Below are 144,179 nucleotides of genomic sequence, written 5' to 3'. Positions count from 1 at the left end.
GTGTCTTTGTCAGTCTATATTTATGTTCATGATTCCCATGTCTTCTCTCTTTCAAATCTTTTTCCTTCTTCCTGATCTATGCTACAAATTAATGTTTACCATCATTTAAATTCATTCTTTAAATATAAATTCCGAGCTTTACACTTTTAGAAATTAACATAGCACATATTTACACAAATTTTTAAATATATAAACACAAAGATAACTACATATTTATAATTTGTAATAGTTTAATAATAAAAATTCTAAATATCTGTCAATAGAAAAGTGGGGTAGATAAGATTATTCTGTATATACAAATCTTTTTAGTCATTAAAAAGAATAAAATAAATCTGAGGTTGAACACTGTCCATGATGTTTAAGCAAAACTAAAAATAAAACAAAAATACAAGTAACATAACAAACATTAATAATATTAATGTATATTTGCTTCAAAAAGAAATTGCATGTATATGTGCCATATTTGTGAGCAGGTATAAAATCTATAAAAATCCTTGGGAGAGTCAGGTTAGATTGTTAAAATGCTTCCTTAAAGGTTTGGATAGGAATGATGCTCTTCATTTCTCAAAGGAGTGTATGTGTGTGTGTGTGTGTGTGTGTGTGTGTGTGTGTGTGTGTTTGTGTGTTTGTGCATGCACACACACACACACACACAAACAGAGAGAGAGAGAGAGAGAGAGAGAGAGAGAGAGAGAGAGAGAGGAAGGAAGGAAGGAAGGAACAGGAAAGACCTTATAATAGTGAAAACAAATCTTTAATTGCCGTGAAGGCAAATTTATCCTCCCTTTCATCCATTGACATTGAGAAATTTCACAGAAACAAAATCTCATTTATTTACAAAGTACAAACCACCAGTTTCTAAACTTGGGTCATTCACAACAAAAATATCAGATGAAGCCAAATACCTTGACTTTGTCCAGGCTACTATATAGTACTTGTGCAATAAAAATGCACGCACCTACTAAGTTGCAGTAACACAGATTCTTCTACGATGTTTCACTATACACTAGAAATGCTCTTCCATAAAGAATTCTCTGCCTTTTGTACACTCCTCATCCAATCAAAAATCCTTTCCACCTGATTACAGTTAGTTCCAATAATATGATTTATTCTTCTTTATTCTTGTTTTGCATATTTTGAGGGTGTTATTTTCACACTTAACTAGTCTTCCAAGTGCCTTTTTTTTAATAGAGATTGAACTCAGGGATGCTTATCCACTGAGCCATATCCCCAGTCCCCCCCCCCCCTTTTTAATTTTATTTAGAGAAGAGTCTCACTGAATTGCTTAGTTCCTTGCAAAGTTCCTGAGGCTGCCTTGTAATCCTCCTGCCTCAGCCTCCTGAGCCACTGGAATTACAGGCATGCACTGGCTTGTTGTCTTCTTCTTTTAATTGTAAATTCTTTCAGTTTATCTTAAGATCTGGTTTCTTAATGTGTCGATGAAATTACTGTATTTACATACAATATTATCATTTACTTTGAAATCTTCTTTCAGTAGTTCATAAGTTCTAGGGCATGGGCCTTGTTCAATAGATACTAATAGCACTGTAGTGTCTGATGCTGTTTTGTGTACTCAATGGTAGCAGCAATATCTAAATTTGACAATAATATAATAAATGTAGATTTTTTTTGTACTAGGGATTGAACCCAGGGGCACTTAAACGCTGAGCCACATCCCCAACCCTTTTTTAAAAGTATTTTATTTATTCTCACTGTATTGCTTAGGGCCTCACTAAGTTGCTGGGAGGCTGGCTTTGAACTCACAATCAATCTTCCTGCCTCAGCCTCCAGAGACACTGGAATTAGAGGTGTGTGCTACCATGACCAGCTAGAAATATTTTTTTTTATCACACTTTAGTTCTTCAAACCTTTATTTATCTAAACATTACAGAAACTACTTAAGATTCTTAATATTAACATAAGAAAAGTCTTTGAATCCTTAGCAACATATTTCTTTTATGGTTTTACTAATTATATAGAAAAACTTTCAGCACTTTGAAGTTCTATGATTACTTCCAGCTTACCATGAGAACGTTTTAAGATCAGAGAATGCATGGTTGCTTCAAAATATTGTACTTTGAAATAACTTCCAATAACAACTTATAAATTGCTCCTATACTTGACTTACTCTCCATCTAGTAAATCAAAATTTTATAAAGAAGTGTTTCTTCCACCAGAAGGCAGTTTACACAGGTTATATGTGCAGCTGTAATATGAAAGCTTAATGCTATCTTTAAACATCATTGGGTTAACTCAGCCTTAGGAAATATATGTCCTTTTCTTGCCAACTTTACCTTTTATTTTCAGAGAATCATGGTTTGAGTGATGGGGTTGAAGAACTTTGACAAACTGAGTCATAAAATTTGTATCAAACTTGAAGTAATGGTGCTATAAACAAAGTGACAGGGCACGTGGCCCATATGCTTATGCACAGTGATTTGCTGATGAAAAGGCGAGTATGACCTTAAGCAAGTCACTTGGGATACTGAAGACAATCCAGTGCTCTGTGGCATACACTGTCTGTGAGTTAGATCTCACATAAGTTTGTTTATAGCCTTGCCTCATGTATTTCACAGGCTTTTCCCTTCCTTTCAAGACTTATGAATTTTATCCAATGTATTTATTATAAATACTCAGATAAACTAGATTAATACAATTGAATTTTTTTTAATTTCCACTAATTTCTTTTAGGCCTCAGAAACAAAATTTAGCCTTGGTTGTATTTTTTACTTCTTAAAACCCTTTTTGTCTCTTTTGAGGTTGCCAGCCTGAGAATGTTTTTCTGATCACAATGCAATAAATTGAGAAGTGTTTTCTTTAAAATTGGTGAGGTAAAATTGAACATTCTCACTTGGGAACTGTTTATATGCCATTATAAATTAATTTATATTAATTTTCTCCAGAAATGATTGGATGAATTGCAAAACCATTATGTGATAGTTTTGGTAAAATCTTGTGCTACAATATTGTCTTCATGCTAAAATTTAAAACTTTTGAGTATAACAAAAGAATCCTCTACTTCAGTATTTACATTCAGTTATAGTTTAGATATGCGCTGAGCCAGCATGTCTCACATTATAGTTTACTTGCGTAGACCTTAATAAAAAATAATTTTGAAACTCATTGATTTTCTAAAATAGAGAATTTTAAAGTAACACATATTAAATACCTTTATGTGGCATATCTAGTTTTTAATGCTGTTTTACAACATTTATTTTACTACTTTTCGTTGATACACTTAGAAGACATACTATTAAATTAGATACAATATAGAAGATATAAATATATTCACACATACACATGCATCCATGTTTACAGACATGTTGACAGTTATTTTCTAACTTTCATTTGGTTACATTTTAGTGTTTAACATTTTGAACATTCTAAATGTTTAAATATATTCTTAAATAATAATCCTTGAATAAATGTATACTATTGAGAAAAAGCTTAATATTTTGTCATGAAGAGTGTTTTATTAATTTTAGAATAAATTTTAAGGAAGCATATATTTAAATATCTAAAGAATTTACTAGTCTATAATTTTAATAATATTATGATAAGTCTTTAAGAATTCTTCCACTCACTGAATTGCATATCATTTAAATAACTTTGAGTAATTAAATAGTAGACAACTATTAGTGGAAGAATAGAATTCATTTCTTTTGGAATACTTGAAAATCATGTTTAATATAGTTAGGTTTGGTTTTCCTATTATAGGCATGCCAAAAAGCAGCCTTGTCTTCTGTCTAGGCACTGCCCCTGCCAGACAGAAGTTAAGCTAGGATGCCTAGACTGTGGGAAGAAAGAAAAACCGGAGTTGACAGAAAAGCAAGGATTATTTTGGACCTGGGAACTAAGGAGCATTGTGTGGCAGGTTCTGTGTGGAGTCTCCTCTGTTCTATTATACTTCCACAGGTACTAGAAAAGCCTTTGATGGGTGGGAGTGGACTTCTGGAGGGGGTGGATATCTGAAGACTAAACTTCAAGTTTGGTAGCTTAGGAATAACAGCAAAGCTCCAGTTGCTTAGCACAAGAGAGTTAACATGTTCATCAGAGTTGAATAATGAGAATCTCTATTGGACTGAGAGCTGTTTTTTCCCCCCAAGATTTCTGGACTGTAAAAAGCCAGAGCTAATTTTTAACTTTGAGGAGCCAATGAACCAGACAGATGGGTATTCAAAACCATCTTTCATTGATTTATACAACTGAAAATGAAAATGTGTAAGTTGTTTTTCGTCTGAGCAATGTAGAACAAATGTTTTCCATGTAAGGGTCTGTATATTGAAGTAGAGTGTGCTGCTTCCTCAGTGAGAGCATCTTTGAAAACCGTAGCCTTGAGTAACCACTTTCCTCATTCCTCAGACCAGAGGGCTTTAGCTGGCAAGGTATTAGAGGTGCTCTGCTAATGAGTCTTCCTATGTTCAATGGAATCGTTATCTACATAGCTTTCATTTATTGAGTGCTACATGAATCCAAAGTAATTTTAAAATATCTGTGCTCTCATTTCCCATTAAAATATTTTTCAGTTGGGGAAAAATGTTCAGAGATGTTTCATACTTGCGAAGGTCACAAAATTAGTATGTGGATATCCCAGAATTTAAATTAAAGTTTCATGTGACTCAAATTTGTACTGGAATTCAATTAATTTTTATGGGTAATTAAAATCTTATCAGTTCTTTTCTTTCTTTCATTTTTTTTTTTTGACAAAGACTGAACAATGATTATCCATGTACTATTACTATTAGTGTTACTATCCCTTCCTGGGACTCATTCCCTGTTTCTATGTACCTGGAGCTGTTCTGTCCCTCAGTGCTGTCAGGTCTCTGGAGAAGCATGCCTGAATTCCAGCTATATGGTTAGCATGTAGTTCACATCTTATTTCCTCTCTTAGTCTTGTTTATCATGTTTCCTCATCTGACGACACATATATCCTACTATCTACTCCCTGTTTGGTGTTTCTGTTCCCTCTGCCTATGCTTCACTTCCTTCCTTCTGCTCTTCTGGATTATTCCCCACTTTGATCCTAAAGCCTGCCTGGGAAGGAACTGTCTTTTCCCCATTTCTTTGTGTTTTGATTGACAGTCCCCACCATTTCTTCCCAGTCTCTGTATGCCAGGATTCTCACAAATGCTATACCAGTGACTCACCTGATTTAATGCCCAACATTTCACATGAAAAAAAAGTCCTAGCTGAAAGCAGCATCTAAGTGTGACACTCTAGACATTATGGAAATTTAAAACATGGATTATACTGGTGGTTTAACACATCATCGTCCACAAGATTAGCACAAGAGAGTTAACATTCAGTATGTTTTCTAATCTGTAAGGCACTCTATAGATACTGGCTTTGAAACTGAAGCAAAGTCCTTATCACCTCCTTTTATGGCAGTTTTATTTGCCAGCTCTTGAAAAGGAAAGGGCAAAGAAAACCAGGATGGGGACTAGTGTGGTAAAGTGGTCCCTCCGGAAATTTTGCTATTAGGTGTTTAACAATGAGTAGAGAAGTTTTTGTACTCTAATGATCTGTGAGTTTATACCAGTGAGAACTGACTCAATGTAAGGCTTAATACTTACATGTCTGAAAAACATACAACTAAGAAATTATTATGAAAAAAAATAGCTAAGAAACAAACTTTTTAATAAGATGTTGAATATCCTGTGATCTTGTCACAGTTCAATTTTAAAACTATTGATATTTTTAAATTAAAATGTATTTCAGTTAACAATCTAAGGTTTGGTTTTTCTCTAATCTTTTTGTCCCATGATGGAATGTCAACAATCTGAAATTCACACAAAATAGCTTTCTTTTGGTGTTTCCCCCACCCCACTCCACCCCAAAATGTGGAGAATTCCAGAATCTCAAAAGTCTGTCATTTTTCAACCAAATTGAAATCAAACCATCTATGTGAGTCTCATTCTGTGTCTGTGTATTAGTAGCTCCAAACTCTGGGATAACATACATTGTAATGAACTCTGAGGTTGCTATTTTCATGGTTCCAGCTAAGGCCAGCTTCCATCCTAACTCTAGAAGTGGAAAAGTGACTTCTCCAGAGCTTTCAGTGAACCCATCAAACTGTAGACAGAGGGTTGAAGGACTCATAAATTTTATAACCAGCCTAGCTTCAAAAACTGATGGAAAACTGATGTGATACTGGTTTAAGTGAAAACACATGGAGTTTATTTTCACCATTTCCTGAGTAAGGGACAGAGCAATATAAATTATATTGAATTTAAGCTGTATATTTTATTGATAAGTAGTATACTGCAATTAATAGTCTAAATATTATTTATTTTACTGCAATTCTATTTAATTTTATAATTGCTGCTCATACCATACCTTTCATGGAGACGTATCAAGGCCCCCCTCTTTTTTTCTTTTTTTGATAAAATGATTATATTCCCTTCATTCTAGAAAACAGACTAAGGACCTTACCTTAATTTAGTTGAGACAAGCCATTTGCTACTTCATTTTTCAGAATCTAATAAGCTTCTTCTTTTTTTTAAAAATCTTTTTTGGTTATATTTTGGATAAGGATATTTTGTAGCTAATGCTGTAAAACCGTTGAAATTAGAAAAAAATAGAAATATTGCAGTTTCTTTGTGTGTGAATTATGGCTTCATATGTTTCATGCATTTACTTGTAGAACACACTATAAATTCACATCTTTTTTCTCCTGAAGGGCATTCCAGTATAAAGAAAAGGGCGGTTAGACATTCTGACTTTTTTCTACTCTCAATTTATAATGTGTGGCAATATATTCAGCTCAGTAAGTGTGTAAATTACATCACATGTAAGATTCAGAAATTCAAGAAATGGAAAGGATAGGCAATCTACAGTAACTAATAAGCAAATTCTAATTTATTGGCTCATATGACCGGAGTTTAATTTGTTTACATTTCACAAGGGAAACACCTATTTACCATGTTTGCCTTGATATAGTACATATGAAGCTGAATTATTGTGTTTCAGCTTGGGTAATGGAGTCATTACCTCAATTTTAAACATTCTGTGCCTGAAATTGGGATTCATAATGGACTCATTGGCTAAACAAATTTACCACAAATAAAAACAATTTCTAGAACTTAGGGACTCTAGATTTGCTTCTTAAATTGCTTTTGTAGATAATGTGGAGAATAAAACTAAGAGAAATTATAAAAAATCATACTTTCAAGATCAAGAAAAATATAAATATGTATGTTGAATAGAATAAAAGAGATGTTTTAATATCTGGCTGGAACCAATAATAATTACAGTAATTTTTAACACAATGTATTTAACATGTACTGTCATTTGCCACAAACTTCAAGTGTATTGTTAAATTTTATCTCACAAAAGCCTTGTGATTAAGACATCACTCTTTTTTCCCATTTTACTGGAAAAGCTGGGACAAACCAATACTGTCCCAAGACTGGGCTATATGATTTCCTATCCTGAGCAATTTTCAGACAATAAAGTGATTTGCAGCAGAGATTTTTCATTGATGTTCCCTACAATATATTCCATACTCTCAGAAGTCTTTACCATTTTGCACTATATGCATTAACTCCAATAAAAATCCATCAATACTAATTGAAATCAATATTTAGACATATTCTTCTATGGTTCCAAAAATCACTAACCTTAAAAGCAAAACCTATAGAATTATGTGTATACTGTCACTGTTTTTAGGAAGGGTTCTATCAAAACCCAAAGAATTTGAGATAATCAAACTACACAGAAAACTATTTGTATTTTGTTGTACAGGAAGTTCATAGAATTCAGAGCATAATTTCTGTTCCCAAGAAAAAGAGTTGAATGAAGGGTCATCATTTAACAGCTTGTGACACTGGGAAATATACCCAGTCTGTCTAAGGTTCAGTTTTCCATTCTGTAAAAGTAGGCTAAATCTGGGTTAAAGGATTATTATGGAGATTAGAGTATGCTTAGCTAGTACCTACTATATACTTATTGAAATGTTACCTATTTATTATTCTACAGGCTACATATTTTTGTTTTTGTCAAGATGACTCTCAATGTGGTTATGTTTCACTGTACCTTGTAAGTTAAAAGAAATTAAAATTTAAAAGTGAACCATCAAAAAGAGAAATACCCTATCTTCAGAACCATATCTTCTGAGTTAATGGGGTCATATGTGGCCTGAACATCTAAGTCTTGTCTGAGACTGGGAGAAGACCCACTTGATTGTGATGGGTTCAGAATCACTGATCAGAAATTTGGTGCTCTGAAATATTCTAAATTAAAATGGTGGGGTTTTTTTCTTTCTAATTTTAATATATTTTTGGTTAACAAGTTTTAACTTTTAATTTTACATTGTCACCACCACAAGAACTAAAAATACAATAAATAGAACCTTTTCTCTGTAAAAAAAACAAAACTTTGATTTTCCAGATCTTTACCATCATTTTCCTTCAGTGAATTTAACAATGTGTGTATGAATCAGATCTTATTCTGTGCTGGTCATTGTGCCCAGCAGTAGAGATATCAGAGAGAATAGTGGAGTGGGAGTAAGGATAGGAGTATTACAGGCAAAATATTAATAATCAAATGGATGTCACAATTTCACCTCTGTAAATGTATGGACAGCACTCCTTAATTTCCAAATGCATGGAAAAGCTGTAACTGTACATTTGCAGGACAAAGATTAGGCCTGAGCAAAAATGAGGTATCTGAATCTTTCATTAAATATAGATTTTTAAACTTATTTTCTTTTTTTTTCACTAAATCTCAGAGACAAAAGAATATCTGCAAAGTTGGTGAGTCGATATACTTAGTATTCCTATTATTATTATTATTATTATTATTATTATTATTATTATTATTACTATTATTATTATTATTATTTTATTTTGGTTATCATCATCATCATCATCAACTAATTGATTACTAACATGCTCAGGACATATTAAAAGCTGGTTAGTAATGTTGTGAGTACTCTGTACAGTACAGAGTGTTTCTCTTTGATGGAAGAAGTCATTGAAATATTTAGCAATTCTACTAAGATCAATCTAAGTATATCAGGATAACAAGAGCCACCGTTGGTCTTATCAAGTCAGACACACAGGTCTTTTTTCTGTTTCACAACTTAATTTCTCTATTGTTAAAATTGCACAATATCCAAACATGAACAAAATTTCAAATATATCCATGGCTTAACCAACAGAGATACAAAGCTACTGTCCTGCACAATAGAATTCATAGACCAAGGCCTCTGCCATCTCACAGTTCTAGCCTCCTAGAGGTCTCAGCCTCCCTCCTACAGTGGGGGATAAAGTAAGAGAACATGGAGAAGGCCCAGTGTAAATGGCATGATCACCTTTATTTATCGGCAAGAACTCACCAATAGACATATCTGGATGATGATAGGAACTGATAAATAGAATTCTTGCTTACACAACTGCATCCCAGATATGACTCTACATTTGAAAAAGAATACAAACTTTTGGTAAACTATATAACGTTAAGTAAACTATATAACTGTCAATAATGAATTTCCTTAATTCTGGTCTCTGATTGAAAAATATATATACCTAAAAGATGGAGAGTGAAAATTTACTGAAATAATGTACATAAGGTATTTTAGGGACTCATATAATATGAATTTTGGGGTTATGTTTTGTGATCTCTCTATGGTAATCTGTTTTCTCTGACCATATATATAAGATCATTTTTAGGGTGGTGTAATATTACCATTCCATTTATCCCATATGGCTAAATCTTATAACTTATAAAATTACAAATGTAGTTTTATGCATTAATTTTGTGAGCATTTTTTCCTATAGGAGTGGTAATACTAAATATTTCCTTTTCATGTCTTGGGGTTGTCAGAGGAAAAACAGCTTCTTTTCTCAGATTGGTAAGTGGTTCTTATCAGCCATTAATTGTGCAGCTTTAGATACAGCACAGCAAAGGGGGTCCCTCTGAGCTTGCCTGAGTCATGGCCAAATCACCCTTAATGACATAGACTCTTGAAACATTAGAAAACATACGCTGGTCACAGTATAAGGAATCTGCTCTGAGCATCAAACTGACTTGGCCTCTCAACAGAGTTTCTTTTGTTCTGTGTTCTACAATGTATGTTTACTGTTTATACATGTTGATTATTATATTGCATTCAGTTTCATGTTTGTAAATTACATAGCAATTTTTGTTTTCATTTAAAATTCTGAAATATGAGAGAAAATTATCATATTATATAGTTTCTGCTATTAGAACCCTGGCAATAAATATTTTCAAAACATTAAAAAAATACTGACTTGAATGGAATTAAATATTCTGATCATGATTTCAAAAGTAAACAGTAACTTTTAATTACTTTCCATTCTCATTATAGTTGCTGTCATAACAACTATTTTCTCATTTTTTAAATGGAAGAACAAGCAAGCAACAATTTAATGTCAATTGTCATTGTCTCTTAAAAATTGTGTTCTCACATTAGTTTAACTTCAAATCAAAGTTTATTAATATTAGTGCTCAGCAGCTATTTATCTTGAGTTACTAACATTTTCTCAGTTATTAAAATCTGGTTATTTCTTCGAGGTTTTGATGATTGAAATATAAACAAGAAATAGAAGAAAATGTCAAGTGTAGCTCATTCTGATTAGTATCATAATTGTAAAGTTCTTATTGTCTTGCTACACAAACTATTATTTTAGCTTTCACATTTTAAAAGACTTTTAACATTATCATGGGGATACTTTGCAGAAACACAGTGTTTGAAGGGGCAGGAGAAGAAAAGAGAAAAATGCTGAAATTTTAAAAATACATTGTTGCAGTTCAAGGGCTGATCAAAAAACCAGATGGATGGATCCCCACCTGTGGTCTCAGTTCCAGTTGAACCTGAAGAGGGGCTTGAAAAATTGCATTTATAGCAAGTTCCTAAATGAGATCAATGCTGCTGTTCCAGGAACTATACTATTGAATCTCTGTGTTCTTGGTCTTTTCTCCCATTATAATGCTCAGAGCAAGAGTGTAAAGGCTCCTGATGATGCATCTTGAACTATGAACTTGAGAGACCCATCCCAGGGATAGTGGCAAAAATATGAAGCTCATTATAAAGCAAATGAAACTTTATGAACTAGAAAGAACAGATTTTAGTAATGCTGTTATTTCTAATTTTGGTCTTAATAAATTTATATGTATCCAAATATTTAAGGAAAATGTATTTGTAAAATGTGTGTGTGAATTTAAACTAAGGAGATTATATATATACAATATAAAATGTGTGTGTGTATATATATACACACACACACACACACACACACATATACATACATACATATATATATACACACACACACATATATATTTATGTGTGTGTATATATATGTATATATATAAACTTTTTCTCTTTTTTATCCTAGATATTTGTTACAGTAATAAAAAGCTGAGTAACACAACTATACAAATAAAAATCTTTATCATTTGTTAACAATGACATATAATAAGTAACTCAAATTTAACTGCTCTTATCTCCTAATGTTTTTCTTCATTGTAGTTCCCTTAGAATATATACAATCATAGTCATTGAAATAAACAATAAAATTCCCATAGAAATATACACACACACACACTTATATATCCTAGACATCCTATACTTGAACACTAGGCTTTTCATAGCAAGGCTATATTTAGAGTAGTTTAGTAGCGTATTATTGTGTACACGTATATCCATGAGTACTTCATAGCAGTACAAAAATATGTTCAAGTAATGATTAATAATGATATTTACTTACTTCATAAGTATTGAGAGTGCTTGGCCTTTGACCTCATGCCTGTGATTTTTCTAAAGCACCAAATATAACTCAAAAGGAGAATATAATCTGTCATGAGTTATGTTGACATGGGCATTTAAATTCTTAGTGAGACACACAAGAATAAAGTCAGTATATTCAGTTGTTTTTTTACTTAAAGCTAAGATAATTGGTAAACTCTGACCTCTTGCATGATGCTCACTTTTTTTTAAGGGTAGAATAATCAGACCATTTAGAAGTGGCTTAAAAAATTCAAATGTTAATTTTAATTGAAAACAATTTTGGTAATTAATATCAGGGACACAGGATTTTTTTGAATTTTTGTGTTCAAATTAAGACTTATTGGGGACATGCCCTTGAAGATGAAAATGGGAATCCAACCCCTTCCCCTTCTTCCCTTTTGTACCCTGCCATGTGGCAAATGGGGTCCTTCATCTCAAAGTCATGCCCTGATATCCTATGTTGCCACAGTCCCAAATAGGTTACAGTTGGTCATGGACTGAAAGTTCCAAAATTGGCCAAAAGAAACTTCTTCTCTTTTTATCTCAGATATTTGTTACAGTAATGGAAAGCTGAGTAACAGAAGCATACAAGTCAAAATCTTTATCATCTGTTAACAAATTTTATAAGTAACTCAAAGTTTACTGCTCATATCTTCTAATATTTTTCTTCATTGTAGTTCCCTTAGAATATATACAATCATAGTCATTTAAATAAACATTCAAATTCTCATAGGAAAAAAAATCCAGTTTTGGGATGTTTTCTTAACACTTCTCAATAAAGCAGTAATATTTTTATGTTATTAAAAGATAGAGAAAATAAAGTATAGGAAACTAGAACAATGTTTAAAATATAAGTATCAGGTGCTTAAAATTATGTATGTATTACATTAAAGAGAATTAAATAGTTTTAAAAATAACATACAATAAATCATTAATAAAAGACAAAGATACATAAAAGAAAACAAGATAATGAGTAATTTAAATGACCATCAACATCGAAATCCTTGCTGTATTTTGCTTCTTAATAGTCAAAGCAGGAAGACATAGCCAGTTACATAATTAATGTTACTTTTTTGGGGTGAAAAATAAACACTAATTTTAAAAAATGGTTTTAAATTAAAAGCATTGAATTTAAAAAGTTGAAAAAAGTATCATAGATGTTCGATTGTTAGTTGTAACTCAAACACTATCTCAATGAAAGTAAAATAATATTGCTTCCTTTTTAATACTAAAAACTTCATATGACACTTTTAATATATAGTTATTTGATGATAATTTACATCTTCACTGCAGGATTGGATGATCACAAGCACCAAAGCATAGTGACTATTTTGTGTCACATGTCATATCAAGTCTATCCATGATAGGTAAAATAAATGTTTTTTAGTAATAATTTAACAAAATTTAATGCAAAGAATTTTTTCTGGTATTTTGATCAGCAGATAAATCAGAATATATGCAGTTAACATATCCAAAAAGAAAATTTAAAGCAGTGAGTGTTTATTAAATCAACATCTATGCATGTGAATAATGATGTGGGTATAAGTTATACCATTACCAGTGTCACCTCTCTGTTACTTTTAAATTAAAATTTTGCAAAAACAATATTAAATGAATAAAAAATGTAGGAATTTGAGTCTAGAAACCTAATTCCACGAGATGAAGAGACAGTAGTGACAGTTACAGAGTTTCTACAGTGTACTAAGAATTCTTCTGAGTGCCTTAACTGGAATCACAGTTCTCAAAACAGCTTTTTGAAGTGGCATCATTAATGCTCTCATTGTCAGTATAAGGACACTGCAGCACAGGAAACCAAGGTCATAAGACTGGCAAGTGCTGGACCCAGGAGGTGAACCAAATCTGATTCCTTGGAAACATGCTGTCATCAAGTGTTTATTACAGACCTCTAAAACTGTTAAATGATTCACTTTATTATTTTGGATCTGATTATTTCAAATTATTCAAATATCATTGTACTTTTGGTATTGGAAGTAATAACCTTAATTGCTAATTTAAGTTTTAATTTTTAGGATTTCTTTTATCTCTCTGCTTTTTTACATAATCTTTTTATGTATTTGATCTGGATGGGAAACACAATTTATGGGAGAAACAAAACGATTCCAAGCAAGACATAAAAGGTAAATTAAAACAGGGAGGTCTAGGTAGATTTAGAGTGTGAATTATTTGCTGTCATGTGGCCAAGATTTATAACATCTTAGGGTATGTTCTATGAAATATCTTTGCCTAAGTTAGGATGAAAAAGTAGTTAGGACTCTAAGATTGTTTTGTAGGAACCTTGTGACAAAAAGGTAGGGAAATGGGAAAAGATAATACATTTATTTTTTATAAATATACAAAAGAAGAGGGGCTATTTGGAACATAATCTAATTCTTATTATAACTTACAACAGTACAATTCTCTAAATCTATCAAGAAAAGAATATAATTGCCATGCTGTTCTGTCCACCATTGATGAATGTGCTGGCTCGGCTTGTGTTTGATGGTTGCTAACAAATTGGTGGCTTCTGCTGTCAGTATTACTATTGGAATGCAGTTCTATTATATTCTCATTAACATAATGATAAAATTAACATTAAAAAAACACTTTCAGAAAGAATTTATGAGATTCTGTGCAATTAAGCATGTAAAAATATGGACAGAAATTTTGCAGAGGCTGTGTAATAATAAAAAATTCTTAAAATATATTTGTAGAAGTAGTCAGTGACCTGAGACTTTAGACTGTTGATTAGTGGCTTGTTGATATGTTAATGTGAGTTAATTATTCCAATGAATTGAAGCTGAAAGTCAACATGTTTATTCATTAACTTAGTTTAAGCTTCCTTATTGTTAATCACAGTTGGGGTATCTATTTTCAGCAGACCTATCCGCAGCTTTCCCATCATGCTTTGCTGACCATAAAATTTAAACATATTTTTTTCCTGTCAACTTTCTAATTTTTAATTGGGAAATATTTTTTGATCATTTAGAATCCTAAGCATATCTTTTTCTTGGAAATTAAGAACTAACTTTTGTTGGAAATCTGTTTAATATTGCATATAATTTGTTTTTGTGTTCCAAATATTTTCACGTTGTTTTTTATGAACATGTTCACTTACGAAAGGATTATATATTTCTTAATTAGTATTTCTTACTGATAGTGTGTTGTGTCAGAAACAATACTCTGTATCTTTTTGTCACCCACCTGGATGCAGTTTCCCTGAATACCTTGTGGTTGAGTGAATCATATGACTAATACAGGTCCTGAAATAATAATAAAACAATATAAGCCTCTTCTAGGTTTGGATCATTAAAGCCCTACTATATAATTTGTAAAGCTCTCTGCCATCTTTTTCCTCATACCCTAAGAAATATCCAGTGGAGGACTCTAAGCCCCTGTGCTGTGGGGAAAAGTAAGATGGAAGTAGCCTGTATAACTGAATGATCATAGGAACAGAAGCCCACTGCCAACTATGTTGAATTATTGAGTAATTAAGAAATAAACATGCAGCATAGTAAACCAATGAGATTTTGGAGTTCTTTGTTATTGCTATTTGATGTACCTTGACTTATATATCTTAGATTGGCTAAAGATTTGTTATTCAGAAAATATTAAGTACAGACAAAGTCTCCCCAATGTATATGCATATTTTCATTAAATAAAGAGTTAAAAGGCACTGTATAATGCCATAGATAATAGACACTATTGTCTTGGCCATACAAACTGTGCTCTGAATATAATAAGTGGAAAATTAAGATAATAAGTAAAATCTGCTTCACTTTATATTTTAATTTCTTGTCTCCAAACATAATTGAATAAAAGTTGTAAACATTCACCTAGCAATCAAATTAACATTCTCTAAACAATTCCAGTAAACACCAATAATAGTGAATAGATCAATTCTTATGATATATATTTTTATTATGCCCATAAAAATTAGAGGAGTCATAATGACAGCAGCCATTCTTTCAGTGCTTCCAGGTACCAAGGTGCTATGGGATCCTGTTATTTAAGTTATCTTATTTAATGCTTACCCACTGATTTTAGATCACTTAGTTAACCAGATCAATTAGCTCTTGAGTTATCAGGCTGAGATTCATACTCAGGTGCAACCTACTCCAGAGACAGTGCACTGTGTCTTGTTGCTGTGGCTGCAACAGGGGTTAGTAAGTAGGAGATAAGAAATAACCCAGGGCATATGCTGCAATTTTGCCTTTATTTAAAAACATTGTGAATTGTTACTAAGAACATGCTCAAAGTAGTATGACAAGAATTACTTATTATTTTCTATTTGTAGCTATTTGAGCCAAAATATCTCTGTATGGTTTACATTATTCCTTGTATTTTTTTCTCCCTATTCTGTACCCAATAGTAACCCCTCACTAAACATTATTTTGGGGAAAGCATTGAGATTTTTAAATAGCCAGACATTTAAATAAGATAAATGAGTAAAACATCCTTACTATGACCAAATAGCATATCAATATGGAATAAAATATTTGTTTAGTAATAAAGTTTAATATTAATTGGCTAATGCAAAGCCATTTTATAATGTGCTTTGATTTATATTTTCAAAGTATTTGAGGCATATTATCTCTAATTTTTAATTCTTTACTGCATGGGTTAATAATCATAGCTTTATTTTCTGCCAATTCAAGCTGTAATATTAAATTTTGAAGAAAATATCTTTATTCATAAATGCAGGAACAGGGAAAATATATATAATAGATATATAGAAATAGAAAATATATATGATACCCAGAAATAAAAATGAATTAATTAGAACATATTAGAGTTAGGAGTAAACTTGGTAGCTATCTTGTCTAATCACATTAGATTACAAAGGAATATTCAGACATATTGAATGGTATTTCTAAAATGTCACTGTTAGCATAGAGTCAATTATAAAAATTATATCCACATAATTCTTTGTGGGTTTGAATGTCTAGTATATGCTTTTTCAGTGACTTCCAAATAAGCTATAATAAATATTTGACTAGGTATCATCATTATTTTGTTGGTGGTATGCAAGTAATTCAAAAGACCCCCTTATGTGTCTCTTCTAACTGCTCATTTGAAGTTCTTATTTATTTCTAATTCATTTAAGCAGATATTCCCATGTGTATCAGATTCTAGCCTCCCTCCTGGAGGTCAATGTCAAAGACACACCAAGGGCTTGCGGTCTAGGTTGGTGTTAGAATGCTTGCCTAGCATGTGTAGGGCCCTGGGTTCCATCCCCAGCACCATAAATGAATAAATAAATATAAAATGAAACAACTTTTGTGAGCACAAGAATGAGTCCACATTCCCTGTCTTTTGATTTGACAACTAGTTGAAGTTACCAAACCCTTGAACAATCCTATAGAAGCACAAGTCATGACAAATTATGGGGTTTAACAGTGCAAGAAAACTAAAGGTCTTGGTGGTGCAGTTATATGTCCTTTAAAATAACAAGCTTGTTTTCAATAATGAAAATTTTAAGCAACAGAGTTAACCAAGGGCAAGAGAAGCTTCTGAGGATGAGAGTCTCATTTAGACCTTAGGTTCCATTTGGACAGCTGTATTCTCAGAGAATTAGTTGAGATGTTTGACTTTTCCACCCACTGCTCTATCTGATGCTGTTGTTAGGAACTTTCACAATCACATGTTGTTTAATGACAAGGATGTTTCTGAGAAGTGTATCAATAGACAATTTCATGGTTGTTGGAAGATGATAAAGTATACTCAAAGAAATTAAGACAGCATTGTTACTAGGCAGTATAATCTTAGGACCACTGTCTTATATACAGCCAACCAATGCCCAGAACATCATTACATAGAGCATTACTGTATATGAAATGTATACAATGGTAAATCTATAGGGATAGAAATTAGATTTAAAGGTGGTTTAGAGCTAGAGGGAGAGGGGAATGAAGAGTGATTATAATAGATTAAAATTTTCTTTGGGGATGATGGTAAGGTTCTAAAATTAAGCTTTTGGGCATGGTTATACAACTCTGTAAATATACTAATGGCTATCAAATATTTAATTGAACAATTAGTTGATTAAACTTTATAGTATGTAAATCATTTCAACAAAGCTATTAAATATAAATAAATTTAATACTTTTATGTGACAGGATAAATTCATTTGCTTATTTCAGAAATACTTTCAAATTTCTGTGTCAAGACATGATCTATCTACTGGATGGATAACTGCCAAAAATAGAGAAATAGGTACACATATAATATAAAGCTATCCCCAAAGATTTATAACAAAAGAACATACATAATACTTGGAAACACAGGGTCCTGTGAACTTTCCTAGGAAATCTGGGGAAGGGTCCATAAGAAAAGGAACATTCAAATTTTCCTTAAAGTATTAGAAGAATTGCCCTGAGTATTAAACAATGGTCAGAAAATTCAAGGTAAGATCATGAAGACATGAAATCTGAAAAACATAAAAGGTTTGTGAGACAAACAGTGGGATCAGGGACCTGAAGTCGTGGCCAATAAAGCCTTAGTGGTAGGCGGGGCCTTATGTACTTGCTGAGGAGTTTTATATGGAACAGGAGATCATAGGTGGTTATTAAGTGTTTTAGAGTAGATGTATACACTTATCATAATTTGAACATTATGCAATGAATGCACATATTGAAGCATCACATGGTACCCTATGAATTTGTATAATCTTATGTGTGAATTAAAAACTAAGGTTTTAAAAGAAGGAAAAAATAAAATGTAATCTGTTTGTTTTTCTCTGAAAATCTCTTCATGGCAGTGTAAAGAACAGATTGAAAAGATGTGAGACTAAAGATATGGGGACCAGAGAAAAAAGCTATTATATGATGCCTTAGGGAGAAATTATGAGGATTTGATCAGTCATGCAACAGGAACATAGTAGTTAGATTTGGATAACATTTCAACAGTAGAAAAACTTGGTAACTCACCAAAAGTGTGTCTAGGGAAAAGGATGGCAACAATTTTAGGAGTCTGGCATCCAAGTGTTCCAGGTGATTAGGGAATAGGATAGGATTACTTAAAAAAGAAAGAAAGAAAGAAAATTTACTATCTTTATATCTTTAAACCAAACCTATCATGTTTTAACCATGCTACGTACACAAAAGTTCAATATATGGATGAATTACTTAGGGCATGAGTCTGACACTGAACTTGGCAGCCATGTATATATTAATATTATTATTTTATGCAAATAAAATAAATATTGGCAATATTTTAATTAGGAGTAATAAGATATTTCAGTTTTATCAAGGCTTTTCAAACTAGTTTTGTACCTGAAATCTTGCCGCTGGAATCAAGTCATCCTGGGTGACAGTGCCTGTTTATATGTTTGTTCTATACCACATTCTTCATTTCATCATAGTTCAACACTGTGATGTTCTTCTGTAGCCTAAATCAAGTCTATATGCCTCTACTTTTATTAAAACTTTATTATCAAGGTGAGCCCATGTTCTCCTTCTAGCAACCCAAAGGTAGTTTTTTGTTTGTTTGTTTGTTTGTTTGTTTTTGCAATTAACTGAATTCAGGTGTATTCCATATAAATGATTCTGATCTGTGTTTGCATGCATCCTTTAGTTTCTGTTCTGGAATGCATATTTCAAACCTTATTTAGTCAATTTCATGTCTGTGTCTTTCATGAGGATTTTACTTATCAATAAGAATTAATTGATAAGTAAAACAATCTCTAGAGAGCATATACAGTGTATGCCACATTATCATTTAGTGAAGGTTATGTTTGGTTGTTCATCATTGGTTTTCTCCATGTAATTTGCTCAAATAGGTTGCAAGTTCTTTCAGCCCAAGGATATTATTCTTTTTGTGAGTGGCCTTTTTTTATACAGAAAAATTATGTGTTGTATATTTTAAACATTTATTTTATAACTTATATTCTTGGGTTTCCAAATAAAACTACATGATACTTCTCTAAGTGCCAGAATTATTATTGTACATAAGAGACCTAAGTTTCCTTCACTAAATTTGGCCTCATTCAAAACATAGCAGGATACCTTTTCTTGTCTCTGAAACCTTTATAATTCTTGCTGGTACTTCCCATATCATGCAGAGCAAGCCTAGGTAAATTGCATGCTAGGTAAAAGCTGCCATGGTATTACCCACCACAGGAAGTGGTAGGAAAGGAGTGTTAGTGGAAAGTCAGTGGAGAGCTCAGTAGGAAAAGAACACATGAAAACAATATGCTGGTTATTATCAATAGTTAAAAGCAAATGGAGAGCAGGCATTCCCATTTAAAAATCAATCAGGGGATGCCAAAATATCTTAGTCAGCATGAATCATTGATATTTGCAGATTTTACTCATTCCAACTCTGATATGGGATTAGACAAGAGTTGGCTCTGAAAAGGGTCCAGGAAATGGCACAAACTTTATTGCATTTATAGACACAAATCCTTTCCATTTCCTTAAAATTCATCACATTGCCAAGAAAGAAAGTCTGTAAGAAAAGAGCACAATACTGGTTCAAAATGTGTGTGCAGCCAGGCGCAGTGGTGCACACCTGTAATCCCAGTGGCTCTGGAGGCTGAGACAGGAAGATCGCAGGTTCAAAGCCAGCCTCAGCAAAAGTTGGTGTTGTCTGTAAATAAAATACAAAATAGGGCTGGGGATGTGGCTCAGTGATCAAGTGCCCCAGAGTTCAATCCCTGATCCCCCCGCAAATATATATATATATATATATATATATATATATATATATATATATATGCAGTGTTTTATTGTAGGCCATTATAGACTCATGAGATCTGAGATGAAGAGGTTATTGTTTCAATAATTGCCTACTCCATATACCTCTGGCAGAAACTAATGCTTGAAAAAATATAGGCAGAGAATTTGCCATCTTATAAATAAGGTAACCTCTTTCATATTTTTTTTTCAGGTGTACTAGCTAAACAATAGCACTTTAGTGAATGTCTGACACTGCTCTCACCCTCTTTGGAACTTTGATCTCACCTCTAAATATTTTATTATTATTTTAGAAATTCCCATGTGTTAACATGAAGGTGTTCTGAGGATTCTCTTCACAGCTACAATTTTTCAGTCAACATTGTCCCATCTTGCTCTTGCTTTTCATGGTGATGTCCAAGACTATGGTGGATATCCAGTGTTGGAGACAAGCTAGGCATGGTGGCTCATACCTGTAATCTCAGCACCTCTGGAGGCTGAGCAGGAGGATTGTGATTTCACAGCCAGCCTCAGGAGCTTAGCAAGGCCCTAAGCCACATAGTGAGACACTGTATGTAAATATAAAAAAAAATGGGGATGTGGGTCTGTGGTTATACAGTCTTGGGTTCAATCCCTGGTACCAAAAAAAAAAAAGTTGATGACATTCCAGTGACACTTGTCAAACTTCAAGGACTGAGCAGAGAACAACCTGAGTGACAGATGACAGGCCATACTCATAGCCACCATTGTTCTGTGACACTTGGTGCACTGTTTTGTTATTATTGACTTGTTGCCAAGCTTTCCCTATTGTAAGATGCTTGAAAGCAAGAACCATGATTTATTTGGTTTGGACTGCAATTATTTGTTGAATGAATGAGCAACTCTAAGCATATGTCTTCAGACAAAATTATGCAGTGTTCACTTTTCTTTTAGTAAGTTCTTTTCCCAGAGAAGGCTGCCTGATGAAACATGTAAATGGACCTCTTGCAGTTCAGTTCCTTATACTCATGGATGGCTCAAATTTGGGTGAAAAAATTTTAAGCTTAAATTAGAATACATGCTAGATTCGTGAATTAATTTCATTATAAAATGAGACTGTCTTCTGTGGACCTACTTTAGCACAGTGAAACTACATAAAATAATACTCCCTGTAGGGCATGGCTGCCTGCTTCCTTGTCTTGAGGCTGCACATGTGGCTGGGACAGCTCCTGGAGATCAGCCAGGAGGTGGTGCTATGGGCGGTGACGGAAGAGGCCAGGATAGGTCCAGGGCTCTTCCGCCTTCATGGACAGCTTGTGCCTTCCCTTACAGACTATGGGATGGGTGTACATGTGAACTTGCTCCACTCCTCTGACCTGTATTCTGATTGGCTCCTGTATAAACTGTGTGTACTTCCTTATTAAATGAGATCCTGCTTTGACTGTTCTCCCTGGCACATCTGATTGTCCTCCCAGGAGGCAGCCAGTTGACCTTTACCTTTCTTGGCTCCTCTTGGTCTGGGTGTGCTTTTCCCACTGGTCAGGAGGAGACACGGGCTAAAAACCCTGACAATTCCCCTTTCAGGTAAAGGATGGTTCTATTAGGGTCTCAAATATATAGCTTCAAATTACTCTTTCGAGATAAATTTTAAAAGAGACATGGAAAAAACAACTGTCAATAACTCCATTACTTGGAGAAAAATTTTAAAATAATAAAAGCTGCTAAGTTTTCAACTTTTATAAAAGAGTCCTTTGTTTGTGTTTTCTTGTGTGCTAGAAAAGAAGATAGGAAAAAAGTCATGAGAATGGAGACCTTCGAAGTGGAGATGTCAGGATGTGCAGGATTTATTTATTCATTAACTGCAGAATATTTATTGACTAAGGGCATACTGCTGTGACAGATGCTGACAGCAGTGAACTGGGTGGACAAATTCTCTTGACCTCAATGAAGCTTATGGCCTAGTAGAGGAGAGACAACAAGTGCAGTTACTCAAATTATTAGTGATAATTGTAAGTACAGAAGTGCTCATATGCCAACCTAACAACTTCATCCAAAATAATCACTTGGAACAGTGAGGGCATCATGCCAAGAAATCTTTTGGGTAAATACAAATCAAATTCCAGGAGATATTAAGAAACTCTGAATTTTTTTTTTTTTTTTTTTTACCTATTGGAACATGAACACATAAAAAAAACTTTTTAAAACATTTTTCAATTATTCTATGTAGATAATTTGTATATTCATTGCATTTTAATCTCTCTGGTGGAAAGATTATTCTCATTTATAGGGATAAAGTGACTAAAAGATTTATAAATGGAGACGAGTGATTACATGTCAAAAATTACTTAGACATGGTAGTTTGTCTAATGAAATCACCTTCCTGATGGTGTTTTAACCTTTGAACACACTCTTTTTGACAAAATTTTAGGTACCAGTCTCTAGTCACAGGTTTAAGTAGAAATCAGAAATCAAACTCAACTCTGTTTAATTGTGTCTGATTCATCTCTTTTTAAAAATATTTATCTTGATAAATCATATTATTCTATATTTCACTTTTAGTTGTTATTGTTTTAACTTAGAACCCCAGAAATACTAGATAACCGGTGTAAATCCTTCAATTTTAAATAGGAGAAAATTGGAATACAGATAGACAATGTGACTTGCTCATAATGTCACTAAAATTAGGCCTTCATTATCATAATCTGCAGAAAGTACTACAAAATATATAATTCTTATATGTACTTATTTAAGCATATATTATAGTATATATGGCATCATTTTCCTGGAAATTTTATTACTAGACGTCTTTAGGAAAAAGTTTTGAAGAGAACTTTAGATATGAAGATGATACCAACCAGTGAGCATCTGCAATTCTCTCTCTCTCCCTTCCACCTATTGACATGGATACAATGTTACAGAAGATAGGAAAATAAATTTTGGTGTTGTGTCTAATTTCAAGTCTTAGTGAAAATTATGCCAAACTCAGGGAGGAATTAAGGCTCTAATTTATACACCTAGAGGTTTTTGTCATGTGCAGACTTAGAGGTTATTTTCAGCAGCTACAATTATTCATTTGTAAATGTGGAATTTTGGTGTGAGAATAAAATTGGTCTTTATTCATGAATTTCTCTTTCCATCATATAAAATATATCTTGTAAATTGAGTTTTCAAGATCTATTATTGTGGTGTTCATTTGTTGTGAGTGAATTTTTTAAAAATTGTATTTGACAGGTATCCAGTTAAGTACTTGTTTTCAGCTTTTAGTATAATAAGCAATATGTGCTATCATAGCTTCAATTTTCCTGCCAAGTAGAGAGTGACAGCTGTGTGGCAATATGTAATGCATATTTTCATCTACAGATAAATTGGAAGGAAGGAAAAACAGCTTCTGGGTGGGCAGGTCACCATCATTTAAATGAATCGTTAAAATTATATTTTTCCCTAGAAACAAAAATGTAATTGCTTTTCTGGTTAGATGCACACTGAAAGGCCTTATTTATATTATTGTAACATATTTTCTCTCAATTTACAACTTTCCCAAGATCCTTCAGATTTTTTCATTTCTGTTACTCTTTTCCATTCAAGAAATGTGCACTCATTTCTTTGTAAAATTCCATCATATTTGCAGAAATTTTCCCCTGAAGGACAGTCTTACTCAGTATGTAGCATTATGATACAGAGCAAGCTTTCCACATTCATCTGATTGGTGAGGTAGGGATTGAAGCTTCCACTTAAGGAAAGTTCTCATGTTCACCTTGATTGAAAAAGGTTACAGCCCTGGGCTCAGACTTTTAACTGTACAATATTTTAACTCAATTTCAAAGCAAAATGTGAAATATCATTTATTTATTACTTTTTTTATTTTTTGTATTTGACCATGAATACATTTGCCCATAATATATTTGCCCATATCCAGGATGGCTTTACAAGTGCTTCATTTCCAAATTGTGTATCAAACCTTAAAATTCAGTTAACAATCTGTGACTGTGGTATTCATTTCATGATTGGCATGATTAGCAAGCAGAGGCAATCTTTCCTCCTCTCAGATGGCTTATATGTAAACAATATTTTGGTATTTTTATGTTCTGGCATGTTTCTAATTTGCAAATACAACAGAACAACTCTTCATGAATTATTTGATATTCTGAAGACATTTAATTACACTTTGGACTGGGATGATGTCATTTACACTTAAAAGAGTATTAGAGAAATAAATGTTATCCTTGATGATCATTAGTACAATATTTAGGCCTATCAGATGAATCACACATTTGGAGAAATTACAGAGGGAAAGAAAAGCTAAGTGCTATTTCTTAAGAGTTTATTTAGTATTTGAGAATTTTATTGATTCAAAGCCAATAATAGTTTGTTTTCTCCCAAGTACATGAAAAAGTTAACTTTGTATGTAAATTTAATCAGTGCAGTCATACTATGTGGGAGTTGGGAGGGTTCTTCCAGCATAGTATAATGATTTAATAAATTTTTTGAATTTTTTTGCATTGAAAATATTTTATAAGTCTTTGTTCAACATTTAAAGCAAGGACCTGTCTCATAGGTCTTAATGTATGTCCCTTTCAGTTCGTTTTTTTCCTTCTCTTAAAGTCTGCATTATGCTGATAAGCCAGTCTCTGCCACACCAGTGCCATCACAATAACTGATAGGATGTCTCCAAATGCTCTTAATACATTAACTTGAGAATCATTGGTTGTTTCTGTCAAGTCAGACCTGCAATCTAAGAGTTCAACACCCAGATGTCTTTTCTAGCTTACTCTCTTTATACTTGCAGCATACCTGACTGAATTCTAGTTATTCGTTTCCTAAACAGCTATCAGTTGGAGCTGTGTCGGGCCTTATGAGGAACTACTACTGCTCCTTTCAAACTTAACCACGTCCTGTAGATGGTTATATTTCTACATTATTGTATCTGAAAAATTACCTGTATGTTGTTTTATTCCTTTGCTTCCATTTTATCCTATCTTAGGCTAGATTCTATAGAAAATAGGCCCTAAACCAGCATTCAGGATACTTATGGAGGGGGTAGGGGTCCTCCTGTCAACAACAATTGAGACAGAGTAAAGAATACATAGCTGGGAAGAGTGAATTGAGATGCAGTTGCAGAAAGGGCTTCACCTAACCCCACAGATTCTGCTGAAATTCAAATGTCTGTTCAGAAATGAGGCTGAGTGATCCTCTGAATCCCCTCATTGACAACTTATGGGTGTGATCTTTTGGTCAAGAGCAAGATCCAAGCAAATAGTTAGCTGTGTTCTCGGAGCAGCCAACACTGTAGCTGAGGGTAGTGAAGGCCTCAGTCCAAAGGGAATGGGGTTGATACTCTAAAACATATACAAGAACCTTCCCTCCTTTTTTTCCTTTTCCACCTGGAAAATAATCTAATTCTCCATGGCTCACTCTCTCTCACCTCTTCTCTCTCATGACACTTAATTTGTATTTCTTTTCTTTCTCTTTTAATCTTTTAGTACTTTTTCTAGTGGATATGAGTTAGTTTCATAACTAGAAGGGCTGGGAAGTTAAACATAGAGACTCTATGCTGACTGTATTTCTTAACTATCTTGGACACAATGAGTTAACTCTTTTAAACAAATCTCTAGCAAGAATAATGGCCCATAAACTTACTCTTCATTATTCAGTTATAAAGAAAATAAACATAAAATAATATTTATGCATATATAGAGTTATGAGAGATATAATGAGGAATTTAATAACTTTATTTTACTTATAGATTAATTGTACACAGTCTCTGACTTCAGATATTGAATCTTTCACTTGGGATATCTTGGGACAGATGGCCAGTTCCTGATCAAGAGGAGGAGGTGATTACTACCTATAACACAACATCTGCGGCTATTAAGCTACTCACTCAGAATATATAAGTAAAACTTGAATGTAGCAAAAGTAGTATTATCATATCTCCATATCTCTAATCAGACACTGTTTATACCTTACATTCAGGAAAGCTTCTAATGATGATCAAACTTAATTTACATACAGAGAAATCTGAACTTGTTGATACTAATCTTCTAAGAACAACAAATATCCACTTTTCAAAGAGTTATGGACAGTTTCTTACAGGAAAAGATTTTAATTCCACTAGTAAATGTGACTGCATGTACTACTATACTGGATTTACCTGATTAATGCATCTTACCACTTATAACACTACAATAAAATCTTATCCACTATCTCAGCAGTTCTTTTTTACTATTTCATAACTTCAGAGTTTTATTTTTATTATTCTTGGTTAGATATCATCTTATTTTCAAATTGCTTCTTCCTGTGTATTATGTAAACATGAATAAGTGATAAGCATTAGGCTCCTATAACTTCCTATTTGAGACATATATAACATTCTTAGAATTCTGTAGTTTTCATAATTTCCTTCCTTGATTAAGTTCCAGTGAAAAGGAAAGATTCTCTTTCATTTCTGTGAACCAGCTCATTCATTCAAAAACCATATTGGCACTCCAGTTGTATACATAGAGGATATGAAAATGAATAAGTTGCTTTTGTTTCCCCTCTCAAAATTTTGTTTCCCCTCTCTAATTTCTGACAACAGATTTACTAGAAAATAAAGTTACTGAAGGAGTAATATTTGAACTAATTTTTGACGGTTGAGCCTGATTTCTCATGGGTATCATGAATGTACATGAAAAACACTTTCATTATTGCTAAAAAGGGTGGGAGGGGGGTGATAGCAGAATGTAATAAATACAAAACTTAACATCAGGTATCAAAGGGCCTTAAAATAATTCTACCCTATATTTAATGGATGGCCATTTAAGGATTTATTTTTCTTTTATTTTGTGAAAAGGAATAGATTAATTATATTATTTCAGAAAGGAAGTTTTGGTTACATAATACAGGATGGATTATGAACAGAAGCCTAAATGGGAGCCTAAAGAATCTAGGCATGAAAGTGTTAAAGAATGAAGCAAAGACAACTACAAGAGGTAATTATTAATAGGGAGATGGAAAAACTTAGTAGAGTTGGTGAATTGCTGTAGTGGGAGGTGGTAGAGTAGGATATGTAGAAGAATCAGAGCATGACAGGAAATACTAATTCACTGCAAAAATGTTGTCACCTTCTCTATGATTTTGGCACAACACTTTATGTTTGTTCTATGTGTAACTCAGCCTCATAATGCATAGGCTTCATTACTGTAAAAAATATACATTTTTATATTATTGAAGTTATTACAATTAGTGAAATGAATGAGATGGGAAGAGAGAATGAGAATAGAGAAAATGGAAAAAAATGAGATTGAAGAGAAAAAAAAATGAGATATCATTATATCCTATTCCTGGTTAAATGTTCCCTATTGTACTTAAAATCAAATACACTATTTAACGTTATGCTCCAAGGACTTTCTCCATATCCTTGTGGGATGAAAAGTGTTTAGGATGTTGGAGTTAAGCATATTTTGAGGACACAAATATCATATGTGATATAATAATGAAACATTTCAATGTCATGGGAAAGATACTATGAAACGGCATCACCTTTATATTACCTAACTGCCTGGAAAAGAATCCTAGTATTTATGGTCTAGTTTTCATAGGTGATAATTATTTAAACAGAATTTAGGCCCAAAGCTAAACGGAAGATGAGTTAGCAAAGGAAATTTTCTTCTTAGTGACCTACATTGCCTAAGGAGATTTTCTTTTAGAGCGAAAGTATATATGAGAAAGGGAAAAACAAAAACTGAAACAAAATCCCAAATTATCCACTTTTAAAATACTGGCTTATTTAAAATATTTTGGTTTAAACTAGAGGTTCATGTTCTCTTTACTTCCCCCAACATTATTAAGGTATAATCCACATGCAAAAAAATGTATGGTTTTACAGTGTATAGAGTGCTGTTTGGATGTAGGTATACATTATGAAATGACTACTACAGTCAAGCCAATTAACACATCCTCAACTTCATATAATCATCTTTTTGGTATGTTTATGGTAAGAACACTTAAGATCTATCCTTTTAGCAATTTCAAATATTTAATATTGAATTATTAACTTTACTCACCATGCTATTCAATAAATATAAAAAATGTATCTATCCTAATGAAACTAGATACCCTTAGTCTAACATCTCCCCATTTCACCTCTTCCCACACCCCCTGGTGACCACTGTTCTACTTGGTCTGTGAATTTGACTTTTTAATATCCCATGTACAAGTGAAATCATGCAGTTTTTGTCTTTTTGTGTCTGTTGTAGTCACTTAGCATAATTTCTCCAGGTTCATCCATGTTGTTGCAAATGCCAAGATTTCTCCTTTATTTAGACTGAGTGATATTCCATTTTATATATCTATAAACACACACACACACACACACACACATATCTCCATGCAAACAAACATTGTTACACACTTACATTGATTCCACATCATGCATATTATGAAAAGTGCTACAATAAACATGGGATTATAGATATCTTTTTGACATTAATCTTATTTCCTTTGCATATATACTCAGAAATAGGCCTGTTGGTGATATGGTAGTTTTTTAATTTTTTGAGGAATATTCATAATATTTTTCTTAATGTTTATATTAGTTTGAGTTCCACTGGTGTATAAGAGTTTCCTTATCTTCAAATCTGTTATGATTTGGATGTGAGGTATCCCTCAAAAGCTCCTGTGTTAAGACAGGAATGTTCACAAGTAAAGTCATTAGATTATGAGACCTGTAACCGGATTAGTCCATCCTAGTTTGAATGAACAAGCTGGATGGTAACTGTAGGAGGGTGGGTAGAACTAGAGGAGGTAATCACGGGGAACAGGGGGGGCTTGCCCTGGAAGGGGTCTCCTTCCCTGCAGCCCCCCCTGCTTCCTTCCTGTCATGAGGGGAGCAGCTTGCTGCTACCACATTCTTCATTCATGATGTTCTCCCTCACTTTGGGCCAAAGGGATGGAATTAACTGGATATGGACTGAGACCTCTGATATTATGAGCAAAACTGAACTTTCCCTCCTCTAAGTTGTTTTGATTGGGTATTTTGGTCACAGAAGCACAAAATCTGACCAAAACAACAATCTTACCAACTCTTATCTCTTCTCCTTTTGATAATAACAAATCCAACAATTGTTGAAGTGATGTCTTTATGGTTTTAATTGTATTTCCCTAATGACTAGTGATTTTGAGCACCTTTTAATATACCTGTTGGCCACTAATAAGTCTTTTGTAGAAAATTATCTTTCAGGTCCTTTTTCCACTTTTTATTTGGATTTTTTCTTTTTTGGCTATTAGTCAGCTTTTCATTACTGTAACAAAATACCTGAGACAATAAACTTATAAGGAGGAAAGACTAATTTTGGCTCATGGTTTCATAGGTTTCAGTTCATGATTAGTTGGCTATCTTGTTTTTGAATCTGTGATGAGGCAAGGCATTATGTCAGGGAGTTGGGGGTGGGGAGAGTGAGAGGGAGGGAGCAAGGGACGGACAGGATCCTAATATCACCTTCATCTCTTCAGTGACCTAACTTTTGTTAGTTTCTGAAGGTTCTCTGACTTCCCAATAGTGCCACAGGTTTGAGGCTAAGTTTTTAATATATGGCCTTTGAGACACTTATCAAAACCATATGCTTACTATTGAGTCGTTTGAGTTGCCTATATATTTTGGATATTGGCCTTTTATCAAATGTATGGTTTTTCAAATTCTGTAGGTTGTCTCTCAACTGTTTTCTTGTTTCCTTTTCTGTGTAGAAGCTGATGAGTTTCATGCAATTCCACTTATCCATTTTGCTTTTATTGCATTTATTATTGGTTTTTTGGAGTTCTATAAAATAATTATTGCTCACACCTATGCCAGGAAACTTTTCTAATATGTCTTCTTCCAGTAGTTTTACAGAATCAGGTCCTACATTTAAGAAATCAATCCACTTTGAGTTGATATTTGTATATGAGGTAATAAGAGTCTAGTTGCAATCTTATGCATATAAATATCCATTTTTCCCAGCACTACTTATCAGATAGTATTTTCCCCATTCTGTATTCTTGGCACCCTTGTCAGAGATCACTTGACATTAAATGTACGAATTTATTTCTTATTTCTCTGTCCCATTTCAATGATCTGTATGTCTGTATTCATGCCAATATCATGTTGCTTTGATTCCTGTAGTTTTGAATCAAGATTCTGAACTTCACTATGTTCATTTGACACAGACTATACATCTGAAAATCACAAGATTTCTTACGTTAGAAATTAATTGGGTTATAAGGAAAAACCAGTATAATAACTGTTTCAGCAAAATCATTTCATTTTTAAAAATAAACCAGATGTTGGACACAGTGTTGCACACCTGCTATCCCAGCAGATCAGGAAGCTGAGATAGGAGAATCACAAACTGAAGACCAGCCTAAGCAACTTAGTGATACCTGTTGCAAAAAAAAAAAAAAAAAAAAAAACCAAAAAACAAAACAAAACAAAAAAACAACAAAAAGGGGACTGGAGATGTGGCTCAATGGTAAAGCACCTCTAGGTTAAAAAAAAAAAGAGAGAGAAAAGAAAGAGCATGCATTCCTTATATGTAGTCTGTAGTTACTTCACATAGGAAGAAGTATGTATTTTATATTTTTACATTCAACTCCTTGAATATCTGTTTTAGAATTTCCAATTAAAGGATAAAAAATTACAGTTTTAAAACTTCCTCATGATATCTGAATACTATATACAATAATAAGACTGCTGTGGGTTCAAATTCAGCAATTAGAATAAAATCATTAAAAGATTATACTGGATTAAGATGTACTTGCAAGTTACTGGAGCCAGAGAAATTTTATACGAAAAGGACTATTTCAAAGTCTTCTGGTTCTTTGAAACTTATTTTAGAGTATCTATCAACTTCCAATTCAGAGTGTTCAGTAGATTCTGTCTGGAATATTGCTTATCTTCTTTTCTCAAATTATGCTTTCTGATTCAGTTCTGGAACCTGTTCAATCATAAATATTCTAAAATCAAAGATTTTCTTTTAAATTTAAAAATACCTTAGAAGCTGCCTACTCAAATTAACTGACTCATGTGTAAAGTACATTTGACAAATGTTGATTCAGCCTATTCTTAAACCTGCAGAGACTGATAATTCCCTATCTTTTAACACATCCTATTATAAAGATCTTATCTAACATAAATCTTTTAAAGCTTAGTCTTAACACATTAGTTTCTTGTCCCAAGTTATTTCTTCCTCATATTCATTTCAGTTTGAGTACCTGGTAAGATCCATTTGTATAGGCTGAACTTGTCCATTTAATAACACATAAGGACATGACAATGTTGTAAGTCCAGGCTTTAGAACCTATAGTCTTACTTAACTTCTATAACTTTTAGTTTTCTCATCAGTAAACTGGTTCTAGCAACAAATATCTTATAGAGGTTGCTACAAAAAAAATAAGTAAAAAGGCACCTGAAAAAATACAATAGTTTAACACATTATTATTCTTTTCTCTGACTTTGGTGTGGTCAAAGTCAGACCACTGGCAGACTTACTGGCAGACTGACATGGTATCATCAAGTATTCTGCATGTTACTAAGTAATACAAAGATTTCATTCACTTTTTGGAAATCTTTTTGTGTTATTTACTTACAAGAAGCATTCAAGAAAAGTTAAAATCATTTTATACAAAAAATGCTAACCTTCATACATACACATTTTGAAATATTCTCTCTATATATATTTAATGATTCATGTCAGAATCTGTCTGTGGTCACCAGCTTGTTAAGCCATCTTTTGGAATTTTACCCAACTATCCATGTGTTCCAGGTTCCTAAATTTGTCTTCTGCCTATTTAATAATCACCCCACCTAGAATAGGTGCTAAAAACCAAAACAAAGTTGCTGGGCATTGTAGTTTAAATATAAGATAAACCCCAAAAGCTTACGTTTAAAGAAATGGAAGAAAGTTTAGAGGTGAAATGATTGGGTTCTGAGGGTTTAATCTAATCAGTGTATTAATTCACTCAGAGAGATTAACTGTGTGGTTAACCATAGGCAGGTAGGATGTGGCTTGAGGAAATGGGTTACTGGGGGCATGCCTTTGGAGTTTATGTTTTCTTCCTGGTGGGCAGAGCTCTCTCTCTGCTTCCTTTCTGCCATATCCTGAGCTGCTTTTATCCTCCTCACCTTTCTGCTATGATGTTCTGCCTCACCTGAGTCCCATAGCAATGAAGTTAGCCATCTGTGGACCAAGACTTCTGAAACTGTGAGCACCAAACAAACTTTTCCTCCTCTACATGGAAGCGAATGTGTTGAGCATATAACTCAGTAGTAGGGTACTTACCTAGCATGCACCATGCCTGGGTTCAGTCCCTAACCGCACACACACACACACACACACACACACACACACACATACACATACACATACACATACGCACACACAGTAGGAGAGGGCAGACTTAAGCCAGCTTCCTAGGAAAGTATACACCGACCTGGAGCCAGTACTCAATACTCTACACCCTTCATTCATATACCCATTTTTAATCCATTTTGCCTTCTCAGGATCTAACAGACATTTCTCTAGCTGACTACTACCTACAAAGTTAGCTGACATAAAACTATCAAATGCAATCCTCAGATACAGGGAACAGTTTTATTTGTTGATGAATCCAGGCATAGGTCAGTTAGGGCCATCAACTAGTTTGCTACTGACAGGTTGCAGGTTCTCATGGAAACCTGGAGTGATTAAAAAGCTGAACCCAGAACAAAGTCCTAATGAAGTGGCAGGAGTCAAAGCCATAGAAAATTAAGATATTAATTTTAAGAGCAGGTCTAAAATCTGAGGAGAAATCCAGCAGCTGCAAGGAAATGAAATGGAATTGGAGAGAAAAACAGAAGGATTCTGAGTGTCCATTATGAATGGAAAAGGGGGAGTATTTTTGCATTGCATATGTAAATGCAGTTATTCAAACTCATGGAAAGGGCCAAACAGAATGAACATGTAAATTTGCCCACATTTTTGTATTACTTTCCTTTTGTACTTTCATGTTGAGTTGGGGAAAGGAATTGTTTAATGTCACGCAATTTATGGCAAGCCCATTGGGTGATTTTTTGTCTTCCCCTTTCCTTTAGAGCATTTCTGAAAATTAACTTATAGAATATAGTTTCATTTAGATCAACATAAAAAGCAGTTTGTTGTTTAAAGGACCTCTCTGTCTATGTCTCTGTCTCAGTCTCCCTATGTGTCTGTCTCTCTCTCTCTCTCTCTCTCTCTCTCTGTTTTGAATGCTGAGATTCCTTCTCTAAATTCCAGGGTTGCAGCCTCATTTCCTGTCTCATTGTTTCCTAAAAGTTCAGTGATAAAATCATTGACTCACATGCAATTCTCCTTGTAGCACTGGAATGTAATTAGTCTTTAAAAAAAAAACAAAAAAAAAACTTGAACTAAATTACAAGATGTCTCCTTATCATCTCTTTCCCAACTGGAGCTCAAATTCATTTCTGTCAATGTCTTTGATCTGTCTCTTTGGTTCAACAATTATTGTTTCTGTTGACAAGCAACTTAACTTTTTTCACTACATATGTATTAGCCCTTTGTTGAAATGTTTTATTTTTAGTTTATGATTTGTATTTTTTTCTTTCTTTTTTTGTTTGTTTTAATTAGTTACACATGACAGTACAATGACTTGACATATCATACATTTGAATCACATGGGATACAATATCTCATTTTTCTGAGTATACAGGTTGCAGAATCACATTATTCATGCATTCATATATATACACACAGTAATAATAATGTTTGTTTCAGGAGAGATAGGAAGGATAATTTGTATATTTTTTTAAAAAAATCATCATAAATCATGTTTTCCTAGAAATAGTGTTTCATTTTAAAAACTGAATACAAATGAATCTTATAAAATTTGGTGTGGAAATTTCATATGTTTTTATAAAAATATATAAAATTGTGTATATTTTGCTACTATGGTTGTCCACATGTACGATTAGGAAAATGAAGAAATTGAAAGTTAATTTCTGGCATTTTAGAAATACAAAATGATAATGAACAAACTCAAATATGCTACATAGTTGTAAATATAAGGAAAAGGTTTTAAAAACTGAAATGTCTGGGTTAAAATTCAAGGTTGATTATATAAAAGTATTATTTATTTCCATGTATAGTTTAAAAAAAGTCGTTAGATTTTAATTTTTTTCATAATTCATCCTTAGCTGACCTAAAAAATTTTAAGGTGTTTAAGAAAATGCTATTTTATATATTAAACAACCTGACTCTGTGGTCTGGTAGAATATGTGAATATAATTATTGTCACATACACATTATGATTTTCTTTTATGAACCACACAAATAGGGCTTTCAATATTCATGGCATGTTAAAAAGTGTAAACATATTTTATTTTGTTACCTGTTAAAAGTATTATAGCATTAACAAAAATATCCTACAATATGTGAAAGAATTAATCTAATATTGAGATGAGGAATACCTTATCTTAAGTGTTTATTATTTTGAGATTTTATAAGTGACCAAACAGATTCACATATATTACTTACTGCAAACATTACATATCTGTTGGGAGAAAAGTGATTTAAACCAAATTCCAAATTCTTTTCAATATAATAACCTGCTTCAAATGAAGATATATCCCTTTCTATCTTACTCCTGCCCCCAAAGTGTGAATGTCATACCCTAAGGGAGAAGTTTATGATTACTAAGATTTTAACCCTTCAGCGAATCTGATAACCAGCATGTACTTTTCTCTAGAAAAACTCACAAATGCACATTCAGGAGCCAGACTCAAGTAGTGGCCATTGTCCGAAAGTTGAGATAGAGAAAATTTAATTACAGGAATTCTTAGGGATAATTTTTTATGTAGTTTTATTTTCATCAAGCTCATCAAAAGTTACCATTTTGTAACTCACTCAGCACTTTGGTATATGTTTCTGCTTCTATGTGGATTCAGTTGGACAACATGATGGACAGCTTCCAAATCCAAGCGCAAACTATTTTTTACATTCCTATGTGTTCCCTTGGTTGGGTGCCATTGTTTCTGTATCATAGAAACCTTGCTCAAAGACAGATGCTAAAGAAGCAACATGGGCTATATAACCACTCTCTTAAGAGGTGTTAGATCCAGTTTAATAGTGAAGTTCAATTTTTTGTCTGAAACAATTATGCTATTTAGGGTTGCAATTCAGGACAGAAGATAAAAAATAACTATTGCTGCCAGTACTCCATTTCTTTACTTTGCCTAAAGCAAAAATGATCTGATCTAGCTCAAAATAGTGCTGGTTAGAGATACTAAGATGATACTGAGGAGCCAGCCAGAGTTGGGGCTCAGTGGTAGAGCACTTGCCTAGCATGTGTGAGGCACTGGGTTCAATCCTCAGCACCACATAAAAATAAATAAACAAAATAAAGTTATTATATTGAAAGACCCCAGCCCAGAAACCCCAGGCCCCATTGTGAAACCATCAGGGCGTGTTGCTAACCCACATAAAGAGAGGTCTATTTGTTATTCAGTTAAGGGTAGTCTATTGTGAGGGGACAGGATGGTTGAGGAAGAACAGAAAAGCAGATCCCAAGGCATGCCTGAACAAACAGGAACTGATAATGATAAGCAGGAACAGAAAAACCAGAGTGTTAATATGTAACTGTCATGAGGTTTATCCAGGAACATAAAGTGAAAAACAACTTTGCCCTTTAGGTAATCTATATGTTGGGTTCAAAATAACCAATAAGAAACCTGTCACTTCCCGCGCGCGCGAAACCTGCCCCATTATCCTATAAAAGACCTGTACCCCAAAGCCCGGTGTGCCAGTTCACCAAAGCTCTGGCTGAGGTTTTGCTGAGCACCCGCAGGCGTCTGTGTCTGAATAAACCTCTTGCGTTTGCAGCCAGTGCCTCGTGCGTCTTTCTTGGACAGGGAATCGGTGGGTCTTTCAATATCCATGTACAACTTAAAAAATATTTTAAAAAAAACTATACTGAAGGACAACAAATCTTCATGTGTTCTGCTTTCAAACTGGGATGCTTAGGTGTTTTTTTCTGACCCTGCATTTACAATAACTATTTTTAGGGAATTTATAATCACTACTGTTTATAAATATTGCTATATATGTCTTTTTATCTATTTATTCAATGAAACCATACCATGCCAGAAATAAACCTGTTTACAGATATGCCCTCAATATCAAGTAGAATAATTATCATATTTGATAATATTTATCTAGGTTATAATCTAGAAATTATTTTAAAATTCACACAAAATTGTATTTGGGGAGGAAAAACGAAAATTCACTTTGGTTCTCTCTCTTTGAACTATTCTCAGTTTCTTCTCTGATGTCACCAGGCTTTGTCTTGATAGAGAAATCATCTTAAATTTTATATCTGTGTACTTAACAATATCTCCCTGACATATAGTCATAAAGCAAAATGCCTATAGACTTCAATTGAATTTACACATATATTTTAGAAACCAGATTGTTTTAATGGATTTCAGAATCACCTGCTGCTATACATCATGTTGATTTGGTAAGCATGGAAATATATTGATTTTATGTGTTCCATTTTCTACTGAGTGGTTAATCCTTTTATGAAACAAATGTATTTTAGTGGGAAGAAAGAAAATACTACAAATATATTTACCTGGATAAAAGTATCCTGGCATCAGAGAAATTGAGTGATTCATTATTAGCTTGCATCCATGGCATTGATGTATACTTAGCAATGAGAAAAAGCTGAAAATTTGTATCATCCACACAAAATGTGTGTTTTTGTCACTGAGAGCCTTAAAACCCACATATGAAGGCTGTTAATTGTATGAAAATCTTTACATATCAGCCTGTGAAAGTGGAAAACCCATAATATGATTATATATTTAATGATATCAGCCTGAGCCCATTTAGGTTTGGAATGCAGTGGAATGCAGCCTCCAGGCCTTCCCATTCTTGCATTTGTCTGTATTGTCTTCATATTTGTTTAAATTAGAAAGTAATACATTTTTAACAGCATTGTTGAGGTATAATTTGTATATCATAACATTTCCCTTCTGTAAGAATAAAATTCATTGATTTTTGACACTTCTATAGAGTTTTGCATCTGTCATCAGTATACAAGTTCAGAACATTCCCATCACCTCCCAAAATTTCCTCAAGCCACATTTGCCATCAATCAAATGTGTATTTTCAAATATAGTGTGTTAATTGCTTCATGTATTTCAAATAACTCATCATTAAAAGTAGCATAACACATTGATGAATAGAAACTTGAAAAACATCAACCAAAATCTTTTGTTAAATGTATTTTGAGGTTCTGTATACATACTTGATTAAAATCAGCTTATTTGCATCTGTTCTCTACTGGTAGTTTCAAAAAAGGGAACATACTGAACAGTTGATTTCTTCCTTCATATGTTCTTGGTGGGTGAATGTTGTCATGTTGTTCTGGGTGGGTTTTTAGTTTTAAAAATTTTAGTTGGTTTTGGGGAAAATGTTCAGTTATACAAATGGCACTTTTATATGGCAGTCTGTATAGTACTAATTTCTGAGAATAAATCATACAAAATAGAATGAAGAATAGAAGTTAGACTATATAGTTAAATTAAAACATAAATATCAAATTGTAAATTATTCTTTATTAGGAGTAACCTAAAGGAAAGAATGTATTGATCAACTCTGATATTAAATGTCTCAGACTTTAGAACAGAATAACAAGTATTTTAAAAGCTTTTCTTGTCTTTGTTCTACCACTTCATATTAAGATGCTGAGTATAATATAGAAGTACATATGGAATATAAATATTATGTGAGCATATTATACTCTTATGTATAATTGGGCTTCATCAAGTGATGTTTTTAACAAACTTTTATTATACATACTATACACTATTATTATAGAAATTATTATTTCTGCTTAAAGGTGATTGTATGGTTGGGAAATGCAGATATATTATGTGTAAAATTAAATATTTTTCTAAAAAAGTATAAATCAGATGTTCATGAATTTTGGAAATTAAAAATACATAATGCCTAGCTAGTTCTTAAGAGGTAGGCTATATCTTCTGTTTGTCAAAGTATTTACTCTGAATTATTGGTGGAGCTAACTTTTAATGAGGTTTCTCTGTTGCCAGGTACTTTATTACCAAGGTTGCCATCAGAACCGGGAATGACATTACTCACTATCAGGATTGAGAAAATTGATCTAAAAGACACTGGACAGTGCATCGATCCCTATATTACAGTTAGTGTAAAGGGTAAATAACTGGCAAATTGCATTATGTTTTTTCTTATATGGTGCTGGGAGCCATCAGCCAAGTAGGTATGACAAATTCCTTGCCAGCTTACTCCCATGCTGTCTAGTGGAAGGACTTCTGAAAGGTGACCTTGCTCAAGGACCAGGGCAGTTTAGCATAATAGGAGATTAGGGTGTTCCCCCTTTAGAATAGGGCAGTTTAGCATAAAAGGAGATTAGGGTGTTCACCCTTTAGAATAGGGCTTATCCTGCTGCTGAGTTCCTCTTGAGTTCTTAGGGACAGACAGTATATTTGGGAGACAGAAATCCATGCGGAGTGGATTTGGGCAGAGTGTTGGATTTGGGCAGAGAAGTGGATTTTGGGAGAAGTGGATTTGGGCAGAGAACGTGGATTTCCCCAGAACGTGTTTGTAGACAGCCGGTGTGAGTTCGGGAATAAAGAATTGCTGTTTGAATCTACAAGCTGTGTGGAGACTCGTGATTTGTGCCCAGCCAGAGACTGCGGCAATATGGGACAAAGTTTTTGACAGGGGATGGTCTTGTATATGTGACAACTTACTTTAATGCATTCTATAATGAGGCAAAATCCTAGAAGAGATCATAACAGAACATAGTTCTGAAAGACTTACAAAATATATTTCCTACTTGCTTTTGAGTTTGTATAGATTTTTGCTCTTCAGATTCCAGCTAACGTGCGGACTAAACATACACATTGTCCTTAACAGCAGCTACAGCCTTCAGGATGTAGATTAACAACAGCACTCCTCACCTTCCATGGGTGTGTAGTTTTCTACACAAAGCCCCATGTCCTGTTTTCCCATCTCTCCTGCTTCAGCCCCTCTTCTTTCTGTGCTACTGAGGTATCTACATAGGTGAGTCCTACAGAGGCAGATGAAAATCAGGGGACAGGGAAGTAGGGTGCGTCCATAACATCCATGCCCTGAAAGCAATCCCTTGGGATGATGATGTGATTAAGGAATAAATTATACCATTTTACAGAAATAACTATAGTTAGTACAAATGGCTTATTTTAATCTGTAGTTTTGCACCAAAGGAACAGATCGGTGCTGAAATTAAATGGAGGAACTTTTATCAATTGCAGAAATAAAGTCAGATCCATGGGTTCATTAGTACTAATTAAAAGAAAAATATGACCACAAAGAAAAAGATTTATTTAAAGAACATAATCCACAGCATTAATACTGGTACACTTTTAAATTCCGATGTTACCAGTTATCAAATATATAGTGTACTGGAAAATATTTACTTTGTTTGATAGACCATTTGTAAAACTGCATACTCATTCAGAAAGTATACTTAAAACACAAAAATATTTAATGATGTTGTAAATATTAAGTTACCTTTGCATATGTTAAACTGAAATATTTTTATGTAAATATTTTTTAATAATTAAATGTACTAAATTGTTTTTGAGCTTTTTGAGACTCATAAATGAATAACACATAAACACTGAGGAGTTATTAAATGAGTCCATGTTGAATTTGATTAAACTGAGATTTTAAAACCCAGAAAATTAAAACTACATATAACGTACCATCTGGTTGCTGTAAATTCAGGGTATGTTGTAAACAGTATAACCAGAATTTAGAAAATATATATGAAAAATTATTCATTAACAAAAGGGTTTTTGTTGGCTGTTCTCATCCATTTTGGGTTCTTAACAGGGAAATTATGATAAGGTTAGGTTTAAAGACTTTTCTAAATAAGCCATATACTTGATCAAAGTTAGAAATTGGTGGCAGAGCTCCATTGTGGCAAATTATATACTCCAGATTTTTTTTTTTTTTTTTTTTTTGCATAGAAAAATATAGTGGGCTATTCCCTAAGGAAAACATGTTTGTTCTTTTTACCACTTCACTATGAAGATCAAATTTTGTCCACTTGGCCATGTAAAGGCTTCCTTGTCCCCTTCATGAGGTCTCCTATCCAGTCAATATTCATTTCTCTCCACATACCCCATGAACTTAAACAACTCTCACATACTTGCTCACACCAAATAGGAATCTCTTAGCCTGAGAATCTCCTCTCAGCTCTTTCCATGCCTCTTTATGAACTGTAACCTTTGCAGTTTCTAGATTTTCCATCTGTATATGTGAATGCTCATAAGCAGAAACTTATTTTGTTTCTCCAGATCTGAATGGCATAGATTTAACTCTTGTCCCAGATACTCCTGTGGCTTCAAGAAAAGAAGATACATTTGTTCATTTTAATGTGGACATTGAGCTCCAGAAGCATATTGAAAAATTAACCAAAGGTTTGTAATTATCAGTTACTGACTTCTTAAGGACTTCTTAAGGACAGTACTTATCTGGGTTTGTGTTGATAGTGTACTTAACACAAGATCTTATGTCACATAGTTATGAATATTGACTTAAAGAAAGTGAAATCAACAATTTTTTTTAAAATATGAGAATTAGCAGTTGCATTATCTAGTTGTGTAATAATGTGGTTAAATATTATTTGACAGGGAAGCTTTTCTCATAATACAGAGTTAAGGAAGCAGGTTCTCTAATAATTACCTTAAGTCCTTTTAGGAACCTAATGATTACTTTCTAACAGTTAAAGAATTATTATTATTTCTTTCAATAAGATGCATTGGGTAAAAAGATACTATAACTGGCAGTTAGTTTGTAAGAATATGGAAAGGACAATCTGGGCATGGTGGTTTCAGGAGGGAGAGAAATAAAATATCAAAGGAACTCTTAAATTTCTATTCTATCTAATAGAGGTGCTTATTGAAACCATTGCTATAGGTACTGCTGATACTTAAGTAACTTCTGTTTTTCTTGTGGTATTTAATATTTTATATTCTTTGGTAGTTTATGATTCTACCTGTGTACATAACTTACATTCTTGCTATACAATTTTGTTGTACTTTGTAGAATTAAAATGATATGGAGAAATGTCACTCAGACAAGGTAGAAGAGCTTTGAGTGACAGCCACAGTGAGTTATCAACAGTTGTGTCATCAGACTGTTTGACATGTTACTTTGTAAAATCATAGGCTTCTGGTGACACATAAGAAATGTGTGGTCTCTGGTTTATGTGGTTTGTTTTAATTCCTTAGGTGCAGCTATCTTCTTTGAATTCAAACACTACAAGCCTAAAAAAAGGGTTACCTACACCAAGTGTTTTGCTTTCATGGAGATGGATGAGATTAAACCTTGGCCAATTGTAATAGAACTGTAAGTGATATACATATAGGATTCATACTGTTCTAATGGTTACTGGTTCATGTTTCTTCTTAGTCCCTCTTATCTAGAATGTAACATTGGAGTAAATCAATCATCAAAGTATTTTAAACAATCATCTTTCTATTGTGGTTACAGATACAAGAAACCCACTGACTTTAAAAGAAAGAAATTGCAGTTATTGACCAAGAAACCACTTTATCTTCATCTACATCAAACTTTGCACAAGGAATGATTCTGACATGAGTAATGTGGAATTTCTGTGAATTTTACCACTCAGTAGAAACCATCATAGCTCTGGGTAGCATATTCATCCTTCAGGAGGCAGGAAGTGAGCCGTACCTATAGGCCAGTGAGTCATTTGCAAAGCTGTACCACAGAACTAAAGTCCAGCACCTCATTGTTATGACTCCTTTGGATACAAGGTTTATTGTAGATTTCGAAACATGTGTTTACTTTTCTATTAATTGTGCAATTAATAGTCTTTTTCCTAATTTACCACTGTTCCTACCCTGCTTCCTTGAACAATACTGCTGTGGTAGGTATGCTCATCTTCAAACTTTAAAATACAGCAATAAGAATGTGCTAGAGTTTACACATTTGCTCAATTTTGCTCCAATATGGTCTTTTGATTTGAATTAACTTCAAACTTTTGAATTGAAGTGGGTAGGATAGTACCAGATTGCTTTGAAAGGAAATTGGATCAGTTATGGTCTGTCTTATAGGCTGTTCCTTAGAGCTGGCCTAAATTCACCCTCATCTGATAGTTCTACTTAGAAATAGTGTGCCTTTACCAGATCAATATCTTATATGGGAGTGCCCCCCAGATTGTAGCTATGATTTTTTTCCAGATGACCAGATTGTTTTTCTGAAAGTGAGCATATTTTTAGTCATGTTGATTAGTTGTTCTACATCACATTGCTATTGTTTCTAGGGTTAACATTAATGATTCTAGGGTTAACATTAAAACCATGTCTCTCAGAATAATTACAAATTTTTGGGTGGGTTTAAATCATGTCATCTAAAAATATATGAGTCAGATGCTAATGAGATACTGCAGGAACAACTGCTGTTTTTCTGACAACTGATTGTGAAACCTTAAAACCTGCATACCTTGTCTTTATAAAGTGATGAGTATGCAAAATCTGGAAAGATATTCTATTTTTTTAATATAGGTAGATACAACTGCCATTTATATCCTATTTAGATATATTGACATTCATATGAAAATATGCAGGTCATTAGCCTATTATAATTTCACCATTTACATTACTTTTAACTTAATGATGAGACATAAATAAAACTTTCATAGTACACAAGGTGGATATTTGATACACAGAACATAAAAATTTGTGAGGAGCTTTTTTGTGGGTTACATGTAGAACCCATGTATTTTAATATTCACTATTTTAAAAGAACAATGCATGAAGGGAATGCAATACTTGGCCTATTTTTAAACTAGTGTAAACCCTAATCATACTATCTGTTGCTTTTTAAACCGAATAACAGTTATTTTAGCCCTTGCACTTCAAGAGATCTAGTCTTTAATTTTTCAGTTGTCTGTTAGGTCAATTTTGTTTACTAGATGAATGTTAATAAAACTATATGAGCCTGAAAGAATTCTCAACCAAATTTAGTCTTTTCTTTCATCTGGATTGGGTTAATTTCACAAGTGCAAAAATAGTTCAGTCTACAGTAGTTCTAGGAAATGAAGAATTTGCCTTAATAAAATGTTCACTCAACTGAAACTCTGAGTAGTCAAAATTTCCAGACTGTAAACTTCTCAAGAGAAGGGCCTCATCTTCTCCATGTCATGTAAACTTTACAAGGTGCTTGGCAGCACTCTGTACCCTGTGGAGTACTCAGTACCTTTTTGTTTGATGTTACTGATGTTTGAAGTTGTTCCCTTAAAATCTACTATTAAAATGTAGCAAAACTGATACATTGTTCTTTCTGTTTTTTCATAGACTATAAAACACGTATATCAAAGTGATAATTAAAAAAAAAAACCTTTTTTTTGGTTGTAGATGGACACAGTACCTTTATATTTATATGTGGTGCTGAGGATCAAACCCAGTGCCTCACATGCAACCCCAGCCCCTCAAAGTGATAATTTATATAAAGAAACATTTAGCATCCTTCACATAAGAATGCTTTTTTTAAACCTCTATTTATCTATGTGATGCTGAGGATTAAACCCAGGGCCTTGCCTGCACTAGGCAAGTACTCTACCTCTGAGCCACAACCCCAGCTGCCACCAAAGAACAGGGTTATGTGAAAAAAAAAGAGGATGCTTTGTATGAATGTCTTTCATCAGCATTAAACAAACTTAAATTGAACATTGTCATCAGCTTAGCTTTAATTCAGACCTGAATGACCAAACCTCCCCTGCCAAAAAAGGTGGTTTTATCTTGAAGCAATTAACACAAAACAATCTGTATCTCACAAATTAGTTGTTTAAATTTACTTTCTAATGTGGGAGGGGATGAGTCACTGGACAATAATTACAACTATAGCAGTAATACTTTCAGGTTGAAACACTACTGCTTCACAAATGAAATGATTTTAGTAACTAAACTCAAACACAATTTGCTGGAGAGGACTTCTAAAACTTTTGAGATACAAAAGTATAATTGAATCAAGAGACAGTATTCTCTCACAACTGGTATATGGGCAGCTACCTTGGGCTTTGCTACAGAAGTGGTACAATCAGATGGATGTAAGGAGAGGCAACTATGGGTGGGTTCAGAACTGCTCAGATATACTACATAGAACGCATTATAGCTTACCAATAGAATAAATACAAAAAAGGCTTTAGAGGGAAAACTACTGTTGCTTTGAATAAAAAAATAAATCTGCCTTTCCTTGAAAATCTATCTTCCTAGCTGACATCACCTTTATTTAAATGCTATTTTAAAATTAGAAGTTTTAGTAACTTCAGCATTGCCTTGTGTCCTATAGAGGTTGAAAGATACATTCAAAATTGGTGTTTGTGACTTAAATTTTATTTTACAAGGTTAAAAATGGCATAAGCTATTATATGGTTTTCCTCTTACACACAGCTGCTGCTTCTGATATTAAATGGAGGCTATGTAGATTGAATTCTTCCTAACGGACTCAAATTCTTTTTGATTCTGAGTCATCTTCAGTAGTTTAGAGATGTTGTTTCACAGAGATTTTGTTTCACACTGAAGCTTTTGCCCCTATTTTGAGAATACTTAGGGGACATAAAAAGAACAATGATATGTTCTAGGTTTCAACAATCCTATTACTTTCTAGAACTTTAAAGAATGGAAGAATATGGTCTAGCAGTAAACAAAAGTACCAGGCTTTTATAATTTTATTTAAATCTTAAACCTCTTAAAATGTACTGTTAAAATTGCTGTAATTAAAATTACAGCTCTGGAGAGCTAGTTCTTAGAAACATTGTTTTAAAGACAGTAGTTACAGATTCAGGACTTGCTTTAATTGATTTTTAAATAAAATATATTTGAGTATCTGTAAAAAAAAAAGAATTTAATTCAGCCCATAGTTGCTGATTAAAGACATTATAAGCCTTAGAGTTTCATTCATTCTTTCTCAGAGGATTATACTTTTCTAATTTTTTTAATCATATTTCTTGAAAATCAGTGGCAAGGTACATTTTTTAAAAGAAATTTCCTTATTTTTTATAGACACAACATACCACCCTATATTTTACTGTTATAATGCAATAATGGCAAAAGCAGTAGAACTTCAGGTCAAACAACTCTTGCTACTAATGTAAACTCATTCTCAGAAAACTATTCTCACATGGACAGTGGTTAGAAAAAAGTACATGAATGTGCTACAAAAATAGAGCCACAAGACTTCTCACAAGTAAAATAAATTCCTCTGTATAAGTCCACAGTTGACCAAGGTCCAGCCTCCTTAACAGTGAGCAACAGGAAATATGCTGCCAAGTCACCATCTTCAGTTCTGAGAGTGAGTTTACATGCTTCCCCAATGGCACAAAGTCTCATGACAATCCAATGAATCAAAAGACACTTGGGAAATATTAATAAACAATTTTTATGAACTATTACAACAAAGAACTTCATCAAGAAGGAAAATGAAGTTTATGATCTTTGAGTAAACATTTTTAGCATAACAGTCTCTGCGACCAGATATTTAAAGAGAAAATCAAGCTTATAAAACACCATTTCTCTGTTATCAACTGGAATACACTAAAAAGAGGATAATGGAAATACATGTTCTTAAAGCATTTCCACAGGAAATGTCCATAATTATGACATTCTAAATCATTTAGCAATTGTATATGCTACATTAACTAAAACAAAGGTATTCTTTATTGCACATTTTAAAGTTGGAAGGATACTCTAGTTTAAGTGGGGGATATTTAGGGGGAAAATATTTTGGCTCCAAATGTATACTGTGCCAAGGCAGCTTCATTCTAAAAACATAAACCAATTAAAAAAACTTTTATATTTTGAAGCCAATAATCCTTCAACACAATGAATAGTTCATAGTCCACTTTCTGACTAAGTGTCAGAGGTTAATTTTATGGGCCCTGTTTTAAGGCCTGTGAACAGCCCTCACTACTCTGAGAATCGGGTGTAGTTGGAGGCTCATCTTTAAAGCCTGAAGACATTAAGTCTTTTGCAGCAGGTGGTGGCCCATAGTCTTGGGGACCATGAGTTGGAGGTGGTAATGGGGCACCAGGAATGAAGTACTCTCTTGGGTCAAATGAACCTAAAGGTCTAAATGGTGCAGGTCCTGGAAAAAAATCACGAGGGTCAAAAGGCAAATCCCATTGTCCAGGTGGAACACCTGGTGCATATTCTCTGAAGCCTATTGGTGGATGCATATCAGGACCTGGAAAATAATAAGGAAGTTATGTAAATACCCAGAAATTTCTGAACTTGGGTGATTTCAAGTATGTTAATATAGTCTTTAATTTCTCCCAAGCCTAGAACATCAACTGGTGAACACCCTGACTTGCCAGATGAGGCAAACTGAAATGGAACAAGTTTAGGTTATAGCCTGGCCAACCAGCCATGAAGCAACATATTAAGGATTTAAACATGGCTCTACCTAGCTCCAGGCTTATCTTTTTTCTTTCCCTACTATATAATTGCAGAATTATTTCTATCTCACAAGAGCTCCATTTATATTTGGAAGTACTAAATTACCATGACAAGATAATAGATTATGAAATAAGAACTTTGCTACATCAAAGAAATTTTGATAAAAGGAAATCCCACTATTTATTACTGTATCCATTAAAAATTCATGAAGTATTTCAGCATGGACTTTACACATGCCATCAAAATCAAGGTGCATGCCCTCCTGGAAAAGGCCTTCCACAGCCACCTAATTAAATCAGCAACATTTATTAGGTCACTGTTAAATCCTCCTCTTTAACACTTCCCTCTGACTTTTCTCAAGGTAAGGAGGATTTGACTTTTCCTTTTCTATATTCTATAACCTACTGCTTATGCTTCCATTATGGGTGATTACAAACTTTATGCTATAGGATTTTCATATCTGTGACAAAATTTTAAGTTATGGCATATGTCTCATCCACCTTTCCATCTATTGCAGTGCATATCAACATATTTTCAACAAACATCTGCAGAAGTAATATTTCTGGCTTTTCTCTATATAGCCCCTTATCCTTGTCAATGAGATAGCTATTGCCTATCTCAGTATAAGATTATGTAGTGTCCCATATGTCCCAGAAAACTGGAGGAAAATTTAAAATGTACTCAGCTGTATCCTTTCATTGTTAAGACCTGAGATAGCAACCAACTGTTTTAGCAAGCAATAGAAATGAAAGATGAATGTGATTTATAAGTCAATCACTACTGTTCAGATCATCATACCAAATGGTGGAGGAATTGGCCGAGGCCCAAAAGGCCCACCGAGCTGAAATGGCGGTCCATACCAAAAGGGAGGTGGTGGAGGCCGTCCCATCGGGGGTCCCATAGGGGGGCCCATGAAGGGTACCCCTGAGAAAGGAGGGGGCTCTTTCATAGCCATATTAACCTGCAATTTAAGATTTGAAAGCAGTTAAAAGTTTTAAAATTCCTATGTATTAAGACAAAGTACCAACACCGATAAAACTAAAACCCCAAACAGGCACCTGTCCAGAGAACACCATCAGTGCAACAAAACTCTACCCACCCCTCCTGTGTATTCCCACTGACAGCTTACAGAAGTTATAAGGATTCCACAAGAGGGAGCAGTTTGTTACTGATTATATCTGCACAGGAAAGGGAAAGGCAAGAGGACTGGCAGAGGTTATTAACAGAGGTGATTTCTGACCAGTATGTCTTGCTGTATTCACTACAACCTATTTCAAAGGGAGTCCCCCCCTCCCCATCACTTCCCTTTCATCACAGTAGCTCATTACTTCCATATTAAGAATGAACAGAATACAATGAAAAATCCATTCTCTACCCATGTAATAATAGCTACAATTCAGAGTATCTTCAGTACGTCTTTCATATATTATTCAACCTCTGAGATCTTTAAGTAGACTGTCTTGTTTTAAATAAGAGGGAACAAAAGCAAATGGATTATCATAATTTGTTGACGGCCACACTGCATATTAAAGGATCTCAATCCCAGGTTTGCCTCCAAGCCATGCTTTCCCACCTATACTCCTCTCTAACAACAGGTCTTTGCTCTCTTTTAAATCTTCTACTACAAAGGGGTTTGGGGGTCTTATCTAAGCTGCCCTTAGATTGCTCCAGAGATGTATGTTCCTGGAATATGTATACACTGGAACTTGAGAAGTATTTTCCAACACAATGCTATATACACAAATTAGGAAGACAAGGCTTTAATATTTACTTTCATTTACTGTACACCATTTGAGATATTGATTTATCATTTCCTATGAGTAGTGGGTTTGAAACTAAACAATTAAAAATTTATTTTATTATAGAGCTGCAGAAGACCTACCAGATATAATAGCAACACAGTTACAAGAGAAAGCACTTATGTGAACAAATGAGACCATTGCTTGGGACTGGCTCAAGAGGTCATTTCAGATTATCATTGTTGCACTGAAACAGTATTTCACTTTCAGAAAATCTGATACCAATCTAATTCAAATCACTCAAAATAGGGTTTGCTCAAATGGAGGAATTCTTAAATAGCATTCTTCCAAACAAAAATAAAAATGATGAATTATATAATTTATAATGAATTTACTTTGCCTTAGAACATTCAACACAAAACACCATATAAAGTTAGAGTGATAACTTTTCACATTCTGTAGTTCATTATAGTTGTACACACTTAAGCCACATTTCCAAGTTAAGGAGAAAAGTAAGCTCAAAATTGCATGCAGTTTAAAGCAAACAAGATCAGTGTCATGCTCTGAATATCCTTCCCAGAAATGCACAGAATAAAACCCAATTCAGTTCTCAACCTCTAAGTACTTACTCCAACTGGATGCTCAGTCAAAGAAGTAATGGTAGAAACTGAGTGGGTCTCAGGTTCTTGGGGAACAGTTTGCTTTTTAAAAAACAAATGGGATAGTACAAATAGAACACAAAGAAGGATAAAGCAAAGAGCAAGTACTGTAAGAAAGCTACATGTTCCTGCACGACCACGTGATTCACAGTAACTACAGAACTTACCTTGCCCTCATCTGTCACCTTAGCTGGAGAAGAACTTCTGGAGCTGCTGTTCATGTGAGCTGGACCACATCCTGGGTCTGTTAGAGATCAAAGAATGGATTCAGACTTATGCTAACATGAAAAGAATAAAAATCCTGCATCCACAATTACAGATTCTTTGAAATTACTTGGTCTCTTTACCAGAGGCAACGGGTTTCCCAGATGCCTCAGAAGACCATTGAGTACGAGGTAAAGGTCCATCCATTGACCCTTGGGAAAGAAAGATCAGAGCCCTTGTATGTATTTTTCAGAAGAAATAAACCACTGGTGGACAGGTCAGGGTTCAACAATAACTAGAAAGCAACATTAAAAATGGGTTGCCCAGGGGTTAGGGTCGTAGCTCAGTTGTAGAGTGTTTGCCTAGCATGTGTGAGGCACTGGGTTTGATTCTCAGCACCACACCATCTACAATTAAAAATATTTTTTATAAAAAATGGGTTGCCCAATACGAAAATCACAATTTATGAAGAGACTTAAGTAAAATAAAGAACTGCCTTGGCTTGATAGAACAGCAAATTAATACGTACTGGTCCTAAACTTTAAGCTATAGACTTGAAGTATGTGTAGGTTGGCTTTTCTTTAGTCTATATAACCTGACTTCCAATCTTACCAAGACTACAGTCCTATTTAGAATTGGAAATAAGACTCAGTATTTCATATTGGAAATATGTATGCTACATAAAGTTTAAGGCTACTTTTATAATATTTGGGAAAGGAACACCATAGAGATTTAATTTAAAGATAAAGGTTTACACTTCACAGTGTAAAATTTAAAAGAAAAAAACAATACAAGGACCTCCAGGAAAAAAAAAAAATGTTTTCTATTCTAGAACAGATTTTACAGAAAACATTCACTAAGATAAAGTAAGAAATTATCTTCTATATATTGTGCAGGCCCAAATTCTATGTTTTCATTAGAATATTCAAAAGGGAAAAAAAAAACAAAACCTTGAAGCAGTTTACTATAAAGCAACATGCGAATGCTCACCAAATCCATTTCTAGGCATATCTCTTTGATTAAGAGTAGCAGAAGGAGGTCTCCCAGCTGGCTCTGCTGTCAATGGAGGGGAACATTCTCCACTACTCACGGGGGATACACCAAAAGAGCCATTATGGCTCAGTGGACCTAAAGACAACAATGCCGTGTTACTACTTTAAGGCAGCCTTCTCCCTGACACCAACTCCCACACCTCCCGCTTTAGCAAATCATTCAGATTATTTCATAACCATTACACACAGAAATAAAAAGTAATTTACATACATTCTGCACCAAGAAATAAAATAGCTCCTTTTACAAAGTGCCCCCTACCTCTCCGAGGAGGATTTTGTAAATTTGGTCTCCCCGGCATTGGTTTTACAATCACAGGTTCATCTTGCCACATTGCCATCTTTTGGGTCATTTCCAGTAGTCTTGAATATTGAGAAAGAATGGGCTGAATTATGAGACAGCAATCCTAAATAATATCTAGCATAACCTTAAAACACTATAAAACATACAGTAAGACACAAAAATCACATACTTCTGTCTCAAATTAGCAACTTCCCTTTTCTCTTCAGCTATAGCTCTTTCTGCAGAACGAGCTTTGAGCTATTAAAGAGAAAATATTCAAATTCAGTTACGGTAGGCTATGCAAAAAATAAAGAAAAGGGGGAAAAAATCTTACCCAATTATCATGAGCTTTCTTCTCATGCGTAGCAATCTGAAAAAGACAACACATTAAAAAAATGTTTTTAGGGACTCATTATAATAGCCTATAATTGTCTGTATTAGATATCAAAGAATTCTGCAACTACAGGACAGTATTAATTACTACCTGGTTTTTAAATGAGCGCTCGGTTTTCTGTAATTCTTCTTCCATCTCTTCAATTCTCCGCCTAAGAATTACAACAATTGAATAAAATTTGAAACATTCTGACCATTTTCTCTTTATTCCATCAGCTATACTTTTAAAGACTTTTATCATACATAAGAAAAACATTTCTATAGTTATATGAATCCAGTGTGATCAAAACTAATACTACAGACCAGGTGCAATGCCACATGCCAGTAATCCCATGCCAGATTGGGAAGCTGAGGCTGGAGGATCACAAGTTCGAGGTCAGTCTCAGCAATTAAGTGGGAACCTATGCAACTGAGACCCTGTCTCAAAGTAAAAAAAAAGGTCTAAGGATGTAGCTTAGTAGTAAAGCATCAAAAATAAATAAATAAATAAATAAAATAAAAACCTAATACTAATAACTTCTTTATCATTTAATTGCTAGAGATTCTGAATTGATAAATTATAATTTCCTTAACTGCTCATCAGTGTGTTCTCAAGTAATTCTGCTAGAAATATCTTCCTCCTTAAAACTTTTTTTTCTCTTTTTCAAATTATATCCATAGAAGATTTCCAAGGTCTATCAAATGCCACACTTTTGTCGGTCATGATATAACACACAGCAAACTGATTTCTTAAGAATTACTACAACATACAAAACCCCCAGAACTGTTTGCATTTACCAAGTTCCCTATGGTCTTGCCCATTGGGTACAAGTAAATTTTTGTTAACATTTTTTATTTGTTAAGTTGAAATTTATTTTTTCTCCTGTGTGAATTGAATGTGTTCATATCCTCTCGTTATTATACTTCCATGCTATTTTCTTCTATCTACATTATGTAAAAAAAGATTAAAAAGAAAGCTAACACTAATTCATTAGACATTGACACCCTCCTTTAGAAACTGAACTCACTTGTAATTTTTAACTTCCTGTACAGCGGAAACCACCTTTTCATCTGCAGCTGACAGCTGCTGCTCTTTTTCTAGTCTCTCACATTCTTCTTGACTCAGTTTCCTAAAATAAAGCCAGTTATCAATTCAAAAGTTTCTCTTTGTGAATATCACTTCCAACAATTCTATAAAATGCTTAGGCACATAAAATGGGAATTCAAACCTGCAATTTCATAAATCAAACTCTGCAAATCACTTACATTTTCTAACTTCTCCTCTTAATTCTCTACTTACCAGTAAATAAAATAAATGTGAAAACAACATGTGCCCCAAGGGCAAGTCTCCTGTGTGTAAGATAATAAAAACTCACTTTACTTCAATGTGGAAGATCAGGACTGATCAACCTAACATAATTAAACATATTAGGATAAAGCAGGGGATAATTCTTTTCTCGTTTCTGCCATGGGTAGGACACTAAGTATATCTTTGTCATGGAGGAACTCTTTTCTCAATCCAAGACTGGTACCATAATAAACATATAGTCAGTCAAAGAAAAAATCTTCTAGAATATGTCTTTTAGCTATGCAATTAACCACAGAACATTTTTCACACTTTAGAATTGTAAATTAAGCAAAAAGACAAATCTGAGTTTTGATAATGTCTATCAACCAGAAAAAGAAGCCAAACTGACCCACTATCAGAGTATTATCTACTGACAAGTTTTAACTCTGATCATGAAACTCAAGATGTTCATCTACTGACACAAAGGTAGCTACATTTAATGATTTAAAAAATACTATTTTCTGCTATCCTTGTACTACTTTAGCCATAGTTCCAATTCGAAAGATAATTAACTTGAAAGTTAATTTCCATAAATCAGAAGAACTACAGTAAAAAAGGATTACTGATACCAAATAGAAAAAGGGGATTATATATTCTTATATAGCTTCTCATTTAATTCTTCAGCAAGTATTTTATGAGTGGCTATAATATACTAGTTACCTTGTAAGATGCTAAAGAATAAAAGAGCTCACTGTTTCAGGTATAAATGATGCCTAAAGGAATATAATAATTTTCCCCACTGGCGTAAGAAGGAATATGGAGAAAACTGAATCTTGAAGAAAAGAGAGAATTTTGTTTCCAATTATCAAAGAGTTAGTCTGAGAGCACTAAGAACAATCAAAACATCTTTATAAGAATATAAAATTGTGTTTGAAGGGATCCAAGCTAAAAAGTCAGTGAAGATATATGTATGTGGCCAAGATCCATTAGAAAAAGGAATCTCAGAATTACAAGTAAGGCTGGCACTTTAAGGTACTTTTCTCCTATTAAAGATATCACAAAGATATGAGTCTGAACCAAGCCTTCATTAAATTCCTGGGCTTAGAGGAAAAAAGAGGCTACCAATAAAGGGACCCTTAATAAAAGCCCTAGTCTTTGAGTTTAGATTAGAAAGTACTGCACACTTAAGTGATGAATAGGCAAAAAATCCAAAAGGAACAATACTGAAACATTGAAAAGACAAGTCATTTTTGAATTATCTTAATTGTTGACTAAGTTTAAAGTGACAATCTTACTCAAGTAACCTCAACACTTTTCTATAAGAAGATAACTTCGTCTTAGTCCTCAAATTTCATCTATAATTATCACAACAATGTTGGCCAATCAAAACTGACCAGGCACTCCATAAGACAAAATTCTGTGAGAAAAAATCCCACAGAAAAGGAAATCAGCTAATGGGGTTATCTGCACATGTTTTAAAATCACTGTGCTTTATATAGTCAAAAAAGTAAAGTCAAGATTATGAATTTCAGGGCTGGGAATATAGTTTAGTTGGTAGAGTGCTGCCTTGCATGCACAAGGCTCTTGGTTCAAACCCCAGCACCACTAAAGAGGAAAAAATAGATTATGAATTTTGTCAAAGGATTAGAAACTATAAAACCAAGAAATAGTTGGGTGTGGTGACCTTCCTACAGTGGAAGATACTCAGGAGGCAGAGGCAGAATTATGAGATTAAAGATAGCTTGGAAAGCAGTAAGACCCTAGTCCCTTATGAGAAAGAGCAAGGAGTCTGGAGAGGTAGCTCAATAGTAGAGCACATGGCTCAAGGTCCTGGGTTTGAGCTGTAGTACTGAAATAGGACTGGGGTTGTGGCTCAGTGGTGAAGCATGGGCCCCACACGTGTGGGGCACTGGGATCAGTCCTCAACACCACATAAAATAAATAAAATATTGTGTTGGGCTGGGGATGTGGCTCAAGCGGTAGCGTTGTCGCCTGGCATGCGTGCGGCCCGGGTTCAATCCTCAGCACCCCATGCAAACAAAGATGTTGTGTCTGCCAAAAACTAAAAAATAAATATTAAAATTTTCTTTCTCTCTCTCTTAAAAAATCCTATAAAAAATAAAATATTGTGTCCATCTACAACTAAAATAATATTTTAAACCCTGAATTTTTTAAAATCCTAAACTCAATGAATGATTTTAGCAGCAGATTTGGGAAGTAAAATAAATCCTAGCGCTTTTAAGACAGGTCAGAAGAAAATATCCAGAAGAAGTAAATCCAGAATGTAGGAGGCAGGGGAAATCAAATTCTAATATGCATTATTATAATCAGAAGAGAGAATGAGGTAAAATCAACATTTAGAAAAAGACTCGAAAATTCAAGAAGTGTTTAATGGTCCCAAGCAACATAACTGCAAGAGGAAAAGTGGGTGGGGTGGGGAAAACTACACCTAGGCACTTCCCAATACAACTGTTAAAAAAACAAGAGAAAGGACTACAGAAACTAGGGGAGGGATAAGACCAAACAACAATGATAATGGACTCCTTAAAGAAAAAAATTAAAACAGATGGTAATTAATTGGATATTTTTAAATTGCTAAAACTAAGTAACAGTCAAAATTCAGTAGCCAAAAGAAAGATCCTTTAAAAATGGAAACTGGTTTTAACTCTAATCATGAAGTTCATGTCAGCCTAATACGGATTATAAAGGTAGCAATATTTAGTGGATAAAATACTATTCTCTGTTTATCCTTGTACTACCTCTGATACACTAATCAAATCTATCATTAAAGGACAATGTTCAAATAGAATGAAAATAATTTCAAATAAGAAACCAACAGTGTAGAATGCAGAACTACAGAAACTTTAAATATGTGTATAAATTGAATGAATGTCTTGTGGAGTTCACAGTATATGAAGTACTAACATATAATGCCACAACAGCTATCTGATTCAGGAGCTACTTAAAGCCCATAAAAAATAATAATAAACCTATTAATCTATGTCAGGTTTTTATTAAATCCAGAATATATACCATGGCCTTTAAATTATGAGAAGATGAATAAAATTATAATTATATAATTATAATTCCATTATAATTTATGATTACATCAAGCTTATACAGGGGATGAGGAAAATAATTAAAAATATATAAACTATTAAAAAGATACAAGGAAGAAAAAAAGAACAGGTCATCAAATAGAAAGCAAATTCTTCATAAACCACAGGCACATATTGACATGGACAGACTTATATTTTAGAAAGTCCACTCAAGCGGCTATAGAGAAAACTACTAAGAATTTGAAATAAGTTATATACAAATATAAAAAAATGGAGAATGAAGACAGATGATCTAGGTTAGAAACAGAAAAGATGACAGAGGCATGAACTGACATAGTACCTGGGGATGAGTAAAAAGAGTACAAACCACAGATGATGACTGAATGAATTTTGGAGGAGTTGAGAAAAATAGTGCTACAATTTAATTGCATTACAAAGAAAATTAATTGCCTTTTAGGTCATTCAGATTACTAGTAGGGACAGAGAAAACAAGTGTTCTTTTAAAAAAAAAGTGATAAAATGAGAAATGTTTCTTTGAAACAGGCCAGGAATTTAGAACTGGCCTGAACAAAAATTTGAGATTCTAAAAAGGTCACTTGGAGATCACAGAATTTTAGAAAAGTTAATGGAAAGGTTTCAATATGTAATGCATTAATTAGGCAACAGAAGTCAAAATACCTAAAAATAGTTAGGTCTGTAAGAAGGTCTGTCTTTGCTTTACAAGATATATATATGCCGAAGAGTAAAATCAGGTGCAAACAAATAAAATCTGACACAACCTATTTTTAGAGAATTCAAGTATTTTTGTGGATTAAAAACTTCAAATGAACTTTCAAAAAATAACTAGCTCCACACTAAGAAGATTAATATATAAATATATACTCCAAACAAGTACTTCTGTAATCATAACTCCTAAGGTCCTTGCCACAGTTCAATTTTGTGTGAACATCTGAGATATTCAAGTCCAAAACTTGTACCATCAATAAGTAAATATTATTCCTTTTTGAAGTTTTTATTCTACTAAAACATGTCATTCCAAATCACTCAGTATTTTTAAAGGTCCAGAGTTAGAGATACAAGTTCAAAACATTAGAATTACATAACTGATCACAATGAAAGGTAATTAAAATAAATAGGGGGATCATAGAAAGGGTCTTGAACTTTGAGAGGTATTTCCACAGTGACTGTTAATACCTTTTTACCACTTCCTGCCTTCATATGAATTTGACAATTGATTATGATGTCCTCACAGCCTTAGTTTATGGTTCCAACTACCTCAGGACTCTTAAGACTGACGATGGAAAGAAAAATGCAACTTATAGGAAAAAAAACACAAAGGAAAAAAGACAAATCTCTACTTATTACAACTAGAAGAAATTGTAAATAATCTTAAGAAAAGATAAAATTATCTGTTAGTTCACACAGTGATAACAATAACAAACAATGAAAATCTTACTTTTGTAGTGCCATCTCATTTTTCTGGTAGAGTTCATTTAAAATCTCCATTTTCTGCGTTAGAGTTTTGCATTCCTCTTCTAGTCCAACTTTAGAAGACTGTAGTGAATTGCAGTCACCTTCTAATTTATTTATTTGGTCTGTAAAGGATAAAACAGCTTATCTCTATATGTGTACAAGGACTTAAGAACTTGTTTGAGGGAGTAGTGCCAAGAAAAGTAAGAAGCATGAAAGCAAGAAGCCATTCTTTATCTTTGCAATAAAATTTTAAGTCTTTCCAACATGGCAATTTCTTCTCAAGAAGAACCCACCTTCTAGATTACATTTTGTGGACATCGAGGCTCTTAGCTTAAGTTGTAAAAGTTTTAGATCCTCTTCAACTACTGATATTGTAGTTTGTGTCTAAAAATTGCAGAAAAGAGAGGTATTCTTAAAAGTGAGGCACAGGAAGAATTCACAGGCACTATGGGACTCTAACAAAGAACTATACCCGAGAGACATCCATCATCTGCTTAATTTGATCTTTGATCTTCTCATTCCGATCACCTAAAAAACAAAAGACTTTAGCTTTTTCTTTCCTTACTTTTAACTCTATATTCTCCTAACTTCCCCAAACTAAATAATGATTGTGTTCAAACACCAGAAGAAAAAAAATCAATTAAATAACTAAACTGATTAGACTAATGACTTTTAAGAGAATTGCAAGCTTAGATTTAAAAAAAAAAAAGAGAGAGAGAGATGAATTTCAGGCTGGGGTTGTGGCTCAGTGGTAGAGTGCTCACCTAGCATGTGTGAGGCACTGAGTTTGATCCTCAGCATAAAAATAAATAAAAGTACTGTGTCTGTCTTAAAAACAAAACAAAAAAAAAAGGTGAATTTCTAGTTTGCACAACTAAAATGTTATCTATGCTATTCTTGTAAGATAAAATCTTTTCTTCTCTCTCAGATCTATCTTCACCTGGGCAAGTAAGTGTCTTATTTAGAAAGATTCAATCCTCTATTTTCTCCCTGAATCTACTACCAGGTGTGGTTTGAAATACTTGCTATGTAAGCAATATCCAACTTGGGAGAAAACATGTGGAAATATTTTCCTCATCAGTAAACACTGTTACACTCCCTCTCTCTAGATTTCTGATAGTCTCTAGCCTCTGTTCTCACAGCCTTAGTTTATGGTTCCAACTACCTCCGGACTCTTAAGACTGACTGTGGACCTTAAAACCACAGAGCCATAGAGATGATGAGTATCAAAATCAACTATCATCTGCATAAGTTAAGAAATAAATTTCTCTTACTGTACAATGTTCAATACTCTAAGTATTGTATAGGATGTGACTATTGTAGCTGCAGTGTACTTACTAGTTTTCAATGGAATAGAAAAAGTCAGTGTTCTTCACATGCCTATTGCTACATTATACCCCAGCAACCCACCTCTGCCAATGCAAAAGACATATCTATAGATCCAGTGATATGTGTCTACAACCCTGAAGCTTAAGAAGAAAATCAGCCAGCTGAAAAGTGGCATCTGTATAAATACTTAATTAAAGACAAGAAAGCAAAAAAAGGATTCAACCTCCCTGAGACTGATCTTACCTGCTACCTCTCCGTTGGTTAATTCATCTGACTCATCTTCTCTATTTTGATCCTCAGATTCAGATTCACATTGTAACCGATTCAACTGTGTGATATAATTAGTCAAAGCCTAGAAAAGAAGCAAAAGGTTGGAAGACTCTCGATTTTAATTCAGAAGATTTCAGGAGAATTCATGAGATGAAACATGTATTTGGAGTATAAACTTACATTAATAGTATCATCTTTGTGATTAAGAGCTACAAGTAAATCTTTCTGGAACTTCTCAAATGATTTGATTTGTTCACTGAGCTCAGTGTGTGATGCACTCCAGTCTTTGACTTCCTGCTGCAACTGAAAAGTCAAAACACATGAATTCCTATGGGTTAGGGAGGGGTTTCTGCACTGGATACATCAGGACTACAAGACTTAGACAAAGAAATAGAAAACCATACTCCTCGGTGGCCTGCCTCAATCGAGGGGGTTGAGACCTTGGTTACGGAAGAGGGCGGAGTGGCCCCAACTTTGACAGCTGCAGTAAGAACATCAGAGCTCTCAGGAAGTTGACCCTGTTTATTGCATTCCCCAGAAAATTGCTGCCAATTCAAATAATTTACCTCCAGCAAGAATGGCTGGGCACATATGACTGTCTCCTAAATTTAGACTCCTTATCATGTAATCTTCCCTTGGCCGGTGAATCAGTAACTACTCAAAAGAGGATCATAAAATACTTAATTTTCTGGTTTAAAAAGTTTCTTTGAGGCAATGCAAGTTTGTAACTGATTGACATTTTAAGAAAATACACATATACTAGATAAAAATCAGGATGAATAAAGTTTATTACATTTGAACAACCATTTTAATTGACTTTGCACTGAAAAAATACACATTTTGTATAGCTTTCACTGGACAGACTATCAGGAGGTACATCTTCAGGTTTTATGTCCATTTCCTTTTCTTTCAATGTCTGTTCCTCAATTTCCCTTTGGTTTTCATTTTCATTCTGTTTAAGTTTGTGCAACGGCAGAGAGGACAAGACAGAAAGAAAACCTGTCATCTTAAAAACAGCATATCATTCTTCTGTACTGGTATGATGTGAACCAGAAAGTGCTTGAAATAATATTTAACTACAATTTATCAAAAGATCAGCAGTATCAAGAAAAGGATAAAACATTCAAGTGTAGAGATGAAAAATGTTTTAATGGCTTCAAACTAATATACTCTATATAGTGTGGCAATAAGGGTTGTCAATAAAGGTTGCTCCTTGGTAGAACAGTTTCTCCTACAGCAATGCCAGATTCAAATTATCTTAAACAGAAAGCAAGGCATTTTGACTCCACCTACCTTACATCTAAGTGATCACCAATATGTTAAGCTCAGTAACTATAAAAATACGTCACCTATCAACAATAAAGACAAACAAATCCTACTGCATTGTTGATCTACTGTTCCTAAATGCACCAAAGTCAATACTACCTGTGTTTGCGTACTGCTGCTGCGCAGCTCACAACACAGCTTCTCTCTTCCAGCAAAAGACAGCTGCTTTAGTGCTTCCAACTCTTCTAAAAGCACCCTTTCTCTTTCTGAAACCAGGTTTTTGTTATTTAATGAGGATCTCTAAATAAGAAAAGAGGTCATGGAAGAATATTGATTGCGATAGAGGTAAAAAGCAGATTTCTTTTAACCCCTTGGGACCAAGAGACCTTGGTTCTACCTTATGATTCATATTTCATTATTAGGGATTAAAAGGCACATATGAAGTTCAATGCAAAATTCGCAACTTTAGAAAAAAAGTTATTTAAACTTAAATATTCGGGAATTTGTATAGTTCGAGTAATATTTTCTCTGTCAATTTTTGCATTGAAATTTTAGAAGAATAAATTCACAAAATGCAATGAAGAAAAGCAAAACTGATTTTTCTTAAAGGAGAGAGAGAGAGAGAGAGAGAGAGAGAGAGAGAGAGAGAGAGAGAGAGAAAGAGAGAGAATTTTTTTTTAATATTTATTTTTTAGTTCTCGGCGGACCCAACATCTTTGTATGTGGTGCTGAGGATCGAACCCGGGCCCCACGCATGCCAGGCGAGCGCGCTACCGCCTGAGCCACATCCCCAGCCCCACAAAACTGATTTTTCAAATGATATATTTTATTCTCAAATATCAATTTCCCTATTATTTTATATTTTAAAAATACACGTTTTAGTTTTCAAAATTAAATTCAATAAATTTGTTTTCATAAGAACTTTCATGCAAATATTTCTTGCTTTTCTGAAATAATTTTGTGAGTATATTTTATATAGCAGTTGATAAGAATATAGCTCCCAAATACCATGAGATATTTAAATTTAGAAAAGAATGTTATATAAATTTGAATTTCTCTAATCAACAAGAGATGTGTCCTCTGAGAGAGTTCTAGAAACAGATTACTTCAGAAGATTTCCATTCATGATTAAAAAGATGGATTAAAGATAGCTAAAGATAAACCTTGGAGATGGTAATTGGTAGACTCACAGAACTACAAATGAACATTGAAAAAGTGAATGACAGCAACTGTATACTCAAGTACCTCAGTATAATATTTCCAAAACTCTCAAAGTGCTTTAGCTATGTATGGTCAATAGAATTTTAAAATTTATATTGTAGTCACATTTCCAGTGCCTGAAAGGCAGTTAAATAAAATGATAATGCACATTATATCAGTTGAGTTAGGTGTGCCTAACAAGGTCTAAAGTTGATCCCAGGAACTTCCTGATGTTAAGTATTTGTAATTTATTTGTATCTAGGAAAAATAATTTTGACTTAAAAAAAAAGCCACATAAAAAATACCATTATTTCAATTGAGGAGAAAAGAGACTCTAAAGTTCCATACCTGGGCTAACTGTCTATTAAGTCTCTTAATCTCTTCTTGTAGCTGCTCCATGTGCCACATGTGTGCCTGCCTCAACAGTTCTGTGGCCTGTTGATGTTCTTCATACTGTCGTACAAGTTCTTGCCTCATATCTTCCAACTGTTCTTCGTTTGACATCATTTGTTTAGAAGCATCCATGCTTGATGTCAACATCTTACCATGAATCTTTGATAGGAAAAAACACAAGCAAAAAACTCAATCATAACATATTTTGTGGTAATTAGTCAGCACTGATACTTTAACTGAATATGAAAACAATTCTATTAACAACATAAAGCATCTGAGTTTTAGTTTTATTATTAAACAAAAGCATAAATCACTTTTTTTAAAAAAATTATTTTTTAGTTGTAGATGAACATAATACCTTTTTTCATTTATTTTATGTGGTGCTGAGGATCAAACCTAGTGTCTCACCCATGCAAGGCAAGCACTCTACCACTGAGCCACAACCCCAGCCCATAAATCACTTGTTTTAAAAAAGTATTTTTCTTATTTATAATTCCAAAACAACATGAAGTTAATTTATTACCACCATACATGTTATTTTCCAAAAGGAAACAGCTACTTACAAGATAGTTTAGCTAAAATCTAATTCTAACAGAGAAAAACAAAATACTCAAGATTCTTTATCCACCCCCTCCAACCCCCACCCCATCCACTTTTTTTTCCGCCCATACTAGAGATTGATCCCAGGGCCTCACACATGCTGGGCAAGTGCTCTACCACCAAGCTACATCTCTAGCCCCTTCTCTTAATAAAGTTATAACTCCTTTATATCTCTTGATATTTTATAATGGGGAAATAATATAAACAACAACAACAAATATACACACACACACACGCAAAGTTTATAGGGCCAGGGTTGTGCCTCAGTAGTAGAGCGCTTGCCTAGCATGCATGAGGCACTGGGTTCAATCCTGGGAACCACATAAAAATAAACAAATAAAATAAAGGTATTTTGTCCATATACAACTAGAAAAATATTTTTAAAAATTAAGTTCACAAAATATAAGGAATTTTGCCTATTTAATTTTTATTCATTGGTCATCACCGTATTATAGAAAACTGCTTATTCAAAGAAAAATTATAATAAATTTTATTTGGAAATAAATGCTTTACATTTATGAGTTTCTCACACTCATGACAAGTCAATAGGTTCTATGAATACTTCAATCCCTTAAGATACTAATTAAAATCATTCTGCCTTGAACAGCTATAGCTAAATTAGTTTTCATAAACATTTCACAAGTTTTGCATTACATAAAAAGCTGACAGTTTTATTTGAATACTCCTCTGAACAAGATATATCTATCGTGAACACATAAAATAAATTTGAAATTCAGATAATTTTAAAAGAAATAGAATTTATTGTTTTCTAATAAAGGCTGCAATTCGTTGGGGTAACAGATCCTCAACTAACAAGAAAAAAGAATTAGTATAGAGATAATAAGATACTTTGAATTGTCTTCTTGAATTCGTAGCAATTTCCTTTTATGTTCTTACATTTAATTGAGCAAATCATTTGGCCACAGGTATTACCTAGTTACAATATAATTAATCTTCAATTAGTTTAAATAAAACTAACACAGGTATAATTTACAATGAGAACTTAACATGTACTATGTCCATAAGACAACCAAGAATACTATGACCTGATTTATTTTATACTTCACACCAATATTGTTTCACTTAATCAAATACCTTATAATTAATAAAATACATTAAAGTCAAGACTGGACTTCATACTTTCATTCTCTATTAATCAGCATTATTGCTACTGTTTTAAACTGAAGATATTATTATAAGTTTTTCTTTTTTATATTCAAAGAAGCATACTTACAGATTCGCTAACTATAAATGTTTTGTCTTTGGAGAACATTTCTTCTGAAATAGTTAGTTGGTGGACCTCTGATTCTGTTATATCATCAAGATGATCACTGTTTGGTAATAGAACTTCTCCATCTTCTCCTAACTCTTTACTAAGTGGCTTAAATTCTTCTTTAAATTTCATGTCCAATGCATCAGAGGTCTGAAGATTAATTTGATCCTGAGATAATTTCATTTCATTAAAATAATGTTTTTCATTTTGCTGACAGAAAGTAAGTGCTTGTTTTGATGACATAGTATTTTCTTTTCCCTTTGATAGTCTAGATAGTTCAGTTTGTTGAGCAAATGCAATGCTCATTGACACAATGACCTAAAGAAATCAATCAAACAAACAAAAAAGGATTAGATTTATAAATACCAGCTGGATTTAAAAAGTGGGTCATTACTCAAAATTATATGAATTAGAAAAAAGCCTGGCCTCATAGTTTTAAAAACAAAAATAAATCCTCTGATAAAATGATACAGAGATAGGCTATTTTTCAATAAATTTAACATCAAAGTGTTTTACTGCCTGCCTTTTAAAATAAAACAAGCAAAACTTTTCTAACTATAACATCAATAAATGCTCAGTACAAAAATAAAAAAAAATAAATAAAAGTCTTTATATTTCTTCCTTCCAAGAAAATTCACTTGGCCATGAGTGATAATGTTCTGTGACAATCCTCCATCAGTATCTGTAGTTATTATCTAACATTACAATAATTTATCAGGGTAATACAACTACTTTTTCTCTTCATAACTTTTCCCTCATTTTTAGAATGCCAAACTCCTTCACAAGGTAACTATTTACAATGTAACACATATATAAAAACTTGTGGCATTCTGAAAAATTGTAATTACTATTCTATATCAAGAAAAAACGTTCTTTTCAATGAAAAGCACCGCAAAACATTCTATGAAGCAGCAATTATAGTTGATGCTGTTACACAACTGTTTGATGGACTATATATGAAACTTACAAATAAAAACAAAGTACATACCATCAATAAAATCCATGCTTTTTTTGACAGTTCAAAGATCAAGAAAATCTATAAACCAAGAAAACCTTGCAGATAAACTATAAACTTACCTTAGCTATTTCTTCTTCTAATCTTTCTTGGTATTGTTTTTCCAAAAATTTAACCATGTTTGTTTCTTGTTTCATTCCACATTCCTTAGAAAACTAAATTTAAGGGTGAAATATGACAATTTACACTGATTTTATACCATTAATTTTAAGGATGTAGTCAATATTCCAAAAATATCACTATTTTTGGACACTTTCAAATAAAAATAAATTTCAGTTATCTTTTAACTAAAAACATTTAATCTAATAATCCTACAAAATAATTACACTTAGTATAAACTTAAAGATGCAAAGAGAGAAATATATTTACATATCTGTAATTATTAGCATAAATTCTAGGGTGGGTTAAAGATACTTAAATATAATTAATAAGACATAGGTAAAATGTTAACAAGTGGCTATGTTTGATAATGAAATCATGAGCAAATTTTCTTCTTGGTATTTATTAAAAGAACACAATTTTCCACATACAAATTATTTTTATCAATTAAAAAAATAAATCTTCTTTTAGAAATGTAGATATACAGTCAACATGAAAGTATTTGTTTATTTACCAATTATTTGAATTTCATCCAACAGACATTTAATAAGGGATGAGTGTGGCTCATATCTCTTCTTAATATCCAGAATGAGAATGGGCAATAGTCAGTGATTTTAATTTTTACTAGAATTTAGAATTATTTAGTGAAGATGATGATGCAGCTGGGGGTTGAAAAAAGTTTTGAATAATACAATGTCGAGGACAGGCAGAGAGTGGTTCAGTGGCAAGCACGGTAAAAAAAGCGTTTTTCTATCATTATTTCTGTTGGAAGGTGGCCTGATCCATTATTCCAGCCCTAGCACCTTGGATTTTAGGGAATCCTATACACCATTCTGAAGATACCCTCCGCTTCCATAATGGGAAGAAAAGACTATGTTGGCCATGGTACTGAAGCTGATTTGTTACACAGTTCATAAAGAAATGTTACAAAGAAAAAATTTAAACTCTAACAGGGGAGGAAAATTCTCAAATTTAACTTTCTCTGTGTTTTTCCTATGCTATGAAAAATATTTCTATAGACATTCTGGATCTTTTACATAAGGTATTATCCTCATGATTTATGCTTAATCTTAGCCAAATATTTACTACATAATTACAAAACTGAAGACATAAAATTGATAGTAAGAAAAAGTATCAGTGTACATAACTGTTTAAAAATGAAGATTAAAAATAACATACCTCTATTGCATGATCAATATTCTTTTTTAGACAACTTCCAGGATGTACTACTGATTTCTGTACATCAGATTCTTTAATTACCACTGAATCAACAGAGAAGCTAAATATAAATAAAAAAGTATAAAAAAAAATTAGTGTTGTGTGTTTTATCCAAAGTTTCTACCATGTATAACGTGTACTGAGGCAGTGGGGATACAAAAATGATAGTTCCCCCAGGGTTACAAGTATTGTAACTTAAAACATTTTTGACTAAGTTTTCCAATTCAAAGTAACAATGAATATTATGTCATTTAATGAATTTCAGTATAAATGTATGATAAAAAATTTATTATGTAAAAAAAATTTTTAATAATTCTTTTAAAAATAACATCTTAGATATGCTTATATAGCAACAGTGTACATAACATACTATATACACTGATACTACACACTACTTATATACCTAAGATATATGATACATATTATTCATATTACATGGATATCTAAATTACACAGACACAAAACATATAATAATATAGAATAGATTATATTGGATTAAATATATTAAAAGAGCCAGGTACAGTGGTGTGTGCTTGCAACTCCAGAAATTTGGGAGGTTGAGGCAGGAGGATCAAAAATTCAGGATGAGCCTTAGCAATTTAGTGAGACTCTCTTTCAAAAAAAAAAAAATGGTTGGAAATGCAGGAAGATGGCTGAATAAAGTATTTGCTTCCCTGACAGATCTGTGGAGTGAACCAAGAAAAGCAAAAAGGTCACTTTTTTCAACAAGATGGGTGAATGGTCCAGAACTAGGAAGGACTTAACTGGAATTTAATACTGGATACTCAAAACAGATCATGGACTCAAGAGATCTTGTATAATAAAATAAGGGGGAAAGATCCCCAGCTCCAGAGCTGTAAAATAGCTGGAAGTACAAACCAGAATAATCCCTATGTGAATGTAGTAAAGCAATAAAGGAACCCCCATTCCTAGGAAAACAGAGGTGTTTTGCGGTATGGAGAGCTTAAGAGCTCAGAGATACTGCTCAAAAAACAACAACAACAACAAAAAAAAAAATCAGTAAGCTGTGCTGCACAGCATGTGTGTACAGGAGGGAAGCCACCAGCTTTCTTGGCGGCATGCATGGAGGACAGCAGAAAGAACCCTTGTGAAGCAGTGGCTGGGGGGCCTGCAGTTAGGTGAGTCAATTATTGGCAGATCGAAGTCTGGCCCCAAAAATGTGCAAGGCAAACCCATACTGTGTGATAGAGAGTGTTCCAAAGTGACTGGAGAAAATCAAGCATGGAGGGACATTTACACAGGAGAATACTGATCAAGGAAACCCACCTGGCTTTCCCCTCCCCATCCAATCAGCTGCTTGCAGTACTGGCTGGAAGAAAAGTGCCTGACTGTGAATTTGAAAGGACAGGCAAAGAAAGAGATCAAGTTTGGAGACCAAATGATGACCAGGGTTCATGGGGTCTGCAGGCAAAGTTGTGGGCTAAGAACAGATTCCTACATCACATGTGTAGAACCTAAAGGAGATTCCCGAGGTACAGTCTTCCAATGTGGACAGACAATTGCTGAGCCTTGGAGGTGTGATGACTTAAAATCTTCAGACCAATAGGCACGCAGTGAAGAGATTGGAACGTACCTAAGCCTACACCTTGGCTCTAGTAGTTCCGCTTCCAGGACTAACACTCTCACCCTAGCAACCCTAACTACCCTGAGGGTAGAGCTAGCATCAAATTCCAGACAACATACCTAACTGCTCAGAAGAGAAGCTGAGAAACTTGAACTGCAATGGAAAAAAGTGTTCAATTTTTCATCCAGATTCCTTTTTTTTCTTCTCTCACATGTCTACCATTTTTGAAACCAAGTATTTTTCATGGATCATTTTATTGAGGACTGGGATATCTGAATAGTACATTACAGTTTTGTTATTATTTTCTTTTAAAAAATTATATATATATATATATATATATATATATATATATATATATATATATATATATATTCCCCTCTCATTTATCTGTTTCCTTGTATTCTCTTTCTCACTTTTCTCTTGCTAACACCCAACCTCTATTAAGTCCTCCCTTCATTCTTCCTATAATTTTTTAACTTCTATCTTTTCTGATCCTTCCTCATAAACATCACACCCTACATGACTTTTGTTCTCTCTTTGTCCACCAATGGAAACTGTAAACTTTTTTGCAAACTTAATGTTTATATTGTAGACAATAATTGAACACATCATTTCAGTTTAATGGAATAAAACTGTGGATGCCTTAATAGGAGCTATTTGGTTTAAGGCTGTATATTATTTGTATTGGGTGCAGTTATTATTTGTCTCTTCCTTAAAGGCGAGGTACTAGAAATCTTCAGGGACACTATTAATCTACAGGGTAGACACTGTACTGCTTGAAATCCACACTGCTAGAAGGACAGACATAAGAACAACATGAGAAAACAATGGAACAAAGTGGCCCAAACAAACCAAGATGATCCAATAATTAAACCCATAGACAACACAGTAAAAGAAATGTAGAAAAGGAATTTAGAAAGTACATATTAGACTGACCTGGTACATAAAGAATGATATAGGGAATAAAATCAGAGATAAATTTGAGGAGGTAAAAGATCATTGCAGAGGCAGAGATTCTCAGAAAATTACAACAACAACAACAACAACCCCAGAAATCCTCAAAATGAAACAATCAATAAACCAATTAAAAATTCAATGAAAATTACTATCAATAGACTAGACCATTTGGAAGATAGAACCTCAGGCAATGAAGACAAAATATATAATTTTGAAAATAAAGTTGACTACACAGGGAAGATGGTAAGAAACCATGAACAGAACTTCCAAGAATGATGAAATAACAAGAAAAGACCAAAATAAGATTTATCGGGATAGGTGAAGGCATAGAGATACAAACCAAAGGAATGCCCAGTTTTTCAATGAAATAATATGAAAAAATTTCCAAAATCTGAAGAATGAAATGGAAAATCAAATACAAGAGGACCTCAAATGTACAAGATCACAACAGACCCACATCAAGACACATCATTAAAAAAAGGTCAAATATATAAAATAAGGGTTGAATTTTAAAGGCTATGAGAGAAAAAATATCAGATTATATATAGAGGGAAACTAATTAGGATCTCAGGTGATTTTTCAACCCAGACCCTCAAAGCCAGGAGGTCCTGGAATAATATATACCTAGTTCTGAAGAAGATGGATGCCAACCAAGAATTTTATATCTAACAAAAATAAAACTTCAGATTTAAAGATGAAATAAAAACCTTCCGTAATAAAAAAAGGTTAAAGAATTCATAACTAGAAAATCTGTGCTAAAAAACATTATCAACAAAATATTCCATGAAGATGGAAAAAAAAAGTCAAAAAAAATCAACAAAGGGAGGAGCCATACAAAAGGAATAATCAATCAAAGGAGAAATTAATTCAAAGTAAAAAGTAGAAATAACCTAAAATGACTGGGAACACAAATCATATCTCAAAAATAATGTTAATGGTCTAAACTAATAAACCCAAAAGACATAGATTGGCAGATTGGATTAAAAAAACAAAACCCAAAAATCTGTTGTCTCCAAGAGACTCACCTCATAAGCAAAGACATCCACACAGTGAAAATGAAAGGACGGGAAAAAACATACCACTCACATGGACTGAGTAAACAAACAGGGGTTTCTATCCCCATGTCAGATAAAGTGTACTTCAAAGCCAAAAGTTAATCAGAAGGGACAAAGAAGACATTTCATACTGCTTAAGGGAATTATACATCAACAAGACATAATACGTTAAATATTTATGCCCCAAACATTGGAGCATCTACATATATCAAACAAACCCTGCCTCAATTTCAAGAATTACATAGACCATAATACAATAATACTGAGTGACTTTAACAAACCTTTCTCACTACTGGATAGATCGTCAAACAAAAACTAAACAAAAAAACTATAGAACTTAATAATATAGTCAATAATTTATACTTAACAGACATATAAAGAGTATTATATCCATCAACGAATACATGCTCTTCTCAGCAGCATACAGACTCTTCTCTAAAATATGCCACAAAGCAACAATTATGAAATAAAAAAGAGATTATACCCTGCATTCTATCAGATCATAATGGAATGAAATTAGAAATAATTGATACAATAAAAAATAAAAAACTCCAACACCTAGAGACTAACCAATGGACATAAGAAGAAATCAGGGATGAAATTTTTAAAATACTTACCAGAGATAAATGAGAACTAATAAAACTTGTCAAAATCTCTGGGACACTATTAAGCTAAATTCATGAAAGAATGGAAAGTCAATGAGTAAATGACCTAACATAAGACCTCAAAGCCCTAGAAAAAGAAAAACAAATCAACACCAAAAGCAGTAGAAGACAGGAAATAATTAAAATCAGAGCTGAAATAAATGAAATTGAAATAATCGGAACAATTAAAAAATTAACAAAACAAAAATTTGTGTCTTTGAAAAAATAAATAAAATTGATAAACTCAATCGTGCTAATGAAGACAGAAAACTCAAATCACTAAAATTCATAATCACAAAAAATATTACAACAGATACTGTTGAAATACAGTAGAGAATCAGAAGTTATTTTGAAAATTTATACTCCAATAAAAATGAAAAATTTAAAGACATCAACAAATTTCTAGAGACAAATGAGCTACCCAAAAGGAATTAGGAGGACATACACAATTTAAACAGATCAATTTCAAGCAATAAAATAGAAGAAGGCATCAAAAGCCAACCATTTAAGTAACACCCAGGATGAAAAAGATTCTTACCCAGTACTACAAGACCTTTGATGAATTAATACCAATAAGCCTCAAACTATTTCATGAAACAGAAAAGGAGGGAACTCTTCCAAACTCATTCTATGAAGCTAGTATCACCTGATATCAAAATCAAAGACACATCAAGGAAAGATAACTTCAGACCAATATCCCTAATGAACATAGATGCAAAACTTCTGTATACAATTCTGGCAACTCACATATAAAAACATTAAATATATAGTTGTTATGGTTTGGTTGTGAAGAATCCCCCAAAAGTTCACATAAGACAATGCAAGAAGATTCAGAAGAGAAATGACTAACCTAATCAGTGAATTAATCCCCGATATGAATTAAAAGAAGTGGCAGGGTATGGCTGGAGGAGATGGGAATTGGGGGGATGGCTATGGAGTATACATTTTTTATATGGAGAGTGGAGTCTCTATATGGGGTATATATTTTGTATCTGGAGAGTGAAGTCTCTGACTCTGTTTCCTGATCACTATGTGAACTCCTTCCCTCTGTCACACTCTTCTTCCAGATGTTCTGCCTTACCTCAAAGCCCAAGGGATGGAGCTGGCCTTCTATGGACTAAGACATCTAAACACGATGAGCCCTCAAATAACACCATGAGTCCTTTTCCTCTCTTAAAATTGTTCTGGTCAGATCTTTTAGTAACAGAAATAAAAAAGCTGACTAAAACAATAGTGCATCATATTCAAGTGGGATTCAAGGTTGGTTCAACATACAGAAATAAATAAATGTAATTCATCACATCAATAGACTTCAAGGAGAATCATATGATCATTTCAATTGGAGCACAAAAAGCATTTGACAAAATAAAGCACCCTTTAATGTTTAAAACACTAGAAAAACTAGGGATAGTAGAAACAAATCTCAACACTGTAAAAGCTATACATGCTAAACCCAAGACCAAAATCATTCTAAATGGAGAAAAACTGAAGGCATTCCATCTACGAACTGTAGTAAGACAAGAATACCCTTTTTTTTTTACCACTTTTATTTGATATAATCCTGGAAACTAGCCAGGGCAAGTAGACAGAAGAAAGAAATTAAAGGGATACGAATAGAAAAAGAACTCAAATTATTACTATTTGCCGACAATATGATTCTATATTTAGAAGACCTAAAAAATCCACCAGAAAACTTCTAGAATTAATGAATGAAATTCAGCAAAGTAGTAGGATATAAAATTAACAACTATACATCAAATTCATTCCTATATATCAGTGATAAAGCCACTGAAAAAGAAATTAGGAAAACTACCCCATTCACAATAGTGTAAAAAAATAAAATAGAATATTTGGAATCAATATAACAAAAGAGGTGAAAGACCTCTACAGTGAAAACTACAGAAAACTAAAGAAAAAAATTGAAGACCTTAGAAGATGGAAATATCTCCCATATTCTTGGATAGGTAGAATTAACATTGTCAAAATGGCCATACTACCAAAAGCATTATATAGATTTAATGCAATCCCTATTAAAATTCCAATGACATTCTTTGTAAAACTAGAAAAAGCAATCATGAAATTCGTTTGGAAAAAAGAGACCCAGAATAGCCAAAGCAATCCTTAGGAAGAAAAGTGAAGCAAGAGGCATCATAATACCAGAACTTAAATTATACTACAGAGCCATAACAGCAACAACAAAAAACAATGGGATGACACTGGCACCAAAACAGACATATAGACCAATGATACAGAATAGAAGACATAGAGACAAACCCATATAAATACAGTTATCTCATACTAGACAAAGGTGACAAAAATACTCACTGGAGAAAAGATAGCCTATTCAACAAATGGTGCTGGGAAAACTGAAAATCCACATGAAGCAAAATGAAATTAAACCTCTATCTCTAATCTTGCACAAAACTCAACTCAAAGTGGATCAAGGATTTAGGCACTAGAACAGTGACCATGCATTTAACAGAAGAAAAAGTAGGTCCAAACTCTACCACCTCAGCTTAGGAACTGACCTCCTTAACAAGATTTCTAGAGCACAAGAACTATAAGCAAGAATCAATAAAAAGAGTCAAACTAAAATGGTTCTTCACATCAAACAATCAATAACATGAAGAGTGCCTACCGAATGGGAGAAAACCTTTACCACACATACACCTCAGAGCATTAATCCCCAGGATATATAAAAAACTCAAGAAACTTAACAACAGGGGCTGGGGTTGTGGCTCAGTGGTAGAGTGCTTGCCTGGCATGTGTGAGGGACCTAGGGTTTGATTCTCAGCACCACATATAAATAAATTTAAAAAATAAAGTTTCATCAACAACTAAAAAAAAATTAAAAAACAATAAAAACACCAGAAAAACAAACCAATCAATAAATGGGCTAAGGAACTGAACAGACACTTCACAGAAGACATACAATTGATCAACAAATATGTGAAAATACATTCAACATCTCTAGCAATTAGAGAAATGCAAATCAAAACTCCAATGAGATTCTATCTCACTCCAGTTAGAATGGCAACTATCAAGAATACGAGCAACAGGCCTAGGGACATAGCTCACTTGGTAGACTGCTTGCCTCACATGACCAAGGCCCTAGTTCATTACTAAGCACCACAAAAAAAGAAAAAGAAAAAATATGCAACAATAAATGTTGGCAAGCATGTGGGGGTAAAGGTACACTCATACATTGCTGGTGGGACTGCAAATTGATGCAACTACTATAGAAAGCAGCATGGAGATTCATAAGAAAATCTGGAATGGAACCACCATTTGACCCAGTTATCCCACTCCTAGGTTTATACTCAAAGGGCTTTAAATCAGCATAATACAGTGATGCAGCCACATCATGTTTATAGCACCTAAATTCACAATAGCTAAACTACGGAACCAACCCAGGTGTCCTTCAACAGATGAATGGATAAAGAAAGTGTGATATATATCTTCCCAATGAAGTATTACTCAGCCTTAAAGAAGAATGAAATTATGGCATTTGGTGGCAAATGGATGGACCTGGAGAATATCATGCTAAGCTAAATAAGCCAATCCCAAAGAACCAAAGACTGAATATTTTGTCTGATATGCAGATACTAATTCAAAATGGGTTGGCGGGGGTAGGGAAGAATAAACATATTTTCGATTAGACAAAGGGCAATGAGGGGAGGGGAGGGTTATGAGGGAAGAAAGGATAGTAGAATGAATCAGAAATTATTACCCCAGGTACATATATGATTACATCACATATTCTACATCATGCACAACCAAAGAATGAGAAGTTATACTTCATTTATGTATGATATGTCAAAATGCATCCTACTGTCTTAGATAACTAGTTAGAAGAAAAAAAAATTGTTAGAACTAAAAAATAATAATTAGTTATTGAAACTACATATATAGAAATAATAGTTCATTAAAATTGATTTGTCTAACATTACCCAACTGGTATGTGGTAGATCTGAACATGAGTTATTTAAAATAAAAACAGTAGTTCTGAAAAAAAAGAAGAGGGATGAGGATGTGGCTTGATGGTAAAGAGCCCCTGAATTCAATCCCTGATACAAAAAAAAATTATATATATATATATGTGTGTGTGTGTGTGTGTGTGTGTGTGTGCATGTATGTATGTATATATATAAAGATATACCTAAGATATATTACTGAGTTAAAAAAGCTTGTAAATTCTCACTTGCATTAAAAGCCTGTTTTAACATATATGTCTATATAAATAGGAAAATGTCTGAAAGAATACATATCAAAAGTAACAATGATTGCTTATATTGGAAATGAAGAGTGGCAACAGGAAAGAGAAGGTTCTTAACTTACAGTTAGTTTAATTTTAACTTACAATCAGTTTAATTTTATCTACCCACATATCTTTTGGTATGTATGTCCGAATTCTGTATTGTTATATAAGCATTCACTACTTTGTAACAATGTTTTCTTAAAATGTCTAATCTTATAACAATAAGGCAAGATTAGTATTTAGAAATCATGTGGATTTAGAATACATCAGTGACTTAAATAGACAACGATAAGCTTAAATTCCTAGGCTGGGGTTGTGGCTCAGTGGTAAAGTACTTGCCTAGTGTGTATGAGGCACTGGGTTCAATTCTTAGCACTGCATGTAAATAAATAAATAAATAAAATAACAACTAATAAAAATGTTTTTTAAAAAGGCTTAAATTCCTTAATTGAAAACAAACAAAATGAAACAATATTTCCTCTAAATTTATATATATTTGGATACATAAATTACACACATACATTATTTATATACACATATACATGCACACAATGATTATAATGTATTCGTACATATAAAACAAATAATTTTAAGAAAAAATGAAGTAGAAAAGTAAGACACAGACTCTTTGGGGACGATTTTAATTTATGTAAGAACATGACATCTAAGTAAAGAACCAAAGGAGATGAGGGTATGGGCATAAAAATACCTGCAGAATAATCATTCTAGGTAGAAGAAAAAGCCAATCAATCCCTAAAGCAGAAGCGTACTGATATGTGATATAATTGAGGATCACAGTGGGGATGTATGAGGTTTTTTTTTTAATCTTTTAAAATTGTTTTTAGTTGTCAATGGACCTTTACTTTATTTATTTATATGTGGTGCTGAGAATTAAACCCAGGACCTCACACAAGCCAGGCAAGCGCTTTACCGCTGAGCTCCAACCCCAACTCCATGGGATTATATGGTTTGAGAACAGTAAGTGATAAGAAAGTCAGTAGGAAATGAAAGTCAAAGATGTCATGGTCCTCAGGACTAGTGAGACTGTAAAGAGCAGAAGAGGATTAGAGTAACATGATGTAACTGAAATTATAAAAGCAAAGGTTCTGGCACTTGTGTTGACTATATAGAGAATAGACTATAAACAGAAGTTGAGTAATCCAGGTGAAACACAAAACAATGGCAGGGACCAGTGGAGCAGTAAGGAGTGGCACAGTTGTGATGTACTTTGAAGGTTAAAAAAAAAACCAAGATTTTTTCATAGAATGGCAGAGAGTTATGACAGAAAGGAGTCACGATGGATGAAGATGGCTACAGAAGGAGCAAATTTTAGAAGATCCTGATCCAAGAAAACATACATAGTGGTAATTGAAGATCATTTCTTCTCTCCTCATAGATCAGGGTTCTATTTGGGACATGATGAATTTGAGCATTAGACAATCAAATGGAGTATATTCAAGTCATAGTGGAATGATCATACTTAGACTATTTAAGTACTCACCACATCAACATATCAAAGCCTAGGCATAGAATAAACAAGTAAATGTCTACTACCTGACATATTTTAATTCAGAAAATAGATTAATAATAACATCTTTATAAAAGTATAAGTAAAATTCCTATAATAAAATGTCTTTGGTTTATACCAACATTTATTTCACACATTTCAAATACAGAATTATCTCCTGCTCTTATTTCTTAAAAAATGTTACATCCTATCTCTTTGTTAAAGTTATATTTTATTCTTAAAATAACCATTCCAGATGATACTATCATTGTTACTAAGCTACAAATACTGCTGAATGAAGTTTTAAGTAAATAGATACCTTGGGTCCACCGTGGTCTCACTAATGGCTTGAAGCTTCTCCTGCAGAGAATAAATTTCTGCCCTATGATTTTCTTCAGTTTCTTTCAATTGTTTGCGCAAAAAGCATATGAAGTTTTCTAATTCTTGAATTTGTTCTTCAAGTTGTTTAATTTTTTTGGTATCTTTCAGAGAAGATAACAGGAAGAGAAGACAATACACATTTCAATACAAACTTCTCAGTGAAATAACAATCATTTTATTTCAATGTATAAAAATATTTATTCTTTGAATAATGTTTTGAGTGAAACTCAGGTTTTAATTTGACTCATTCTGACTGATGAAAACAAGAAAACAGTGTGATTCAAGATCATTTCTCCTATCCTTATGGTATAGTATCTCTAAATTCAACAATTTTATATCTTTAAAACAATTCAGAAACATGAAACAAAAGAAGTGTTGAAAAGGGACCACAGGAGAGTAGTTAACACCTTTCACTTTCCTCTTTTATTTTTATTTCTTAAAAATGCTGATAATTAATCACTAAACTAACTTTTTTGCCAATTAAATGAGCCATTAGTTAACATGCAATTTGGGAAATAGTGGACAGACTACCTCAAGAAGATATCAATTTAAAAAAATATAAACTTAAAATATTACTATATTCAAAGAACCCCTGAAGTGAAAAGGCATGGTATTATCTGATATGCTTGAAATTCTATTCTGTTCACCAAAGCAATTACAATAATAAAACTCATTCCTAAAAGCAAAAGTGAAGGCCTAGAGATACCTTGAACACAAGAAGTCTAGTTAACTGGCCAAATAATCATGAAAGAAAAACATTAACTGTGACTAATTGTTTATGGTTCATTGTATGGTCCCTTAACATTGTTACTTCCCATTATGCCATCTTGGTCTTTTAACTCACTCTCTAGTTTCCCCTGATAACTCATTCTTGTCCTTGACCTCTTGTCCTTGACATTCATGCTGATTATAAATCTTTACCTCATAATTAAATTTTTCTCCCAGGTTTCAGACTTCTATTTTCAACTAACTCCTATATATTTTTTCAAAGTCAATAAGTATTCTATTCTTAACTCAATATATTTAAAACTGAATTATTATTTTTTTCACAAATTGGTTCCTTTCTATGACTAGAACCATCCTCTAGTTTCTTAAGCTAGAAACTTGGGTATCATTCTTAATTTCTGCTAACATTAACGACAAACTAGAACCAAACTCTAAGTGTTGAACTTAACTTTCTATCATACTCAATTCAATCTGGCTGGTCGTCCCATCAATAATTTCATCCCTTCCAACTGATCCTAATGGTATCAACTTAAAATAAAAATCTTATTGTTACTCCCACTATTTAAAATCCTGCTGTAGGTCTTATCACCAATAGCATAAAACATAAACATGTTTCATCAGAGTACATAAAACATTTCCTGATCAAGCTCCTTCCAATCTCTCAGTTTTATCTAGCTAACACAACCTGAACTCCCAGTTCTCCCAAAAGGATGCAATCTTAGATAGAGCTCAATGCTTAAGACTCCATAGCCTTCCCCAAATTTCCAACCCAGTTACTCCTACCCATACCCTCATCCTACTCATCTCCACAGGAAAGACAAAACTCTTTTTTCTCCCTCCATTCTTTACATTTCAGAAATTTTCAGTGTATTTTATATATGCTTTCCCAATGGATTATAATTTCCTATGGGAAAATGACTCAGTAATTTTAGTTTTCTCTAGCACTTGAATGAATATCCAATGTTTATATGAACAAATAAGACTAGGGCTTAGATACACAAGTCACCTTCCCCTGTGAGTTCTAAGAACAGAATTATGAAATGGTGGACTCTAAGTGATGCTTCATGGTAATTATAAGTCAGAAACTATTTACCTGTTTGTGTTTTTACATTCTGTAGTTCTAACTGGTATATTTTCTGAAGCTCCTTGATCTTTTCCTCTTGAGTAGAAATAAGCTCCACTTTAAGATTGCAAAGAGCTTTATCTTTTTCATTTTCCATATATTCATGAACCTGATCCACGTCAGCTGAATAAACCACTGAAAGGCATATGCACTGAGCTATCATCTGTAGCCTTAAATCATTCTGAAAGTGAATATATATTAGAAAAATTTAAAATAATTTACTATAAAATAATTTGCTTTTTGCATATACTAAAACAAGAGGAGAAATAATTTATAGTTTAAAACTTCATAAGAGAACCAATGACATTTTTTCTTCATTCTTCATTCAATTATACTTAGCTACTTCTTTTTTCAAGGAGAGTAGTATCATTACCTCAATTTTAGAGCAAATTCTGATATTTGGTATAGCTTATGATTTCTCCATATTGGAGAGTCTTTATTCTGACTGTCTGGGAATGCTCCCTACAGGAACAAGTTGTCTCTGCAGGAAACAGCCTAGAGCCTCAACATTTTAGGATATTTAAAGGCGAAAACCACATCCAGATTGACTTGGCAACCAGCAAGCAAGCAAGCAAGAAGTAGTACAGAAGCTGAATAAAGCCATTAGCGAAACAATGCAATGTCTTCATCAAATTTTCATTTCATTCATTTCTCCTGGGATTTTTTCATAATCATAATCAAAAGAGAAATGGATCAAAGTGACCCTAGTTGAATACACATTAAAGAATGGCTACTAACATCTAATCAATTATTCCCCACAAAGGTACACTGCCCAAGGAAAGTGGGAACCAAAGAGAACAATTTTACATTGTGCAAGAATTGCTATTCTGTATTGCAAGTAGGCTATGCTAGGCAATTAGTAATGTGGTACAGTGATGGGACTTTCCTATGGGAGAAGCTCTTCTTACGTAATATGGAGTCTCAGGGTAAAATGAAGTCTGTTTGGTCATTGCTTATATAGCCTGGCCTATAACATTCCCCACTGGTTTTATGGAACTAATCAAATCATTAATTAATCATCATTGGTTTACAGCTACTGTAGTGAGTATGGAGGACCATCAGTTTTACAGAATGTATTTTTTGTTTTATATATCTTATTAAATAAACAGTTAAAGATGCAGGGTCCAATTAAAAACCCTAAGAGGACTAACAGCAATGGATAGGCTACAGCTGTGTAAGAGTAGTTAGCCAAGGAGACCAGGAGAACAAATTTTCATACCAATTTCTCTCATGTTGTCTTGGCTCTTCCTTATCTTTCTTTTTATTTTCAAATAATATTTTATTTTCATGGCACTGGGAATTGAACCCAGGGGTGCTCTCTACCTGTGAGCTACATTTCCAGCCCCTTTTTTTCAATATTTTCATTTTTATGTGGTACTGAGGATTGAACCCAGTGCTTCACATATGTGAGACAAACGCTCTGCCACTGACCCACAATCCCAACCCCAGCCCTTTTTAAGGCAAGGTCTCAACAAGTTGCCAAGGTTGGTCTTGAACTTAGAACCCTCCTCTGCCTTAGCCTCCCAAACAGCTGGAATTACAGGCATGCACCACCATGCCTGGATTTAAAATATTATTTTAAATATGGAAAAATGCAAGCAATAAACTCGAAACCCAAATTAACAAGTACTATAACATTTTCTCTATATTTTTCATTCCCTGTACTCCCCATAAACTTCTATGTTCTCATCACTCCTTTCTCACAGGCAACCATAATCATAGATTGGTACGAATCCAGTCCAATTCTTACATTATCACTTCTCATTACAATACATTTTGCATTCTCAATGCACTGTATATTTTGTATTTTTATGGACTTACACAAATGATATTAATTTTACAAATTTATTTTCTCATTCAATATGTCTGTGGTATTATTCCATGTAGGTAATGGGGGGTTTAAAATCCAGTACCACAAACAAAAAAAAAAAATAAACAGCATGAAGGCAACAGGTTAATTCATTTTAACTGTGGTATTATGACTATACCAAAATTTGTCCATTTCCTTTCAGGAGATAAATTGGTTTATTCCTAATTTTTGGATAAATGTGCTAATTTCTTTCTAATTAGTGGTTCTCAAATGTAATATGCATCAGAATCACTTGGAATGCTTATTAAAACAGGTTACTTTAGGAACCTAACCCAATCCCCACAGTTTCTGATTCAGGAGAGGTCAAAGAGCTTTGAATTCTAACCCGTTACCAAGTAATGCTGGGCTTCTGGTCAGGAACCCCACTTTGAGAACTACTTAGAAATATAACTGCTAGGTCACAGATAGTGCATTTTTAACTGTGCTAGATTTGATCAAATTATTTTTATATAACAGTACTAATTTACAATGCTACCAGAAGGTTGAGTACTTATATACTCACATCCTCACCATTCTTTATATCAGACTAACTTCACCAACCTAAATGGGTATAAAATGTTATTTTATTTTTACACTGAATAGTAAGGTTGAAAGAATATTTTCATGTTTATTAGATACTTTGATTTGCTATTCAGGCACATGTCTTTCACATCTTTTGCCCATTATTATTTTGTTTTTGGACCTCTTGTTACATTAATTGTTCTTTCTATATTCTTGATAGCTTTTGTTTGCAACTTACATTCATGGCAAATATCTAGTCCCAGTCCTCAAATCTGTTTTACATCATTGTTTTTAAAAGATACAATAAAAATTTTAAATGTTTTCCCATGCTTTGTCTTTATTAAAAGTTTTCCCTATCTTAAGATTCTATTTTCTTCTTATGTGTACATTTTTAACCAACCTGATTTTTTTCCCTAAAGTGACAATGATCTAATTCCCTAACTTCTAACCTCTAGTATCAAAAGTCAATTGTGCTCAAAACAATTTTATTTTTTTCCTCCCAAACAATTTTGAATACTCTAAGCTTCTGCTAATTTGGTTTATTTTTTGATTTCCTCTGTCTCTGCTCAAATATCATCTCACCAAAGTAGTCTTCCTTGACCTACCCTATGCAAAAAAAGCCCTACACTTAGGGAGATCTTCTTATCATACTGTAATTTTATTCATAGCACTTAAGACCACCAGAAATATTTGTCTGTATTTTCTAATGTTCATTTAAACCCTAAAAAGTAAACTTTATTCTTCCTTGACCATTTTCATTCACTGTTAAATTATGAATGACTTGAACAGTGCCTGGAATGTAGTAGAGATTCACTAAGTGATTCATTGACTTGTAGGGCCTTCTTGCTAAATTTTTACAAGATACAGATCTGTTCTGGGCTTTTCATTATATTCTACTGATCTACTTAACCATCCTGGCATTAAACCATATTGTTTATAATGATTTTGTAATAAGTTTTGATAACAAATACATACTTTTTAAGATTGTCTTGAGTATTCTTGGCTATTTACTCTTCTATATCAATTTTAGAATCAGTATTCCACATTCATTAAGAAACCTTATTGTAATTTTGACTAGAACTATTAATTAGGAGAGAACTGATATTTTTCTTTGTATCTTTCCATTATGGATATGATATGTATTAGCACACAGTCAGGTCTTTGTGTCTTCAATATTTTATAACTTTCTTAACAAAAACTCAAAACATCTTATTATCTTGGATTTAAAGTTTTGCCTGATCTGCTCATATTTTTTCTCATTTCCTATTCTTGTCATATTGCAAGAACTGGAGAAGCATTCACTAAGAACTACAAAACCATGTTGCAATAGTAATGTTGACAATTGGTATGTATCCTAGTCCTATACTTGATTCTAATGGAAATGCTTCTAAATTTCACCATCAGAAATATAATCTGTCAACATTTTGATGAAAATCAGCATCATGACTAGAAAATTTCCGTGCTATTCCTGATTTCCTAAAGCTTTTTTTTTAACTTATAAATGGGTTGTCAATTTTTTTATGTATTTTTTTCTGAGATGCACTAAAATAATCATGGATTTTGTCTTGCTACATAAAAATGTAGAGATTACAGTCACAGATTTTTTTTTCAAATGTTTAACTATTTGTCCACTCTTGGTATAACTTGCTAATATTTTATTTGGAATTTCTGCAACTACACTTACAAGTTAGATTACTCTACAATTTTATTTTCTTTACAATTCCTATCAGGACTTCATATTAATATTGGCCTTCTAAGGTGAACTGGGTGGTTTTTCTTTCTTCAGTTTTTCTTCTTTCCTTTGTTTTTCCATTCTCTCTTTAATCCTACTTTAGTGGACAATTACACTTTTGTTCTTGGAGAGTTAATAACAATTACTTGTAAAATGGTCTTAAGTCTAGCATTTTGGTTTGAGATGAGGCAAAAGGGAAAACTTCTGACCACTACTTCAACTCTTTAATGATTACTGACTTATTCATTTCTATTTAATGGTTATTTGAACTTATTCATTTCTATTTGCATTAGTTCTGGTAGTTTATATTCTTCCAGAACACCATCTAGAGTTTGCTTATATTTTCAAATCTATTGGCAGAGATTATTTGTAGCATTTTTTATGACTTTTAAAATTTCTTGTGGTATCTGTACTTATGTCCTTATTTCATTCTTGATTTTGCTTATGTGTTTTTCCCCCCTTGGTCATATTTTCGGAGATCTAATACCTGTAAATAATCTTTTCAAATAATAAACCTCCAAAGTTCTTGAAAAATTTTCCCACTTGTTTATTACAAGTTCTCTTATTTTTGCTCTTTATTTCCTTCCTTCTACTTCCTTTGAATGTAGATATTCTTGACACTTTTCTATGCTGTTTAATACTTAACTCATTTCAATATCTCATTTATTAAATTGATAGTATTCTAATTTTATTTATATTGGTCTTACACATTTTTGGCTAATTTTGACATTTATTTTACATTAGGTTTTTTGGTTTCTTTGCTTAGATTATTTTTCTCAATTTCTTAATTACACCTGTGAATTATCTACTTCTATTTATGCCATGTATCTTTTTATCTTTGGAATGGTTAGGGCTTATAGAACAATGCTAAATAGCAAGCGACAAAAGCTATTCTGATTTTCATTCTAACATGAAGGCCTATCCTGATTCACAGCTGATTCTTGATAAAGCGGCTTTGTTTATTTCCCCTATTCACCCCTCATTCATCCATTTGTAAAACATTATTAACTGCTGATCATGTGCAAAACATTATTCTAGGTACTAGGGATATAGTAGCTGTCTATATAGCCTATATAGTAGTGTCTCTTCACTCACAGAACTGATATTATGGTTTCTCTTGAGGTTTCTAAGTTCCAGTAGATGTTTCTAAGCTCAGTATCTCTTCCAATACCAATAATTACCTCCAATTTTAAACACACACAATTGAATTTATGGCTTCTCTCAGCATCAATAACTAGCCAATATCTATAATGTTCCTGCCACTCCTTATTTCTTGCACCCCAATGTTGAAAAGACTCTTTGATAATATGGAATTATACTCCAAAACTATTCATTTCTTTCTTTTCAGTTAAAAAATTATTTTTTTCTTTTTCTTTTTTGGTACTGGGGATTGAACTCAGGGCACTCGACCACTGAACCACATCTCATCCTTATTTTGTATTTTATTTAGAGAGAGGGTCTCACTGAGTTGCTTACTGCCGCACTGTTGCTGAGGATGGCTTTGAACTCACTAGCCTCCTGCCTCAGCCTCCCTCAGCTGGGATTATAGGCGTTTGCCACTGCAGCTGGCCAGTTAAAAATTTTTAACAGCCACATTTATTTTGGTTTCAGTGAGATATATCTGCTCTAATTACTAAGTTTAATACTGAGAGTAGGAGTATTTTGTTGCCTCTGCAGTATTTCAGACAAGTAAACAGTATCACTATGTAAGTCACCGCTCAATTTCTTCTGTGAGCTTCCCTCCACCTGCATAAATACCTTACTCCCCCCTCTGTATCAATGATGGGGTTTATTTTAATAATGATAAATGGGAGCAATTTACAGACTTGCTTTTCTTCACTTTGTTTAGTTAATTTCAAGGAGAGAGTATCTAAATACCATTGCAAGTATCTTCAATACAGAAACAAAATTCCTATTAAGAAAATTTCACCAATTTGACAAATGTGCTTCAAATTCAGGTCTTCTTCGAATAATGCTTTTTAATAAAATTTAAATTATGTCTGATATTTTTTAGGAGTAATTACCACCATTTATAGTTTTAAAAACAATTTGCAATATTTAACATAGCAATAGTAGTTAAGCAATTTGAATTTCTTGGGTCTATTCAAGTTATTAAAAACGTAAAGTATGACCACATTTTATAAGATCATCAACATGAACATGTCATTAGAAATAAAAACAGAAAACTTTCCGATGACTTCCTATTGTACTTAGGGATAAAAATCTAAACTTACAAAGTCTGTAAGGCTCCCTATGATTGAGTTTCTTCCTTCTTCAAACTCTTTCCAAACTCAACTACATAGGCCTTCAATTCAGTTCCTCAAATTTACTCATGGTACAACTGCTCTAATTTCCATAATGCAGCCTCTTCCCTCTCATTTGAATCTCAGTTCAAGTGTTAATTCCTCCAATCTCCAGACCCCCACCCACCCCCACCCATCATTCTCAATTTTTTTTGTGAGCTTTCCTGTTTTATTTTATCACGATACCGTGTTTTATTTCTTCATAGACTGTTAACAATATTTCTGTCTTATTTTCTCATTTATTACCTGTCTTCCTCACTGAAATATATACTCCTTAACTTCTTCTCTCTTTCAACACTAAACTCTTATATCTGCAAAAGATATTTATTACCTAAGTTTTAGAAACACATAAGTTTATTTAGCAGGCTACAGTTGTGGCTCAGTGGTAGAGAGCTTGACTAGCATGTGTGAAGCACTGGGTTAAATCCTCAGCACCATATTATAAAAAAATAAAATAAAGGTAAAATGTCCATCTACAGCTAAAAGATGTTTTTAATTATAAAAAGTTTATTTAGCATTATCATACTGAAGATACACATCAGACTTTTCTGTTATTTCTAATATGAATAGCTGACATAAAAGGAAATAACCTATTATTTTATGTGTTTTATTTCTTTAGTTGTACAGAGAATTAATACTATTTTTTTCCTCCTCAGGTATAAGACTCAAAAAACTCTAGGGCTTAAGTGTTTTTCTTGCACAAAGGAAAAAGAATTTATAACTATTGAACAACTGCATAAGGTTCTAAAACACTCAAAAGAGTTTGTTTACAATTGTGGAACCTTGAAAAAGACCAGTATGAAATAAAAACTCTAAAAGTCTTTGAAATTGCTACAAAATACTAAGTTATAAAATCAATTACTTTTGTAAAGTTGAGATTCTAAACAATATTATTTAAACTATTGTCTTTACAAAGAAAATATTGCTTTAATTTCTGAGCAGAATACATAATAGATTAGCTAAAAGAAAAATAGTTTAAGAAAAAAATAGGAAAATTAAATGATAAATGATAGATCCAAATGAGAATTACATAATTCACTTTCATTTTCTTTTACAAATTTGTTTTAAGAAGGTGAAAACTCTTTTTAGCATGAAATGTACATTTTCACTGTGCTATACCATATGTAAATAAGTAAACATACCTGTTCTGATTTAAGTACATAAAGTTCCTGATGGAGTTTATCGTTTTCACTTGATTGATCTGTCCCAGGTGAGGACTCATTTGTTACTGATGGTGAAAATAACTGTTCTTGCTTGCTTTCTCTTCCAATAGCCACATTTTCAAAAGAAATTTTCTCTTCCACTACTGTTTTTGATTCTTCTCCAAAATCTTCACCTACATTAGATAATGATCCTTGAGAATCCTTGTTTATAATAGTTACTATTCCATCTTGTAAAGGACTTAAATGAACATCACACATGTTTATATTTTCTGCTCTATGATGGTTAATTAGGAGTTCTAGCTCTTGACATCTCAATAGAATTTTCTCTTTTTCTTGCTTTAAAGATTTGACTTCTTCACTGAGAAAATTAACCTCACCATGTTTCTGTTTTAATTGTTCAAAGAGATCAGACAGTTTCTCTGACAATTCTAGCTTTTCTCGCTTGGTTACCTCAAGTTTTTCCATAAGTTCTGTTGTATCTTTCTCAACAACTTCACAGATTTCTAATGCCTCTGCGACAAAAGCTTTGTCAGTATCAAGCATGGCACTTTTCACTTTGATTGTAGCTGGATTTATTCTTTGTAAATGAAGCTCTTCATTAAGTGCTTTAAGTTTACTTTTATACTCTAATTCTTGTTTGTTTTTACTGTCTTCTAAATCATCTTTTACCTTGAGAAGGCAAGTATACTCCTCCTGTAACTCTTGATAGTTAGCTTCAAAATTTTTTTCAGCAAATGAAAATGTACTTCTTTGATTTTCAATTTCTTCATTTAGCTGAATACACTGTTGCTTGAGGGCCTCATTCTCTTTTGTAAGCATTTCCATTTCTTTTTGCCAGCTGCAATCTTTGGATATGGACTTGCTGGAGTCAATGAAAATCAATTTTTCTTCTTGTTCAGCAGGAACATAAATTTTCAACCTGTCCTCAAAAGCTTTTTTCTCATTTATAAGAATGTTATTTTCTGCTTCAAGTTGTGAAAACTTTTCTTTAAGGTCATCCTCTTTTTCCTTTATTTGTTTCTCCAATAATTCAATTTTAAGTTGTAATTCCTGAACTTCTTGTTCAAGCGTACCTTTTTCTTTTTTTTCTTGTCTTAATATTTCGATTTCCTCTTGGAGTTCATGCATCTGAAGGGTCATTTCTTCTGATTTTGAATCCATGATGGACTTCTGTAAATCTTTTAGTTTTGAAATTTCCAAAACCAACTGATTCTGCTTAGTTATCAAATTATCTTTTTCAAATTGCATTGTTTCCATCTTTTGACTCATTAAATTTTGTAAGCCATCTATCTGCTGTTTATAGTGAATGCCTAAGCTATCTTCAAGTTTTTCAATATTTATTCGATGTTCAAATTCTAAATCATCTTTTAGTTTCAAAAGTTCTTCTTCATGACTAAATAGGAGCTGTGTTCTCAGCCTCTCTAATTCAGCTTCTTGTGATTCAGCCATTCTGTCTAATACAGCATTTTTTTCTTTTTCCAACATTTCAAGTTTTATCTTGTAATTTGTAACTTTTGCTTCATGTTTTAACTCTAGTTCTTTCCTAGATTCAGATGCCAGAACAATCTCAGCTTTTAAAGTTTCCACTGTACTAAGGGACTTACGTGCTTCATTCAGTTGACTTTCTTGTTCAGCTATTATCATTCTAGCTCTCTGAATTTGGTCCCTTAAAAAGTTCAATTCTTCAAAAAGGTCATCAAGTTGTCTCTGCAGAGTAGATTTTTCTCCTGAAACTATTCCTAGTTCTTCTTGGAGTTTTTCCTTTTGCGCATTAGTATCTTGTAATTTCATATTCAGTTCATTTATTGCCACGTTCATTAACTTTATTTGATCTTCATTAATTGTAATATTTAAATGTGATTTTAAAACACTCTCAATTTCTTCCTTATGTTGTGCTTTAAGTTCCTCTATCTGTGACATGTGTTGCTTTATTAACTCTTGTTTCATCTGTACTATCTGTTGCCCATACATTTCATCCATCTCTGCTCGGAGTTGTTCTAATCTTTTCTGCATTTCTTGTTCCACCATTTTCTGTACCACATCAGATTCAAACTGGCTATCTGTGTAATGATGTGTTTTCTGAAGGTCTTCAACTGTACCCATTAATTGTTTTATTTCTTCAGAACATTGTCTTTCTTTTTGCTTAGAATTAGCCAGCTCTAATTTCATACTTGCAATTTGTTCTTGTAATTCTCTCATTAATTTTTCAGTGGCTGTAACTTGATCCTTTAGCTCAAGATTCTTTTTTTCTTCTTCTGTTATTCTTATATTTAATGCCTGGATGATCGCCTCCTTTTCTTGTAATTCTTTTTTATTTGACTTTTCTACTTCATCTTGTTCCTTTAGAAAGAAAAGAAAATGAAAATATAAGAATGACATTTTTAGCTTCTGGCAACTTCTTATGGGTGTCTCCTTTTTATAAAATTCTATAAAAAGCAACTGTTGGGCCTGCCCCCCCCCCCATTTTTCCCAGTACAAGGAGACCTAGGACTCAGTACATATGAGCAAACAATATAACAGTTTTACCCTTCTTGGGAAGAAATTTCTCTTACACTGTGCTGTGATTAAATATTTAAATTTAAAAATGCAATCTAATTTGCCTAGCATGTGTGAGGCCTTGGGTTTGATTTCTAGCACCACCAAAAAAGCAAAACAAAACAAAAACCAGTCTGACTAAAATATCTATATAAACTATCACATTTTCATTTTTCTTATTAACTGGTCAATATTCTAAATGTAAGTATTTCTGATGGCTAGTTATAGTACTACATACTATCTAGACACTCTCAGAAGACACAAAAATATAAAAACCGGTCCTCCCCTGGATTCCCATAAGAAACAAAATAAATAAATAAATACCGGTCCTCCCCTGGATTCTAGTGATTTGAAGGTATTTCATGGACAAGTGCTATAAAATGAGAACAACAACAAGAACTAAAGTGGATTCCTTAAAGTCTTCCTTAACTTTATTCCTGGGGTTTTAAGTGAGTCAGAAATTTAGGGATATGCAATGCTTAAGTGACTGAACAATAAGTGACACCTAAGACCACTACTGTATATTTACAGCATACCAACTTGGGCTTAGACCCACAGTTCACACAGAAAGATAAAAGACCATCAGATAATTTTCCCCAGTTCCTATCTTTGGAACTGGAGATTAGGCTAAGACAAGACATATTAACGCATATTCATTAAACAGTTAAGAGCTATAGTCCCAAAGCCAAGGAAATAAGTGAAATCCATATAACTGATGAAAATATAGGTAAGGAAGTAAAGTTATCTTAAGGAGACACGAGTCTTTGCCAAACAGGACTTTTAGGCGCCTTGAATAAATGTACTAAGAAAATGTAGGCATTGATCAATTGAGTATAGTTCTTGGAAGAAGACCAACGCACCATCAACCTTTTAGAAGTCTGATCCCTCTCGAAAAACCATACTGAATGCAGAAAACAATGTTGGGAGTTACAGCAAGGAGCATTTAAGAAGTTTAGTCTACAGACATGAACATTACTACTCTGAGATGGATGTAACAGGTTATCTCAACCTCATGCCACTGAACATCTGATTCCTCCAACACCCTTTCATCTAATACTTAATAAACAACTTTTTAAATTATTACCTGGCTTTTAAAATTCATCTGTCCATAGAAAGAATATAAAATCCAATGAGCTTAAAATCTGAAGTTTGTGATAATTATTTCTCATTGTAAATTCACAGTCTTATATTTAGACTTAAACATTAACCTCTTGAACTAATTCACCTCTGATATAGCTCAAGAAAAAAAAATATGACTTCTGAGCCTAACAAATAAAGGCCAAATTTTGCACTACATAAACCAAGGTTATCTTGTGCAGCCTCTTGAGTGAGACTATGAGCTGTTGTCTGAGTGTCACATATTCCTTTTCCAATTACATCATATGTTATTACCAAGTGCTGAGCCTTCTTAATTTCTACACTAGAATGCAACATTAGTAAATTAGTGTAATCTATTAATCCTGGTATTTCTATCTGTACAATAAAGATAAATTTCCTCTATCTCCCAGAACGTGTTTGAGGTTAAAATAAAATAATTAAGGTATTTTATTTTTACTGAGCTTTATACAAATATATTCATATACTAGAAAGAAATTTATAAATCATTTGGAACCTATATAAAATGTAAAATCAGGACTGGGGCTGGGTCTCAGAGGTAGAGTGTTTGCCTCACACACATGAGGCACTGGGTTAAATTCTCAGCACCACATAAAAATAAATGAATACATAAAGATATCCTGTTCATCTACAACTAAAAAAATTTTTAAAAAAGTAAAATCAGTTCATGATGGTCAATTTTAGCTAAACTGTTAATAACTAGTTTTGAAAAATGTTAAATTGATATAAAAATCTGTTATAATTTTGTTTCCTGATTTTCTATAAGATGAAAGGAACACTCCTCATAAAAGAAAATAACTTAATTCAACACTGTCCAACACCTAATATGATAACCATAATTCTTCATTCAACTATTAAACACCACAAATTCACAGTTTTCTTTGTTTAGCTTTTTTCAAATTACATGGTTTTAAATCACTTGTTCTATGTTACAAAACTGAGAGCCCTTCAGTCAAGGAAACCTCTATTTTTAGAACTACACCTGAAAGAGTGGGGAATAATATACTTCCTGTTTGTGACTACTATAACACAGGAGGTTTGGAGGATTAGGATAATGAGCCTTTGACTATCAATATAGTTACTTCAGGTGCTCTGACAGAACTACTTCTCAAAGGGATTAAATTTTTTGAAAACTGAGAAATTAAAATATAATAATAAGAACAATAAAAGTATTATTGCTAACATTCAAATAAACAGTTTATTTTCATTACTAAAATGAATTACATAAATTTTAGATTATCTGAAATTATACTGCCTAGTGACAATAAGAAATAATAAAATCCTAGATCCAGGCACTTTCAACTTAGGCCTCGATTGTCTTTCTACTCTTACCCTCCAGAAAGACAATTCCAAAGCCTATTGCTTTCTAAGTAAATTACTTTTTGCTCCCTATACATTTTCAACATTTCAGCCTGGGTCTTTATGCCCACTCCATACCCCACAAAGAATATCCTGCCTATCTCTATTTGTCATGAATTCATAAACAATTCTCTTGATTACCAAATAGGTATTGAATAGCTGTTCCATATATTATACCAATTTATGGGTAAACAAAATATAAATAACACATTATTCCAATTTATAGATCTATCTCAAATATTACTTCCCTGCTGATGTCTACCCTGAATCTTTTCCTCATAATTCAGACCTCGTCAAAACATTCATAACACTTGTTACCTGCACTTACTTTTTATTTTGTGGTAACTTGTGTACATGCCGCACCTCTCCATGGGTTCAGTGAAGAAAGGGGACATCTTAAGGTCCGTCATATATCTTTTGCAAGGGTTACTACAGAATAGGTATTCTGTAAACACTTGCATAATCTTTAAATTACCTTAATTGAAAAGCATGCCCTTCTCATAATTTTAATTTGTACATTTCCTATTTTTCAAAGAGGAGTCTCTGGAGTCAGATAACTGAGCTTTGAAATCTGGCTCTATCAATACATCACTTCTGCACCTGGATTATTTCCTTCATCTTGCATTGTCTTGGTACCATCATTTGTAAATGATAAAGGTACCCTTATCTCATGGGGTTGTAGTAATGATTCAATGCATTAATATGTGTAAGAGGCTTTGAATACTGCCTGTTATAGAGTAAGTACTTAATAAGTGCTAGTTAAGGCTTTTGTTATCCAAACAATATTCTTGTCTTGGTAATTTCTCAACTTCCTGTAGAATCTTCTGGTTTATAAAATATGCTGTATTATATGTATTCTCCATCTTCATTGTTCCCAGATTCTGTATTTGCCTACTTGCTCAAATTTATTTGAAACCCACAAATCCATACCAATGGTGCTTTCATAGACATTTGAAGACACACACAGAGTGATGGAAAGAAATTTGAGTTACTGTAAAATGATGTTCAGCTACATTCAAACACGGTGATCACACTGCCTTGTTTCAGCTCTCACAGAGCAAAAAAGAGGACAGAGATGGCAAGGATCAGAGTGTAGTGTAGTGCAAGGAGCTCAGAATTTCAACTCTGGCACCTGTTAATGGGGAAGCTTCAGGCAAATCACATCTGAACTTCAACTTCTCAAAAAAACAAACAAAAAAATGGAATCTACTAGCATGAATTGCTTTTAAGATTAAAGATTACAATCCATGTGATACATTTCCTACCAGGAGCACTTATTGACTAAATAATTCCCCCAAACTGGAATATAACTCAAGTGAATAAAAAGAATCAACCACAATTTTTTCTAGTTTAAATTTACAAATTTTCTTTTTCAGAATTTTATAATCATGGCTAAAATAAGAAGAAATACATTTAGTTGGAGGAAAAAGGATAAAAATCCTAGTCATAAAAATAGATTCTCCTGAGACTTTAGTTTAACATAGGCAGATCACTTTTAAGGAGCAGAGTAATGAGTAGTATCATCTTTAAAACTATTACTACAAAATTCTCAATGTTTTTGAAATATATTATTTTATATACTCAAAGAGTTTGTCTCAATTATGAAATTTTGGGTGCATATGCATAAAAAAAGATAAACACCTCCATTAAAAACTTTAACGTTAATTACAAAGCTGCTACAAGTAGGTTGACTTCCTTAAGACACACATACCATTTCATATACTTTAATTTTCTCCTGTAAGAAATTAATTTGCATTTTGAAATCTTCTTTCTTTTTTTGATAATCTTCTAATAGATGGTCTTGTTCTTCAAGCTGTTGTTGATGAGTGAGAATCTGTTGTTTGGCTTGCAGTAAATCTGCAGCTGTGTTACTGCGAGTGCTGTTTCGTAGAGTTTCACTAGCCTGTAACTTGAAAATAGAAAGAAATCTCAAAATATTAAATTTTGAAGTGACACTTTATTGTACCCTCAGCCCACAGGGGTTCTCTGGAAACTATGCTCACTTCATCGGCTTACTATCTCAGTCAACAAGTTTCCATGCTGTCAACATGCTGATTGGCTCATTACCCAAAGTGCACATGACCTAAGAATTTACCTTTCACATTATAAAGCTGAGAAGGTAGGAGAAATAAGACAGGCAGACAGGCAGAGAAAAATGCGGACTGAAAGTTCTTCCTGGATTCTTGATGACTTTTCAAACTCTAGTTCCAATTTCTCTCAGAGTTCTGATTGTATTTCTGCCCTTAAGTTCTATAAACAAGCCTGTATTCTTACCTTAAATTCCTCCCTTTTGTTTAACGCAATTAGATTATAGTTCCAACTAAAGATAAATGGAATATATCCAGTTGTCAGTCTAGTTATAATTGAGAACCTAATTAACATAAAACCATACCAGGGTTGGAAAAAGTAGGGTGTAACTGCAGGTTAAATTTCTGCAAAAATACACCTGATAAGACTTTGTAGAATTTTTAAATAGAGACAGGGAAGAAGTACAAAGAAAACAACAGCAAGAAACTACCCAAGAAGTATAAATTAAATTCTTGATTAACATAACACTTATTCACTAGTTTTTCCAGTACGAATAAACAAATGGCTTTATAACATATTTGTTCTAGAAAGTGAAAAAATTTAAAAATTCATTATAAAAATCGAGTAAGTCTTGTTCTACTTGTAATACTTACTTGTTGGAATTGAATCTGCAATTTTTGACTTTGCTCCGTCAACTCTAAAAATTTTGTCACCGTTTCGTCCCTTTCCCTTCTTGCCTGTTGTAAATTGGCGGTGAGCTGTGTGATAATACTATCTCTTTGTTTAACTGCTGCTTCAAATTCTTGTAACTAAAGGAAATCAGTGAAAATAATTACATTCTAGGCTTATATTTTACATAAAACTGGTTATCATTGTTACAAGCAACTTTTTAAAAAATATGAGATTCAAAACACATCAGTGGAATTCTTACAATTTGTATGCTATCTCCCACATTTGAAAGCTATAAGCTTTAAGAAATTTGTTTTACTTCCAAATCAATCTGAAAGAAATTAATGTGCACATGCAAAAAATTTTCACTTGTTCTGGCTTTTCTATATATCTAATTCTAGAAGCAAATGCCTTTATATTGGGGAGCTCCCCCAATCTGTTACCGGGCAACACCACCAACTTGTTTTTGGAGAGGATGAAACTGAAATCTATTCTGTCATCCTCATTAATATCCCATTTTCATCTTGATTCATAACTGATTACTTAATACAAGAGATCTTACTCTAACTGCAGATTTACAGGGACTTGCTGACATTCTTAATGGGTTTAAGTCATCATTTAAAAAAAAATATGATTTATACCACAATTTTCTTTCAGGCTCATTAGAAAAACATCTGTCCTGAAATCACTGAAGTTATTTTACTCTATCTTATTAAGGTAAATAAACAAAGTAACATACATGTTACCCCTATTAGTTGAATTCTAGGTGTAAAATGGGATTCTTAATACTATGTGCAAGAACCCCATTTTTCTCATGAATGAGATAATCTTAAGTTAACACCTGTAATTCTCATTGAATAAAAAAACTATCACTAAAATTTGCTGGAGGGCTGGGGATGTGGATCAAGTGGTAGTGCACTCGCCTAGCATGCATGAGGCACTGGGTTTGATTCTCAGCACCACATAAATGTAAAATAAAGATATTGTGTCCACCTAAAAAAAAAAATAAATATTAAAAAAAAATTCCTGTTTTTGTTTTTGTGAGTAGCAAACAAAGGCCACAGAAGGTAAATGAACCTGATGCAATCCGTCAGTCACATAGGTGGCCCTCATTTCTTCCAGTTCTCTGTTCAGTTCTTCGGGCTCATGTTCAGGTTTTCCAACTAAATCGTTTTCTATCAACTCTAGGTGAGTCTCACTATAGTGTGCGCCTTGTTCAGAATAAGAATCAATGACACCAAATTCTTCTTCCTAAATTAATCCAATATTTTTAATAATTCAGTACTAGCAACATTCCTGAGAGAGGAATTCGAATATTGAATTCCATAGCAAAATCCACTTTAAAACATCACTCTTCACTTTGAAGTTCACTTCTATGGTAATCTGGTTTGCTATTAATGTGATATTACCCCTAAACAGCATATCTGCAAATTTTGTTCCAATTCCATGTTATAATAAAAATGAGGTAACTTTGTTTTGTTAAGCAGTAAAGAAGATCTAGTAACTTTTAGAAATCACATACAGAAAGAATTACATACAGGAGAAAGCTTGGTTAGTAAGTCAAATGGTTTTAAATAATAAAAAATATTAGTATCATGAGTAGTTTTATATACTGTACCATTAATAAATTGGTAGGCTTTCCTGTTTTCACCACATTACAGCAATCATTTACCTGTATAAAAACAATTTCCTGATATATTATGATAGACCAAATTTTATTTACCTAACAATAATATTTCTACTAACTGTGTATCTTTTACATCTAGGGAAAATGCCTTAATAGCAAATCAAATATGGTAATTATATTTAACTGAAGTATCTAAGAGGCATATCAAATGCCAATCATTCCTCAAACATCTAAGTTCTTACAATGCAAAAGACACTTTCATTTAAGTTAACTGAAGTTCTAAGTGCAGTTCCTATTTAGTCTTCAGAAAGAAAACTAAAAGCTTCAAGTTACTAGATCTTCTTTTACAAAATGCTTCCTTAAAATTAGCTAAATATATTTTTAAAATTAAGCCTTATTTATTTTCAAATAAAACCATTTACTGGTATAAATTTTATTAAAGGCTAGTAAGCAAGCCACGGGAAATAAAGAGGTAAAGAACACTCCCCTAAAAACTTTCCTCTGGGGATAGTACTATTGCTAGTCATGCATATCCAGACAGATGTGGGGGCTTTCTTTAACATATCACCACTTGTCTGTAGAACAGATATTTTGTAGTAAGAGAAAGGAGGATGATAGAATATGTATATAGGGTTTAAGGAGTGGGAAATTAATTTCTTATCAATTAATCATTTAATTGCCTTTTTACCACTAAGAATACAAAAACCAACTTCATTCCTGCCCACATTCCTGCCCATATCTTAAGCCTTCACAATTCTATGTTAATAGAACCCAGGAGAATGAAATTGTTAACATTGAAATATGTAGGACAGACTAGTCAGAATGTCTAGAGTTAGGATTAAGTCTGTATGAGCCATGACACATTAAAAAGTAAAAATCCTAGGACTGAAGATGTAGCCCAGTTGTAGAGCATCTGTCTAGCATGTGCAAGGCCCAATACCCACAACTGCCAAATAAAAGGGGGAGAGGGTCCTAACTAAGAGACTTTTAAAAAATCAGTTTGATTCCTCTACTTTTATTCTAAGAATAATCTCTGAGAAATAAAGCTAAAGGGAAGGCAAAAAACAAGTTTTGTTAACACATTATTGTAATTGGTGAAAAACCACAAGAATGTAGAATACTACTTCTAGATATAAAGTCACTTGTGATAATTTTCAAATTATAATACTTCTAAATTTCAATTAGTTTTTCATGACTCAGAAATGACACATTCTAATTTTAGTACACACTAAAATTTCTATTTTGAAGTAACAGTGTAATAAAATGAATATTTGTAAATATCATCAAAGATCATGTCAAATACCATGTTATCAGTATTACATAAATTATTTATCCAGTATAATAGTTATATCTAATACCTCTATAGCAAATATTCAGTTAGTTCTCCTCTAATTCAGTTTAAACATATTTATAATGCCCCACAATGAGTTGGTTAGGATCTATCTCCAAGTACTTTCTGGCCATCATGTTGCCCATTGTTAGTTCTCCTCTAATTCAGTTTAAACATATTTATATTGCCCCACAATGAGTTGGTTAGGATCTATCTCCAAGTACTTTCTGGCCATCATGTTGCCCATTGTAGAGTTGTCTTGAAGTGCCTGGACTGTTATGATCTGCTCTGAGTTCGCTGTTTAGCCCTGAGTGCTAGTCACAATGCAGCAGGTTGAAGACAGCCTACTGGAGGACTGTCACAACCTTCATAACTAAGATTCTCAACTTCTTATCTAAGATTTTTTTCATAAGTTTGCAGAAGAGTTCTCAAACTTCACCTCACTCTCCTCCATTTCATTCTTCTCATCCTCATCTTTAGTTAGTTGCAGGCCTTCCCACCAAATTCCCCAAGCTACAGCATATAATACTCATCAATATACAAACTGAAAGCCCTGTTTCTCCACTCCACAAAAGCAGAGTTGCTATCTGATCTTTGCTCTCATCAGTGATGAGACCTGAGTCTCCTTCAGGCAACAGACATTTTTGACAGAAAAGTGATCTCACCTCCAGACTGGGAGGTATGATAGTCAAGCAGCTCAGAAAGGCATCAGTAGTTATTGGGAGTCCTCAGAGCTTCTAGGTTTTAGAGAGTTTAAGAGAATGCCTCTGAAATTTTTTTCCCTGTAGTTTTCTTTATTTTGTGCCAGCTCAGAAAAAAGCTCAAGGCAAATTTTAACAATGTCTTTGTGAATGACTTTCAAGATTTTTCTCTGCTGAAGCATTTTCTTGGGAGATGTTCAGAGGCAGGTCCTCAGAGAACCACACCATGGAAAAAGTTGAGATAATTCTGGTTTGCAAGTACAAGGCTAGCCTGAGCAACTTAGCAAGTAAGTTTCAAATAAAAACAGCTGGGAATGTAGCTCAGTGGTAGAGCGACCCTGGGTTCAATCCCCAGTAACAAACACACACCCACACTCAAACAACAAAAATAAAAACTAATATGTTAATTTAAGAACATAGTTTTTTGAGCTGGGATTGTGGCTCAGTGGTAGAGTGCTTGCCTAGCATGGGCAGGACCTGGGTTTGATTCTCAGCACCACATTAAAAAATAATAATAAAATAAAGGCATCGCGTTGTGTCCATCTACAAAAAAGATTCATATTCATTCTCATTCTCTCTCTCTCTCTCTCTCTCTCTTTCTCTCTCTCTCTTAAAAAAGGACATAGTTTTTCTATTAGAAGCCTACAATAAATTCAGACTTATGAAATATACTAAGTTGCTTAAACATTCAGAGTAAAGAATAATTTTCCATGTACTCTAAACTTGGGAGCAAAGAAATGACAATCATATCTAAAAAGAATAAGATAACAAAGTGATACTTATTGCAAACATATAAAGAAGGCAGGTATTTCTTAAGAGACCAATGCCTATTGTATAGTTTATCACCTAAAATAAAAATCATCATTGTCAGGCATGGTGATGCACACCGTTAATCCCATCTTCTCAGGAAGCTGAGACAGGAGGATCACAAGTTCAAAGATAGCCTGGGCAACTTAGTGAGAATCTATCTTAAAATAAAACTGAAAAAGGGCTGGGAATGTAGCTTGGTGACAAAGTGCTTTCCTAGCATGTACAAGGCCCTGAGTTCAATGCCCATGCACACGCACAACACTACAGCAACATTAATTCCAATAAACATTTATATATATAAATGTGTATATATGTATGTGTGTGTATATATATATATATATATATATATATATATATATATATATATACACACATACATATATATACACACATACATATATATACACACACTAGTATTCAAACATTTGTAAAAAGCATTACTATAAAAATCATACTAATTATAAAATTTTTACTGTGTTAAATGGCTATCTTAAAATGGTCATGGATCCTAGAAATGCAGACTCACTTTCCTAAAAACCAAGATAGGGCTGCTATATAATTAAGAATTAAGCAATTCAAACAGTTAAGACTTTAGCTAACCACTGGAAAAAGATACAGCAGTAAAATATTATTTTCAGTTTTTCAATCCATTTATATTATATTATGTTACCTTAAATTATATTAAATATATACAGAAGCATATAAATTTATAAGAAATAAAGTACAAAAAATCAATAATTTAAAAAAAAATATCAATTTTATCTATGACATTTTTAATTGGGATATGTTAGTCTTACCTCCGAAGTATAATCTTCTGCTGTGGTTGAAATCTCACTTTCCGGCTACAACAAAAGTAAAACATGATTACAATTATGACATTTTTCCCCTGCTAAATATCATACTTTACAAAAAAAAAAAAAAATCCTGCTTTACTAAGACGTTGCTGTTAGTAACGATAGAAAATTCAAAAAAATACTATTAAAAAACTAGTAAAAATTATCCAAATCTTTAAAAATTTCATTTCATTATGAATTATAATGACTTATAATAATGCATGTAAAGTTTATAACAAGGCATTGTTATAAATACAAAAGTACCAAGAACTTTTACATATATAGTAGATGTCATCTGTAAGCCAAAAGCATCAAAGACACCATTCCTCTAATTCATGTAACTCTTTTAAATAAAAGTAAATCCTTAACATGCCATCAGAAAAGTTCAAGTTCTTTATAAGAATCATCAGTTCTTGATGCTAAAAAGTCAATGACTTTGTCAAGCTTCCCTCAGGTGGATGTTAATGACTTTTCACTGCCACTACTTTCTAGTTAGAGGTAGAATGTTTTAAAATCTGGATGAATACTTACATCAATAGAAAAGACCTCCTCATGCTTAAGCATTTCTTCATTATTTAGAGTTCTCATTATTGTGGATTCAGGCATCACGGCTGATCCAACACCCTGAGAACTATTTGTGAACATCTCCTCACTCTTTGATTGATCAATATTCAAGCCATGAACATCATTTTTACTGCTTGAGGTTTTCTTCTTTTTTGGCTTCTTATGAGGGTTTTGTCCATCCAATCGAGCTCTTCTTTGTCGAAACTGGGCAAGCTACAGGAAAAAAGTATCATTAATATCAATGATAATTTTTCTTTGGGATCACTTTATTTAAAAGATCAAACTATCACCAAATTAAAACGATGATAATAATATAGATGACTTCACAGTTTCAGAATAACTATTGGATTGAATATTCGGGTTGTAAAGGTTGTAAAACTAGGTACTTGTGAATGAACTTATTAAATATTGAGGGGTAAGAAATGAACATGTCAAGTCTAAAGAAGAGGAAATTAGCTGAGTTAGGGGAAAAACTATTCTATAACTAGAATAGGGGAATAGAGGGACTCTCATTCACAGTATAATCTCTGGATTTAAGATTATATGAAAATACACACAAAAACAAGGAGCTCCAAACACACTTGTTCTGGTCTACTACTTTATACAAAAGAAATTGTTTATAATTATCTTTTATACAAAAAAGATAATTAGCCTATTAGCTATACAAATGCTCAATGCAACCATATTTACAGTGGGAAAAACCTTACAAGTAACTTAAAATTTTAAACAGCAGTGTTTTCTACCCTTTATCATTTGTCTGTCATCATCAGAATTTGTACCAAATCCTAGTTGCCGACATGTTATCATTTACTTAACATATTTTAAACAGTGTATTTTCTTTAAATTTATTTTAAAAGGAGATGTAATCTCTGGCATAAATTGAAAGTTAATATCACTTGTTATTTCTTTTAAGAGATAAATTGAAAATAAAAGAAATGATAAATCTATTATTGAAATTTTAGTAAGAGGTTGCTGAAGGCTATGAAAAAAATGGACAAAATAAAAGACTGTTAAAGAGAGACAAGCATCAAACAGATTTTCGTTATCATAAGCAGAAAGAAAACTGAAAAAGGTAAAAACTTTCTTACTATACTATTCAAAGTTTTTTAAGACCTAAAATATTTTCTTACCACCTAAAATCAGAAGTACACATTATATACCAGGTAACACTAGAACTAATTATGGTGAACTTATATTAAAAATGCCAATGCAAGCAATTGCTATTAAAGACTTTGTGATATAATAGCAGGTATAAAGTAGTATTGTAGCATATCTATTTCTTTTGATGAAAGGAAAATTACACTTCATTTTTTAAAAGATAAGGCAAGTCTCAGGCTCATAGCTTTCAATGATTATATCCAGTATGAATTTAAACATCATTATATTCATAGGCATAGGTAAATTCTGGAAAACTACAACCTTAACAACTTTTGTTTACATTTGGAGTTCAGATTACAGGTATTTTTCCTATTGCTCACTTACATTTTATTTATTTATTCTTTCGAATTTTTTTTGATGGACACAATCCCTTTATTTTATTTATTTTTATGTAGTACTGAGGATCAAACCCACAGCTTTGTATGTGCTAGGCAAAGGATATATTGCTAAGCTATTACTGTATTTTTTTAAATACAGTAAGTATTCTGATTTTTATATAAAGCAACTACTGACAAAGACTTAAATTTAATTTGAGCTCCTGAACACTCTTAAGAGGAGAAAACAGAAGACCTCATGTAAGTTCCTTTCTGCTTTAGAAAGAGGAAATATATGCCTAGAATTACCATAACTCTTAACCAGACCAATTACAAAGACAGCAAATAAATTTCTTATTATCTAAAGTATTAAAGCAATCTTGCTAATGTTACTATCAAAATATGTGGCAAATACATTATTTATAAATAACATTTTATACTTAAATTATCTGCTGTAGATGAAGAAAAGCATATAAACAAGTTCTATTCCCTTAATAAAGATATATAATTCATAAGTCAGAAATAGCTCATGATTATACTTACAGAGAATAAAAATATATGACATTTAACATTTTTCCCAGTTATTTAGTAACTACCCAGTGTGTTGAGGAACAGGTGCAAGACCAGTTGCCTCTATTTTCACATTATTAAGCTGCTGAAATGTACTTGAACTACTTGGAGCATAGCAGATCATTCTTAAAAATAAACTAACTAGAATATTGGCAAATACTTTATCTATAAATAGAATCAGAAATCCAGGAGCATTATTTAAAAACATCCCTTTGAGAGAATGCAATGCCAAAAAATAAATACTAATAATAACATTTATAATATTTATACTCAATTTCAGAAACTTCTTGAAATATCATGTTTCTGCATCAGAATATATTTAGTCAGCAAAATTTATCAAGGCAAAGATGAAGATTTTGCTTAAAATTCCAAGTGTTAGATTATATCAATAATTTATATCTAATATTTATTCAAATATCAAATATATAACAAAGGAAAAAATTATTAACTTTGCATTATAGAAAGAATGACTTAGATCTGGGGATGTGGCTCAGTGGTAGAGTGCTTGCCTAGCAAGCACAGAGGGCCCAGGTTCAACCATCAGTACAAAATGAAAGATAGATAAATAAAGAATGGAAAGTTTGATTTAAACAACAACAACAAAATAACAAAAAAAAACCCTCCAAAATACTAATATCTGTTACTAAATGCAAAAAATAAGCACACAGATATGGAATAAAAAGTAGAAATAGTTCCATTATAGTATTTAGAATGAATCACTTCTACAACATAATTAAAGATACTGTTCTAGGCCTATACTACTCATTATATGAGTCATATTATTTTTTCAGAAAAACTAACCAGAAGGTAAACCCCATGAGGGCAAGGATTTTTTTTCCTCCCTACTTCTATATATTAAAAGCCTAGAGCAATATTAAATAAATATATGTTGAACTTTTTATCTATTTTTTTAAAAAGATGTTAGAGTCTGTAAACGAGTCTGGATGGGTGCCTGGCATTTTGCCAGAGGGAGTGGTTTGTGAAATAATGCCAGTGAGCCATTAAATGTGGAGATTCCTGATTGGTTGACTGCTGTATCTAGTTTATGTTAATTAGATAAGCTGTGTGGAATGTATAAATACTGCTCCTGTCCTACAATAAACGGCTCCCATTCCTGCTGTATCAACGTACACAAGTTGTTCGTCATCCCCCGGCTAGTTTGCTGCAGCCAGACTGTGGCAAAAAGAGAGAGAGAGAGAGAGAGAGAGAGAGAGAGAGAGAGAGAGAGAGATAGATATGGAGAGAGAGAATTTTAATATTTATTTTTTAGTTATCAGCAGACACAACATCTTTGTTTGTATGTGGTGTTGAGGATTGAACCCGGGCCGCATACATGCCAGGCGAGCACGCTACCACTTGAGCCACATCCCCAGCCCCTATGTTGAATTTTTTAAAAGGATAATTTATCTTTTATTGAAAAGTCACCACACTAAGCAAGATCATATAAAAGGCATACCTAATTCTACTTTATTAAAATGTTCGATGGTTTCAAAATTAAAATGAACAATTTTCAAATTACTTGAATCACTCTTTAAGAGGTGAAAGATAAAAGAATGAGACTAAGTGAATTTCTTTGTTCCTTAAAAAGAGGAAATATATGATTGGAATTACTGTAACTATTAAATAGACCAACTACAAAAATGGCTAATAAATGAATAAGAACATAAAAAAAAATCCTTCTCACTATAACCTCCCTCCTCCACCAAGAAAACCAAAACAGAACAAAAAGTTTCTCATAAAAAATAATATCCATAATAGCTTTCTGGTAAGACTACTGTTTTATAAAAATGTGAGAGGAATAAGATTGTATCATGTATTCAATTATTTATAACTATTTAGTTTTATTTTAAATTTGAAAAATGGCAAGCTAGCAGATAAGCAAAAAAATCTGAATCAATTAGATAACCATCTGATACTGAAATGATGCACTTTAAATTACTGAGAAAACATTTATTCTAAAACATGCTGAAAATTCAGACTACAGCCATCTGTGTTTGTCATTTGGAAGCCAATTATAAAAGTGTTAACATATGTAGTCACAGAAATAGTTGCAAGATTTACTGGAAAGATATTATGTTCACATATTTGTCTTTCAAAAGTAGACCAGATCACAAGTAAATGTCTTATCTTGACCAGAACATGAATAAACAACTGAATATAAATATATTGAGTTCCTTAAACTCAATATTTATAATTTTATAAATGATCATTCTCAATAAAACAATACATTTTCAAAATGTTATATATAAAAACATGCCAAGTTTTTATAATGTTCCTTCAAAAATAAGTGACTAATTGAAGTCTGTTTAGGTTTTTGTGTGTACATTGACTATTTACTACATGCCAGGCACTGTGCTAGACATAAATGAAACACATGGCCCCAAAGGTAGAACTTCAGAGTATAATGCCAAACTCTATTATTAAATGGAGTGAGAAATAAGGGTTAGAGCACAATTTCTTAAGCCTGGAAATCTTTCATATATACATATATGGACAGCGAGAAGAGAGAGAAGAGGTGTATTGTGTTATAGGAAACTGTACTGTCCTGATTTTCTTTAAAAAGGACTTCCGAAAGAGATGTGTTGTAGTTTTATGCCTGGAAAGCATAAAAAATTGGATTTATGTCAGGTTGTAAGTATATAGTTCAGTTATTTAACAAATACTTATTAACTGCCTATCATGAGCTATGACAGGGCATGTAGTGATAAATAACACATATGAACTCTCATGAATTGTACTCCAGTAAGAAAAATAATATTAAACAAATAAAGAAATATGTACATCCAAGTTATAAAAAGTGCTTTGAAGAGAAAGTATATGCATTAAAGACAGCATACAATGGAAATTCAATTTGTGGGACTGTAGGGAGAGGTCAGAAAATATCTTACTGAGACAAAAATGTAGAAGCTGATATATAAAAATCAATTTGTTAGGGGCTGGGGTTGTGGTTCAGCGGTAGAGCACTCACCTAGCACATGCGAGGCCCTCAGCACCACATAAAAGTAAATAAACAAAATAAATGTATTATGTAGAAATAAAAAATATTTTAAAAAATCAATGTTACCTGATCAATATTATAATCAGTGGCAAAACAAAACAGAACTAGAGTATCTGACTCCAAATCCAACCTTTCATTATACTAATTTGCTTTCTATGTATTCTTAGGTCCTTTTTCATTGTATTTCACAATCCTAGAACATTAATTTTAAAGCATGAACAAATGAAATTGCCAAACTGACAAGTGTTTTTTGATGACAGGAAAAACAAATGTGAGAATGCACATACCACAAAGAGAATGTTACAAAAATATGTAATCTGGTAATCTCTATAGTATTTAAAAATAACTATAAAAAGTGATTTTTATGTTTTTCCTGTAGAAAATAGAAGAAATCCCAAATAATTATAATTATGGTGACTATTTGTTCTTTGCAGGGATGTCATTAAGCCTTTTTAATATTTCTTTATGGATGATAAACAAGAAGCTATATAAACTATCACAGAAAAACTTTGGTGGCCTAACCATGGAAACAAAAAGATTATAACGACTAACCTAAAAACCAGCTGAAGAAGGGGAAATGAGAGCAAAGTTAAAAGCAACATTTTAGGATGCTCTGAATCATATTTTCCAAAATAACAAAAAGGTACAAACCAGGCCTAGTAGAATGCCTGTAGTCCCAGCTATTTGAGAGGATGAGGCAGAAGGACCTCCTGAATGTAGGAGTTTGGGGTCAGCCTCAGAATCAGCAAGACACACCCCCCGTTCAAAAAAAAAAAAAAAAAACCTGTAAGAAAAAAATAGTGCTAAATAAAACTAAGGAAATCAAGAATGGAAAAGACCATAAGACTTTAAATCATTGAGCAACCAAACCTATTTATAGCCTATAATCTCATTCAATTTGATCACCTTCATGTTTAAAAAGAAAACAGATTCTGTAGCTTACGGAATCATCTTAATTTTGTGTACTTCATGGCCTGGGTATACAGACAACCCAAATATTTCTTGAATTTCAAAACAATATGGACTACATATAATATAGTGCTGAGCTGTCATATAGTACTAGCTATGTGACAGTGGACAAGCCACTTAACATCAGGAGAATTCAGTTTCTTCAACTGTATAATGAAGAGATACATTAGAAGGATCATTTAAAATTTCCTCCAGGTCTTGGGGTTTTTTGAGAAAATTTTTCAATTATTTCCTTTCCTTTCTCCTTTCTTTACCTGCAATTCTAAGGAAACCAGCATTTTACTTATGAAAATTTGTAAACTGTTGCTTGAAAATACAAGCCAACAAAAAGTATATAGCTATTACTAAATAATCCCAACTGAAAAATGGTATAGGATACAGAAAAAGTGGAATAATTCAGTGTTCAGAACAAATCACATCTAAGTACATAAAATTACCAAAACATTATTTTATTCTCATGTTATTAAGTATCATTCAGAACAAATTACTAGAAAGTTCCATAAAGGAGGGGATTTTTAATAAAAATCAATCATTATACACTCCAAGTCTAGAACAATGACTGCATATTAGCTCTGAATAATTGCTGAATTTTTAAAAAACTGATTTTTTGTGAAAGAGGCACCTCTAGGCATTAATAATAGGCATTATTTCTCAGAACTTCAGAACTCCTACATAGTTTCTTTAACCAAAAACAAACAAACAAACAACAACAACAAAAAAAACCCTAAAATGATACATTCAGGTCCATGGCTACACATGGCTATAATTACTTAATGCAATGTAATGTTATGCAGCTGTCAAAAAATATTTTCAAAAAATTCTAATGTGGGAAAATGTTCTCAGTATAAAGCTGGGTAAAATAAGAGCACAAAACTGCATAAAATGAATCAAGTGGAGTTTTTAAATATATTTGTGCATATAAACAAACTATTAAAAATTAAAACAAATTATTAAAAATAATTACTTGTAGATTATGAGACTACAGGTAATTTTTTCTTCTTTGAAAGATCTTTACTGCCTTCTACCCCTACATATCTTTAAAGAATATTCACTGATAATATTATCATGGCTCCATGTGTTACTATAACTATTTTTTATGGTGCCTATGTTTTCCATTTACATCTTCTTATTTTATACATATAGATGCATGTAAGTATATGTGCATACACAGAGAGATCTCTGTATCTAATATGCACATATAAACATATACAACAAAAAATTTAGGTCATTAAACAATCTTTTTAGTTTCTTCCATGAATCAATACAATGATATTAGCACTAGAATACCAAGACAGAGTGAGGAACAAAGTGATAAATGCTAAAGCAGTGGCTACAGTTTCATATTGGAGTCTCATTTCATTTTACTATCACATTGGTTCCTATGTTTATGATGAAAACCAAGAGTGTTTTCTTTTTAGCCTGAAGTCAACTGAATCCAGTACTCCTGGCTCTAGGGCAATCCAAATCAATGTGAGAGTTTCATTTCAGATGCTTGATAGAAAATGTCTAGCAAGAATATCATTTACAATTGCTGCTTGGGATAGTATGCTCAGTCTTTGTATGCTTATGTCTCAGGCTGTCTTCTCCCGCCACTGTCATTCCACCACCATTCCACCACCATTCCACCTTCAATAATAACTATTTTCTTAAAGAATAATAAAACTATATACCTACTAGAAATCACATCCAAAAGAGTATTATTCAGATACCACCTACCTCTGCTTCATTTCACTGTCATGCAGGCTATTTTATTATTTATTAATTTTTAAGTCTAGGTTATAAATGACTCCTTCTGGTAAGCATATAGTTTTGGCAGGCAATATCAACTCAAAAATACAAGAACTGGGCTGGGGTTGGCTCACTGGTAGAGCACTTGCCTTGCACATGTGAGGCACTGGGTTTAATCCTCAGCACCACAGGAAATAAATAAAGATATTATGTTCATCTACAACTAAAAAAAATAGAAAAGAAAATAAAAGAACTGCTACCTCTGTTCAGGTCAGTGATCCATATTAATGGTCAATGGGTATCAAGTGTTCATCAATAGTTCCCAGGGATGTCTGTTTGATGATTTATATAATGAAACCATGTAGATAATATTAACAAATACAAGTTTTGCTTTTTTCATTTTTTTTATATTTTAGTGGTAGATAAACTCAATTCCCATTTTATTATTTTTATATGGTGCTGAGGACTAAACCCAGTGCCTCATATCTGCTAGCCAAGTGCTGTACTACTGAGCTACAACCCCAGCCTCACCAGGTTGCTTTTGATTTCACTCCCTCTTTCTACCTCATTTTCAAAGACACTCTCTAGTACTCAAGGACTAAGGGAACACAGGATTCATGATTTCTATCCAACTCTAAACCCTTGGCACTTGCAGACAAAACCTAACACAATAGAAATATTTGTAACAGTAACAAAACTGGAAATGACCTAAATGCTCACTGATGAGAATGGACTCTGAGATAAATTTCTATAATGGAATACTATTGCAGGAGTGAAAATGCTCTAATGATATTGAACAAAAGGAAAATCACTGAAGACGTCACATAATGACACCGCTTAGTTCAAAAACAGAAAACTAAGTATAGTTTATGTACACATATGTGGTATAAAAAGCAAGGTGATGATAAATTCAGAACTATAGTTAGCTCAGGTGCTAGGGGTGGAATTAGATAAAGATTTTATTGCATTGGTAGATGAATGTTTTTAATCTAAGTGACAGATGTAGAGGTCTTTTTTTCACTTGTTTTAATATTATATATTTACCATGCATTCTTCTGTAGGTGAAACACTGAAGTACTTTTAAAGTATGTAGAACTTCATTCTGAGGGAACTGGCCAGTACTTACAACTTCTACCATCCATGACATCTGTTTTCACCCTCTTTTGATAAGAGGAGTGAATCAATTAGATTCTTCTCTTGAAAGTAGGGAACAAGGAAGTAGCAGAGCTGTCCAGAAAGGTTATAGAGAAGAGATATCTTGTATGAAGGATTCTAAAATTAGTGCATAATTTGATCCTCATGTAATTACAGCCACATCACTAAAATGACCTCTAAATAACAGTACACATGATCATCCTACAAGATAAATTGCAGCCCAAGACACTTTTCTCTATATCCAATACAGCCAGTTTTCCTTCTGGCATTAAATAATCCTTACAGAAGCATACCAAGTAAAGTACCTGGCTTATAAGAAGTCATAATATATAATCACTCAAGTATTGCAAAATCTTGCAAAGTGGCTCTATCAATGGTTTTAAACTTTTCTGCTCTTTGAAAATCTTTTTAAAATAGTGAGACTTTCTGATTTTGGCATGGTGTGTGTTCTAAACAGTAAAAAGAATTTTTTAAAAGCTTACCAGAAGCTTCGAGTGTACAACAAAATTTGGGAACCACCGGATAGTGGTTTATTTTATGAGATTTGCTTCCACTGTTTATATATATATTTTTTTTGCCTTTTAAAAAAAATTTAAAATGTATTTAATGGGAAACCATTCCACTATATAGCATAGGTTTGGAAATTCATCCTATAATTTTTGTTCATACACAAACTGATGTGTAAATAAAGGAAGTTAATATACAAAAATATGGAAATGAGATAAGAAATGGTGGCAAGAATGGCATCAATTTCCCATGGCTTTTCAGATTCTCTGAGGCCCTACTACACTTCTCCATCCTTCCTCTGAAATCTCTGCATTTTTACAACAACCCTCTCTTACCTCATCTTAACTAATCTTAGTTTTTGTTTTGAAACAAGGAAGTCCTACCAGAATTAGACTGTTTATATTCAGCGATCTTAATCAAATCAATACTTCATTAAAAAAAAATGATAGTTTTATTGCTTCATTTGTACAACAGTAACACATACCTAGCACCTGGTGGCAGCATACCTACCTAAAAATAATAAATTATTTGGAAAGAACCCTTTCAGAGGTTAAGATACAACACACTTTAAAAAAAAAGTTTTCTGCTATATTTAGGTTAAAATTCATACTACTTTTAAGTGATACATACAGTCCCTCATTATCTGATCCAAGCATATTTCTCTACTCTAGTTTTCTGCTATATAGCATTAATCTTCTAAATCCCAACATGACAATGATTTTAAGAATGGCTAATAATTCTTTAAGACTTTTTACAGCCTGACAAAATTCTAAAGTATTTTATACTAAAAGGCTAAATCTTCACATCAACCCCAGTATCAACATTTACAGATGAGTTACAGAGAGGTTAAGTATAACTTCATAAAGACATATAGCCATAACTGACAAATTCACACTTGATCCCAGACAATCTGGGTTAGCCACCATAGGTTATACTTTTCTCAACAAAATTTTTGAAAAATTCCACTCAGATGTCTCATAAGAAACTTCTAATACAAAATATTCCAAACTGATTTCCCAATCTTGCCTGAAGTCAACAACTGAAACTGTTCTTCTTTTTCTCTTAGTGATAACACCAACCTCTATCCATGTTCTCTCCTTTACCAACCAATCACATTCTGATTTTATCCTCTCTATATTTATTGATTATCCCTACACTTTCACTCCTATTTCACTGTCTCAATTGTAGTTCAACAGCCTCTAAATAGTTTTACCCTCAAGTCTATCCTCCATACAGCTGCAAAATGGATCAATCTGAAACTCAATCTTTTTAAGTATCAGTTAAAAATAATTTTTTAATTGCAAGAATTTAAATGAATGAATGTATATGTAACCATATTAGTCCTTGTCTTAAAACCCATCAACATATCCCACAACCTTCAGGATAAAAATCTCCTTAACATGAAATTCAAGACCCTCAGGATAGAGCCCAGACCTACCTTCTTTAGCTTCATCTCTTGCCCTATCTTGCTTATACCTTTATACTCCAATAATACCAATGCTCTTGTACACCTTCCCCCAAAGAAGTCAAACTGTTCCACACCTCGGTGCTTTACTCTTCCTGTCTCATTTTCCTGAAGTTTCTACCCATACCTCTCTCTTTTTCACCAAGTTTTTCTCAAAACTTCAAGGCTTCATTCAGAGTTTATCCATGCAAGAAACCTTCTCTATCTGCCAAATGGAATCAGATATTCCTCCCTTGTGTTTTTCATAGAGCCAGAATTATATTACATTCCTAAATTTATAAATATCTGTTTATATTTCTGCCTACTACTAACTAAATGAATCTTGTATTTAGCAGATTTCATGTCTTTCACATTCTACAGTCTAGCACAGGAAATAACAAGCAATAAGTGCACAAATGTATTTATCAAATGAGTAAATAAATGATTATCTGCACTTCACTTACTGTACTGTGGTTGATTTTCTACTCTATTAGAATGTGAAAATATTAGGGGCAGGCCTGTGGGTATTTTTAATCTCTGAATCTACACCAACTTGCATGGAGGTCAAATAAATATTAAATAGATTATTAAGACTGAAAATACCTGAGTAACAAAATGAAAGGGACATTTTAAGATCAAGACAGTGACAATGTACAGAATCAACTTGAGAAAATTAACAGAGTCAAAAAAAAAGCACATAAAAGGTGAGTTAGGCCTGATTTTTTTAGGGTGTGAGATAGGAATAGAATGAGGCAGATTTTGAATTAAAAAAAATCAGGTTTGGGATTTGGCTATGAGTATAAAAAAATAATCCCATAATGTTCAAAGGATTTTTCAACCAAGATGCGTCTTGAAATAAATACTACTGTGCATAGAAAATATGATTGTGTGTGAGACAGAGAAAACTTAGAACATTAAAACAATTTAAGTTCATATCCTAGGAAAAAAATAAGTATAGATTCTTCTTTCAAAAAATTAAAATCTTGAGGCCTATATAAAATATTATTTCATCTTTTTAATTTACAAAAAATAAATATCATATACAAAAATAAATCTCAAATTAAACTCTTTCTGTCAAACTTTATTTTAAAAATTGGTATTGGTTGTTTGAAGCAGAAAAATGAAAGTCATTAGAAATACTCAGACATGTAGTTCACTAAAAAGGAATTTATGCAAGTCAAAAGTAAACATTAGTTTGACAAATATAAAAGATTTCACACCAAAAATATTTATCTATTAGTAGAATATAGAATTTCTGTGACTTTTAGCTAAAACCCATTATTTAATTTAAAAAACGTCCTCCTAGTGCACATTTGTTAATGCAGTTTTTATACCTTTTCTAATACCTTGATCTTTAGAGCATCTACTAATTTATTCAACTTTCAAGGAATCAACATATACACATGCACTCAATAAAATATTAATGATGCGGGAAGTTAACTGAGATCATTTACCACACCTATGGCAACAACAACCCCCCACATCTCCCTCACACACTTTTCACACATTAAATTTGATTCTTGAACTAGTATTTCATTTATAATTGGTTCCTTTTTCTATCTTCCCTGGGGAAAACAACTAGTAAAGAAACACCAACTTGAATAAAAGTGAGACTTCTGAGGAATAAATAAAACCTAATTACTGAACCCCCACAATGAACAATCCTTAGAAAACAACAAGGAATTTTATAGTATATGCAATATCAAGAAATAGAAGGCCTAGCATGCATGAGCCTCTGGGCTCAATCCCAGGGTTGCTGAGGGGCTAGGGAGTGGCTAGAGAAAGAAACTGTAGATCTTGTTAGTTTTTCAGAAATCTGTAAGTCAGAAAATCTAATCAATCAATACAATTTATAAAGTCAAATTTTTAAATAGGACTTTGTATAATATATAGAGTAGTTCTGAATCATCAAAATAACTTGAGGCTCTAAAAAATGATCTCTAAAAGGGGAAACACATCAACACACACACACAAATCTTAGAATTACACAAAAAAATTTAGATTACATAAAAATCAGAGCAAACAGTAACCCAGAAGAGGACAGCAACTGCAAACAAGAATTACATTGTTCATGTAAGATAAAGGAATTTTACATAGAACAAAAGAATATAGATTTAAATAAATAACCTAGGCAAAACTACTCCTGGAACAATGCTAAATTTATGAAAAGTCTTAACATTTAGCACTTTTGAACAGTGTAAAATCCATGAACAAATTAACCAAGCTTTAGGAGGTGTACCAAAATGGGCATTAAATATCCTAAGTTCTATTTTGGTGAAAACTACCACAAAAAGTAAAAGGAGAGTCGATATGACAATAAAAATCCTTTGTACTAGGTAGTCTAGTACATGTCTATCATGTTCACACAGAAAAATGACAGGGCTTTTTGTTATGGAAGACTAAGTCATTTTTCCCCCCAAACTGATATGTATTGGTAATGATCAAGCCAAAAGGCCAACAGGTGCCCATTTGACCAGCTGGTCAAGGAATGGAATGACTCACTGCACCACAAAAAAACTCAAACTTCACCATCACGCTGTAATCAACTCACCAACAGCTTATTCAAAGGAAGTACCAGTTTAAATTTTGGTGAGCCAAACAAGCTTTTAAAAAAAAAAAGAGATGGAAGATAATCCCACTGGAAATGTGTATTTCTGTCTGTTCCTCTCTTGTACATGATCATACATGCTCTCTCCCTTGATATGTAAATAATATGTAAAACAAATTCCTAATAACCAAATTACAAGATAGGTAAAGGACTTGAATGGTCTGAAGATCTACAAATGGCCAAAAAGCATACAAAAATGACACTCAGTGTCATTAGTCATCAAGAAAACAAGAATTAAAACCACAGTGAGAAATCCCTTTATGCCCACTAGAATGGCTATGATTTTAAAAAAAGAAACCAAATTTGTTGAGATACAGAGAAACTAGAATTATCATGCATTATCAGTGGGTATGTAAAATGAAATGGTACAGTAAAATGGTAAAGCCACTATGGTAAGCAATTTGGAGATTCTTCAAAATGTTAAATGGAATTACTATAAGACCCAGAATTCTTAATCCTAAATATACGCCCAAGAAAAATGAAAACAGGTATTCAAATGCTTGTATACAAATGTTCAAAGCAGCACTATTCACAATAGACAATACAGAGAAACAATCTAAATGCCGATCAATGGATTAAAGTGTGAACACATTGCTGTATATACACACACTGGAATATTATTCAGTCATAAAAGGGAATGAGGCATGGACACATGCTACACCATGGCTGAACCTCAAAACATTATACTAAGTGAAAACAGCCAAACATGTAAACACCATTGCACGTGGCCCTTCTTATTTATTATTTTGAGACAGGGTCTCACTACGTGGCCTAGGGTCTCACTAAATCGATGAGACTGGCCTAGAACTTGTGATCTTCCTTCCTCAGTCTCCTGAATCACTGGATTACAGGCATGCATCACCATGCCTGGCTCCCAATTAAACGGATGCTAACCAATTAAATAGAATGCCTAATTTTAATTTTATAAAAATCTTACTAAGAAATAAAAATAATGTCCCTTATCACTAATGTTTCACAATTTACCAGAACTTTTTTCTATTTGTCATATTAGAAGAAATTAATTCACATTTCAATCATCAGCAGCCTAAATTAAATGTTTAATAGTCATAGTTTTGCTCTTTCTACAAACCTTTTTATTTAACAAAAATAAGAAATGTTTTTGTTTGAAAAATTTTTGTCCCACTCTTGTCATAGTCCAATCCTTTGGATGAATTCTATCTTTTTTGTTTCCTCGTTGCTGTGGGTTATCATTCAGTAAGGATGTCTGTGGTGTTCTGTCAATAAAACTGAAAAGTGAAAAGAGAAAGTAAAATAAAAGACACATCCAAGGGACTAGATGAGAACAGGAGTGGGATAAAAATTGTTCTCAAACAAAATTATCTCTTCATTGGATTTTACTGATGCTCTGTTTTCCTGCCTTAGAGAAATTTCTTTAACATACATTTCAAGAAGCCTGTCATGTCTATTCTTTCCTCTCAACACCATGATTTCTTTTATTTCAGCAAAGCCCAAAAGTCATGAATTAGTTTTAAATCACAGGAATGCACCAGTCTCTGATGGAGGCATCAAATTGCTATATCCAGAAAAAGCTTAAAAAATTGTACGTTGTAAAACTGTTATCAAATGTAACTTTGAAAATTAAGTAAGACCTGTCACAAGTATAAAAAACTAGAAAGTTTAAAAGAAATCAGAGAGGGAGAATAGCTTTCTTCACTGTGGAGCAGAATATCTGAAAATGCAAGGAACAATTTTATACCATAACTAGCTTGCCTATCAGAGCAGCACAGTAATTGAAAAATCCTATCAATAACCTAATAAGAGAGCTTACACAGAACATTGTACACAACACTGGCATTACTCTACAAACTAAAAATGCTTGTTAAACAACAACAACAACAACAAAAACCTCATATAATTCCAAGTTACTGAATGTAGTAAAAATTTTAATTATTCAATAAATAATGACAATTATATAAAATGCTATAGAAGTATAATACTTTGGTTTTGCTGAATTCTAATACATTTGAAGAACTTTTTAAAAATATAGCAAAAGTGATTTATAGGACTAATTTCATTCTAAATACACAACTGTCCTTTAATTTTGTCCACTAATAATTAACTACTTTATTTATATAATCATAAATAATTTTACTTGGAAAAAATGAAGTCATTTAAAATGGAGTTGAAATAGTTTGGTTGATTCACTATAAGGATAGCCTATGTGGGACCATCTCTGTCAGGAACTTGTAAATGAGGTCAAGCCCAGCTCTGAAAATATTTAATAATGTAGTTAACATCTCCAAGTATTGGGCTTCTTGCAACATCAATACTGAGGAGATAGTTGAGGACCCAACAGCAAACCAAAGAACTACCTAGCATCAGAAAAACTGAATTGCTGCAAAATCCTTTCTACTAAGTTCCATTAGCCCTTCATTCTTACAAATCATTCCATTAACCTCAGTTTCTGGGTTCTTTTGTTACAACAAATCTAAAGCAGCAAGTTAGGGAAAAAGGCAAATGAGAAAATACAAAGCTGGACAAGCAAGTTCATAGGAAAAACCAAAAAAACTGACAGCAAGGAAAATGGATAAGAATGACAAAAACAAAAAGGCGATCCATAAATGTCCAATAATATAGAATTCTGACTACATAATACAAGTGGTACTGGAGTAAGAATTAGAGTTCCAGGACTACACTAATGTAGGAGACCAAGTTATTTTGCATTTCATATTCTTGTTCTGGATGAGAGTCATACAACATTAACCTGTTTATCATACTGCATGTAATATCTTTTTCTTAAAAATGATACCTGGGGCTGGGATGTAGCTCAGTGGCAAAGCGTCTGCCTTGCATTTGCAAAGCCCTGGGTTCGACCCCCAGTTCCAAAAAAGACAAAAAAAAAAAAAGAACCCCACCAAATAAAAAAAGAAAAAAGAAAAAAAAATGATACCTGAACATTGTGCCTGATCATAAAAGAATAATGTTGTAGAGAATTTGTAAAATAAAGTATAAAAAAATTAAAATACCTATAACCCACTACCCAGAGATAACCACAACTGACATCTTGGTGCATGTTTTTTCAGATGTCTTCATATATAAATACTTACACGTACCTTTTTTTTTTTAACCTGACATTTTCTGTGGGCATTTTCCCAACTTGAAAAGTGTTTGTAGAACTATTTTAATGGCTACATAAAATAATTCATTCTCCTATTACTGCAGATTTGGGTTAATATAAAATACTTTACAAAGTACACTTCTATACTGTAGGGGTTGGGGTTGTGGCTCAATGGTGGAGCACTTGTCTAGCAACATGTGCGGCTCTGGTTTCAATCCTCAGCACCACATAAAAGTAAATAAATAAAATAAAGGTACTGTGTCCATTTACAACTAAAAAAAATTTTAAAATTATACTATACTGTATACTTGAGAATTTTAAAATGATCATTTATTAAAAGGTCTTGAAAAAGGAAATTTAGAGAAATCGAGAGAGAAAGAAACAGAAGACCAATTACCAAGAAAAAGATTAAAAAGTTGTATGTTGTAAAACTGTTATCAAATGTTAACACTTAAGTCTTATGAATAAATGAGATACTTGGAGAACCAAGTCTCTGAATAAATTTTGGGAAATGATCATTTTAGGTGGTTTCTGATACCAGCAATAAGAGACTTCTAATTAAGAAAATTCTGGATTACTCTTATTAAATTCCAACCTAGCTGGTAACACTATACTCATTAAGAACTTATTCTGTCATTCTGCTCATTCATTCAAGAAGCAAATGTCAGGGACAGCCCTGTGCATGAGCTAAGCCCCTCCAAAAGCCTTGAGTAAAGGGGATATTGGACTGGCAACATACACCACACCATGTGTTATACCAAGCAAGTGGCCTTTACCCCCACTCATCAAGGAAGAGCCTCAGCTCTGGGCTTGAGCAGTACCCAACAGGATTGGGCAACCCCTGCTGAAACACTATCCCCTGCCTTATTGGGGTGGAACATTCTATCAAATGTCTTTTCCCTAATAAACAGATGGGTTCCAAGTGCACTCGCTGTCTTGCCCTCTTGCCTTCCAGCATGGAAGAGGACACTTGAGGTGGCAGAGCAGGCCCACCCTCCACCTGAGAAACTGGTGTCCATGGGTTGCATGATTCTTAGCTGTTTCCTTACTTTAACGTTGCAGCCAGCTCTTTTGACCAGCTCATCTTGCCAGCATGCACAGCTGGAGAGAAGCAAACACTTATTGAATACCTGCTATTTGAAAAGCACTATGCTAGGTTGCATTTAATTGATATTGAGAGTTTTCCTTATAAAATATTCTAGAAAATGAGTCAGTAGCATTTTAAATATTTTAACAAAATGTTGTGGGGGGGTAAGATCCAAAATCCAACCTCTCACTGTACTTATTACCCAGGAGCATCTGTCTCTCCTACTTTGGAAAGCAGAGACTGTTGCCATTTCTCTATTTCCACCTCTTGATCTAAGTTTGCTGATTATGTGTCTGTTCAAAGTTAACTATGTTTAGTAGAACTGCTTTATAAATTTTGTTTGGTGTTGGGGACTAAACCTAGGAACTTGTGCTCTACCATTGAGCTATATCCTAGCCCAAGAATAACTATATTTATAATAGTTTTTCAATCCCATTCTAAAAGCACATGTTTATACAAATGAAATAATGTACATACTTTGTTTAGTTTTGTTCTTGCAGTAGTTGAGATAAAGGGCAGTAGTGCTCTACCTTTGAGCTATAATGTAAGCTCCCCCTTTTTTTTTTTCCCCTCAGACAGGATCTTGCCTCAGCCTCCTGAGTAGCTGGGATTACAGGTGTATACCACTGCAACATCTAAACTATTTCTGATAATGTTGTTTTCACTCTATTTACCATGTCCCTCTCAGCCTTAATTCTTTTAATGATTGTATAATATTCCATTGCACTTACATGGCTGAGGAATCATGACCTCAGTAAAGTATTTTATACCAGATAGCTAATGTTACAGCAAACATATGTTGCCTTAAAGGCCTCAAGGATCTCTTACTGGAAACTGGGTTCATTTATAGGGGAAAATAAACTACAATAAAAATTAACTTAAAAAGATTTTTACCCCATAGGTAGACTTTTGAAAGATAAAGAAATATATACATAAAGAAATCAAAATTCTACTTTGCCAAATCTACTTAGAGCAAGAAATTTAATTATTATGAAATGTGACTGTTCAAAATTAACAATGTTTAGTAGAACTGCTTTACATACATTTAAGAAAGATACATTTGGCAGAAGGCAGTAAACATTCTTAGGTAACAAATAAGATATCTAACCAGAACTTCCATGCTTTTGAAAAGGTACACAAAATTACTTTCAATTCCTTAGATGCAGAGTGTTTGCTTAGTCCCTTGCTTAGTCCCTTGGGTTGCACAACTGTAAGCAATTTTGGGCTTCTGAAAATGCCAATGTTCCTTCATTTATATATCCTAGAGTAAAAAACAAAATCTACCTGTTTACATGCAAGCATTTAAGTCTTAACATTAAAAGGGGGAGATTATAAAAACATCAATTATATTTTAGAAATGCAAAGCTGGTTAACCTACACATTCCTTTAACACAATTCTCTTGAACATCTACTACTGCATCTCTGCAGTAAGGCCTTTCTTTCATTGATTACTGAAATTATTGACCTGGTTTCCTTTGTTTATGTGGAAGAATGAAGAAAGAAAGGAAGAGAGGAAAAATAGTTAATTGTGTTTCAAGTATGATTGTTATCCATTAGCTCTAAAAAGAGTATCACCTATAAAAAGTAACTCATTGTAGGGAGGAAGGGGGCCTTTCAGGCAAGCCTAAAGAGCTGCTCAAATATGTAATTTAAAAAAAATGCTATTCAATTTATAGTTTGTCTACGTTAAATTTTTCATGATGCCCCAAGAAGGATATCTATGCATAATACAATTTTCAAATGTTTGCGTTACAATTTCCATACATATACACACGCACACACACATAAAATCAGAACTTCACTACACACACACACACACACACACAGAACAAATTATTTAAAGCAGGAATTCTAAAGCTTTGTTCTGTGGAATCTTTCCGTCTTCAGAACGTCCAATCCACAGGATACAAAACCAAATGCCATGACAAAGACCTCCAAACAGGAACGTACAAAGACACGCTTTTAAAAACGTCCCTAAAGCCAAGTTCACAGCTGGCACTTGTGGCACACTCAGGCCATTGCTGAGGCAGCTGTCACAGGCCAATCTCACACACGTCCTTGAGTGCCAGCGTGCCACCTAAAGAAGACAAGCTGATGATCAGCGCACAAATTCCCCACTGAATAAAAGGAAAGCTCTAAATCCCTGCCCTGGAAAACACAATGCCTGCACCACCCATAAAACTCCCTTTAAAAGTGAAGGGCTGAAAGTTTAAAGGCTATTAATTACCACCTAATTATCAATACGGTTTAAAGAAAAGAGAGAGAGAGAGGTGTTTTATTGGGGCAGTCGTGAGAAAAGAGCCACACCATTCAGTCACCATCGAAGTCTCCTCAGCTAGGTAGCAGCACCGGGCTTTACATGTCCTAGGAAAAGGGACAGGAGGGAAGGGAGGAAACCCAGACCCTGCAGTACCTCCCTCCGAGGGCAGCCCACATGGCTGCCACAAACTCGTTCCCCAGGCCTCCTCCCACCCTTTCCCGGCCACCGCCTCCCACCTCTGGCCCGGCGGTCCCCGGCTCTCCTACCTTCGCTTTACCAGCTTCTATCTTTCTCCTTCTTTCTTCGTCCTCCATGGCTTCTGCGGGGTAGGCAGGGAAAGAACACGGAGGCGGTCGGGGGTAGAAAGGAAAAATCGGTTCAGACCGAGGTGGGACGGCTAGCTCCACGACCCAGGCCGCAGGGCCCAGCCGGGAGCTGCCTCCCCACCCGAACAAAACCAGTCAGACGCTGCAATCACTGGCGAATTGTCCTCGTCCACACGAGTACAGCGGTCGCCACCGCCATCTTCGTCTCCATGTAAACACAGAGTGAGGCGGGAGTCAAGACACGTCACAGAGCGCAGGCGCCTCGAACTCCGCGTTGCCTGGCAGGTGCGCCCGCAGCCCCGCCCCGCCGGCACCGCTGTGGGGGTGGGGATGGCCCTAGCCTGGCGCCAAGTGTAGCCCGCCCGGCGCCGCCCCTCGGAGCCGGGTCCCACCGCGCCGCCCCCAGCCGCCTGCGGAGGAGGGGGCCGAGACCCCCGCGCAAGCACTCCCGGGTGCGCCCTCGGAGCTCGGGAAGCCGGGAAGCCGGCCGCGCGCCGCCCCGGCCACGGGAGGGCGCGGGAGGGCCCGGCGCGAGCCGGCCGGGGAGTGGGCGGGGCGCGAGCTCCGGGCTCGCGGGAGGAGCGGGGCGCGGCGCGGAGCTGCAGAGTCGGCCGCATGCCCGCTCCCAAGCTGGTCGCGCCGCCGGGCCGCCGGGGGCCCTCCTTCCCGTGCTGGGAGCTCAGGCCGACAGCAGCCGCGGACCCCACCTGACGCGACTCGGGCCGGCAGGATTTGTGGCCTAGCGCCTTCCCGACGGCAGCGGGGTCTCGGGGCCTGCCGCCCCCCGCCTGCGCCGCCCCCTCGGATCCCGCGGGAGCCGGCCGGGCGGGGCTGAGGCAGCTGCGTGGGCCAGGATTCCAGCCGGAGGGGCCTCCGAGGGACGCCCACCCCGCGCCCGGGGTCCCCACTCACTTGGTCCTGCACTCCATGGTTACATGTCGCTGCGGGGCTGTCCATCCCGACCCGCGGCCGGCCTGGAAGCCAGCTGCCCTCCACTCGAGGGTGGCGCCGCTCCCGCCTCCGCCCGCCGCCCCACCGCCAAGGAGGCTACTCACAGCGGCGGTCGCGGCGGGCCCATGTCGGGGCGCCACCGGAGCTACCCCTCCTCCCACCCCACCCCTATAGCCTTTCTGTGACAGCAGCAGCGGCGTGGCCGCTGCCCCCGTCTCCGCAGGCCGCAGCCCCCACCGCCACTAAAGCAGGGGCCTCTTAGTTCCTGCGACCGAGGCCGCCCACAGCAACTCCTGCACCTTCTACAAACCAGGAAGTCGCCGGGAGTGGGGGAAGGGGCGCACGGGGATGCGCCAGGCAGCTTCACCTGGGCCGCAGGGCCCAGGGCGGGAACCTGCAGAGGACGCCTGAGCCGGGATCCGGGCGCCCCAGCCTCCCAGCAAACATAGGACACGTGGCTACACTGATTGTCATCCAAATGTGTGTTACTTCAGTCTATTTTCACGCAGGAGGTAATCCAATGTGGTATGAATATAGTGTATCATGAGATATAAAAGTCAAACAAGGTCTTGGAAATTAGGGAACTTAGAATCAAAAAAGCTAAGGTTAAATTCAAAGATCTGAAACTTTCTTGCCAAGGTTATTATTACTTGGTCAACAAAACAAGACATCACACAGCTATGGCCTCGTAATCAAAAATGAAGCTAAAACATAACTGAATTTTTTTTTGAAGTTTCATTTTGGCATAATGTGTTGTCATAACTTGACTTGGGGTAAGACATTTAACTTCAGTTTCTCAGTTCCTACATTTATAAAGTGGGAATTATAGTAATACCACATGAACAGAGTAATGTTCAAGTTTTAAAGTTCTATAAATTTGTGTGATCTTTTAAAATATTATTCTGTGAATTTCAGTTGTATAATTAAGCCAACTACACCACATAAATTTGTTTTTCCCAAATTAAGTTTTTTCTACCTAAGACATTAGCATACTCCAAGACTTGAAATAAATTCTGTAAACTTAAAACCACTTCTGCTCCATGTGTTATGAATTTTTTGAACTTCTCCTTTCACTATAATTAATTCTTCTCCAAAGCAAAAAAAGAAAAAAAAAAAACCCTACCTGGGATGCCTACATCATGAGAAAGTACAATTGTTTTCTCCAACCATTTTTGGTATTTTAAGTGACAGTTATGGCCCTGCATAATATGCAGTGTTGTTTATTCTATTTACCTTGTATGTATATGTTTTGAATATTTTTAAACCACCAAAGTGAATGTTTTTAAACCACCTTTTAGGTATCTGTAATGAAGAGTTCTATTTATTCTGAGATTACCAAGGTAAAAGAGAATCAGATGGACATGATTTACATACATAATTTACTAAAAACTACTGGAGAAGAATTTAATACTCACTTATCTTGGTAATATGATTATTGAAACTGGTGGTATAATCTTAGTGACACTTCATGTAGAACTTCCCCTATGACTGATAGAGAAGTGTACAAAGGGCAGACTTTCAAATTGATATTAGACCTTCCAAAAATCATATTTCAGCAGAATTTCCTTATTGACATTTGATGTTAACATTTTCAAAGACCACAGTCTGCACAATATTAATGTTTTTTTTGTTGTTGTTTTTGTTTTTTTTTTTAGGGGTTACCGTCTTCCTGAGGATTCACTTGGAGGGCTTCTGCTGTCACCACCACCTCCCTAATAAGAGTTTGCATCATAACTTTGTTTCAACCACTCTGGTACTGTGATTAGGGTTCAATTTTTGGAAATTCATTGGTACCTGACCTTTAACTGGGTGAGGCTAAAATTAAGATCACAGTTTACAACTACTCCAAAAGGGTTCATTGCAGAATATACTTCAAAACTGATTTCAACAATCTATTGGAAAGGAATGGTGTGCTTTTGAGAATTTGTGTTACCTTAGATGATCACAAAGTACTGGGCATAGCACTGTTGCTCCAGAATCTAAGATTGGTAAGCACTTCTCTATATTAGTACTAAGTATAGAACAACAAAAGGTTTTAGTGGCATGTTTTTAGCAAAAAGAGAAACCCAAAAACTGTTCTAAAGCTAAAAGAAAACTTCAATATTTGAATGCTACATCTATGTCTTAGAATGAAAATATGACAAACCTGGCAGAGACATTTAAAAAATGTTAAATGCAGAAAAAAATAATTTAAAGATGCACAAAAAAAACCAAAATGCTTGACTACTGGTACTTGGAAATGTCTAATTTCCTGTTTCCTGGCTGGTAAAAGCACCTGACCTCTTTGTAGCTCAACCAACTTTTTCTTACAGCCTAAACAAATTTTGTGACAGTGTTGAAAATAAAATTCTAGGTAAAATGTAGTCTGCAATTATTTTTTCCTACCAGCTGAATCCTAACCACCCTTGTTTTGCCTGTCCCTGTGCTAGCCCTTTGTTGTAAAATGTGTGTGTAATTTACTATGTAGAACCTCCCCTACATCTATGCCTTTTCCCATTATTTGAATCTGACAGTGGTGTCTTTGGCAGAGTATTATTTGCATAATGGTACTAAAATATTTGTTGAATTTTCTGGTGTATTTACAGACTTAGAAGGTTTATGTCTATTTAATCACATCTATTAACTTTCTGCTAAGTAAACCTTGTATATCTATGAAATGAGCCCTGTGAAAATAAGGGATGATATTCACTTAACTAAAAAAAGGGAGTTCATAACCCACTTGAATCTACTGTATGAAATATGATATGTCAAGAGCTTTGTAATGTTTTGAACAACCAATAAAAAAAAAAACATAGAGAGAGAAACACAGACAGGTGGTATGATTAAGTGATTTATAGTAGTAATCAATTGAAGTCCTTCCAAAAGATGTATTTATAAGAAGAGCTTTCAAAATGTCACCTATATTGCTAAACTATAAATTCTTTTTTTTTCTAACAAAATGGGAAAGACAAAAAAAACTAAATATAAATGAAAATTTTATAGTACCAATTATTTCTGTAGAATTAGTTGCACCAACACATTTGATAAAGATTTTACTCACTAAGTTTAATGTTGGGCTAAGATGGTTGAAGTTGAGAAGGCAGTACTGACCTATTGCAAATATTTTGCTTTGAGATTAAGATTTTATCTAGCTATTGTTCTGTATATATTTTTTTTTAAGTTGAAGTGGAAAAGTGAGTATGTAACTAGGAAATATTAATGTTTTTAAATGTTTTTAGAGTTATTTTAAATGTTTTGTGTAGGTTTATAAAGTATATTCTGGGATTGGAATTGTAGCTCAATGGTAGAATGCTTGCTTAGCATATGAAAGGTCCTAAGTGCCATCCTTGGCCCCTCAAGAAAAATTAAAAAATATAAAGAATATATATTCTGCAGCCCTTGGGTACAGTATTCTAACAATATGTATCAAGGATAGTGAGTGTGTTTTGACATTTTCTATTACTGAATTTCCATGTGCTTGACTGGTTCAATTAATGGGAATGGTGAGTTAAGATATCCTAATACATTGGTGTATTCATCTATTTCACCTTATAGACCTGGCAAATATTTCTATTTTTTTGTTTCATATAGTTTGCAGTTATACATGCCAGTTTATAATTATTATATCTACCAGGTAAATGAAACCTTTCATCATTATGTGGTAAATTTCTTGAGCCTTAAATGCTAAGCAGTTTTCTTCTGAGTAGTATTTGTCTGGTATAAGTATATCTCTTTTCTTTCTTTTACATTTGAACTTTTTAATCATTGTGTTTTAAATTTGCCTAATAAATTTTACTTTCTAACTAGTCTAATTAGATCCAGCTTTTAAATCATTTGCACCTATTATAATTTCTGATAAATAACAACACAAGAATCTTTAAAAGCCCATCCAAAACTACAGTATGTAATTAAGTATTTATAACGTCTTTAATTTTGAGACAGGACCTTGAACTTGCAATCTTCCTGCCTCAGCCTCCCAAATAACTGGGATCACAGACATGTGCCACTAGGCCCAGTGAATGTTGTTTTATACAGTCAATGTTTGTTCAGATTAATCCAGAATTTTACCACTCATTTTGTTCTTTTTTCCTATTTTCCCTTAGATCTCCCATCTAGAATCACTTTACATTTACCTAAATTATATGATGTAAGTGCTGGTATATCTCCTCATTTTTTGTTTGGGAACGTATTTTATCCTTATTCTTTAAAAAAAAAAAAAAGTCACACTATCTTCTAGCTTCTTTAGTTACAATTTGAATTTTGAAAAATAATCTTGAAATGTAATCCATCTTTTCTCTCTAGCTACATTTAGAATTTTCTCCTTGTCGTTAGTTTACAATAGTTTTACTCAATAAGAGTAAATCTAGGTACAGATTTTTTTGAATCCATCTTTCTTGCTATCCTTGGATTTTTTGACTCTAGAGTTGGTGACTTCATCAGTTCTCAAACATTCTGAACCCCACTTTTTCTCTTCTTTCTTTCTAGGCTGCTGATAGCACATATATTCTCATTCTACACTCCATATCTCTTTCATAGTATCTTTCTCTTTATCTCTCTGGGCTGCATTCTGGATAATTTCACAAATGTCTTCCTATTCATTGATTCTTCAGTTTTGTCTCATCTTCTGCTAACATCATCTTTTTAGTTTCTAATGTATATTACTTTTATTTCTAAAGTTATGTTAGTTTATTTTTTAAATTTTCTTTCTCTGAACACATATCTTAAAGCCTCTTCTAAATTTCTTAAATTACATTTCATATATACACTTAAATTCTGTTTCCGAATACTCTAATATCTGAATCATGGATCTGATTCTTCGATTTTTGTTCATGCTGGTTCTTACTTATGGTCCATTATTTTCTTATGTATGTGGTGATTTTTTAAGTTATCTGATCCTTAGAGCTTTATGCATGGAAATTTAGTGAGTTTTGAAATGATAAGTTCTCGGAGAAAACTGCTGATAGATGCCTGGAGGCACCAGCAGTTCAGGACCATTTCATACTAAATTCTCAGCTTGAAAATTTTTAGACCACCCATATGAGATCTGGATTGTAGCTATGCATCCTCCAGGAAGCTTTTTTCTCCTTTACTCTGTTTTGGTGTTTGAAATAATTGATTTTACTTAAATCCCTCTGGGGTGTCTGCTTTATGAGGAGTATCCTATTGGATTCCCATATTAGGAAAAGCCTCAAGCCTCATGTGGCCATGACAACAGATGCTAAAATTCATCCAGTTCTGACTTTCACTCCCCCACCCCCAACTCTTTCCTTACCTGACTGCCTGCTCTTGAATACATCTAAAATATTTTTTAGGGCTGGTAGTCTAGCTCACTGGAAGAGCATGTGCTTAACATGTATAAAGCCCTGTGTTCAATTCCAGAAAGAAAGCAAGGAAGAAAGAAAGCAAGAAAGCAAGAAAGAAAGAAAGCAAGAAAGCAAGAAAGCAAGAAAGAAAGAAAGAGAGAAAGAAAGAAAGGTAAATAAAAAACTTTTAAATAATTTTTTTAAAAAAATTAAATTCTTGATTTTTAGTTGATATTAATGGAAGTCTTGACTAAATTATTGTAATTGCATAGTTTTGTCTATAGTGTCATATAAAATAAATTAATACCAACTTTTTAGTGACCTAATATTTCCACCTTCCTTAAGCCATACCCAAATGGTCCTTTACTTTTACATCCTTATATATTAATGGTGTGGAAAAATCCAGTTCAGGGACTTCAGTGAGCCAACTGCCCTGTTTCCTGATGTGCTGTGATAACCACATGGGTAAGCCCTGGCCCCCCAACCTCCTGTTACTTATCCATATATAAATGTGCCTTAAATTAAAATGATGAGTTACTGATACCCAGAAGTACCAGGAGAGGACATTCTTTCCCATTGGAGTGTGAAAAGAAAAACACAGTTGTAAACTCTAGAATTACGATTTTAAAAATAATTTCATTAATAATGCTTTAGATTCAATATAACTTAACTGGACTCAAGTGGGCTGTGAACCTCACCAATTTATATTAAACTTTTGAGTTTCAAATAATTAATTTAAAAATAAGATTTTAGGTATATCCCTCCCATTAACTGTAGTCAGTATGTACGCAAGTCAGGCATTTGTAGAATCTAACTCTGCACAGCTTCTTATTATTGTTCTTTGGTTTAACTTATTAATACTATCATCATCTTTATTAATTAATAAAGAAAAATCTTTATATAGGGTTTTAACAAGCCAAATTTCTTGAAGAAAATTATCTTTAAAACATTTTATCAACACCTGACTTTTTTAATATCAACTGAGACAATGTTGTTAAGGAAAACACTCTTCTATTGTTTTGTTTCTTACCCTCAGCAGCAATACTGTGAATTTAAATCTGAAGTTAAAATCTCCTTCAGCAGCACATAAGAGAGAAGGTAAAAGAAAGGATTTAGGGCTGGGGATGTGGCTCAAGTGGTAGCGCGCTCGCCCGGCATGCATGCGGCCCGGGTTCAATCCTCAACACCACATACAAACAAAGATATTGTGTCCACCGAAAACTAAAAAAATAAATATTGAAAATTCTCTCTCTCTCTCTCTCTCTCTCTCTCTCTCTCTCTCTCTCTCTCTCTTTCTCTGATCCTTAGAGCTTTATGCATGGAAATTTAGTGAGTTTTGAAATGATAAGTTCTCTGGAGAAAACTGCTGATAGATGCCTGGAGGCACCAGCAGTTCAGGACCATTTCATACTAAATTCTCAGCTTGAAAATTTTTAGACCACCCATATGAGATCTGGCTTGTAGCTATGCATCCTCCAGGAAGCTTTTTTAATTCAGATTTAAATTCCTCTCTCCCTCTCTTTAAAAAAAAAAAAAAGAAAGGACTTAGGCCTGAAAGTACACCTTTCTGACTTGCTTTCATACCTCACAGCTTATAAAGTTAGCATCCTGTGTTGATTTAAAAGTCATCTTCATTAAAATATTGTATTACATTTTGGAGCCAAAGGGCTTATATAAATTTTGATATCTTTATTACCAAATCTGAATATACCCAAATAATTTTAAAATTCAAGTGGAAATTTTGATATGTATTTATTTATAAACGTAAGTAGAAAGATAGTAAAATTCTCAAAAATAATACAGCAAAACATATTTCCCTTCCCCCTTGTTCAGGTAATTTTCCCAGAGTTGTAGAGTAAATTCTCCTACCTCTGACCAGCTTCTGCTAGTTCACCCTTATCTTCTTTCCTTAGTCTGTCAGACATTGGAAAACTTAAAAGTTCTTGGAGTTAACAGCAAAGAATATATGAAGCAGAATATGTCCAATAGATTGTAATAAGAGGAGTCAAATTTTCTTCAGGGACTCCAAGAAATCTTACTTGGGCTTCAAGAAACAGAGCAGTGTTTGTGTGACCTGGTGGCACTGTGTAGGAGTTTCCTACTCCAGCCACCAGATATTTTACATAAATAAAAACATCATCATTGTGTGACAGCTTTGCTCACACCCTTTTAATACTCTCAAAAGAATGAGTAATCACATCCAAAGAGCAGTGTCATTAGAATTTACTGGAAGGAAACATAGAAGAGCATCTAATGTGATATAGATAGTCCAACAAAATCAGCAACCCGTATAAGCAACCCTAAACTTAATGTGAATAGAGACATAATCAAAACAAATCCCTTTGTGCCAAACTCTACTTTTCTAACATATAAATAAAACTAGGAAAACATTAGGTATGCTTAAATGTGATTAATTCTGGGGTAGAGGAATATAACATGCTGGCAAATATAGAACTTACTAAAATGCCAGAGGAAAGATATAATTCCACAGCAGAACTTCCTTTGAATAATAAATAGAGATCACATCTCTAAAATATTTACAGTTATAAGACAAGATCAAAGTAAAAAAATACATATATATAGTATTCCTGGGATTCGTAAGTATGGACATCAACTTATCTCTCTGCTGATATTATAAATCCAAGACATAGGACTTACCTGGTAAGACAATTTCTACTATCATCTTCTCTGGGAAGAAAGGAGAAACTGATTGTTTTCTTAGTTTGGTGGGAACTTACTTGCTTCCACTGTGGGGGGGGACTGTCTCACCCACCTTTCTTCATTCTCTGTGCACAATTACAACAATGTCTTGTCATCTTCTTGAGACACCAGGGAAGCTGGGCTTGGCTGGAATGAGAAGCTTTTAGACCCATGAATCCGCCCAATAGTATGCATGTGACTGAGCAGAATTCCTGCATCAATGTGGACGGACTGCCTTTTCTGCCTGCTACACAGCTGCATCTTATGTCTTCCCTTCCCTTTCCTCTTGGATGGAGTTGTAAATCAGGAACATACAGCATAATATGTATACTGTGCCCGGTAATTATCCTGTTCTCACTGTGGTAACTCAAGAAAACTACCAAATAGGTGCTGCTAATTCCTATTTTGTGATGTAAATAAAGCCTTCAATTGCTACATGACCCATTTATTTACCCCTATGATTTTTAATACAAATGTGTTGCACTTCTTTAAATAAGCAGGTATAAATTCTTAAGCAATATATTCATGAGTTTATGGAGAGGCCTAATATCAGCATTAGAAGGAAGGTTTTAAACCTAGTACCCTATTATTGAGTTAGAAACAATTCAGTCTAGCAAACCAGCTGGTAAAACTACTCCCAGTTTGTGAAAGAGAAAAAAGAAAAAAAATATTTTCCTTGACATTTGAGTCACTGTATCATTTCATGCACAAAGGCTTTATGTACATACCAGAAAGACAAGCCTTACCACATTTGCATTTATCCTTTTTTATAGTTGTGATTTTGCCAAGTGCTTTATGATCATTTTTTATTAGCTGAGTCTCTCAATAGTCCTGTGAGGTACAGATTAGTGGGTTAAAATGATAAAGCAGGAAGCTCACTCTCTAGAGACATTTTATTTCCAAGAATGTCTGTATGGAAGAACTACTTTCCCATGTTTGCCAGAGGCACCAGGAAATAGAAGTCAGCCCACATAATACTGCTGAGCCATTTTTAAAAGCCGTTTTCTTTATAAAGCACATGTATATCTGCCTTCTCTCTGTCTCTCGCTTTCTCTTTCACAACAAAAGTAAGCAAAGTTCAAGTGAGTATATTCCAAATCAGTAGCATTTATTATCATATGACATCTCCCTCACTGATATTTTAAGTACAGATAACAAGCAGCACTGAATACTCGTGTAGTCATGCCTCCTTTAAGTGTTCTCTGCAAATTGTAGTAAAACAAGCTCTTATAAAAGAAACAAAAAGAAATATTAGTTGGTTAGTACTTGTTATTACTTCATCATATTACAGGTAATGAAAGCTAAAGCTGAAGGAAACTGTCTTACTGTAATTAGTCAATAAAAAAAAACTGCCTTTTAGGGAAAAGTTTTGTCTATAAACTGGATTTACTGGTTCTTAAAGATGAAAAGGCAAAACTAAGGTATAATTCTCTATGAACATTCTTGAAAACTGAAAATAAGCCTTATGATTCTTTGTTAGTTATATTCATTTTATTATATAGTTGTGGTATGATTCCATGTATAGTTTTTAGCACACTAACATTACATATGCATTAGAGGGCTTTCTTTGATTATAGAGAGTGGGACCTAGAGTTGGGGCAAAGGCCAATGAAAATAAGCTGTCTCCACAGTCGAGGTCTTTTTACTCATAATGGAGGTTGGGAATAATGCCTGGGCACAGACCTGTGATCCCAGTGATTCAGAAAGCTAAGGCCGGAGGACTGTAAATTTGAGGCCAGACTCAGCAACTCAAAACAAAGAATAAAAATGGCTAAAAAAGCCCATAAAAGTTAGAGCACAGCCTTAGCTGACTCACTATGCCTTAGGCCCTAGACTGTCCAGTCAGACTCAGGCATGTGCTAATTAACGCAGTGGGACAGAAGCTTCCTGGGCTGAGAGCTTCTGTTCAGTTTGATGATTACAGAATCAAGTTCAAGTTGTTAAGTTTATAAACACAATATTAATGTTACCAAATACTAAAGCACACATAGATGAATCTGAACTTCCAAACAAGGGCAATATTTCAATGGCAACTTCACTGTATCTCTGTTTCTTCCTTTTAGTGAAGAAACTCAAAACACACACACAAAAAAATCAAGTACTTAAAAGTATGTCAAAAAATCTCTGATGACAAGTTAAACTCTTCCCAGCCATTACCCCACCTCACTATGCTAGAGTACCCCTTGAAACCCCTCTCAGCCAAGGCTTCTCATGAGTTAACTTCAGTTATAGCCCTCAGACTTAATAACTCTGGAATCTAAATACAGATGCTTCTTGATTTACAATAGGGTTATGTTCTGATCAACTCATTGTAAACAGAAAATATTATAAATTGGAAATGCATTTAATATATCTTACTTAGTTATTTACTTACATCCTAGCTTGGATACATGGTACACTCTAGGGTATTCGTTGCTTAGCCTGATGACCCTATGGTTGAATGGGAGCTGTGACTCACTGCCACTCACTGCCACTCACTGTAAATTCTCTACCCAGCACTGGGAGAGAATCACATATTGTTAACCCAGGAAAATATCAAAATTCAAAACCTGGCAAATAGTTTCTACTGAATGTATATTGTCTTCACACAATCATAAAGTCAAAAAAATCATAAGTTAAACTATCATAAGGCAGGGACCATCCATATACAGAAACTTGGTCCCCGTTACTGATCTCTCTAAATCTCCCAGAGCAGCTGGACTGCATCAGTCAGAAAATTTGTGAAGAATGTAATAGCACAGTGTCAGCAAAATGGCAGAATAGGAATTTCCACTCTGAAGGGATGAAGTCTCATCCCTTCAGAGTAATATTAACTTGAACAACAATCCATGAGTGCATATTCAAGGGTTCGTGCATGCACACACATGCACACACAATACCTTCACAGGACTAAAGTGGGAGATGATGGCATGTGGGTGAAACACAGAAATAAGAAAAGACCCATTCAAGAGAGAAGAAAGGACAATTTCAACATTACTCATGTTACCTCCTCCCCTGAATCTGCAGAGAACATTGTGGAGAGAAATACCTTTAGTGTGGGGATAGGAGAGTGAACTGAGCACCCACCTTTTCTGCATACTCCAGGACCAGAACTGTCCCAGTGAACCTGGTGCCAGACCAGCACAGAGGACCCAGTCACTAGTCTGGCACCTGTGAACCCAGGCTCCATACCTACCCCAGCACCAAGCAAGCCCCTCCTATCTTAGATTCCAGGATAGCCGCAAAAACAGGCCAGCCCCCATGCCCTAAGATCCAGCTCCAGGCTAACACCTGTGCCAAGCCAGCTCCCATGCACTGAATCTCCATCTGGCCAGCTCTCATTGCCATAGGTTCTGTACCATCCCCATACTATGTCCAGCCTATGTGGATACAAGCTCCAGGTCTCTGCCCCAGATTCCAGACCAGCCCAGAGCTAGGACATATAGCCCTGGGCATCAGTTCTACTCTAGTGCAGGTCAGCAGCCCTGGCCTCAAGTACCAGGCCAACAACCACAAACACAGGCTTTAGGCCTACCTGGTCTGCTCCCATGGCCCCAGGCTTTCGACCAGAGCTGTGGCTATATGATATAAGGCTAGTATACATGACTCCAAACTCCAGACCAGCCCCTACAGACCCATGTACCATGACTGCTCCAGCATCAGGTTGACTCCATATTCCGGATTGCTAGAGATGTTTAACATTTTTTTCACATATTTGTTGATCATTTGTGTTTCTTCTTTTGAGAAATGTCTATTTAGTTCTTTTGCATACTTAATTGGATTATGTATTTTTGTGGTGTTAAGTTCGTATTGACTCCATGTCATAGAATATGTTAATAATGCTGCCCTGAACATGGGAATATAGATACCTCTTCAAAATATTGATTTAATTTCCTTTGGATATACCTTGTGGTTGGATTATTGGATGACATAAGTTTTTTTTTTTTTTTAAGTTTTGAGGAAGTTATGCTGTTTTCCAAAATGCCCGCCACTGTAAATTCCTATCAACAGTGCACAAGGATTCCCATTTCTCCCTTTTCTCTGTATCCTCACCAACTTTTTGCCTTCTTTTTGACAACAGGTGTGAGGGGATATCCCATTGTGGTTTAAATTGTATTTCCACAGTGATTACTGATGTTGAGTCTTTTTTCAGGTATTTATTGGCTATTTTTAGAAGTGTAGTTTTTGTGTGTGCAATAGAAGTTGTTACTATCAGCTTCAAACATATTTTCATGACTATAAGAATTTTTATGGGGCTGGGGATGTGGCTTAAGGGGCAATGCACTCGCCTGGCACACACGGGGTGCTGGGTTGGATCCTCAGCACCACACAAAATAAAATAAAGATGTTGTGTCCACCAAAAACTGAAAAATAAATATTAAAAAATTCTCTCTCTCTCTAAAAAAAAGAATTTTTATGTAAGCTTCATGGTAACCACAAAGAAAATACTGCAATTGACACTCAAAAGAGAAAAAGAAAAGCATACCACTTAGAAAAATACCAAATTACAAAGGAAAGCAGCAAAAGGAATCAGGAAACAATGAGCAGCTCAAAACATTTACTTTAATTATACATGGATTAAATTCTCCAATCAAAAGACATAGAATGACTGAATGAATAAAAAATAACTGGATCTAACCATGTTCTACTTATAGAAGACTTACATTACCTTTAAGGATGTAGACTGAAAGTTATGGGATAAAAGAGATATTCCATAATAACATCAATCAAAAGAGTACATCAGTGACTATACTAACAAAGTAATATTGACTTCAAGTAAAAACAAACTATAATGGGGAAAATAAGATTGTTATATAATAATAATAATATATTTATAATTATTCTATCAAGAAGATAGAATAATTATAAATATATATGCACAACTTCAAAGCACCTATGTATACAAAGTAAATATTAGCATAAGTGAAGGGAGAAATAGAGTTCAATACAATGGTACTTGGGGACTTCAAAGCCCCACTTTCAACTGTAGATCTTTTAGACAGAAATTCAGCAGACTTGAAGCAAGGATGTGGAGGAAAAGGCACTGCACATTGGTGCAAACAATCTGGAAAGCAGTGTGGAGATTTCTTAGAAAACTTGAGATGGAATCACCATTTTACCTAGCTATCCCACTCCTCGGTCTTTACCCAAAAGACCTAAAATCAGCGTACTATAGTAATGCAGCTACATCAATGTTTATAGCAGCTCAATTTACAATATGTAAACTATGGAACCAACCTAGATGTCCTTCAATAGATGAATGGAAAAAGAAACTGTGGTATATAAACTTCAAGGTATATAAACACCATTAAAAGATAAAATTATGGCATTTGCAGGTAAATGGATGGAGGTGGAGATCATGTTAAGCAAAGTAGGCCAATCCCAAAAAACCAAAGGGCAAATGTTTTCTCTGATAAGTGGATGCTAATCCATGTTTGCGGGAGTGGTGGGGATGGGGAAAACTGTGATTGGGAAAAGGGAGAAAGGGAGGGGAAGGATCATGGGGGCAAGAAATATGGTGGAATGAGATGGATGTCATTACCCTAGGTACACGTATGACTGCACATATGGTAGCAATGCTACATCATGTACAACCAGAGAAAAGAAAAGTTGGACTGCAATTGTGTACAATGAATCAAAATGCATTCTGTTGTCATATATACCTAATTAGAATAAATAAATATTTTTTTAAAAGACATTCAGCAGACTTGAAAAACACTATAGACTAAGTGGACCTACTAGATAAATGGAGAACATTGTCTCCAACAGCAGCGGAAGATGTTCTTCCCCACATATTCTCTAGGATAGATTATATGTTATATTATAAATTAAGTCTTAGCAAATTTAAGATTTGGTTAAAATCATATCAAGTATCTTTTCCAGCCATAATGGTATAAAACTAGAAATCAGTAACTGTAAGAAAATTGGAAAATTTACAAATGTGTAAAAGTTAAACAGCACACTCATGAAACATCAGATATCAAAAAGAAATAAAAAGGTATCTTGCAATACAAAATAGAAAGAAATTTTAATAGAGCTTAAGAAATTCAGCAAAAGCAATTGTTTGGGGAAATTTTATAGTTATAAGGGCCTACATTATGAAAAAAGAAAGATCTAAAATAAACAACCTAACATTATACTTCAGGGAACAAGAAACAGAAAAAAACTAAGCCCAAAGTTAGCAGAAGGAAGGAAATAATAAAAACCAGAGCATAAATAAATAGAGAACAGAAAACATTTATGAAACAAGAGTTGGATTTCTGAAACAAAAAAAAAAATTAACAAACTTTAACTAGACTATCTTTAAAAAGAGGGAAAAGATATGTAAGTGAAAGAAGAGATATTACAAGTGACATCACAGAATTTCAAAGGACCATCCCTACCAAGAATGAATCATAAAGTCCATCGGTGAATAAATGCTAATACAGAAAATATCAGAGAGAGAGAGGGAAAAAAAATTTCTGTCTTAAAAAGAAGTATATCTCACCATTTGGGACAAAATTTTAGGACATTATGCTAAGTGAAAAAAGTCAGGCACAAAAAGACAAATACTACATAATTTCATGCATTTGTGGAAGCAGAGATTAAGTGGTTGTCAGGGTTTCTAGGAGAACAGGGTCATGCTGATCAAAAGGTATCTATGTATGAGGTGCTAGATATGTTATTTAGCTTGATTGTGGTAATCATCTTATGTTTATCAGTATATCACATTGCACAACCTAAATACATACAATTCTTATCAATATTTAAAAAGGAGAAAAAAATGAAAGAAGCTTATTGAGAAAGATATATAGGAGTGGCAGTTTGCATTTACTATTGTATTCATTGCTATTTTAAGTGGTAGCTATACATCATGTTGCAATGAGATTTTTTACGTCAAAATATGTGTGATGAAATTCACAGAATACCTTTTGTGATGGCAACTTTTTATTCAATGGTATATAGATTTATGAAAAAAATCTTTTTTGGTTTCTTTTTCTTTCTCTTTTCATAAGAAACATAGTAAGGGTCAGTCTCAATTTTCTTCTGTGCCCCACTGTAATTTTTAGTACTATTCCCTTTTACTCCAAAAAGTGTCACAAGTTGGTTTAATATATTATGTAGTCTTTGGGGGTATCATTGTCCATTACTTGAACAGAGAAAGGGAAAGCAGGAAAGAGGAAAAGTATTTAAGACAACCACGTGCCAAAAAATTAACTAGATGTTCTGCTTATGTTTTTATTTCATGGATTAATGATGCAGCTCCTTAGTGGTAGAGTACTTGTCTAGCATGGTAAGACCCTTTTTGATCCTCAGCAAAGCAAAAGTAAATAAATAAACTAAATAGCTTCATTTCATTCTCACAATCATTGAAGGAGACCATGCTTTCCTTTCCTTCTTACATATTGGGCTTAGATGATTTTTCCAAGTTACACAAATGAGGAGCATACCCAAATCTTTCTGAATTACTATTTTACTATGAGTAGCATGGACTAAATATGCAAGTTAATTTGTAGCAAAAATTAACATGGTAAAGAAAAAGAAAACAAATTCCGCAAACTCCGGAAACGTAATCAGCATTCAGCGTTTCTTGGCATTTTCTAAACAGAGCATCAGCAGCTCGGTTGTTCTCCATCATCTTATTTAATCACTCAATTAAAGTATCTTCAGGACACCTGTTGCAGGTATAAAACACCAAGACTCAAATTAATTCCCAAACAATAATGCCACCTGTTAATGTCCCAAGGCAACATTTCTCCTCAGGTAATAATAACCCGTTCTTACAGTCTATTACTTGCTCTGAAAGTCATGCCTTTCTTTGGCTTCTAAATGGGATGTAAAAAAGTGTAAGCATCATTTTTCTTCCAGTTTCCATGCCTGTGTTCCTGCTGATCCTCCCCATTTGAGTGGCTTGTCTTCTTCCTCCTACTTGTCTTTCAAGTTCCAGCCACGCCTTGCTGATTCTACAAAACACTCCTGGCAACTGGATTTGGTACATAGTAATCTATCTCTCCTTTGTGTTCCCATAATTTTTTAGTCAATTTCTAGCTGTTTGTTATTTTACTGTTCTTTGCTTTATGTGTAAACATATGATATTTTAAGTACTTCTAATATAAACACTTAAAGGGCAAGAACTATGATTTCTACTGTGTGTGTGTGTGTGTGTGTATATATATATATACATGTGTGTGTGTGTGTGTGTGTCCTTTTTGTAATACCTAATGTAAATTGGCAACCATTTGGCATTCAGTATATACTGCTTGATTAATATAGTAATTAATATAATAATACGATGACTACCAGGCAAAGAAAGAAGATCAACTGTTATTGTTATTCTGCAACTCTTAAGATTCTGGATTTTAGTATTTTCAGGATGGGTTCATCTGTAAAACTTAGTTAATGTAAGACTTTGAAAAGAAATCCAACTCAATACATAAGCTATGCTTAAAGGGATGGAAAAACTGAGATGAAATGGAAAATATAAGTAACATGATAATAACTGATAAGAATTTTTCTGTAAAAAAAGGCTGAAATCCATAAAATCAAAAAGGCTTGGAATTTGAGGCTTAATATATTTTAATAATTTGAAAAAGGGAAGAAGAGCTCCTCTCAATAAGTAATATGGACTAATCAATAAAGTGTAGAAATTTTCCCTGAAATAATCAGATTAAAAACTTATCTAGAGGAATTCATATCTTCCAGGCTCTTCTTACCAAAATCTTACCAAATTTATTTACCATTTCATTCATTCATTTATTCAACCAATATTTTTAAATCTTGTTTTTCCCTAGTCTCCAGGTATTAAGGATCATGCTGACTATATTGCACAAGTGTGTTATTTGCTGATATATTTTGGAAAATAAGTTTTCTATATTTCCGTAGAGCTATATGCCTCTCACAATTATAGCTCATCTTGGTGCCACCCCTCAGTCACACCTACGGTTTTGCAGCCTGATTAATTATTTTGCAGCAGATGTGGCAAATGCAGAGGTGGAGCTGCTCTGAGTATTTTCTGTGTTAAGTGGTGGGGATTCCCCCTGCTGTTCCCTTTGGCTGACTAGCTCCTCTCAGGGTGTTGTTAATGAAATTTAGTCTCCTGTCACATGGTCTTCTGAACTTTGCAGCAGCTCCTCCCTCATGGTTCTCATGCATGATTGTGAGTTGATGGATAGACCAGCTAGGCTCTGATGTTTAAGATTTTAGTGAACAGACACATTCCACTGCAGAACTTGGACCAACATGACCAGCATCAATTGGTTTTTGTCTTGTCATAGTTCGTGCTTTGTTCCTTAGGCACAAAAAGCCTACCATTCTCTTACTAATAATGTATTTCTTAGTTACTTTTTCTGCAGTATTTCACGGTGCTGGATCTTTCCTTCCCGTTGCAGTTGTATTTAAGCCTACATTCCCCCTGCAGCACAAAACAAAGGGTCCAGTAATCATGATCTTTCACCATGCATTTGCACTAGCAGGCCCATCAATTCATACATTTCAAGCACACCTGTTACCTGCAGTACTTGGTATCTACATTTGAAACCCTTGTTGAATGTATTCTTCTACTGAACAGCCTTAATTTAACTAGTCCTTGGAGTTTCATATACACAAATTGACAGTCTCCTACTTCATCAGTGTGAAAGCTAACTGTGCAAAAAAACAAATATATGAGATATTTGGTATATTCCTAGAAGTGTTTCTTTAAAATACTATCCATAAAAAACAATTCAGTGTCTAAACTCACCATTTTCAGATTGAAAGTCAGCAATTTTAATGCTAACTTTTTTCTCCTAAATGATTTATTATTAGTGTTTAATAATTACCAAATGTTTTCATGGAATTTTTTGTCAATTTAATTCTTTGGAAATTTAGCTATGGTACTGAATAATTTAGAAAAGAAATATGAAATTATTGTAGATGTCCAAGCTAAATTTGGAAATGGATTTAAGTAATTTGTGAGTTCATAAAAATTGAGGCATTTGAACCATTGATTTCACTTAAGCTGCCTTGGATCTTAGCATTCTGTTAATCTGTATTATAGTCTTACATCCCTACCAAGCCTTTGCCTAGAGACTAATTCACAGATACATTTATTTCATTTTCATCATGATAGAGTCTCATAGTACACAATGTAATGTATATGAAGCAATGAAGATTCGACTCCTCTTCTAAACCCCTACAAGGTGATGTATATAGAAATAATTTGATGAACTTCTTCATCATAATCCTACACATTCTCAAGAAAAAAGTTTTCTCATTCTTCTTTGAGTACTGTCACATTAATCAGTATAAGACAGTGCAAAATAATTAGTACTTGCCAAAACCAGCAAATTAGAAGCATATCTATTCAGTTTAGTTGATAGATATGGGGTATGAAATAAGAATTATTAAAACATACTCATTAAAGTCATATGTTGGCAACTTGGATCCCTCAGTCAAGTGCCCAGAGGCAACAGAAAGCTCAAGAAACATAACCAGTCAGTCCCCTCACCAACCTGTAGCACATCTATCCCAAAGACTGTTGGGTTGTTTACAGACTCCTCAGAGTTTCAGCACATGTCCTGCTTGAAAATTCAAATATGGTCATGGCTACTTTTCTCATCAAAATTACAGAGCAAGAGGGGATCCTAGTAGCAGATCTGAAGGGATTAAGGGAGCAGGCAGAAGAGAGCCAGTGGACAGTCACCTTTGGTGAGGGAGGAAACTGGAAGAGAAATGCAAGGAAGGAATCAAAGAAAAAACCCTGCATTCATTCCCTTTCCTCAGACCTGTTGTTGCAGACGTCCTTGGGCTAGATCCTGGAAAACAGCAACAGATGGTACAAAAGCCTGTCTAGGTCTGATTCCAGACAGCAGAATGAAACAGGGTGGAGAAGTGATCTGTAGGGTTGAAAGGAAGATATTCAACCCATTGTCCACTTAGTATAATTTAATATATCTAACTACCTCATATTGTTTGAAGTAAGCAGGTTTATAAGTCATAAATTCAAAACAAAAATGTACTAAAAAATAGAAGCAAGATGACATTTGCTTATTTAACTTCATTCTCTGTTTCAGCCAGCATAAAGGTAGGCTTTGAGGAAAAACAATGAAAAGAGAGAAAGTCTTCTGTTGCCATGCTTTTCCATGTCCTGTTTCTTCATGCCCACACATCAGGTGACGTCCAAGACATGCCCTTCTTATTTTTGTATCTTTATTCCCCATATATTTAATTTGATATTCTTTGGGAGAATATCAAATATCATACACTTCTCCAATCTGTCCTATATTTACTCACCTTTGGGTCTTCACTAGAACTGAATCATACGACATCACCAGGTTGGTCACTAACTCTCAATGTTTGTAGTTTTTAAATGAAATGTAGTCTTTATTAAGTCCTTGTTGCATGTAGCTGAAAGAATGAGATACCAACTCATATTTTTCTTCAAATTGTCATTTACAATGGAAGAAATGAAGACTGTCATTTAAATATTACCCAAAAAACGCATATCTCCACTCCCTCCCCAACCCCTGCTAAAATGATTGCAAAAGGAAAAATGGATACACAACAGGATTAAGAAAATTTATGCCAGCATCCAAAAGAAGACATCTTGGAAACAGAAAAAGGAAATGACTGAGTAGTCCAAAGAAAGTTGAATTTAAGGCATTTATATCTCCATCCAAAATGCAAACCAATTTCCGCCATTTATTTGTGGAAATTGTAAAGAATTACAGACACTGTATATTATGAAGAGAGTGTTATGGGTGAAACTAAAAAGAAAAGAAAAATCTTTTAAAGTAATTGAGATTTTAACTCTTACCTTCCCCACTCCATGAAAGAAGACAAACACGACTTGTTGCTGAAGATAAATTGACTTTCTGGAGCAGTCAAACCATCGGGGCTCAGGTACATCAGACATAACTGATAGGGTAGGAAGGAGAGTGGATAAGGAGAGACACCCTATACTGAAAAGGAGACTAAAAGTTGACAATCTGAATGCTGCAACCTCTGGATCACTTTCCCTAAAACATTAGCAGCCAGGGTATCTAATCTCTAAGTAGAAATAAATAAATAAATAAAGATTCTTCTCCAGGAAAACATGGCAAGCCCAAGGAAAAGAACTACTCTTACGAGTCCCTCAGAATGGCCTGATGATAAAGTGCTCAAACTCAGGAAGACAAACTCCATCTGAGCATACTGATCAGATTGTTAATGTTAATGACTCATTATATATATATATATATATATATATATATATACACACACACACACACACACACACACACACACACACACATATGCCTTTTTTTAGATTTAGTTTTATGTAGTGCAGGGGATGAACCCAGGGTCTCACACATGCTAGGTAAGTTCTCCACCACTGAGCTACAACCCCAGCCCTAATATCTCACTCTTAACAACAACAAACAAACAAAGGATCACCCAAATATCTGAAAACTTCTCTAACAGAAGTCAAAAACAGAGGAAAAGAAGAAATAAGAATACAAAGGGAAAAATCTCCAATTACTTATGATATATTATCAAGTTATCAAATCTCTGAAATAAAAATACAAAAAGATACTTTTAAAAATTCAGAAAATAAGAAAGAGCTCTTGGAAACAAATAATAGGAAAAAAAAGTAAAAGTAATCAGCACAATAAAAAGGGTATGAGAAAAATATCCCTAACTGGCATCAATAAGTCAAAAGACAAAGAGAAAGAGAACAGACAAGAAAATGAAACTATCAAGCCAAAAGGTGCAACATTTGAAACAAAATGAAAACATGGAGAAAAGATATTGTCACAGCAATAATCAGGAAGTTTCCTAGAATGAATGGGCATGAGGTTCCAGGCGGAAAAGACCCATCGCCTGATCAATGAATAGAGATTCAAGTCACATTATCAAGACAAACAAACAAAACAAAACAAAACAAAAAACCACCAGGGGTAATTTGAAGCTTAAAAGGATTAGCAAACAGAGCTGGGGTTGTGGCTCAGTGGTAGAGTGCTTGCCTAGCACATGTGAGGCCCTGGGTTCAATTCTTAGCATTGCATATAAATAAATAAAATAAAGGTCTGTTAACAACTTTAAAAAATATTTAAAGAAAAAAAGATAAGCAAACAAACAATACCACATAAAAGAGACAAAATCTTCCTAACATCTTACCTGAAAATGGAAAGCAAATAGAAAGATGCCTTCAAAATTTGAAGGAAATTATTATTTTTAATTTAAAATTCTATACTCAACCAAGCAGCAGCCAAGAATCAGCCAAGTATTAAAAAAAAAGAAATTTTCAGAAATGCAAGGTCTTAAAAGTTTACCTCCCATGCTCCCCTTTTCAGAAAGCTACTAGAACATGTGCCCAATGAAACCAGAAAAGGAGATATGGAATCCAGGAAAAAATGGGTACAATATAGAGAAAAAGTAAAAAGTATTCAGAATGATGGAGAACAGAAATACCAAGAACAGAAATACCAGACACTGGAAACAATTAAATTAGAGCAGGACAGAGCCTTCTAAGAACAATGGCGCTAAGAATAATATACAACTGATGAAAGAATAATATTTGTGACCATGTTCAGAGACAAATTAATGTCATGGTTAGAATGAAGAGAAAATTGGTACATGCACCAAGAAGTGAAAAAATGAGGCAACTTTAATATCAGGAAAAAGGAAAAGTACATGAAACAAGATATAGTCATATTAAACTATGTGACTCAGCTGTGAATAATGATTACATTATCATATTGCATGTTGATTTATCTAAAAATGATATTACCACTGCTTAAGAAAGGTGAAATGAGGGGGATGAGTTGTGGTAGGAACAGAGAAAGAGGAGTGCTGTACAAGAGAAAAATTCTGATACACAATAGCAGGAAGTCAGCAGGTAATGCCCCAGATTGATTTCTCCAGATGACACGTCTTGAGAAGAAGATCAGCATGCTGGAAATTTACTAGGGAATTCTCTTTGTAAGGAAAGGGAAGGAAACAGGATTAAGCAGAAAGAGAAGTTGGACTGCTCAAAGAAGATGCTAAGGTTTAAACATGGTTGAACCCCGGTGTGTGGAGGGGGTTCTCATCTGGCAGATTGGGCTCCAATGGAACAGTTTTGAGAAATGGTGGAGTGTTAAGAGGTGGAGCCTCCTGGGAGGTTATTAAATCACAGGGCCCCATCCTTGAAAGAGATTAATTCCTGTCTCACAAAGGTGGGTTAGGTATTGAGAGACTGGTTTAGTTCTCAGGAATGCCTGTTATAAAGTGAGGCCACCCCACATTTCTGGTCTCTTATGTACGTTCTGCTGGCCCATTGCCCCGTCTAATGTACTTCACTGTGTGGTGGCATCCACCTCATTCGCATGAGGCCCTCATCACTGGTAGTCATCTGAACTTTTTCAGCCTCTGTGTTCTTCCCCAAACACTTATTTTTCCTTACAAAGTACTCAGTCTTAGGTATTTTGTTATAGAAGTCCATAAAATGAATTTGAATGGAAGGCTTCAGCCAACCCTATAAGGTGCTCTGATACAAGCTAATTCTTCAAAGTAGTGGGTCACAAGTTGGGACAAGGACATTGGTCATTTATACTCCTGTGTATATAATTTATTGAGTGTAGGCCTCCCTGGGCAGAGGCAGTTCTCTTCAGCAGATGCAGTTCCCGAGGACATCTGGCGATTGAAGATTTCCTGACAGCAGCACTCAGAGTGGTTAATGGGATGAGTCCTTCACTCCTCAAAGTGCAGCTCCCCACAGTGCCCACAGTCAGTGATATATAAAAAAGACACAGAATCCATAGATTTTAGACTAAGTATAATTTTTTTTTTTTAGTATTAGGGAAATATGTATGTTAAAACAGCTGAAAAAAAAGAAAAGAGACACTTCATGGAATGGAAATAAGAAATGACAAGGAATGGGGCAGGTACTGCGGTGTTTCATTATAAGGCTAGAAGTACTGTAGGTCTTTAAAATTCCATGCTTTGAAGTTCAAGCTTTGGCTGATTTTGAATTTTAAGTGTAGCTAAGGAAGTAGCCATTAAAATGTGTATCACTGTAAGGATCAGGGTCCTTAATGCTGTTAGGACAAGAGATCATCTCTAGATAGAAAGGGATAGGGGTGAGTGTGGGAAAGGAAGAAAATAAGTGATTTAAACCATTTTTCATAATAATGAGAAAGGCTAATTCCAGTGAACAGAGTAATTTAAACATTTTGCATAATAAAGTGAAAGGCTAATTCCATGAAAGACTGGGGTAGACAGTCTTGAAAAGGAAGAGGCAGTTAAGAAAGTAATTCTCTTTAGGGTTAAGAGACCTCCTTGTCAGAGCTAATGTTTGCCTTGATCCTGTGTTCATCCTCTTTGATCAGCACTGCACCCAGATCCATGCTGCTGGTGCTGAGAGGACAATATTTCAAATGTTCTTCTCCAGTCTGGCTTTTTGGTAGGTTTTGAAGAGCCTGAGTTTATCCGGGAAGTCATTCTGAAACTGAACACCCAAGTTTAGGAATACTAAGGATAAGACAAAAGAGGCTATGTAATAACAAACTCTTGTAAGCATGAGGTTAGCAATTCTGAAGTGAAATTTTACACAGAATTTAAAAGAAACAATCTCTCTGGTGGGGAATGAAGGCTTAAAACACAAGTTAGAAACCGAGAGCATCCTCAAGGTGACTTTAGATAGAGATGAATGGATCAACTTTGACATTAGAAATGTTTGAATATTGGGGTCACTTGAACATGGAAAAAAGTGTATATCTAAGGAATATCTTTAAATAGTCTTCAGTGAAGTTCAGTGCTTCTATCCTATTGTTATAAGGCTGTTGCTCATTCTGGTGTAACAGGAAGCAATGTGAAAAGAGGCCATTAGACTGACTTTGTGTCTCTGCAACTCAGCCCTCAAAATTTTCCATCCATACCCATTTTAAGCCACTTGGCTCCAAAACATGTTTGGAGCTATTCTCCTGAGGGAACCTGGGAGTAGTCAGTAATGTCTAAAGTATCTGTTAGGGTCTCCCACGAACAGGAAGCAGATGGCATGCTCAAATTAGGACAAA

General features: G+C 33.9%; 2 protein-coding genes across 4 annotated transcripts; both read right to left on the bottom strand.

The window, feature by feature from the left end:
* Nucleotides 1-45,973: 45,973 nt before the first annotated feature.
* On the bottom strand, nt 45,974-57,547 carry LOC143389149 (transport and Golgi organization protein 1 homolog). 3 transcript variants are annotated; one of them, XM_077108311.1, is made up of 12 exons: nt 57,502-57,547; nt 57,323-57,413; nt 57,013-57,151; nt 52,238-52,339; nt 51,322-51,382; nt 51,172-51,207; nt 51,028-51,095; nt 50,817-50,917; nt 50,496-50,633; nt 49,469-49,545; nt 47,702-47,864; nt 45,974-46,691 (listed from the first exon to the last, which is right to left on the bottom strand). In XM_077108311.1, exons 1-12 carry the CDS (start codon nt 57,517-57,519, stop codon nt 46,378-46,380), a joined length of 1,308 nt encoding a protein of 435 aa, XP_076964426.1. In that variant the 5' UTR covers nt 57,520-57,547; the 3' UTR covers nt 45,974-46,377. The 3 variants fall into 3 exon arrangements, with proteins under 3 accessions (XP_076964426.1, XP_076964428.1, XP_076964427.1); XM_077108313.1 differs by lacking the exon at nt 50,496-50,633; XM_077108312.1 differs by lacking the exon at nt 52,238-52,339.
* Nucleotides 57,548-58,545: 998 nt separating this feature from the next.
* LOC143387701 (A-kinase anchor protein 9-like) lies at nt 58,546-119,381 on the bottom strand. The gene is made up of 17 exons (XM_077108310.1): nt 119,213-119,381; nt 99,037-99,282; nt 98,470-98,514; nt 94,823-94,876; nt 94,282-94,455; nt 93,189-93,344; nt 92,219-92,416; nt 85,477-87,837; nt 77,899-78,109; nt 76,018-76,180; nt 65,654-65,753; nt 64,438-64,530; nt 63,322-63,678; nt 61,443-61,646; nt 60,054-60,194; nt 58,809-58,931; nt 58,546-58,710 (listed from the first exon to the last, which is right to left on the bottom strand). Exons 1-17 carry the CDS (start codon nt 119,258-119,260, stop codon nt 58,546-58,548), a joined length of 4,839 nt encoding a protein of 1,612 aa, XP_076964425.1. The 5' UTR covers nt 119,261-119,381.
* Nucleotides 119,382-144,179: the final 24,798 nt, after the last annotated feature.

The sequence above is a fragment of the Callospermophilus lateralis genome, unplaced genomic scaffold, assembly GCF_048772815.1.
Source record: "Callospermophilus lateralis isolate mCalLat2 unplaced genomic scaffold, mCalLat2.hap1 Scaffold_44, whole genome shotgun sequence".
In the NCBI taxonomy this organism is placed as follows: Eukaryota; Metazoa; Chordata; class Mammalia; order Rodentia; family Sciuridae; genus Callospermophilus; species Callospermophilus lateralis.
The sequence above is the reverse complement of the archived record's forward strand: the minus strand, read 5'-3'. Positions and strand labels throughout refer to the sequence as shown.

What these genes read in the sequence shown, in the direction of transcription:
- LOC143389149 (XM_077108311.1), bottom strand. An exon ending in AGCGCTCATTTAAAAACCAG is followed by an intron (nt 51,208 to 51,321) that starts GTAGTAATTAAT and finishes TGTCTTTTTCAG; the next exon opens with ATTGCTACGCATGAGAAGAA. An exon ending in GTTGCTAATTTGAGACAGAA is followed by an intron (nt 50,918 to 51,027) that starts GTATGTGATTTT and finishes TCAATATTCAAG; the next exon opens with ACTACTGGAAATGACCCAAA.
- LOC143387701 (XM_077108310.1), bottom strand. Translation starts at nt 119,260, where the DNA reads ATGGAGGACGAAGAAAGAAGGAGAAAGATAGAAGCTGGTAAAGCGAAG. An exon ending in AAATTAAAGTATATGAAATG is followed by an intron (nt 87,838 to 92,218) that starts GTATGTGTGTCT and finishes TTCTTTCTAAAG; the next exon opens with GAACAAGATGAAGTAGAAAA. An exon ending in ATATTGATCATGCAATAGAG is followed by an intron (nt 64,531 to 65,653) that starts GTATGTTATTTT and finishes CCTTAAATTTAG; the next exon opens with TTTTCTAAGGAATGTGGAAT.